At 43.2% G+C, this 144,179-nt stretch overlaps 1 protein-coding gene across 3 annotated transcripts; it reads right to left on the reverse strand.

The window, feature by feature from the left end:
• Nucleotides 1-9,867: 9,867 nt before the first annotated feature.
• Nucleotides 9,868-113,505, reverse strand: LOC128697884 (zinc finger protein 551-like). 3 transcript variants are annotated; one of them, XM_070079947.1, is made up of 3 exons: nt 113,374-113,505; nt 74,493-74,634; nt 9,868-20,315 (listed from the first exon to the last, which is right to left on the reverse strand). In XM_070079947.1, exon 3 carries the CDS (start codon nt 16,997-16,999, stop codon nt 16,025-16,027), a length of 975 nt encoding a protein of 324 aa, XP_069936048.1. In that variant the 5' UTR covers nt 17,000-20,315; nt 74,493-74,634; nt 113,374-113,505; the 3' UTR covers nt 9,868-16,024. The 3 variants fall into 3 exon arrangements, with proteins under 3 accessions (XP_069936048.1, XP_069936049.1, XP_069936050.1); XM_070079948.1 differs by having other exon boundaries at nt 74,483-74,634; XM_070079949.1 differs by lacking the exon at nt 113,374-113,505 and adding an exon at nt 90,072-90,235.
• Nucleotides 113,506-144,179: the final 30,674 nt, after the last annotated feature.

A 144,179-nucleotide genomic window follows, 5' to 3' on the forward strand; every position in this document is an offset into this window, starting at 1 on the left:
ACTAAAAACAACAGACATAGCCCCATTCCACAAAGGGGGCAGTAAAGCAACAGCAAAGAACTACAGACCAATAGCACTAACATCCCATATCATAAAAATCTTTGAAAGGGCTCTAAGAAGCAAGATCGCCACCCATCTAGAAACCCATAAATTACACAACCCAGGGCAACACGGGTTTAGAACAGGTCACTCCTGTCTGTCTCAACTATTGGATCACTACGACAAGGTCCTAGATGCACTAGAAGACAAAAAGAATGCAGATGTAATATATACAGACTTTGCAAAAGCCTTCGACAAGTGTGACCATGGTGTAATAGCGCACAAAATGCGTGCTAAAGGAATAACAGGAAAAGTTGGTAGATGGATCTATAATTTCCTCACAAACAGAACACAAAGAGTAGTAGTCAACAGAGTAAAGTCCGAGGCAGCTACAGTGAAAAACTCTGTTCCACAAGGCACAGTACTCGCTCCCATCTTGTTTCTCATCCTCATATCTGACATAGATAAGGATGTCAGCCACAGCACCATGTCTTCCTTTGCAGATGACACCCGAATATGCATGACAGTGTCTTCCATTGCAGACACTGCAAGGCTCCAGGCGGACATCAACCAAATCTTTCAGTGGGCTGCAGAAAACAATATGAAGTTCAACGATGAGAAATTTCAATTACTCCGATATGGTAAACACGAGGAAATTAAAACTTCATCAGAGTACAAAACTAATTCTGGCCACAAAATAGAGCGAAACACCAACGTCAAAGACCTGGGAGTGATCATGTCGGAGGATCTCACCTTCAAGGACCATAACATTGTATCAATTGCAGCTGCTAGAAAAATGACAGGATGGATAATGAGAACCTTCAAAACTATGGATGCCAAGCCCATGATGACATTCTTCAGGTCACTTGTTCTATCTAGGCTGGAATATTGCTGCACACTAACAGCACCTTTCAAGGCAGGTGAAATTGCTGACCTAGAAAATGTACAGAGAACCTTCACGGTGTGCATAACGGAGATAAAACACCTCAATTTCTGGGAGCGCTTAAAGTTCCTGAACCTGTATTCCCTGGAACACAGGCGGGAGAGGTAAGTAAGTTTATTCAGGTATACACAAATACAGTTACATAGAATTATCATACATAGCAGCATATGTGTAGAGAACCTAGGATAACCCAAAAAAGTCAGACAGTGACTTATTTCCATTGGGGTCCTTTTACCTTATTATTAAAATATAAAGGTTATAATATTTTCTTATTATTCAACAATGAAGATAACATCTTATTATCATACTAAAAAGACTATCTACTACACGAGGGTCATTAAGACTATCTACAATACGAGGGTCATTATTATTATTACAATTAAGGGGGAAGCGCTAAACCCGGAGGATTATACAGCGCCTGGGGGGGGATGTGGAAGGCATTCAGGCTTAATTTGGGGAACTGGAGCACAGATCCAATTCCCTAAATCAAGAGCCCCTCACCAACGAGGGTCATTACTTGGAATAAGGTAAAATTTACACGTATGTTAGCTAAAAAATAGAAAATCATTCCCCTCCCTTTCTGTAGCTACATTCATCAGACACCTTTTGGCACTCTTCTTGAACTGGTTCATGCTATGACTGGCTTTGACATGTGCGTGCAGTCTGTTCCATTCCTTTATTGCTGTACAATAAAAGGTGTTTGATGCCTGTCCAATGACTGTTGGTACTACAAAGTTGTGCTCTCTCCCCCTAGTACTATGATTGCTGCGGTTCCCAACCTTGACAAAATTGACAGCAAGATATTCTGGACATTGTTTGTGAGCAATTTTATAAACATGATTTAACTTCAGATGTTTTACTCTGTCTTCAACATTCAGATACATGATTATATACACCTGGAAAATCCTAGAGGGACTAGTACCGAACTTGCACACGAAAATCACTCACAACGAAAGCAAAAGACTTGGCAGACGATGCAACATCCCCCCAATGAAAAGCAGGGGTGTCACTAGCACGTTAAGAGACCATACAATAAGTGTCAGGGGCCCGAGACTGTTCAACTGCCTCCAAGTATACATAAGGGGGATTACCAATAGACCCCTGGCAGTCTTCAAGCTGGCACTGGACAAGCATCTAAAGTCGGTACCTGACCAGCCGGGCTGTGGCTCGTACGTTGGTTTGTGTGCAGCCAGCAGTAACAGCCTGGTTGATCAGGCTCTGATCCACCAGGAGGCCTGGTCACGGGCCGGGCCACGGGGGCGTTGACCCCCGGAACTCTCTCCAGGTAAACTCTAGGAAGGAGAGTTCGAGGATCAGCTTCCCATGAAAGATGAGCAAGGGTTTTAAGAACGTTCAGCCAGCTGTGACAAGTTGCCTTCAGAGAGGTAATGTGAGGTTTCCAGGATAACCTACGGTCAAAGAGAAGGCCTAGAAACCTGAATGTATCACGTTCAGTGATACAGGAGCCATAGAGGTACAAAGGATGATCGGAGAAGACAGAGCATCTAGTGAAAGTAATTTGGTGAGTTTTGGTACTGGAAAATTTAAACCCAAGCGTGGTGGCCCAATTGGAAACACGGTCGACCCCATGCTGGGGAGAAACTGTAATGAGGCGACAGTCAGCGCCTGTACAAGCAATAGCAAAGTCATCTACATAGAGTGATGACCAAGTATTGGATGGAAGAACAGAGGCCAAATCATTTACAGCAAGGAGAAAAAGTGTTGTGCTCAGAACACATCCGTGAGGGACACCTTTAGCTTGGACAAAGTCTGGGGAGAGCACATTATTGACTCGAACATGAAAATGTCTGTCAGTTAAAAAGTTCTTAAGGAAGGATGGTAGATTGCCTCGGAGGCCTAAGGAGTGGGCTTGAGCCAAAATATTATACGTCCAAGTTGTGTCATATGCCTTCTCAAGGTCAAAAAATATGGCAATAACTGAGTGGTTATTTGCAAAGGCAGTACGAACATACGTAACCAAATGTAGTAAGGGGTCTATGATAGAATGGCCCTTACGAAAGCCATATTGATGAGTGGAGAGACTGTTGTGTCTCTAAATACCACATTAAATGTCTATTTACCAGACGTTCCATCACTTTGCAAACTGCACTGGTAAGAGCGATGGGACGATAGTGGGAGGCTTCATGTCCCGTAGTACCCAGTTTGCGGAACGGGAGAACAATGGCAGATTTCCACAGCTCTGGAAGAACTCCTTGTGACCAAATAAAATTGAAAAGGCGTAAGAGAACTGCAAGGGCTGACTGATGTAAATGTTGTAACATACGAATATGAATGTTGTTGGGCCCAGGTGTCGATGATCGGCAAGCTGAGAGTGTTGCCTCCAGTTCCTGAAGTGTAAAAGGCACATTATACTGTTCTTCTCTGAGAGAAGAAAAGTCCAAGGGTGTTAACTCACTGGCAGACTTTGAGGAAAGAAACGAGGGGCATAGATGGAGCCCCAGAGAAATATGGACAAGATGATTGCCAATTTCAATGGCAACATCTAGAGGGTTTGCTATATCAACACTGGCAACCCGCAGAACAGAAGCCGGGTCAGGAGAATATTTACCACTCAGTTTCTGTACTTTTTACCAGACTGCACTCATAGAGGAAGCAGAGGTAATGGTGGAGACATAATCTTGCCAGGAAGTGCGTATAGGGTCACGGATAACACGGCGAGCGATCGCACGCTTCTGCTTAAAATCAAGAAACCTCTCAGTGGGTCTATTATACCGGTACCTGCCCCACACAGCGCATTTCAAACGTACTGCACGAGCACAAGCACGAGACAACCAAGGCATACATTTCTGAGAATGCTTGCCCGAGGTTTGGGGTATAGAATGAGTTAGTTTAATATCTTTATTATGCACCCCATACCCATCCTGTGGGCAGTAGTCAAAAGATTACAAAGGTACATAATGGGTCCAGGGACTGGACCCCAAAGTTATGATAGCTGAACTAGTTACAAAGGTAATGAACTCCAGGTAGAAGCTGAGGTTAAAACTGAGGACGAGAAGAGGTGTAAAAGCTCATCAATGGAGGATGAAGAAGGAACCTCACTAAAACCAGTTAGTTGTGAGTAAAGGTCCCAATTTGCCTGATCAAATTGCCAGCGTGGGTTACGAAGAGGTGGTGAATATGAAGGGGAAGTAAGAATGATTGGAAAACGATCGCTGTCATGTAAATCCGGGAGAACAGACCAAGTGAAGACTAGTGCAGTGGAGGAAGAGCAGACTGAGAGATTGATACAAGAGTATGAGTACGAGGATCAAAATGGGAGTGAGTACCTGTATTTAAAAATGGAGCGGGTGGGAAGCAAGAAAATCTTCTAACTGAATGCCACGGGAATCACAGTGAGACCTCCCCCCAGAGGAAATGATGGGCATTAAAATCGCCAAGTAACAGAAGTGGTGGCGGTAATGACAAAACAAGACAGGCAATATATGGAATAGATAAGGCTCGAGAAGGAGAGAGATACAAAGAACAGAGTGTATACCACCTATGCAGGTGGATACGGGCTGCTGTGTAATGCAGCGGAGTAAGAACAAATAGCTGATGGTACAGAATATCAGTGCATAGAAGAAGGGCTCTTTCATTAAAGGTCCCATCAGGAAAAGGATCCGAAGAATACAATAAATTATAGCCTGAGATGGGATAGATAACAGCAGAGTGTAATTTTGGTTCTTGTAAGCAAACACCAACAGGGGAAAATTGGGAGAGCAATGTCTGAAGCTCACCCCGATTACCCCTGAGGCCGCATATATTCCATTGTAAATAGGCCATGATTGGGAATGATAAAGATACTAGAAATCCGCAGGTATGGGTACTTACGGACTAGAGGGGTTAGAAAAGTCCACATGCGGTGGCAGGAGAAAACGTTCAAGCAGTGAAGGAACGGTGCGCTGTGAAGAAAGGAGTTGCGCAGATGGAGAAGAGGAAAGAGAAGGAACAGAGGGTGGATCAGTGTCCATTGATGGTTTGGTCTCTGCAATATATTCAGAGATTGCTTCAAGTGTTTCAGAGTTCAGAGACGTCGTATGGGAGACAATATTGGAGATGGAAGGAGGAGGAGTTTGAGTAAAGATCAGAACTGTAATGGACTGTACCAAGGTAGGGGGTGGGGCGAAAAGGTAGAGGGAACGGGAAAAGTGTGGGAGGAGACAGAAGAGGCAGAAACCTGGGAGGTGGTAGAAGAGGAAGAAACTTGGGAGGAGACAGGGGAGGAAGGCACAGTACGAGGAGGATGAACCTCCACACTTGTAACAGAGCCAGTTAAAGGGGAAGACCCAGGTACAGAGACCGGGAAGGTAAAGTGAGGAGGTGGATGAAGGGAAGGAGGGGTTAAAGGAGATTTTTTGGACTTCTGAGAAGTAGAGGGATGATTTGGAGGAGGTGTCATACGAGGTCTTGTAAATACCGGGGTTTGTGAGGGAGAACACAAAGTGAGAACAGACTGAGGTGTTGAAGTAGGGACGTCTGAGCCCAAGACAGCAAAAGAATTAGATACAGGAGTGACTATGAGCCTGGCAACTGCAGAGGAGGCTGCAGAAGATGGGACCCTAGAAGTGGAGGGACGTTTTGAAACATGAGAATAAGAAACATGGGGTAGTCTCCCTTGGAGGTGGAGATGGGAAACCGCCATAGCATAAGGGAGACCTGCTTTTTTGAGGCAACAAATTTCCCACTCATTTAAGTAGACCTGGCAACAGCAAGAGTATGAAGGGTGAGCCTCATGACAATTAAGGCAAGAGGGAGGTCGACTGCAAGACGTATCAGAATGGTCATTGGCACCACAGACTAGGCATTCGGCTATAGATCTGCAATATTTTGCTGGGTGGCCAAATCCCAGCAATTTCTACACTGTTGTGGTGTGGGGATCCCCTTTTGAACTTGTAACCGATGTCCTGCTACATAAACAGAGGATGAGAGTTCACGGCTGGCAAAAGTTAATCGAACCACATTGCAAGGGTATCGTCTCTGCCCGCAGGCAGGAAGGACATAAGTATCTACTTTAAGGATTGGGAGAACCTGGAGTTCCAGCTGTTCAAGAATGTCGTTGCCAGATGTCTGGAAATTCTGTTGGACTATGGTATGGGGCAGAATGACAGTATTACTACAAGAATTGAGAGAAAGATGTTTTTCAACAGTGATAGGAGTAGTATCGATATGAAAAAGGAGAGAAAGATCACGAGCTTGGGTAGCATTCTGGACAGTGACAGATTAAGATAAGATTTTGTTCGGATTTTTAACCCCGGAGGGTTAGCCACCCAGGATAACCCAAGAAAGTCGGTGCGTCATCGAGGACTGTCTAACTTATTTCCATTGGGGTCCTTAATCTTGTCCCCCAGGATGCGACCCACACCAGTCGACTAACACCCAGGTACCTATTTGCTGCTAGGTGAACAGGACAACAGGTGTAAGGAAACGTGTCGAATGTTTCCACCCACCAGGAATCGAACCCGGGCCCTCCGTGTGTGAAGCGGGAGCTTTAGCCACCAGGCCACCGGTACGATGCACGTACCACTCTTGAGAGCATGAAATGAAATATCTCTACCAACGTGGCATAGGAGCGCTTTGCCAATACTATGGTCAGAAAAACAGGCAGTAGAAACAGTCGGTCTTAAAGTAAAGAATTTAGTCCATTGTGTGGTCCAAAACTGAGCGTGGAGAGGGAGTGCATGACATGTCGGTCTTTTCCAAGTAGAATGGGAATCCCCAGGCGATCCACATTCTATGGCAAACTACGCCACCGCCAAGAACCTCAATGGAATGGGATGGACCCCAGTACCCTTTCCCCTACCTAGGAACTAGCGCGACTGTGGGAAAAATCCCAAAGGCCAAAAAGAGGAAGGGTAAAAGGGAGGGGTGGGGAAGAGGAGGAAAGGAAAAAGGGGAGGATGGGATAGGGAAGGGGGGATAATTAGGATCGGTCTGAGGAAGGAGACCAACAGGTCTAATTCCTCAGACCAAGAGCCTCTTCACCACACCAAGGAGCCTCCCTTGAAGAGTTAGTTAGTTAGTTTAATATGTTTATTATGCACCCCATACCCATCCTGTGGGCGGTAGTCAAAAGATTACAGAGGTACATAATTGGTCCAGGGACTGGACTCCAAAGTTTTGATAGCTGAGCAAGTTACAGAGGTAATGAACTCACAATTTACAAAGGTAATGAACTCACAATTTACAAAGGTAATGAACTCACAATTTACAAAGGTAATGAACTCACAATTTACAAAGGTAATGAACTCACAATTTACAAAGGTAATGAACTCCAGGTAAGTCTGGTCACAATCATGACAAGTTACAAAGGTATTTACAGATTACAGAGGTATGTAATGGGTCCAGGGACTGGGCCCCCAAAGTTTTGATAGCTGAACTAGGTACAAAGGTAATGAGCTCACAAGTTACAAAGGTAATGAATTCTGTAGAATGGTTACTTACGTTTATACTTTGGCTACAATCATGAACAAATTATAGAGTAATGAGCAATTCACACTTCCACACCCGGTCACAACTGTAATGAGTTATTGGTGCAAATATTGATTGTTGAGTCACACACACACACACACACACACACACACACACACACACTTTAGTTTAATATCTTTATGCACCCCATACCCATCCTGTGGGCGGTAGTCAAAAGATTACAAAGGTACATAATGGGTCCAGTGACTGGACCCCAAAGTTATGATAGCTGAACTAGTTACAAAGGTAATGAACTCCAGGTAGATCTGGTCACTAATCATGGCAAGTTACAGAGGTAATGAATCAGCTTCACTCCTATACATGGTTACAGTCATGAACAAATTACAAAGTAATGAACCACTGATACGTGGTTCATTACTTTGTAATTTGTTCATGACTGTAACCATGTAACCATGTAACCATGTAACCCTTGAAGAGGCAGTAACTTATAGCACCATCTATTATGCAAAAAATGAACTAGATTTAGTAAATAATTCCAACAATAGATGGCATCCAAGTACCATTTTCATCAATTTTTAGTGCCATCTATTGTGCAAAAAATGAACTAATTTAGTGTCTCGCTACAGATGCTTTTTTTTATTAGTCTGGTGCCATTTTCATTAACTTTTACTTTGATAATGCCTATTGCATCAAGTGATGCTAACTTTTTCTATTACCTAGGGTGAAGCACAAAACCCACAGAGGTCATAGTGTGCCTGGAAAATGGGAGGCAATTATAATCATTACAGAGCTAAACCCACAAGGGTCGACGAGAGGCAGATCAATTCAATTCATGATTATAATTATGGGGGAGCGCTAAACCCATAAGATTATACAGCGCATGTGGGGGATGGAAGGCATTCAGGCTCAGTTAAGGGAACCAGAGTACAGATCCAATTCCCTAGATCAAAAGCCCCTCACCAGCATTAAGGAGCCTCCCTTGAGGGGATTCAATCCAAGAAAAGATTACAATCAAGGGGGAGCGCTAAACCTGTAGAATTATACAGCGCACGTAGGGGGGGATATGGAAGGTATTTAGGTTCAATTCAGGGAACTGGAGCACAGATCCAATTCCCTAGATCAAGAGCCCCTCACCAGCATCAAGGAACCTACCTTGAGGGGATCCAAGAGAGGAAAAGTCCAATTCCTTGCATCTAGTGCCCATCACTAGCATCAATCAATTTTTATTTCTTTGCATGAGTACAATAATGAGTTGCAGTGCAAAGAGAACCATTATCATACCAAGGCATTATGGGCAAACTTAATTTAATGGCTGACTGACTACTTAATACTAAAGAAATTTATCACAGTTTAAGTTGTACAATAGTTTCAATAGTAAATACTCAAATTATATTATGGGAATATAACGCTGTGAGTTGCTGAAAGTAGTTTACAGTATGAGAATGTTACAGTTGGGTGTAGGGCAGTATTGTTTCGGGTAGGTATTAACCCTTTGAGGGTTTCGGCTGTACTAGTACGGCTTACGACCCAGGGTTTTTGAAGTACTAGTACGCCTAAATTCTAGCGCCCTCAAATCTAGTGGGAGAAAGCTGGTAGGCCTACATATGAAAGAATGGGTCTATGTGGTCAGTGTGCACAGTATAAAAAAAAATCCTGCAGCACACAGTGCATAATGAGAAAAAAAAAACTTTGACCGTTTTTTTGGAATAAAACAGCGACTTTGCACTGTATTTTCGTATGGTATTTATTGTTGTATTCTAGTTTTCTTGGTCTCATTTTATAGAATGGAAGACATATTACAGAAATTGAGATGATTTTGACTGGTTTTACAATGACAAGTACCTCGAAATTGAGCTCAAAGTAGCAGAAATGTTCGATTTTTACCAAAGTTCAAAAGTAAACAAATCATGCCAAGCGTCCACTGCACGTCAACAGGTGAGTCTAATATTCTTTTGCAAGTGTGCCAATATTATTCATACCATTTTTTACACTAATGCAGTAGTCTGCATAACAGAAAACCTTCTATTTTTTGTGAGAATAAAAATTCAAAGTGGAAAGCAAAAGAATGTAAGAGGGGCCTTGAGAAGTGACTAATGAACAAAGGAAATGTCATTTTAGTGCCCGGAATGTATTTCTTGTTTATTCTGGACCGTATTCGGAAATTGGTATCTTTTGAAATTTGTGTGAAATTGGCAAAATTGCTAAATTCTGACCACTGTACTGGATAGTTGAAATTGGTAAATAGATGGTTTCTTGCACTCATTCGATAGAAAAAATGGAGTTCTAGCGAAATATTCATGTTTTTTGTTGACTAGTGCAGTGGAATTGGCCGAAAATGGGGCTCAAAGTGGGCAAAATCGCCGATGCGTAAACATCGCCGAGACCGCTAACTTCGCAAGAGCATAATTCCGTAAGTTTTCCATCAAATTTCATAATTTTGGTGTCATTATGATCGGGAAAAGATTCTCTATCTTTTCATATAGACAAATTTTTTTTTTTTTTTTTAAATTTGGCCGACCCTGAGAACGAGTCTCGGAGAGGGCCTGTCGACCCTCAAAGGGTTAATACTACTATGTAGTATTAGTCAATGTATGAACTTTGGGTGTCTAGCCTTGAAGTTTTAAGATTTAGGTAATTGGGAGATTGTTTTTTTTGGTAAAGTTAAATACTAAGTATTGAGCATTTAGTCTAGGGTGAGTAAGTGGTTTTCGAGAAGAGTCTTAAATTGATTTTCAGAATGAATTCCAAATTTTGGGGCCCTTTATGTGCATAGAGTTTTTACAGTGTGATATGGACACTGGGTACATCAAAAAGAGTTATGGTTGTGTGTCCTGTTAGGGTTGGTGAGGAGAAGTTTGAGTGGAGGGTTTATGTTTGAGTGTAGTGTTCTATGTATGTAGTAGGCACATGAATAAGTATGGATGTTCTTTATGGTGAGCAGATTTAGACTTTTGAATATTGGTGGAGTATGCTGTAGGGAGTGGGAATTTGCTATTCTGACTGCAGCCTTTTGCTGGGTAATTAGTGGTCTTAGGTGATTTAATGTTGTTGATCCCCATGCACAAATTCCATATGTGAGATAAGGGTATATGAGTGAATGATACAGTGCAAGGAGAACTGATTGTGGAACATAGTACTGTATCTTTAATAGTATGCCTACTGTCTTATAGATTTTCTTGGATTATAATAAAAAAGAAGCGCTAAACCACAAGGGCTATACAGCACTGCAGGGCAGGAAAAAGGGTGGCAAAAGGGAGAGGGATTACTAGGTTACAGAGACAGTGAGGCAGTGGATAGTGCGGGGAGAGAGGGTAGCAAGAGATTGAGGTGGAAATGGCTGAGGAGAGTGCTAAAGGTATCATCATCAGAGTTTGTTTGTAATGGGTTTGACAAAGCTCATGGAAAGCAAAATGTTGCCACAATAAAATGTCACATTAGTTGCACTTGTGTCCATTTATCTAACATACTGTCGGTAATCCTACCATCAATATTACATCTAAAGTTGTGTCCTGTGATAACTTTCAATGTCAAAAATGCCTGAAAGCCTCTTTAATCATTCACTAAAGCTGAATAAAAAGAAGTTGGAAATTATATGGTGGTTGTGGGGATTATCTCCCCCTGGGCTCAGTCACAGACCAGGCCTCCTAGGCTCCCCCTGGGCTCAGTCACAGACCAGGCCTCCTAGGCACCCCCTGGGCTCGGTCACAGACCAGGCTTCCTAGGTAGGAAAGGAAATATTACAGGATTAAGAACTAAGTATTACAAAACACAAAGGAAAGTAATATAGGAAAGCTCTGTGTTTTCGGCTCCCTCTTTACTGTTCTCACTTTTCAGCAGTTTTCAATGTAATTATTGTTTGGTGCTTTTTCTGCTTCTTTGCACAACAGTTGTGTCAGGGAAGAGTTCCCAGTGTCATGTTTTAAGTATTGTATGTATTTTAGATTTATTTTATTTTTGTATGTGATTTTTTTATGCCTAGATGTACTGAACACTTAATATATTATAGTGTAAACATGTTATATGGCATTTTAGACATGTTTGATATTGAAAAAAAAAACTTTTCCACTTGCCAGCAACTATTGCTTATCAGTGAGGGTCAGGAATATAACAGCCATGAAAACAGGGACCTCTTGTAATAACAACATTGTCAAACTAAGCCCTAAACCTGGACCAAGGAAAGTAAACATTGTGTGTGTGTGTACATAGTGAATAAAAGTCGAGGTTTGTAACACTTACGCTGAAAAGATGTCCACCCAGAGATGTCGAGCTTAAATTCAGTGGCGGCTTGTGCAGGGGTGCTGCAGAACTGCAGCACCCCCTATTTTCACTTGATATTATCGATAACATTCAACATGAGTCTTATTTTTCTTGAAATCTTTCTTTATACCTGTACATTATATAATCAAAGAATTAAAGAAAATAGGGGTGCTGCAGAACCCCCGCATGAGCCGCCACTACTTAAATTTCTTTCCATGTCCACTGCTCAGTAACCTACACCGACACTACTGTCAGTTATGTGTTGGTTATTAACTTGGTTGATTCCTGAAGACCAGTCAATACATGCAGTGTTTACATATGCTGCTATGTATGATAATTCATTTAACTCTATTTATGTGTATGTTTACTAGAATAAACTGGCTGACTGACTGGACTTACTGATTGACTGACCTACTGACTGACTGTACTGACTTAACTGACTGACTGTACTGACTGACTTACTGATAGGACTGACTGACCCACTGACTGTACTGACTGACTAGAGTGACCTGACTGATTGAATATAGTGACTTAACATACTGACTGGACTAAGTGACTTACTGACTTGGCTAACTATAGTTAGTGAGTACTGACCAACTGAGGGAACAAGACTAAGATTGAGAAAGGTTGATGAGAAATGAGACGCTTGACACTGATATGCACTGCCGTTTCCATGACTAAACTTCTGGTACAGCTTACAATACCGACTGGTTGGAGAGCTGTTCATAAGTCTGAGTGGTCTTTAAACAGGTAGGTTGTTAAGTGAGGAGTACCTGTAATATAACTTTAACATTGCTACTCATAAAGACCATGATACAAAAAAAAAAGTCACGAAAAATAGAATATAAAACTAATAGAAAAGTGCCAAAGATTTATATTATTATATGAGCACTTTCATATACAGTGGTACCTCGGTACACATCCTCAATCCATTCCAGGCTCTTGGACGTATACCAAACAAATTTTCCTATAAGAAATATGTATAGGGAAAATGATTAATTCGTTCCCATCAAAGAAATGCTGAACACTGACAATGATGCACCTGCTGCGCATTCTTTGAGTGATGGTGAAATTAGATGAATTGTGATATAAATAAGTCGTAGAGTTGATATTAGCATCATATTGAAGTATGTCATGCCTCTTAAGAGCAGGAATTCTGCTGGAATGGATTAATGCAATTTAAATTAATTTAAACGAGGAAAACTGACTCAGCACACAAACAGATCGGGATACAAACGAGGTCATGGAACGGATTAAATTTGTCAGCTAAGGTTCCACTGTATATGTAAACACATATTGCAACCTTTGCAAAGAAATAAATATTTTATTTATTAACTTATTTAAGAAACCTCTCTCGAGGGGGAAGTTCGCATCCCGAAATTTCCTTCGTATCCAGAAGCAAAAAATCGACCAAACAACGGTTTGTATCCGAGGTTCCACTGTATTATCATATCTTCCATTTGCACGGTCCACTGGAATGTTTTCCCTCCCATGTGGTTTTTTTTTTGGTTTCAATCAATTTAATTTTTGGGAAAGAACATAAGAAAGAATGAACACTGCAGCAGGCCTACTGACCCATGCTCAGCGGGTCTATGTCACCCCTCGGCTTAGACCAATGACCCACCTAGTCAGGTCACTTCCACTTAAGGAAGGAGCACGGCTTCTGACCTAGTAGTACACGCTAGTCAGGACCAACTCACACCCACCCACACCCACTCAAGTATTTATCTAGCCTATTTTTAAAACTACACAACGTTTTTGCTTCTATGACAGACATACAGTGGACCCCCGCATAACCCTATTAATCCGTTCCTGAGAGCTCAATGTTATGCGAAATTATCGTTATGTGAATTAATTTTCCCCATAAGAAATAATGGAAATCAAATTAATCCGTGCAAGACACCCAAAAGTATGAAAAAAAAAATTTTTTTACATGAAATATTAATTTTAATACACACAAACTTAAGAAAACATGCACAGTTACATGACACTTACCTTTATTGAATATGTGCTGATGATTGATGGGATGGGAGGAGGGGAGACTGGATGGTTTTAGTGTTTAGAAGGGGAATCCCCTTCCATTAGGACTTGAGGTGTCAAGTCCTTTTCTGGGGTTGCTTCCCTTCTTCTTTTAATGCCACTAGGACCAGCTTCAGAGTCGCTGGACTTCTGTTGCACAACATATCTGTCCATAGTGCAGCCAGCAGCAACAGCCTGGTTGATCAGGCTCTGATCCACCAGGAGGCCTGGTCACAGACCGGGCCGTGGGGGCGTTGACCCCCGGAACTCTCTCCAGGTAAACTCCAGGTAATAGTGGCCTGTACCTCTCGTTCCTTTATGACTTTCCTAAAGTGTTTCACAACAGTGTCAGTGTAATAGTCACCAGCACGGCTTGCAATAGCTGTCTGAGGGTGATTTTCATCCATGAAGGTTTGCACTTCAAGCCACTTTGCACAGATTTCCTTAATCTCTGAAGTAGGCAACTTCTTCAATTTCTCTCTCCCCTCCTCCAAAGCAATTTCCTCAGGTGTGGCCTCTTGCTGTTGAAGTTGATCTAGCAGCTCATCAGTGGTTAGTTCTTCATTGTCCTCCTCCACCAACTCTTCCACATCCTCCCCACTAACCTCCAACCCCAAGGACTTCCCCAATGCCACAATTGATTCCTCAACTGGCATAGGATTCTCAGGGTTAGCCTCAAATCCTTCAAAATCTTTTTGGTCTACACATTCTGGCCACAGTTTCTTCCAAGCAGAGTTCAAGGTCTTCTTAGTCACTCCCTCCCAAGCCTTACCTATAAGGTTTACACAATTGAGGATATTAAAGTGCTCTCTCCAAAACTCTCTTAGAGTCAATTGAGTTTCTGAGATCACTACAAAGCACCTTTCAAACAGAGCTTTTGTGTACAGTTTTTTGAAGTTTGCAATAACCTGCTGGTCCATGGGCTGCAGGAGAGGAGTGGTATTAGGAGGCAAAAACTTCACCTTAATGAAACTCATGTCCCCACAAAGTCGCTCTGCCAAGTCTGTAGAATGACCAGGGGCATTGTCTAACACCAGGAGGCACTTAAGGTCTAATTTCTTTTCAGTTAGGTAATTTTTCACATTGGGGGCAAATGCTTGGTGTAACCAGTCATAGAAAAAGTCCCTAGTGACCCATGCCTTATTGTTTGCCCTCCACAACACACACAAATTAACCTTGAGGATATTCTTTTGCCTGAACGCTCTGGGAGTTTCAGAGTGATACACTAATAAAGGCTTCACTTTGCAATCACCACTAGCATTGGCACACATGAGAAGAGTAAGCCTGTCTTTCATAGGCTTATGTCCTGGGAGTGCCTTTTCCTCGTGAGTAACATAGGTCCTGCTTGGCATTTTCTTCCAAAACAGGCCTGTTTCTTCACAATTAAACACTTGTTCAGGTCTCAGTCCTTCACTGTCAATGTACTCCTTGAATTCATGCACATATTTTTCAGCTGCTTTTTGGTCCAAACTGGCAGCCTCACCATGCCTTATCACACTATGTATGCCACTATGCCTCTTAAATCTCTCAAACCAACCTTTGCTGGCCTTAAATTCACTCGCATCACCACTAGTTGCAGGCATTTTTCTAATTAAATCCTCGTGCAACTTCCTAGCCTTTTCACTTATGATCGCTTGAGAGATGCTATCGCCTGCTATCTGTTTTTCGTTTATCCACACCAATAACAGTCTCTCAACATCTTCTATCACTTGCGATCTCTGTTTTGAAAGCACAGTTAAACCTTTGGCAAGAACAGCTTCCTTGATTGCCGTTCTCTTGGACACAATAGAAACGATGGTTGATTGGGGTTTACTATACAACCTGGCCAGCTCGGAGACACGCACTCCACTTTCATACTTAGCAATGATCTCTTTCTTCATCTCCATAGTAATTCTCACCCTTATTCCTGTAGGGTTGGCACTAGAAGCTTTCTTGGGGCCCATGGTCACTTATTTTTCAGGTGAAATCACTATAAAAAGGCTGTAATAATACGAAATGTTCTGATTGTATGCTTGAATGTTACCGCGGAGGCTGGCTTGTAAACAATGCCACTGGCAGAACAAGTTAGCTGGCTCAGGCCGCATGGACGTGTCTCGGACGAATCGCGTTGAGCGAAGTTTTTAGCACTATGCGAGGCAAAATTTTAGCGATAAAATGTATCGCTATGTGGATTTAACACTATGTGATGCCAACGTTATGTGGGGGTCCACTGTACTTGGGAGTTTGTTCCATTCATCCACAACTCTATTACCAAACCAGTGCTTTCCTATATCCTTTCTGAATCTGAATTTTTCCAACTTGAAATCATTACTGCAAAACCGAACTCTGATATGATTTCTAACTGGTATGAAGTCTGAGGTGTTTTACTAAATTTGATTTATATGGAAATGCCTTTAGGCATTCTGAACACTTGAATGGTTTCTCTCCAGTATGAATTCTTATGTGCCTTACTAAATAAGATTTTCGTGAAAACCCTTTAAGACACTCTGAACACTGAAATGGTTTCTCTCCAGTATGAATTCTCATGTGTTCTACTAAAGAAGTTGTATCTGAAAAACTTTTTAGACACTCAGAACACTGATATGGTTTCTCTCCAGTATGAATTCTCATGTGTTGTACTGAAGACGATTTATCTGAAAACTCTTTTAGACACTCAGAACACTTATATGGTTTCTCTCCAGTATGAATTCTCATGTGTTGTATTAAATGAGATTTTTGTGAAAATTTTTTTTGACACTCTGAACATTTATATGGTTTCTCTCCAGTATGAATCCTCAGGTGCTGTAATAAAATTTGTTTTCTGTTAAACTCTTGAAGACATTCCGAACATTTATATGGCTTTTCTCCAGTATGAATTCTCATGTGTTCTACTAAAACATATTTTCTGGCAAACGCTTTTAGACACTCTGAGCACTGATATGGTTTCTCTCCAGTATGACTTCTCATGTGTTTTACTAAACCTGATTTAGCTGAAAACTCTTTTAGACATTCTGAACATTGATATGGTTTCTTTCCAGAATGATTTTTCATGTGTTCTAATAAACATGATTTATCTGAAAACTTTTCTAGACACATACAACACTGATACTGTTTCTCTTTGGTATGAATTTTCATATGTCTCACTAAATATTTTTTTTTAGAAAACTCTTTCAAACACATTAAACAAAAAACTGTGTTTTTGCATTCATTAATTGTTACAAGTGATTCACAATGAGATTTTTGTGAGGAATGTGAATACTGATGAAGTTCGACTTCTGGATGAACTGTAACATGTGATGCTTGAACACTTTCTTTATCAAGTATATCAGACATAGTGAACAAAACCCTTTCACTATAAGAACCCAAAAATTAAAAGTGTTTGAGGTGTCAGAATTTCTGAAAGGAGAAAAAAATTTCTTTGGAAATGGCAGAGAATCTTTTTGTTAAGGTAATGACTCCAGAAACATAAAATATGATGCAAACTTGTAGAATTAAAGAGGCAATCTGAGCACATCAGCAATTTCACCTTTTGCTCATTCCAAAAAATTTTTTTAGCTTATTCACAGTAGCTAAAGTGCATAAGAGTTGCTAATTTGATTAATTTAACACAAAATTCAACAAATTCTAATCTGAAAACAATAAAAAATGAACAGAGTATGCATTCCAGCAACGTATCATCTGTTCATTAATCATCTTTCCCAGCCTCTAGTATATTACGCCTTCCCTCTGTTTTGAATCCACACACACAAAATATAAGTTTTACCCTATTTCTCAGATAATAAAAAATAACCAGGAAAAATTGTTGTGATTTAGGCCATCCTAATAATTGAAGATGAGAGGGGAGAAGGAGTCTTTCCTAAAGAAAAAATTGTCAAAAATTAAATATTTCAAGCTGCTTCTGGTTTTGAAATCAACCAAATTATTCTTTTCAGTAGAATGATGTCCATTTTATCAACCAGTACCAAGAAACAGGCACAAAACCAGGAAAAAACATCCTAAAACCACCTCAAAGTCACTATTTAAAACCAAACAGGTCAGAGGTCAGTTTTTCTCAGGATGCACTGCTTGGGGAAGGATTTGATTTACACTGTGCACTTGCTCCGAAGACACATCCTCGCATGTCTACACCCAAATTTACTACTCACAGCCTATGTGAGACAACTGTGCTTAAAATGTAGACCTACAAGTGTGGGGTTAATAATGTAGACCTACATGAGTAACACTGATTAATAATGTAGACCTACGTGAGTAACACTGATTAATAATATAGACCTACATGAGTAACACTGATTAATAATGTAGACCTACGTGAGTAACACTGACTAATAATCTAGATCTACATGAGTAACACTGATTAATAATGTAGACCTACGTGAGTAACACTGATTAATAATGTAGACCTATGTGAGTAACACTGATTAATAATATAGACCTACATGAGTAACACTGATTAATAATGTAGACCTACATGAGTAACACTGATTAATAATGTAGACCTACGTGAGTAACACTGATTAATAATGTAGACCTACGTGAGTAACACTGATTAATAATCTAGACCTACATGAGTAACACTGATTAATAATGTAGACCTACATGAGTAACACTGATTAATAATCTAGACCTACGTGAGTAACACTGATTAATAATGTAGACCTACGTGAGTAACACTGATTAATAATGTAGACCTACATGAGTAACACTGATTAATAATGTAGACCTACGTGAGTAACACTGATTAATAATGTAGATCTACATGAGTAACACTGATTAATAATCTAGACCTACGTGAGTAACACTGATTAATAATCTAGACCTACGTGAGTAACACTGATTAATAATGTAGACCTACGTGAGTAATACTGATTAATAATCTAGACCTACGTGAGTAACACTGATTAATAATCTAGACCTACATGAGTAACACTGATTAATAATCTAGACCTACATGAGTAACACTGATTAATAATCTAGACCTACGTGAGTAACACTGGGGTCAATAATGTAGTACTTAGCACATACAATTTCTGTGATCACTTTCTTATATTGAAGATAAGACTTCGTTTGGATTTTTAACGCCGGAGGGTTAGCCACCCAGGATAACCCAAGAAAGTCAGTGCGTCATCAAGGACTGTCTAACTTATTTCCATTGGGGCCCTCAATCTTGTCCCCCATGATGCCGCCCACACCAGTCAACTAACACCCTGGTACCTATTTGCTGCTAGGTGAACAGGACAACATGTGTAGGAAAACACATCGAAATGTTTCTACCCTGTGAGGAATCGAACCTGGGCCCTCCATGTGTGAAATGAGAGCTTTGCCAGCCAGGCAACAGCAAGGCACTAAACCAGTAAGGTTTAAATTGTGCTTGAAGAATAGGATGGATATTTAAAAATGGGAGTATATCTCCAATAACTGGATCAAACAAGCAGTTGACAAGCACCTTCCTTGAAGGCTTCTCTAATACTCTTCATAAATTTCAATGTTTCTTACCTGGAGTTTACCTGGAGAGGGTTTTGGGGGTCAACACCCCCAGGGCTCAGTCTGATACCAGGCCTCGTGGTGGATCAGGGTCTGATCAACCAGGTTGTTACTGCTGATTGCACACAAACTGACGTACGAACCACAGACCAGTTAGTCAGGTACTGACTTTAGGTGCCTGTCCAGCACCTTCTTGAAGACAGCCAGGGGTCTATTGGTAATCCCCCTTATGTATGCTGGGAGGCAGTTAAACAGTCTTGGGCCCCTCACACTTATTGTGTTGTCTCTCACAACAGTTTTGTAACAACAAATATTATGAAAAAATTCTTATTACAGAGATAATACAAGGATGTTTGTCAACACAGCAAATGTTTATACTAGGATGTTTATACTAGGATGTTTATACTAGGATGTTAATGTGATGTTTAACAGTATTATTACACAACAACTTCATGACACTGATGCCACTGTAAATGTTATATTTCTAACACTGTAGTAACACAGTGTTGTCACTATATATTTCTAACACTGTAGTAACACAGTGTTGTCACTATATATTTCTAACACTGTAGTAACACAGTGTTGTCACTATATATTTCTAACACTGTAGTAACACAGTGTTGTCACTATATATTTCTAACACTGTAGTAACACAGTGTTGTCACTATATACTTCAGAATTTGACACATATGGGAGCCTTATGATAATAAAAATTGACACTACAATAAGAATATATCTGGTGCCAAGATGACCTGAAGTACTGGCACTACCAGTACCAACCTCTGCTACCAGAATGAACTGAAGTACTGGTACTACAAGTACCAACCTCTGCTACCAGGATGACAAGAAGTGTTGATACACTACCAGTGCCAACCTCTGCTACCAGGATGACCTGAAGTACTGGTAATACAAGTACCAACCTCCGCTACCAGGATGACCTGAAGTACTGGTACTACAAGTACCAACCTCTGCTACCAGGATGACCTGAAGTACTGGTACTACCAGTACCAACCTCTGCTACCAGGATGACCTGAAGTACTGGTACTACAAGTACCAACCTCTGCTACCAGGATGACCTGAAGTACTGGTACTACCAGTACCAACCTCTGCTACCAGGATGACCTGAAGTACTGGTACCACAAGTACCAACCTCGGCTACCAGGATGACCTGCATAAAAGAAATAATTGTTAAACTTTTTCTTTTACTATGTTGATGTTTATCATAATTATGTAATGCTTGCGGTATTATCATCCCCTAGACTGTTGCAACCCCAAATCCTGTGGCGTCTCCTGGTGTTGCAAAATTTCCACAAAAAAAAAAATAATTATTTTTTCTTGTGAAATGATAGGGAATCTTTTCCCGATTGTAATGACATCAAAAGAACAAAATTTGATGGAAAACTGACGGAATTATGCTCTCGTGAACTTAGCAACCTCGGCGATGTTTACAAATTGGCGATTTTGCCTACTTTGAGCCCTATTTTCGGCTAATTCCATTATCCAGTCGACCAAACTCATAGCTATTTCTTTAGAACTCCATTTTTTCTATCAATTGAGTACAAGAAACTGCCCATTTACCAATTCCAGGCCCCTCTGATATTACTCTTGCCTTCTATTCTGAATTTTTATTCAAACAAAAAATAGAAGATTTACTGTTATGCAGACTACTGCAATATTGTAATAATTGTGTAAATAATGTTAATCCATTCATGACTGCATATTAGAATGGCTAGTTGGACATTTATTGGAAAAATGACATCATTTGTTTACTTCTGAACATCGGCAAAAATCAAACATTTCCCCTACTTTGAGCTCCATTTCAAGGTTCTTTTCAAAGTAAAACCAATCAAAATCACCTATCTATCACACTATCTATCAAACGAGACCAAGAAAACGAGAATACAACCATAAATACTATACGAAAATAGACCACAAATTCGGCATTTTAATTAAAAAAACGGTCTCAGTTTTTTTTTCTCATTATGCACTGCGTGCTGCAGGATATTTTTTATATGGTGCACACTGACCACACAGACCCATTCTCTCACATTTGGGCCTACCAGCTTTCTCCTGCTTGATTTGAAGCCACTAGAATTTATGAGTATATACTATGTCAAAAACGGTGGCTTGTAAGACGTATATATACGACTGAAACAGTCAAAGGGTTATTATTATTATTATTATTATTATTATTGTAATACAGTGGAACCATGGTTTTTGCGATTAATTCATTCCAGAAAGTCTGACAAAAACCGAATTGTACCAAAACTGAAGCAATATTTCCCATAAGAAATAATGTAAATCCAATTAACCCTTTCAGGGTCAAGGGGCCCTCTCCTAAACTCCTTCTCAGGATCAAAATTTTTTTGAAAATAATAAAAATTATTTTTTCTTATGAAATGATAGAGAATCTTTTCCCAATCATAATGACACCAAAAGTACGAAATTTGATGGAAAATTTACGGAAATATGCTCTCGCAAAGTTAGCGGTCTTGATGATGTTTACGCTTTGGCGATTTCACCCACTTTGAGACCTATTTTCAGCCAATTCCAATGTATCAGTTGACAAACGTCATAGCTATTTCGCTAGAACTCCATTTGTTCTATTGAATGAGTACAAGAACTGTGCTCCAGATGTGAGGGGAAGTCACATGCAGTCGAGCTCCATCAAAAATTGCATTTCCTGATAGTCCCAGGGGGAACAGAGGGCAGGAAATAAGCGTGTGCAACCATAAAGTGCATATACTCCTTTGAACCGACATAAAAGGAATATCAGTGAACACTAAATAGAAAATTATGGATTACAGTGTGATATGGAGAGTGCCGGTGGAGTAACGGTTACTGTGGAAATAGGCCTGACCAGCACTAGTGAATTATTGCCAGAAGTCGACAGAAGTGGAAATAAACAGATACTGAACTATCTATAAGTAATATAGTGAGTGACAAGGATATATATGTGCAGTGACATAGTGAACTAAATTGTAGATAAGAGTAATCTTAATTATTCCCCAGTATAACATAAAATATATGGTGTAGCATATGGGAATATTTACAAGCAACTAGCTCTAGCAAACTATTGCCAGAGGTCCAGAAAAGTGGAAATAACAGATGAGTATTTACTATCCAAACCATACCCCGGCCGGGATTGAACCCGCGGTCAGAGAGTCTCAAAACTCCAGCCCGTCGCGTTAGCCACTAGACCAGCTAGCCACAATAAGATTCGTCCAACTAGGTATATTTCTACACCATAGGAAGGTTAGCACAGGCACCACTGTGACCACAAATGCAAGTTTTTACAGACGAATCTCCAGCTAGCGTGGCCGTGACGAACTCTAGCTCAAGTCCCTTCACTGCTGTCAACATGACTCACGAAATCATAATGACACGATTGCAAACAAAACGGGCTGGAGTTTTGAGACTCTCTGACCGCGGGTTCAATCCTGGCCGGGGTATGGTTTGTTTGCAATCGTGTCATTACGATTTCGTGAGTCGAGTATTTACTATAGTCATAAGTAATAAAGCGAGTAATAAGACTAGTGTTGACATGTGACACGTGGTACACAAAGGTTTGAGTTACCACATATAATGAATAGACTAGGATACCGAGACATAATAGAAAGACCTAGTGAGCCTAAATTGTCAGTGGAACAACACAAGGATAGTGATTAACATAATGGAAGTGGTTTAAACTAAAATGTGGTGGCATGAGAGAAGTGCCACATACCCTGCAGTGATGTGTGAAGTCATACATCTGGCAGTGCTGCCAGGCAGCCACTCAGGCCTACCATATTCATTCATAAAAACACCATATACCCCATACTGCAATAGCCAGTCTAGACCAGTGTGAGGAACACAGTAAGATCAGTAAACTAAAATATATATGAGTGATCAGAGAGGAATGAATCTGGAAAGAGTTATACAGTGAACTAGGCCTATAAGTGTTATCATACAGTGGGTTGTGTTTTGTACTGAAGGACTGTTTCTTATCTCATAAGGAATATAACAAATGATGAGGTATTGATGCTCAGTGATATAGTAATCCTAAATTGTGGATTACAGCAATCTGTCAAATACCCAATACATAGTGCATAATATATGGAGTATATTCATGGGTTGACCATCACCAGCGAAAAAATTATTGTCAGAGGTGACAGTGAAGTGCAAACTATCGTACAAGTGTTATAACGAGGAAAAAAGGATATAAACCAGCAGTGATATAGTAAACTGAACTTGTGGATAGGAGTTAATCCTTTTTAATCCAGAGTGTAGTGTAAAAACTATGGTGTAATTATATGGGAATAAGTGCACAAGTGCCACGCACACCCCACCTCCCAGCCCCCGCCTCATGCCCCCGCCCCATTCCCCGGATCCTACACCATCCATCCAATAATCCCACCCCCCGGCCCCCCTCCTCGCACCCTCACCTTCTTTCCACAGACCCCTACCTCCCAGCTTACCATCCCACAGCACAGCCCCCTCCTCCTATCTTCCCTACCCACCGCCCAGCCCTCCCCATCTACCAGCCACCACCCCCCAGCCCACACATAATAAATACACCATCCACCACATACATCTGCTTAAAAGTAATCATGACCAGGAATAAAGGCTGCTGTATATGTGAAAATTTTTTTGGGGAGAAACATGAGGAGCAGTGATTGGGAAATATGTAGTAAAACATCACATATATCATGTACACAGCTTCATGCAACCATGACAAATGACCTAAAACAAGAAAGTCGTTTCTGGATTTGCCCCAGTGAAAGGGGCAGCTGGTTAACCCTTTCAGGGTCGACAGGCCCTAAACTTGTTCTCAGGGTCGGAAATTTTTTGAAAAAAAAAAAAAAATTATTTTTTCTTATGAAATGATAGAGAATCTTTTCTCGATCATAATGGCACCAAAATTATGAAATTTGATGGAAAACTTACAGAATTATGCTCTCGCGAAGTTAGTGGTCTCGACGATGTTTACACATCTGCGATTTCGCCCACTTTGAGCCCTATTTTCAGCCAATTCCAATGTACTAGTCGACAAAAATCATACCTATTTCCCTAGAACTCCATTTTTTTTATCGAATGAGTGCAAGAAACCATCCATTTACCGATTTCAACTATCCAATAAAGTGGTCAGAAATTGGCAATTTTGCCAATTTCACACAAATTTCAAAAGATGCCGATTTCCAAATAGGGTCCAGAATAAACAAGACAGACATTCCTGGCACTAAAATAACATTTACTCTGTTCATTACTCATGTCTCCAGGCCTCTGTTACATTTCTTTTGCTTTCCACTTTGAATTTTTATTCTTACAAAAAATAGAAGATTTATGTTATGCAGACTACTGCATTAGTGTAGAAATGGTATAAATAATATCAGTGCACTCGTGAAAGAATATCAGACTCACCAGTTGATGTGTATTGGACGCATGGCATGATTTGTTTACCTTTGAACTTTGGCAAAAATCGAACATTTCTGCTACTTTGAGCTCAATTTCAAGTTTTTTTCATTGTGAAACCAATCAAAGTCATCTCAATTTCTGTAATATGTCTTTCATTCTATAAAATGAGACCAGGAAAACTAGAATACAATCATAAATAGCATACAAAAATACACTGCAAGGTCGCTGTTTTAAACCAAAAACACGGTTAGAGTTTTTTTTTTCTCATTATGCACCATGTGCCGTAAAAAAATTTTTATACTGCACACACTGACCACATAGACCCATTCTTTCATATGTAGGCCTACCAGCTTTCTCTTGCTACATTTGAAGGTGCTAGAATTTATGCGTACTAGTACTGCAAAAACCCTGGCCTGCAAGCCGTACTAGTATGGCACCAACCCTGAAAGGGCTAAGCTTAAGCGAGGTACTGAAAAATGAAAACCTAGAAAGCATAAGGAAGTTTCTAAGGAGCTTGCCAGAGTTTAAACAAAGAGTGGAAAACAGGGGAAAAGGAACAAGAAAAGGAGAAAAAATGCAAATAGAGGTGAAAACCAAGGAGTGGAAGTAAGAGTGGAAAACATCATACAGAGCAAGTCAGAAAAGAATGAAACAGGGATACATAACATAGCAGAAAGGGAAAGGGAGGGTGAGAAAGCTAGAGCAGGAACAAACAAAAACGAGTAAAGGGCAGAAATTAGCCTAGAAGAAAGTGAACAAGAGCAATCAGATCAGGTGGCAGAACTGGGGAATGACACAAAATCAGTAAATACAGTGGACCCCCGCATAGCGACTTTAATCCGTGCAAGAGGGCTGATTGTTATGCGAAATGTTCGGTATGCGAATGAATTTTCCCCATAAGAAATAATGGAAATCAAATTAATCCGTGCAAGACACCCAAAAGTATGAAAAAAAAATTTTTACCACATGAAATATACATTTTCCTACACACAAAGAGAAGGATACATGCACAATAGTAGAGTAGTACATGCACAATATATATTGTGCATGTACTACTCTACTAAATGAAGAATAAATGACACTTACCTTTATTGAAGATGCAGCAATGACTGATGAGACACCGTGTCCTGGGAGTGCCTTTTCCTCCTGAGTACTGTAGGTCCTGTTTGGCATTTTCTTCCAGAACAGGCCTTATCACACTGTGTACGCCACTACGATTCTTAAATCTCTCAAACCAACCTTTGCTGGCTTTAAATTCACCAATATGAGCACTAGTTCCAGGCATTTTTCCCTGTTCACCTGGGTGTTAGTCGACTGGTGTGGGTTGCATCCTGGGAGACAAGATTAAGGACCCCAATGGAAATAAGTTAGACAGTCTTCGATGACACTGACTTTTTTGGGTTATCCTGGGTGGCAAATCCTCTGGGGTTAATTGTTTCTTGGTATTCTCAATAAGCCACACCAACAACGGTGCTACAGCAGCAGCAGCAGCTGACGGTGGTACAGCAGCAACAGACGATGCTACAGCAGCAACAGACGATGCTACAGCAGCAGCAGACGATGCTACAGCAGCAACAAACGATGCTACAGCAGCAGCAGACGATGCTACAGCAGCAGCAGACGATGCTACAGCAGCAGCAGACGATGCTACAGCAGCAGCAGACGATGCTACAGCAGCAGCAGACGGTACTACAGCAGCAGCAGTAGCTGACGGTGGTACAACAGCAGCAGCAGCTGACAGTGCAGCAGCAGCTGACAGTGCAGCAGCAGCTGACAGTGCAGCAGCAGCTGACAGTGCAGCAGCAGCTGACGGTGGTACAGCAGCAGCTGTACCACCAATAGTAGCGATGGTTGATTGGGGTTTATTATACAACCTGGCCAGCTCGGAGACACGCACTCCACTTTCATACTTATCAATGATCTTTTTCTTCATCTCTATAGTAATTCTCACCCTTATTGCTGTAGGGTTGACACTAGAAGCTTTCTTGGGGCCCATGGTCACTTATTTTCCAGAAAAAATCACCAAAAACACTGTAATAATACGAAATGTTCCGATTGTATGCTTGGATGTTACCGCGGAGGCTGGCTGGTAAACAATGCCACCGGCGGGACATGTGAGCGTGGCTTAGGCCGCACATTGGACGCATCTCGGACGAAGGGTGGTGAGCGGGTTTTTGGGCGGTATGCGAGGCAAAATTTTTGCGAAAAAAGCGAGCGGTATGCGGATTGTACGGTATGCGATGTGTGTGGTATGCGGGGTCCACTGTATAGGTAGTCAGAACATTTGCAGATACTATGCTAAAGGTATGTGCCTATATGGCAGAGATTGCTGGAATAAACACACCAGAAAATGTGCCAATATGTTGAGGAAGGGAAAGTGTCGTTTCAACAAAGAGTGCAGCAGGTACTTCCATCCAGTAATGTGTAAAGCTTCAATGCAATCCAGAGAATGTTATGACCTGAGCTGCCCAGACCACCATATAAAAAGAACGTGGCACTACAGAGTTAGCAGAGAAAGGGAAATTGAACAGCAATCTTTTTTAGACAAAAAGAGAAAGATCAAAACAAAGGAAGAGACAAACAGGGGGAATGGTACAGAGAGGAGAGGTGGGCAGTAAAATGGGGCGTACCAAACCAGGCATCAGCCCATCAAGGCCAAATAAGCAATCAAACGCGAAGCCAGTACTGGAGAAACCAGGGGCGTGTATACCAGGGGACATACCAGATAGTACACCACCAGTGGTACTAATGAAACGTAAAGCGAGACAAAACATCCCACATGGTAATTCCTGCTTCATATTTGCAAATATTCAGGGTTTGAAATCAAATAAAAATGACAAAGTTAGTTATGTCAGTGGACTCCTAACAGAAGCAAATGCCATGTTTGGAACATTTACAGAAACACACACAAGGGATGTTTTGGACAGAGAGATAAAGATAGAAAACTACAATATGTATAGATGTGACAGAATCAATAGGTCACAGGGAGGAGTAGGAATGTATGTAAAGGATACTTTCTGATGCACAGAAGTGCTGAACTCTACGAATGATATACAGTAGGGCCTCGCTTTACGACGTTACACTAATACGGCGATGTCAAATTATGACCAAAATTTGCTATACGGCAAGTGGTCTTTCAAATACGGCACGCCCCACCCAGTTAGTTTACATTCTCAGTGACCAAATCTATTATGTCAGGAAAATTTCCAAAATTTCAAGTGTTTTAAAGTTACTGCATATTTTATATGTACAGTGGACCCCCGTATAGCGACCTTAATCCGTGCAAGAGGGCTGGCTGTTATGTGAAATGTTCGCTATGTGAATGAATTTTCCCCATAAAAAATAATGGAAATAAAATTAATCCGTGCAAGACACCCAAAAGTATGAAAAAAAAATTTTTTTACCACAAAAAAATGTTAATTTTAGTACACACAAACTGAAAAAGGCATGCACAATTACATGACACTTACTTTTATTGAAGATCTGGTGATGATTGATGGGATGGGAGGAGGGGAGAGAGAGTGTTAGTGTTTAGAAGGGGAATCCCCTTCCATTAAGACTTGAGGAGGCAAGTCCTTTTCTGGGGTTACTTCCCTTCTTCTTTTAATGCCACTAGGACCAGCTTCAGAGTCACTGGACTTCTTTCGCACAACATATCTGTCCATAGTGGCCTGTACCTCTCGTTCCTTTATGATTTGTCTAAAGTGGTTCACAACACTGTCATTGTAACAGTCACCAGCACGGCTTGCAATAGCTGTGTGAGGGTGATTTTCATCAAAAGAGGTTTGCACTTCAAGCCATTTTGCACACATTTCCTTAATCTTTGAAGTAGGCAATTCCTTCAATTTCTCTCTCCCCTCCTTTGAACCAGTTTCCCCAGGTCTGGCCTCTTGCTCTTGAAGTTGATCTATCAGCTCATCAGTGGTTAGTTCTTCATTGTCCTCCTCCACCAACTCTTCCACATCCTCCCCACTAACCTCCAACCCCAAGGACTTCCCCAATGCCACAATTGATTCCTCAACTGGTATACTCCTCTCAGGGTTAGCCTCAAACCCTTCAAAATCCCTTTTGTCTACACATTCTGGCCACAGTTTCTTCCAAGCAGAGTTCAAGGTTCTCTTAGTCACTCCCTCCCAAGCCTTACCTATAAGGTTTACACAATTGAGGATATTAAAGTGATCCTTCCAAAACTCTTTTAGAGTCAATCGAGTGTCTGTGGTCACTTCAAAGCACTTTTGAAACAAAGCTTTTGTGTACAGTTTCTTGAAGTTGGAAATGACCTGCTGGTCCATGGGCTGCAGGAGAGGAGTGGTATTAGGAGGCAAAAACTTCACCTTAATGAAGCTCATGTCCCCATAAAGTCGCTCTGCCACGTCTGTAGGATGACCAGGGGCATTGTCTAACACCAGGAGGCACTTAAGGTCTAATTTCTTTTCAGTTAGGTAATCTTTCACATTGGGGGCAAATGCATGGTGTAACCAGTTATAGAAAAATTCCCTAGTGACCCATGCCTTACTGTTTGCCCTCCACAGCACACACAAATTATCCTTGAGGACATTCTTTTGCCTGAACGCTCTGGGAGTTTCAGAGTGATACACTAATAAAGGCTTAACTTTGCAATCACCACTAGCATTGGCACACATCAACAAAGTAAGCCTGTCTTTCATAGGCTTATGTCCTGGGAGTGCCTTTTCCTCCTGAGTAATGTAGGTCCTGCTTGGCATTTTCTTCCAGAACAGGCCTGTTTCATCACAATTAAACACTTGTTCAGGTTTCAGTCCTTCAGTTTCTATGTACTCCTTGAATTCATGCACATATTTTTCAGCCGCTTTGTGGTCCGAACTGGCAGCCTCACCATGCCATATCACACTATGTATGCCACTACGCTTCTTAAATCTCTCAAACCAACCTTTGCTGGCCTTAAATTCACTCACATCATCACTAGTTGCAGGCCTTTTTTTAATTAAATCCTCATGCAACTTCCTAGCCTTTTCACATATGATCGCTTGAGAGACGCTATCTCCTGCTAGCTGTTTTTCATTTATCCACACCAATAAGAGTCTCTCAACATCTTCCATCACTTGCGATCTTTGTTTCGAAAACACAGTTAAACCTTTGGCAAGAACAGCTTCCTTGATTGCCGTTTTCTTGCCCACAATAGAAGAGATGGTTGATTTGGGTTTCTTGTACAACCTGACCAGGTCGGTGATACGCACTCCACTTTCATACTTATCAATGATCTCTTTCTTCATTTCAATAGGAATCCTAACCCTTATTGCTGTAGGGTTGGAACTAGAAGCTTTCTTGGGGCCCATGGTCACTTATTTTCCAGAAACAGCACCGAAAACACTGTAATAATACGAAATATTCCGAGTGTATGCTTGGATGTTACCGCGGAGGCTGGCTGGTAAACAATGGCACAGGCGGCACATGTGAGGCTGGCTGAGGGCGCACATTGGACGCGTCTCGGACGAAGGCCGCTGAGCGGGTTTTTGTCCACTATGCGGGGCAAAATTTTAGCGATCAAAGCGTCCGCTATGCGGATTGTCCGCTATGCAAGGCGTCCGTTATGCGGGGGTCCACTGTACTCTGATAATCATACTTATGTGTACCTGTACCTAAATATACTTACACACTGTGCTGGTGTGCAGGTACACATTAAAATTGCTAAGTCTCTCTACTCATGATGCCAATACTATGTAATAATCATCACTCTTAGGCACAGTAAATGTCTTATTTTACATCAATATAGGCATTTTCATTAATCCATCTATGATATTTTCCTCAAAATTATATATGAAACCCATTACATAACATATACATGTAAACATTATACATACACTCACAGAATAAAAATTGACGTAAATATGAGATTTGTTTACAAAGCGGCTGTGTAGGTAGTGTCGGAAGAATTATGTTTTCTCTAGTCAAACTGGGGGATAACTGTAGAAAAATATTCTTTTCGCATGCCTTCACTCTATATATAGCAATTCACAACCCTTGTGGGTTTAGTGCTTTTTATTATGATAATAATAATATGATAATAATATTTCACAGATGACTGTGAAACAGAAACCTGTAACTGTTTTGCATGATGGTAGGATTGCTGGTGTCTTTTTCTGTCTCATAAACACGCTAGATAACAGGGATATCTTGCTACTCCTACTGACACTTTGGTCACACTTCACAGACACGCACATGCATATATATATATACATACATCTAGGTTTTTCTCCTTTTTCTAAATAGCTCTTGTTCTTTATTTCTTCTATTGTCCATGGGGAAGTGGAAAAGAATCTTTCCTCCGTAAGCCATGCGTGTTGTATGAGGCGACTAAAATGCCGGGAGCAATGGGCTAGTAACCCCTTCTCCTGTAGACATTTACTAAAAAAGAGAAGAAGAAAAACTTTATAAAACTGGGATGCTTAAATGTGCGTGGATGTAGTACGGATGACAAGAAACAGATGATTGCTGATGTTATGAATAAAAAGAAGTTGGATGTCCTGGCCCTAAGCGAAACAAAGCTGAAGGGGGTAGGGGAGTTTCAGTGGGGGGAAATAAATGGGATTAAATCTGGAGTATCTGAGAGAGTTAGAGCAAAGGAAGGGGTAGCAGTAATGTTAAATGATCAGTTATGGAAGGAGAAAAGAGAATATGAATGTGTAAATTCAAGAATTATGTGGATTAAAGTAAAGGTTGGATGCGAGAAGTGGGTCATAATAAGTGTGTATGCACCTGGAGAAGAGAGGAATGCAGAGGAGAGAGAGATATATTGGGAGATGTTAAGTGAATGTATAGGAGCCTTTGAACCAAGTGAGAGAGTAATTGTGGTAGGGGACCTGAATGCTAAAGTAGGAGAAACTTTTAGAGAGGGTGTGTTAGGTAAGTTTGGGGTGCCAGGTGTAAATGATAATGGGAGCCCTTTACCTGGATTGAACTTTGTATAGAAAGGGGTTTAGTTATAGGTAATACATATTTTAAGAAAAAGAGGATAAATAAGTATACAAGATATGATGTAGGGCAAAATGACAGTAGTTTGTTGGATTATGTATTGGTAGATAAAAGACTGTTGAGTAGACTTCAGGATGTACATGTTTATAGAGGGGCCACAGATATATCAGATCACTTTCTAGTTGTAGCTACACTGAGAGTAAAAGGTAGATGGGATACAAGGAGAATAGAAGCATCAGGGAAGAGAGAGGTGAAGGTTTATAAACTAAAAGAGGAGGCAGTTAGGGTAAGATATAAACAGCTATTGGAGGATAGATGGGCTAATGAGAGCATAGGCAATGGGGTCGAAGAGGTATGGGGTAGGTTTAAAAATGTAGTGTTAGAGTGTTCAGCAGAAGTTTGTGGTTATAGGAAAGTGGGTGCAGGAGGGAAGAGGAGCGATTGGTGGAATGATGATGTAAAGAGAGTAGTAAGGGAGAAAAAGTTAGCATATGAGAAGTTTTTACAAAGTAGAAGTGATGCAAGGAGGGAAGAGTATATGGAGAAAAAGAGAGAAGTTAAGAGAGTGGTGAAGCAATGTAAAAAGAGAGCAAATGAGAGAGTGGGTGAGATATTATCAACAAATTTTGTTGAAAAGAAGAAAAAGTTTTGGAGTGAGATTAACAAGTTAAGAAAGCCTAGAGAACAAATGGATTTGTCAGTTAAAAATAGGAGAGGAGAGTTATTAAATGGAGAGTTAGAGGTATTGGGAAGATGGAGGGAATATTTTGAGGAATTGTTAAATGTTGATGAAGATAGGGAAGCTGTGATTTCGTGTATAGGACAAGGAGGAATAACATCTTGTAGGAGTGAGGAAGAGCCAGTTGTGAGTGTGGGGGAAGTTCGTGAGGCAGTAGGTAAAATGAAAGGGGGTAAGGCAGCTGGGATTGATGGGATAAAGATAGAAATGTTAAAAGCAGGTGGGGATATAGTTTTGGAGTGGTTGGTGCAATTATTTAATAAATGTATGGAAGAGGGTAAGGTACCTAGGGATTGGCAGAGAGCATGCATAGTTCCTTTGTATAAAGGCAAAGGGGATAAAAGAGAGTGCAAAAATTATAGGGGGATAAGTCTGCTGAGTATACCTGGTAAAGTGTATGGTAGAGTTATTATTGAAAGAATTAAGAGTAAGATGGAGAATAGGATAGCAGATGAACAAGGAGGCTTTAGGAAAGGTAGGGGGTGTGTGGACCAGGTGTTTACAGTGAAACATATAAGTGAACAGTATTTAGATAAGGCTAAAGAGGACTTTGTGGCATTTATGGATTTGGAAAAGGCGTATGACAGGGTGGATAGGGGGGCAATGTGGCAGATGTTGCAAGTGTATGGTGTAGGAGGTAGGTTACTGAAAGCAGTGAAGAGTTTTTACGAGGATAGTGAGGCTCAAGTTAGAGTATGTAGGAAAGAGGGAAATTATTTCCCAGTAAAAGTAGGCCTTAGACAAGGATGTGTGATGTCACCGTGGTTGTTTAATATATTTATAGATGGGGTTGTAAGAGAAGTAAATGCGAGGGTCTTGGCAAGAGGCGTGGAGTTAAAAGATAAAGAATCACACACAAAGTGGGAGTTGTCACAGCTGCTCTTTGCTGATGACACTGTGCTCTTGGGAGATTCTGAAGAGAAGTTGCAGAGATTGGTGGATGAATTTGGTAGGGTGTGCAAAAGAAGAAAATTCAAGGTGAATACAGGAAAGAGTAAGGTTATGAGGATAACAAAAAGATTAGGTGATGAAAGATTGAATATCAGATTGGAGGGAGAGAGTATGGAGGAGGTGAATGTATTCAGATATTTGGGAGTGGAAGTGTCAGCGGATGGGTCTATGAAAGATGAGGTGAATCATAGAATTGATGAGGGGAAAAGAGTGAGTGGTGCACTTAGGAGTCTGTGGAGACAAAGAACTTTGTCCTTGGAGGCAAAGAGGGGAATGTATGAGAGTATAGTTTTACCAACGCTCTTATATGGGTGTGAAGCATGGGTGATGAATGTTGCAGCGAGGAGAAGGCTGGAGGCAGTGGAGATGTCATGTCTGAGGGCAATGTGTGGTGTGAATATAATGCAGAGAATTTGTAGTTTGGAAGTTAGGAGGAGGTGCGGGATTACCAAAACTGTTGTCCAGAGGGCTGAGGAAGGGTTGTTGAGGTGGTTCGGACATGTAGAGAGAATGGAGCGAAACAGAATGACTTCAAGAGTGTATCAGTCTGTAGTGGAAGGAAGGCGGGGTAGGGGTCAGCCTAGGAAAGGTTGGAGAGAGGGGGTAAAGGAGGTTTTGTGTGCGAGGGGCTTGGACTTCCAGCAGGCATGCGTGAGCGTATTTGATAGAAGTGAATGGAGACAAATGGTTTTTAATACTTGACGTGCTGTTGGAGTGTGAGCAAAGTAACATTTATGAAGGGGTTCAGGGAAACCGGCAGGCCGGACTTGAGTCCTGGAGATGGGAAGTACAGTGCCTGCACTCTGAAGGAGGGGTGTTAATGTTGCAGTTTAAAAACTGTAGTGTAAAGCACCCTTCTGGCAAGACAGTGATGAGTGAATGATGGTGAAAGTTTTTCTTTTTCGGGCCACCCTGCCTTGGTGGGAATCGGCCAGTGTGATAAATAAAAAATAATAATAATAATAATAATATCTTCATTCACTCTAAAAATGGTGTGTTCCTGTTTGTTTATTCTGTACTAACTTGTGCAACTTGTACACAATGTAAGAGTACGTATTTGTATTGTAAAGTAATTATTATTATAATAAAAAAAATACTGAGGTAAATGTTTTACAAACTCTTACAAATGTACATGAATGAACTAAAAGTAGATACATATTAATATGCATTTATTTCACCTGACCAAGTGATCGCCCACTACCTGTTCAGTTTGAGTTTACATTGTCTCAACTCTGTATCTCGTTCTCTCTCTCGTTTACTCTTTCGTTAACTAGTTGGCTCTTACTGATGATGGTGTCTAAGCGTAGCTGTGATAAAGAGAGAAGTTGTAAGCCTCTTGCTTCAAGTGCCAAGTTAGAGGATGATAGTGTGCCATTCTGATTTTATTCGATAAACACCCTGCCACTCACCTCTCACACATTGACTGTTTCGGTTGTATATATACTCGCTTACCGACGACTCTCTCTGACCAGTACGCATACCTAAATAATGTACATATATATTAGTGCTGATTTCCTCTATTCTGTTTATTACAATATACAGTACACTACTGTATAAACATTTAAAAATATACCAGAAATGTTATAAATTTTGCAAAAATGACATTAAAACAATATCAAAGATGGGTGACATAAATCCGCCACCATCTTAGTGTGCTCCTTACTTAGTGACAAATTCGTTTACCTATGTGGTCTTAGGAATGGATCTCCATTGTTAATATTTTAAGGTAAGTAATAAGTGTACTCTGTGTGTATCTTACCTTTTATTGTGTTTTTAATGCCTATTTCTATTGCTAACTTAATATAAGTTAGTGTAAACTTGTTATCTGGTATTTATTGCATATTTTGTATGTGTTCTGATAATAATACTTGTGGACCTGTGTGGTAGCCAGGCGGAGGGACAACATTACGTTTTCTCTGCTCAGCCACCAGAGAAAACATGTGTGAATCTGCGTTTGGCCCAGCCACTCCCCCACTCCACTTTTGTTTGCAATTTTCGACATGAATTATTCATTACTTCTCCCTTCGTTTATGATGGCATCTAAAGGTAGTTGTTAGAAACGATTAAATTCAGTGAACAAGGTATGTCGATGCTAATAATATGGTTCTGGGCCACAGTGTAGGTAGCTAGTAGATGTAGCCCAGATGGGCTACACCTACCAGCTACACCTACCAGTTACCTACACTGACTTCCTACAAATAAATACTACTCACCTCTCTTCCTATATTAAGACTACACATATTTTAAGGTAAATACTGAGTGTACTGTATGTGTATTTTAACTCTCTGGGATGTTTTAAATATCGTATATTAAGTATGAGACGGGGAGCCAGGGCTACCTGCACCTGACTTCCTACAAATAAGTACAGCAGGGCCCTGCTTTACGGCATTTCACTTTACGGTGTTCCGCTAATACGGTCATTTCAAATTATGACCAAAACTCGCTATACGGCTCCCCCCACCTGACTTTCTAATACGGTCACCGCGCCCCACCCTGTTTGTATACATTCTTTGTGAGCTCAGTAAGCACTAAGTCTCTCCATTTTGTCTGGAAACTCCAAAATTTCAAATGTTTTTAAAAGTTATTTTATATATACTCTGATAATTATACTTATGTATACCTGTACTTCAGTAAACTTACATACTGTGCTGGCATGCAGGTACACATTAAAATCAGTAAGAGTGTCTTATGTCTCCAGACATCACATTAGTAATGATAATAATAATCATCGAGTCTCATTTAAATGTCGTATATTACATTAAATACACATTTTCATTAATCCATCTATGATATTTTTTCAAAATTATATAATAAACACGATACATAACATAAAAAGATGATAAATACACCCCACAATAGAATAAATAAACATAAATATGAGATGTGGTAGCAGACGACTTGCACAAGTGACGCCATATTAGAAGTGATAATAATAATAATAATAATAATAATCACCGAGTCTCATTAAATGGTCTCATTAAATGGTGGAGACGAAAAAAAAAAAAATAGAAAAGCTAGATACAGCGATTGATAAACAAGGGTTGAGGAACGACCGTTCGTCACTGTAGGAGCTGCCAGAAATCACCGGTTTCTTCAACACGCAAGTTATACTTTTGTATCAATCAAATCACATATTACTTGGGTAGATAATTTCCAGTAGATCCTTCATGTGTTAGCCCAAATCACCGACCAGTATGTTTTAAATAAGTGACCCACTATTCAGATCAGATCGACTGGTCCGAACCCTTGACTAGTCCGAACCCTTGACTAGTCCGAACCCTTGACTGGTTTCAAACGGATTCGTTGGACAATAAAGCAGACTGTAAACGGATGGGGTTGTAGGCGCCCTTATAAACACAAACAATAAATATAAATCAGGAACATGCACGGTAAGCTGTCCAATATACAAGTACAGTTAGAAATAGAAATACAAATAGCTAGAGCTTCATTTAAGGAGGTTATTAATAGAATATTCAAGAGGTTGCTAGTAGAATTACAGTAAATCAACCATTCAAATCATTATGAAGCTCTGTGTAGTCTGCGGTCAATCAAACAAACGGGCTTCCACATGGATAAATTGTCATTTTTGTGGAAATTGGTGTCACGCCCCTTGTGCAGATATCCAAGAACTAGCTACAAGCAGTATTAAAACAGGGAAGTGTTTTTGGGTATGCCCAAATGAGATAAATCTGTGGACTAAAATCACAAGGGTATTAAAAGAGGACAACATCAAAGCTGCTTTCATAGACAACCTGGAAGCTTTCTACAACAGATGGGAACATAAAAAGTCTGGGCTGAATGGTACTGCCCTTGATACTGGCCATGTAGTCAGAAACTGTAAGGCTGGAGGTGATGTCCTGGTAGTCAGTAAATGTGGGGCTGATAGTGCTGTCCTGGGAGACAGTAATGGTGAAGCTGGAGGTGCTGTCCTGGGAGACAGTAATGGTGAAGCTGGAGATGCTGTCCTGGGAGACAGTAATGGTGAAGCTGGAGGTGCTGTCCTGGGAGACAGTAATGGTGAAGCTGGAGATGCTGTCCTGGGAGACAGTAATGGTGAAGCTGGAGGTGCTGTCCTGGGAGACAGTAATGGTGAAGCTGGAGATTTTGTCCAGGTAGTCGGGAATTATACGCAGGAAGGAATACATATAAATGACCTCATAGGGGACAGGAGCCGTAGTAGGGAAACAAGTGTAGTCAAAGATAAGATAAAACCAATATTGCAAACTAGAAATACTGCAGGAAATAGCAAACAAGAGGACTCCACTAGCAATAGTGAGGATATATTACCAAAAACAACTGGTGGGAGCTCCATTGTTGGTGCTAGGGAGGATAGGAGTAAGACAGGGAAACATGCACCAACAGGAAATACAGTCACAGAAACCCAAGGCAAACGGAAACCAAGCCTGTGCACATACTATGCACTTGGTATCTGCAGGCATGGGAAATCTGGAAAAACAGACGGGACGTGCAACTATGACCACCCTAGAAAATGCCATGCCCATATGACAACAGGAAAATGCAAACTCCCTCCCTCTAAGCTTTTTCACCCTGAACTGTGTACCTCTTCAGTACAGGAAAGACTGTGCTATAACTTAAATTTCCAGGCACACCATCTAAAGGGGACAAAAAGATACAAAACATCCAGGCCATGGGAAAACCTGGGTAGCCACAGCCACTCAAGAGGGAGAGGTTTTTTAGTGCCAGGAAGGAAAAAAAACTGGCAGGAAATGGCAGAAATCGTACACCAAATCCAGTCATTCCTGGAGTGGAACCACAGTCGATGGCCTCCACTCCAAACCAACAGATACAGATACTAATGCTGGAAAAAAAATCCCCCCCCCCAGTACCAACAATACCACCAGTCCGATGACATTCTTCTTTGCAAATATACAGGGTCTAAAGCCAGCAACAAACAACAAAATACCTTTCATCCGTGGACTGCTTGCAGAGGCAAAGGCAATGTTCACGGCTTTCACTGAGACCCACATAATGGATCACTTGGACAACGAAATATGGATCCCAGGTTACAACCTATACAGATGTGACAGAGTGAACAGGCAAAAGGGGGGGGGTTGGCCTGTACATTGCAGAGTCACTTGTTTGCACAGAACTGCTTAATGCCTCAAATGATGTAGTGGAAGTTTTAGCAGTAAAGGTCGAGAACCAAAACCTAGTCATTGTGGTAGTCTATAAGCCTCCGGATGCAACATCCCAGCAATTCCAGGAACAGCTATTAAAAATTGACCACTGTCTGGAAAATCTTCCAGCTCCTGCACCCAACATCTTGCTCCTGGGGGATTTCAACTTAAGGCACCTAAAATGGAGGAATATAGCAAATAATATTGTTGCAGTAATACCACCAGGAGGCAGCTCTGATGAAAACTCACACTCACACGAGCTTTTAAATCTCTGCACAAAATTCAATTTAAACCAGCAAATAATAGAGCCTACTAGACTGGAGAATACACTAGACCTCATCTTCACTAACAATGATGATCTCATAAGAAATGTCACCATATCAAAAACAATATACTCAGATCACAACATAATTGAGGTTCAGACATGTAAGCGTGGAGCCCCAGACCGACATAATGAGACTAGTCACGAGGGAGCATTCACCAAATTCAACTTCAATAACAAAAACATAAAGTGGGACCAAGTAAACCAAGTCCTAACCGATATAAGCTGGGAAGATATACTAAGCAACACAGACCCCAACTTATGCCTAGAACAGATTAACTTGGTGGCACTCGATGTATGCACAAGGCTTATTCCTGTAAGAAAAAGGAGGAGTAGATGTAAAATAGAAAGAGACAGGCGCTCCCTTTACAGGCGATGGAAAAGAATAACAGAGTGGCTAAAAGAGGTCAATATATCTGAAATGCGTAGGGAGACACTGGTCAGAGAAATAGCAAGCATCGAACTTAAGCTAAAGGAATCTTATAGGAGTCAGGAATCGCGGGAAGAACTAAAAGCCATAAATGAAATCGAAAGAAACCCAAAGTATTTCTTCTCCTATGCCAAATCAAAGTCGAGAACAACGTCCAGTATTGGGCCCCTACTTAAACAAGATGGGTCCTACACAGATGACAGCAAGGAAATGAGTGAGCTACTTAAGTCCCAATATGACTCGGTTTTTAGCAAGCCGCTAACCAGAGTGAGAGTCGAAGATCAAAATGATTTTTTCATGAGAGAGCCACAAAATTTGATTAACACAAGCCTATCCGATGTTATCCTGATGCCAAATGACTTCGAACAGGCGATAAATGACATGCCCATGCACTCTGCCCCAGGGCCAGACTCATGGAACTCCGTGTTCATCAAGAACTGCAAGAAGCCCCTATCACGAGCCTTTTCCATCCTATGGAGAGGGAGCATGGACACGGGGGTCGTCCCACAGTTACTAAAAACAACAGACATAGCCCCACTCCACAAAGGGGGCAGTAAAGCAACAGCAAAGAACTACAGACCAATAGCACTAACATCCCATATCATAAAAATCTTTGAAAGGGTCCTAAGAAGCAAAATCACCACCCATCTAGAAACCCAACAGTTACACAACCCAGGGCAACATGGGTTTAGAACAGGTCGCTCCTGTCTGTCTCAACTATTGGATCACTACGACAAGGTCCTAAATGCACTAGAAGACAAAAAGAATGCAGATGTAATATATACAGACTTTGCAAAAGCCTTCGACAAGTGTGACCATGGCGTAATAGCACACAAAATGCGTGCTAAAGGAATAACAGGAAAAGTCGGTCGATGGATCTATAATTTCCTCACTAACAGAACACAGAGAGTAGTTGTCAACAGAGTAAAGTCCGAGGCAGCTACGGTGAAAAGCTCTGTTCCACAAGGCACAGTACTCGCTCCCATCTTGTTCCTCATCCTCATATCCAACATAGACAAGGATGTCAGCCACAGCACCGTGTCTTCCTTTGCAGATGACACCCGAATCTGCATGACAGTGTCTTCCATTGCAGACACTGCAAGGCTCCAGGCGGACATCAACCAAATCTTTCAGTGGGCTGCAGAAAACAATATGAAGTTCAACGATGAGAAATTTCAATTACTCAGATATGGTAAACATGAGGAAATTAAATCTTCATCAGAGTACAAAACAAATTCTGGCCAGAAAATAGAGCGAAACACCAACGCCAAAGACCTGGGAGTGATCATGTCGGAGGATCTCACCTTCAAGGACCATAACATTGTATCAATCGCATCTGCTAGAAAAATGACAGGATGGATAATGAGAACCTTCAAAACGAGGGAGGCCAAGCCCATGATGACACTCTTCAGGTCACTTGTTCTATCTAGGCTGGAATATTGCTGCACACTAACAGCACCTTTCAAGGCAGGTGAAATTGCTGACCTAGAAAATGTACAGAGAACCTTCACGGCGCGCATAAAGGAGATAAAACACCTCAATTACTGGGAGCGCTTGAGGTTCCTAAACCTGTATTCCCTGGAATGCAGGCGGGAGAGATACATGATTATATACACCTGGAAAATCCTAGAGGGACTAGTACCGAACTTGCACACGAAAATCACTCACTACGAAAGCAAAAGACTTGGCAGATGATGCACCATCCCCCCAACGAAAAGCAGGGGTGTCACTAGCACGTTAAGAGGCCATACAATAAGTGTCAGGGACCCGAGACTGTTCAACTGCCTCCCAGCATACATAAAGGGGATTACCAACAGACCCCTGGCAGTCTTCAAGCTGGCACTGGACAAGCACCTAAAGTCGGCTCCTGACCAGCCGGGCTGTGGCTCGTACGTTGGTTTGCGTGCAGCCAGCAGCAACAGCCTGGTTGATCAGGCTCTGATCCACCAGGAGGCCTGGTCACAGACCGGGCCGCGGGGGCATTGACCCCCGGAACTCTCTCCAGGTAAACTCCAGGTAAATGTATATTATGTTAATATACACATTTTCATTAATCAATCCATGATATTTTTTTCAAAATTATATAATAAACATGATACATAACATAAAAAGATGATAAATACACCTTACAATAGAATAAATAAACATAAATATGAAATGTGGTAGCCAGATAACTTGTACAAGTGATGCCAAGAATAACATTTTCTCTAATCTAACATAAGTGAAAATGTGTTAGTGGGGTAACTGTAGAAAATTATTCCTTTCGTATGTATGTAAGTTTATTCAGGTATACACAAATACAGTTACATAGATTATCATACATAACAACACTTGTGTAGAGAACCTAGGATAACCCAAAAAAGTCAGAGTGACTTATTTCCATTGCCTTCACTCAGAGCATCATTTCTTCTCAAAATGATGTTACATGAGAATGGGAGTGTTCTTCTTTATTTATTCTACCATATCAATGTAGAGACAACCTGTACACAATGTAACTTGTACACAAACCAGACGTGTACACTGTTTACAAAACTTACCTTCGTCTGGTTTGTTTACATAACTCTGCGCCTGTCCTCTCTCATGCACTCATTCTTTCTCTCTCTCATTTATTCATTTTATCTCATTTACTTACTCCTGACCCTACATTAAGACTACAAATATTTTAAGGCAAGTAATGAGTGAACTGTATATACATTTTATTGCTCTGGGATGCTTAAATGTAATAGAATATTACGTGTAGGTGGGTTGGCCTGGTATGGTAGCTCGGCTGACTACCATACATACCACACTTGATTTTTTACAATAAATACTACTCATCTCACCCTATATTTTAAGGTAAGTAATGAGTGAACTGTATATACATTTTATTGCTCTGGGATGCTTAAATATCATAGAATAGTATGTGTGGGTGGGGTGGCCTGGTATGGTAGCCTGGCTGACTACCATACATACCACACTTGATTTCTTACAATAAATACTGCTTGTCTCACCCTAGATTAAGACTATAAATATTTTAAGGTAAGTAATGAGTGCACTATGTGTGTATTGTACTTTTTTATTGTTTTTTGATGCCTGGTTCTATTGCTAACTTAATATATGTTAGTGTAAACTTGTTATCTAGTGTTTGTATGCATTTGTAAGTGGAAAAAAAAGGGTGTTCCACTTTACGGCAGTTTCCGCTTTACGGCGGTAGCCTGGAACCTAACCAGCCATATAAGTGGGGCCCTACTGTACTACTCGCCTCTCGCCCTACATTAAGATTACAAATACTTTAAGATAAGTAATGAGTGTACTGTGTATGTATTTTACTTTTTGTGTTTTTTAATGCCTAGTTCTATCACTAACTTAATATAATTTAGTGTAAACTTGTTGTCTGGCATTTATATGCATTTATAAACAGAAAAAATGGCTTTCTGCTTTCTGGCGATGTCTGCTTTCCGGCAATAGCCTGGAACCTAACCCGCTGTATAAGTGGGGCCCTACTGTAGTAGAAATTCTAGGCATTAAAGTTGAAAATAGGAATTTGGTAAATATCCTAGCATTCCAACCACCATCAGCAACTGCTGAGGAATTCACAGATCAGTTAAGTAAGATAGATAGCTATCTGGATAGGCTAGAAAGTCCCACACCAAATATTTTACTCCTTGGAGATTTCAATCTCCCTCATGTAAAATGGAAGATGGCGCAACGTAATGTTATACCAGAAATATCTCCGGGAAGCACCCTGGCTCAACAGGCACATACAGTGGTCCCTCGTTTTTCGTAATTAATCCATTCCTGGAGCCGTTACTATAAACGAAATTTACGATTTGCCAATCAATTTTCCCCATAAGAAATAATGTAAATACAATTAATCCGTTCCTGACACCCAGAAGTATTAAAACAAAAAAATTTTTTACATGTAATATACATGTAGTACATAAACAATACAATGGGAAATGATGAATGAAACATTAACAGCGTAACACTTACCTTTATTGGAGATTCTTCTTAGTGTATGGGAGACTGGAGGAGGAGAGAGATTGGATTGTTTACAGTTTGGAAGGGGAATCCCCTTCCAGCAACACCTCAGGTACCAATTGCTTCTCTGGGGTTGCTTCTCTTCTCTGTTTCTTAATGCCACTAGGACCACCTTGAGAGTCACTCTAGTCCTGTCTTACAAAGTAACTGTGGAGAGAGCTCTGTTTCTGGCATCTCTTTAACACTTCCCTAAAATGGCCCAAGACTTTGTCACTGTACAAATTTCTCACCTTCTTTACCACAGGCTTGGCACTAGGAGCTTTCTTTGGAGCCATGGTAGCTTATTTAGTACTTGCAAGCACTAAAATGAGTGGAATATTATGAAATATTTCCTAGGAGCACTTGAGGGGACCTTCACTCACTGGTAAACAATGCCAGACTGGCTGGGTAGGGAGGCCGCCCCGCCTCACACCGTGCATACGCATCCCGGACGAACTACGATTCGCGAGTCAACCTATGAAAAGCGAGTCCATGTTTATATGAAATACCCCTATGATTGGCGAAATTTACGATTGCCGAGAACTACGAAAAGCGAGGGACCACTGTACCAGGGAACTATTAGTTCCCTTTGTGAAAAGTACTCTTTAAACCAACAGGTAACTGATCCCACTAGAAATGAAAATACCCCCACCAGTGCCTAGAGAAGCTGAATACAGAAGCATACAAAGTACAATGGTCTCTCGATAATCGTCCTTTTCGGAAATCATCGCGTTATTTTCGTCCAAACATTGGCTCACAAATGGTCGGTTGACTCGCTAATTGTCGTTCGTCCTGGACGCGTACTCACGGCTCTGAGCCGCCTCGGCCTCCCTTCCCAGCCAGTGTGCCATTGTTTACCAGTGAGCAACGGTCCCCTCACTTGTTCAAAGGAAATATTTCATAATATTCCATTCATTTTAGTGCTTGCAAGTGCTAAATAAGCTACCATGGCTCCAAAGAAAGCTCCTAATGCCAAGCCTTTGGTAAAGAAGGTGAGAAATACGATTGAATTCAAGAAAAACATCACTGAACAATATGAAAGTGGCGTACGTGTGGCTGAACTGGCCAGGAAGTATAACAAACCCCATACAACCATATTTTCCATCGTGGCAAAGAAAAAGGAAATCAAGGAAGCTGTTGTTGCTTGGAGAAAATTGTGGCCAGATTGTGTCCACAAGAGGGATTTTGAAGGGTTTGAGGCAGCCCCTGATGAGCCTATGTCAGTTGTGAACTCTATTGTGACACTGGGGAGTTCCATGGGGTTGGATGTGAGTTTGGAGGATATGGAAGAGTTGGTGGAGGACCACAATGAAGAGCTAACCACTGAGGAGCTGCAAGAGCTTCAGCAGGAACAGCAACAGATAGCAGCTCAGAATCTTGCTGCAGAGGAGGAGGAAGAGAGATAGAAGAAGGTGCCTTCTTCAGAAATTAAGGAGATTTTTGAAATGTGGGGTAGGATGGAAAGATTTTTGGAGAAACATCACCCTGAGAAGGATGCTGCAAGCCATATCGGCAACTTGTACAGTGACAGAGTCTTGGCCCATTTTAGGGAAGTTTTAAAGAGATGCCAGAAACAGAGTTCTCTGGTCAGTTTTTTTGCGAGACAGGACTCCAGTGACTCTCAAGCTGGTCCTAGTGGCATAAAGAAACAGAGAAGAGAAGTAACCCCATAAAAGGACTTGGTACCTGAGGTGTTGATGGAAGGGGATTCCCCTTCCAATAATGTTTTACCACTGAATACTTCATTGCTTAGTTAATCTTAAGCTAATTTTAAGCCTGCCCATAATGCTATGCATTCAAGTGGCTTTGGCATGCTGCATTTAACTGTATTCTTTTGTACTTCTCTGTATCATGTTCAAATTAATAAATAAATAAATAAATAAATAACTAATACAATCTCTCTCCTCCTCCAGTCTTCCATACACTAAGAAGAATCACCAATAAAGTTAAGTGTTATGCTGTTAATGTTTCATTCATCATGTCCCATTGTATTGTTTATGTACTACATCTATATTTCATGTAAGAAAATTTTTTGTTTTAATACTTCTGGGTGTCAGGAACGGATTAATTGTATTTACATTATTTCTTATGGGGAAAATTGATTCGAAAATCGTCTATTTCGATAGTCGTTGCAATTACAGGAACGGATTAACGACGATAAACGAGGGACCACTGTATGTATGAAACATGTACCATTGAGGAAACCCAGAAGATCAGATATAGAGAGAGAGCATAGGAGATGGTACAGAAGAAGAAAATATGTTACTGAATTGCTTAGAAACACAAATATGCTACAACAGAGAAAAGATAAACTTAGCAGACAGATCAATGAATTAGAGCAAAAACTTAGGATGTCATACCTCACAGAAGTACAAAGAGAACAAAAGGCCATACAGGATATTGGAGTTTACCTGGAGAGAGTTCCGGGGGTCAACGCCCCCACGGCCTGGTCTGTGACCAGGCCTCCTGGTGGATCAGAGCCTGATCAACCAGGCTGTTACTGCTGGCTGCACGCAATCCAACATACTAGCCACAGCCCGGCTGGTCAGGTACCGATTTTAGGTGCTTGTCCAGTGCCAGCTTGAAGACTGTCAGGGGTCTATTGGTAATCCCCCTTATGTATACTGGGAGGCAGTTGAACAGTCTCGGGCCCCTGACACTTATTGTATTGTCTCTTAACGTGCTAGTGACAACCCTGCTTTTCATTGGGGGGATGCTGCATCGTCTGCCAAGTCTTTTGCTTTCGTTGTGAGTGATTTTCGTGTGCAAGTTCGGTACTAGTCCCTCTAGGATTTTCCAGGTGTATATAATCATGTATCTCTCCCGCCTGCATTCCAGGGAATACAGGTTCAGGAACTTTAAGCGCTCCCAGTAATTGAGGTGTTTTATCTCCGTTATGCGCGCCGCGAAGGTTCTCTGTACATTTTCTAGGTCAGCAATTTCACCTGCCTTGAAAGGTGCTGTTAGTGTGCAGCAATATTCCAGCCTAGATAGAACAAGCGACCTGGAGAGTGTCATCATGGGCTTGGCATCCCTAGTTCTGAAGGTTCTCATTATCCATCCTGTCATTTTTCTAGCAGCTGCGATTGATACAATGTTATGGTCCTTGAAGGTGAGATCCTCCGACATGATCACTCCCAGGTCTTTGGCGTTGGTTTTTCACTCTATTTTGTGGCTGGAATTTGTTTTGTACTCTGATGAAGTTTTAAATTCCTCATGTTTACCATATCTGAGTAATTGAAATTTCTCATCGTTAAACTTCATATTGTTTTCTGCAGCCCACTGAAAGATTTGGTTGATGTCCGCCTGGAGCCTTGCAGTGTCTGCAATGGAAGACACTGTCATGCCGATTTGGGTGTCATCTGCAAAGGAAGACACGGTGCTGTGGCTGACATCCTTGTCTATGTCAGATATGAGGATGAGAAACAAGATGGGAGAGAGTACTGTGCCTTGTGGAACAGAGCTTTTCACCGTAGCCGCCTCGGACTTTCCTCTGTTGACTACTACTTTAACATGCATTTTGTGCGCTATTACGCCATGGTCACCCTTGTCGAAGGCTTTTGCAAAGTCTGTATATATTACATCTGCATTCTTTTTGTCCTCTAGTGCATCTAGGACCTTGCCGTAGTGATCCAATAGTTGAGACAGACGGGAGCGACCTGTTCTAAACCCATGTTGCCCTGGGTTGTGTAATTGATGGGTTTCTAGATGGGTGGCGATCTTGCTTCTTAGGACCCTTTCAAAGATTTTTATGATATGGGATGTTAGTGCTATCGGTCTGTAGTTCTTTGCTATTGCTTTACTGCCCCCTTTGTGAAGTGGGGCTATGTCTGTTGCTTTTAGTAACTCTGGGACGACCCCCGTGTCCATGCTCCCTCTCCATAGGATGGTAAAAGCTCGTGATAGGGACTTCTTGCAGTTCTTGATGAACACGGAGTTCCATGAGTCTGGCCCTGGGGCAGAGTCCAAGAAACCCAAAATATTTCTATTCCTATGCAAAATCCAAGCTAAGAACTACCTGTAGAATTGGATCACTACTGAGAGGAGACTCATAAACTGACAACGAACAGGAAATGAGTGAAATCCTAAAAGAACAGTATGAGTCAGTGTTCAGCAACCCACTAAATGACAGCACGGTATAAAATGCAGAAATATTTTTCACTCCAGAAGGAGGCCGCACAGACCAACTAACTGACATTAGTGCAAATCCCATAGTTTTTGAAAAAGAAATGGAAAACATGCCCACTCACTCCACACCGGGACCAGATTCATGGAATGCTCTATTTATAAAGAAGTGCAAAGTACCACTAGCACGAGCCCTCAGTATTCTTTGGAGAAAGAGCTTAGATCTAGGTGAAATACCAGAGGCCTTAAAGAGTGCAGGCATAGCTCCTTTGCATGAGGGAGGTAGTAGAGCACTAGCTAAAAATTACAGACCAGTAGCCCTAGCCTCTCACACCATAAAAATCTTCGAGAGAGTGATGAGACAGCAGATTACAAATTTTGTGGACCAACACAACCAACATAACCCAAACCAGCATGGTTTTAGAGCAGGATGATCATTTCTGTCACAGCTGCTGAACCATTATCATGAAATAGCACAATTGAACTAACAAAACCAGATGAACCCCAACTCCAACCAACTGAAACAGCAAACAGACTCAATGATTTCTTCTCCACCATAGGAAAAAACCTTGCCAATAAAATCCCAAGCTCAAATACCCCACCCAATGACTACCTCACTGGTAACTACCCGAACACACTGTTCCTAGCTCCGACTAACCCAACAAGTCTCCCTTATTATCAACAGACTAAAAAACAAGACAGGAGATTTAAATACCTTACCACCCTTTATATACAAAAAAGTAGATGAATGGTTCAGAGAACCGACATGTTGATAAATTAGACACATATACAACTCTTGGAAATCTTCAATCTATTCAAGATTGATGGACTGAACACATCGACTCAAGGTTGAGGGACTGATTACCTCATTCTCCTCCTGTTCTTCAAGTTTCTCCTTCGTATGGACTGATGAAGCCACTGTGTGGCGAAACGTTTCCTCAATGAAGATTTCCAAGAGTTGTATATGTGTCTAATTTATCATACAAAAAAGTGTCGCAAGTGCTGTCACCAATCATTGCAACACTCTTTAACAAATCCATTGAATCCTCTACCTTCCCTACAATTCTCAAAATAGCAAGGGTCACCCCGATCCATAAAGGAGGAGACCAAACAGACTTGAATAACTATAGGCCAATATCCAACTTACACCCTTTCTCTAAAATCTTCTAAAAATTAATTCATAAGCGAATCTATTCCTACTTCATCTCTCACAACATACTCAACCCCTGTCAGTTTGGGTTCAGGCCTAATAACAATATGAATGATGCTATTATACACATGGTAGAACAAATATACACTGCACTAGAGAAAAAAGAAGTCCCACTGGGGATCTTCATTGATTTACGTAAAGCTTTTGATACAGTTGACCATGGTTTGCTCCGCATAAAATTGCCGCACTATGGTATAAGAGGGCACTCCCTCAATTACCTAAAGTCATACCACAGCAACAGAAGCCAATATGTTTACACAAATGGAGCAAACTCTTCCGCACAGCCAATTACAGTTGGTGTCCCACAGGGAAGTGTCCTAAGCCCTCTTCTCTTTCTCGTTTACATAAATGACCTACCAAATGCATCACAACTACTCAAACCCACACTATTTGCAGATGACACTACATACGTCTTCTCTCACCCGAGCCCAGTCACGCTAGCCAATACTGTAAATACCGAATTACAGAAAATATCTACCTGGATGATGAGTAACAAACTTACTCTCAACACTGACAAAATCTACTTCATTCAGTTTGGTAGCAGAGCTACAGATGTCCCTCTTAACATAATGATAAACGGATCACCTATCACAAAGCTAACAGAGGGAAAATTCTTAGGAATCTACCTTGATAATAGACTCAAATTTCAAACACATGTACAACAAATTTCCAAGAAAATTTCCAAGACCATAGGCATACTATCGAAGATACGGTACTATGTTGCACAGTCAGCCCTCCTGGCCCTATATCACTCACTTATTTACCCCTATCTCACCTATGGAATTTGTGCATGGGGCTCAACAACAATAAACCATCTCAGACCATTAATTACCGGTGGCCTGGTGGCTAAAGCTTCCGCTTCACACACGGAGGGCCCGGGTTCGATTCCCGGCGGGTGGAAACATTCGACACGTTTCCTTACACCTGTTGTCCTGTTCACCTAGCAGCAAATAGGTACCTGGGTGTTAGTCGACTGGTGTGGGTCGCATCCTGGGGGACAAGATTAAGGACCCCAATGGAAATAAGTTAGACAGTCCTCGATGACGCACTGACTTTCTTGGGTTATCCTGGGTGGCTAACCCTCCGGGGTTAAAAATCCGAATGAAATCTTATCTTATCTTATCTTAACAAAAGGCTGCAGTCAGAATGATAACAAATTCCCACTACAGGCAGCACACTCCACCAATATTCAAAACTCTAAACCTACTCACCATACAAAACATCCATACTTATTACTGCGCCTATTACATACATAGAATACTTAACTCTGATATTAACCCTCCCCTCAAACATCTCCTTGCCAACCTCAACAGAACACATGACCATAACACAAGGCACAGATCACTCGTTGATGTTCCACGTGTCCATCTCACACTATGCAAAAACTCAATGCACACAAAAGGTCCAAAAATCTGGAATTCATTACCTGTGAATATAAAAGAAACACTGTCTGTTTATAAATACTGAATAATTGTATCTCATAAATGTTTAACCTGTGACCCAATCAAACTTTGTTATTTTTAATTACATTACCTAACAGAATACTCCATTCTATTGAATGCACAGCAACACAGTAAATGACCATATGACCTGTCTTTGAAATACTCATTTGTGCTTAATTGTTATTTGTTTACAATAATGTTTTTACCACTGAATATATCATTGCTTAATTAATCTTAAGTTAATTTTAAGCCTGCTCATAATGCTCTGCATACAAGGGGCTTTGACATGTTACATTTAACCACTGTATTTCTTTGTACTTCTATGCATCATGTTCAAATAAATAAATAAATAAACAAATTATGACAGAATTACGAAGGCACTGGAAGACGACCAAAACACAGATGTGATTTACACAGATTTTGCAAAGGCATTTGGCAAATGCAATCCTGGAGTGATAGCGCACAAAATGAAGGCCATGGGCATTACGGGGAAGGTAGGCAGATGGATTTTCGGTTTCCTAACACACAGAACACAAAAAGTAGTAGTGAACAGGGCAAGATGCAGCATCAGCGAGGTCAAAAGCTCAGTGCCCCAAGGCACTGTCCTGGCACCTCTGCTGTTTCTCATCCTCATAGCAGACATAGACAAAAACACCTGGCACACTTTTGTATCATCATTTGCAGACGACACTAAAATAAGCATGAAAGTCGCTGCGGTAGAGGACACTGAAAAAGTACAGGAAGACATAAACAGGGTTTTCCAGTGGGCAGCAGACCTTTCTTTTAAAGACAATAGCAAGACAAAGATCACGACAGCCAGGAAGATGACGGGGTGGGTATTGAGAACTTTCAAAACAAGGGAAATAATGCCGATGGTGACACTCTTCAAATCGCTAGTGCTCTCTCACTTAGAATATTGCTCAGTGCAGATGGCCCCATTCAAAGCAGGAGAAATATCTGAGCTGGAACAAATACAGAGATCGTTTATGGCTCACATTGAGACTGTAAAGCACCTAAACTACTGGGAACACCTGCAAGTCTTGAACATGTATTCGTTGGAGCGGAGGAGAGGCACATGATAATATATACCTGCCATAACAACATACTGGAGTGAGAGATACGGGAGGAAGTGTAAAATAAACCCAGTGAGGAGCAGGGGTGCGGTGGGGACAATAAGGAAACTGGATCAACATCCAGGGTCCCAGACTATTCAACACCTTACCAAAAGATATCAGAAACACAGCTGGAACCAGTGTAGAAGCCTTGAAGAGGAAACTGGACAAGTATCTTCACCAGGTGCCAGATCAACAAGGCTGTTAAGGATATGTGGGGCAGCAGGCCTCCAGCAGCAACAGCCTGGTTGATCAGGCAAGCACCAGACAAGCCTGGCCCATGGCAGGGCTCAAAGAGTAGATAAACTCTTGAAACTCTTCAAAGGTATATCACAGGTAAGAAACCACCAATTTACTAATTTCAGCTATTTAATAAAGTGGTTAGAAATTGGCAATTTTGCCAATTTCACACTATTACAAAAACACTAATTGAGACTTCCACTTAGTGTCGTAATATAAAAGTTCGGGATACAAAATAAACATTAAAATGAATTATCTTTAATATTATATAAAAACAATCTTTGGTCTAGAGGTATTTTAACACATATACATGTTACAATAATAAATTATTAAAATAATAAATAATTCCTGACCCTACATACAGGGTACAACTTCCTCACACACTACTGTCATATATATACATATGCTAAAATAATAAATAAGTAACATATTTGTACAATAATAAATTATAATCAACTGAATTCTTCCCGTGTCTCACGACACCCTTATGACGCTCTCTGTGTCACGCGACACTTATCCGAGTTGTGACACTCCTTCTCGACCGTGTCACTTGACACCTTTTTCTCCGTGTAATGACGCTCCTTCTCAACCATGTCCCTTGACACCCTTTTCTCTGTGTCACACAACACTCCTGCTCTCCGTGTCACACGACACCCTTTTCTCTGCGTCATACACACTTTCTCGACTGTGTCACCCTTGACACCCTTGTCTCTGCAACACACTCACTATTACCCGCATAGCATCTTTCTTCTCAAAGGCCAGTCACATGACACTATTTAATGTACACTACAATCGTATCTTCTTCAGTGTCACACGACACCCTTTTCTTCTCAGTGTTCCACTACGATCCTATATCTTACTTCAGTGTTACACTCCGTCATACTTCCGTCAGTGTCACACTATGGTCCCAGCCCATTTCAGTGTCACACTCCAACCTTTCCTTCATACAGTGTCACACTACAACAGCATCAGATGACTCGGCCCACAGTTGACCAGCGTAGGCGGCGAGTCCTCAGACATCACCTACAATTGTACTCCCTGGTAGTCCTGTAAATACTCTCCAAAGCCAGCAGAAGCAGCACACCGTAAGGTGGTCTGGTGAGCACTGTCTACCGCCTCCAAGACCAGTTGACACACACCGCAAGGTAGTCTGGTGAATACTACTAGCAGAACACACTATGTTGCAAGTTCACTGAGTGCGGCCGTCAAGTAACTGAGGCCATCAGATTCAGTGAGCTGTGGTAAGCACTTCTTCTAAAGCCAGTAGAAGCCAGTAGATATACCATAAGACGGTCGGACGAATACTCTCTACTGCCAGTAGATGTGTACCGTGAGGTGTTCTGGTAATTACTGCTTCTTGCTTCTAAGGCCAGCTCAGCAGTCCCCACATTGGGTTTGATGACGTACCCTTGGTACTGCCGGCCGGCAGGTTAACCATTTAACTACTAGTTTGGCAGGGGGACCATCACACACACAAATTTCAAAAGATGCCAATTTCCAAAAAAAGAATAAACAAGACAGACATTCCTGGCACTAAAATAACATTTCCTCTGTTCATTAGTCACGTCCTCAGGCCCCTCTTACATTTCTGTTGCTTTCCACTTTGAATTTTTATTCTCACGAAAAATAGTTTTTACTGTTATGTAGACTACTGCATTAATATAAAAATGGTATAAATAATATCAGCACACTTGTGAAAGAATATTAGACTCACCAGTTGACATGTATTGGAAGTGTGGCACAATTCGCTTACTTTTGAACATTGGCAAAAATCGAACATTTCTGCTACTTTGAGCTCAATTTCAAAGTACTTTTTATTGTGAAACCAATCAAATTCATCTCAATTTCTGTAATATGTCTTCCATTCTGTAAAATGAGACCAAGAAAATGAAAATACAACCATAAATACCATATGAAAATACACTTCAAAGTCGCTGTTTTAAACGAAAAACAAAGTCGGAGTTTTTTTTTCTCATTATGCACTGTGTGCTGCAGGATTTTTTTAATACTGTGCACACTGACCACACAGACCCATTTTTCATATGTAGGCCTACCAGCTTTCTCTCGCTAGATTTGAAGGCATTAGAATTTACACTCAGTACTAGTACGGCACCAACCCTGGTGTGCAAGCCTTACTAGTATGACACCGACCCTGAAAGGGTTAATCCATTCCAGACATTCGTCTCTCGACCTGCGGGGAGAGAGGACGCTTCTACAGTTTCTCTTGCACGCCACCTGGTGAGGAAAACATAGCACTAGCACCAAGATGGCGGGCCGACTGTACCGGCGCATAAATACTGTCTGCATTGAGCTGGTTAGAGGATCTTTAAGCAGCGCCACGATGAACGTTCTCTTGCCAAGCATTATCAGGGACGGTTATGGAATCCCCAATGAAGAGTTGTATGGGGTGGCACTGAATGGTATGTCAAGGGTCTTCGTGAAGTTCATGAGGGCTGACTTCTACTCTACCATAGTCGACGAATTTCAAGAAAGGAGGACGAGTATCAATTCAGAAGTGGAAGTATGCTTGCATGATGTGTCTAAGTATTTTACTTGGGTAAAGGTAAGGAATGTACCTTTTGAAGCAACAGCATACAGTCTACAAGATGTGTTCAGTGGTTATGGGACTGTACACTCGGCGAGCATGGGAATGTGGAGGGACGGCCCCTACGAGGGGATGCCGGAAGGATCCTTCACACTGAAAATGACCCTGAGGAGGCCGATACCATCATATGTTACATTGCAAAACCATAGAACTCAGGTTTTTGTACACTATGCAGGGCAGAGGAAGGCATGCCGTTTATGTGACTTATGAGCACATGGCAGCACAATGCCCCAGGAGACAGGGTCCTAGGGGTCAAGAGAAAGCTTCTGAAGACACGCAGTTAGAAGCCTTGGGCGTTGTGACGGGTGGAGTGGAAAGCCACTGTTGCTTCATGTTGTCTGCCACTGGTGCTTCATGTTGTCTGTCACTGTTGCTCCATGATGTCTGCCACTGTTGCTCCATGATGTCTGCCACTGCTGCTTCATGTTGTCTGCCACTGTTGCTTCATGTTGTCTGCCACTGCTGCTTCATGTTGTCTGCCACTGCTGCTTCATGTTGTCTGCCACTGTTGCTCCATGATGTCTGCCACTGCTGCTTCATGTTGTCTGCCACTGTTGCTCCATGATGTCTGCCACTGCTGCTTCATGTTGTCTGCCACTGCTGCTTCATGTTGTCTGCCACTGTTGCTCCATGATGTCTGCCACTGCTGCTTCATGTTGTCTGCCACTGCTGCTTCATGTTGTCTGCCACTGTTGCTCCATGATGTCTGCCACTGCTGCTTCATGTTGTCTGCCACTGTTGCTTCATGTTGTCTGCCACTGCTGCTTCATGTTGTCTGCCACTGTTGCTTCATGTTGTCTGTCACTGTTGCTCCATGATGTCTGCCACTGCTGCTTCATGATGTCTGCCACTGGTGCTCTATGATGTCTGCCACTGCTGCTTCATGTTGTCTGCCACTGTTGCTTCATGTTGTCTGTCACTGTTGCTCCATGATGTCTGCCACTGCTGCTTCATGATGTCTGCCACTGGTGCTCCATGATGTCTGCCACTGCTGCTTCATGTTGTCTGCCACTGCTGCTTCATGTTGTCTGCCACTGTTGCTTCATGTTGTCTGCCACTGTTGCTTCATGTTGTCTGTCACTGTTGCTCCATGATGTCTGCCACTGCTGCTTCATGATGTCTGCCACTGGTGCTCCATGATGTCTGCCACTGCTGCTTCATGATGTCTGCCACTGGTGCTCCATGATGTCTGCCACTGCTGCTTCATGTTGTCTGCCACTGCTACCTCATGATGTCTACCACTGCTGCTTCATGTTGTCTGCCACTGCTGCTTCATGTTGTCTGTCACTGCTGCTTCATGTTGTCTGCCACTGCTGCTTCATGTTGTCTGCCACTGCTGCTTCATGTTGTCTGCCACTGCTGCTTCATGATGTCTGTCACTGTTGCTTCATGATGTCTGTCACTGTTGCTTCATGTTGTCTGTCACTGTTCCTTCATGTTGTCTGTCACTGTTGCTTCATGATGTCTGCCACTGCTGCTTCATGTTGTCTGCCACTGCTGCTTCATGTTGTCTGTCACTGTTGCTTCATGTTGTCTGCCACTGCTGCTTCATGTTGTCTGTCACTGTTGCTTCATGATGTCTGTCACTGTTGCTTCATGATGTCTGCCACTGCTGCTTCATGTTGTCTGTCACTGTTGCTTCATGATGTCTGCCACTGCTGCTTCATGTTGTCTGTCACTGTTGCTTCATGTTGTCTGCCACTGCTGCTTCATGTTGTCTGTCACTGTTGCTTCATGTTGTCTGTCACTGCTGCTTCATGTTGTCTGTCACTGCTGCTTCATGTTGTCTGTCACTGTTGCTTCATGTTGTCTGCGACTGTTGCTTCATGTTGTCTGTCACTGCTGCTTCATGTTGTCTGCCACTGCTGCTTCATGTTGTCTGTCACTGCTGCTTCATGTTGTCTGCCACTGCTGCTGCTTCATGTTGTCTGCCACTGCTGCTTCATGTTGTCTGCCACTGCTGCTTCATGTTGTCTGCCACTGCTGCTTCATGTTGTCTGCCACTGCTGCTTCATGTTGTCTGCCACTGCTGCTGCTTCATGATGTCTGCCACTGCTGCTGCTTCATGTTGTCTGCCACTGCTGCTTCATGTTGTCTGCCACTGCTGCTTCATGTTGTCTGCCACTGTTGCTTCATGTTGTCTGCCACTGCTGCTTCATGTTGTCTGTCACTGCTGCTTCATGTTGTCTGCCACTGCTGCTTCATGGTGTCTGTCACTGTTGCTTCATGTTGTCTGCCACTGTTGCTTCATGATGTCTGCCACTGTTGCTTCATGTTGTCTGCCACTGCTGCTTCATGTTGTCTGTCACTGCTGCTTCATGTTGTCTGCCACTGTTGCTTCATGATGTCTGCCACTGTTGCTTCATGTTGTCTGCCACTGCTGCTTCATGTTGTCTGAAACTGCTGCTTCATGTTGTCTGCCACTGCTGCTTCATGTTGTCTGCCACTGCTGCTTCATGTTGTCTGTCACTGCTGCTTCATGTTGTCTGCCACTGCTGCTTCATGATGTCTGCCACTGCTGCTTCATGATGTCTGTCACTGCTGCTTCATGATGTCTGCCACTGTTGCTTCATGTTGTCTGCCACTGCTGCTTCATGTTGTCTGCCACTGCTGCTTCATGTTGTCTGCCACTGCTGCTTCATGTTGTCTGTCACTGTTGCTTCATGTTGTCTGCCACTGCTGCTTCATGTTGTCTGCCACTGCTGCTTCATGTTGTCTGTCACTGTTGCTTCATGTTGTCTGCCACTGCTGCTTCATGTTGTCTGCCACTGCTGCTTCATGTTGTCTGTCACTGTTGCTTCATGTTGTCTGCCACTGCTGCTTCATGTTGTCTGCCACTGCTGCTTCATGTTGTCTGTCACTGTTGCTTCATGTTGTCTGCCACTGCTGCTGCTTCATGTTGTCTGCCACTGCTGCTTCATGTTGTCTGTCACTGTTGCTTCATGTTGTCTGCCACTGCTGCTTCATGTTGTCTGCCACTGCTGCTTCATGTTGTCTGCCACTGCTGCTTCATGTTGTCTGTCACTGTTGCTTCTTGTTGTCTGCCACTGCTGCTTCATGTTGTCTGCCACTGCTGCTTCATGTTGTCTGTCACTGTTGCTTCATGTTGTCTGCCACTGCTGCTGCTTCATGTTGTCTGCCACTTTTGCTTCATGTTGTCTGCCACTGCTGCTTCATGTTGTCTGCCACTGCTGCTTCATGTTGTCTGTCACTGTTGCTTCATGTTGTCTGCCACTGCTGCTTCATGATGTCTGCCACTGTTGCTTCATGATGTCTGCCACTGCTGCTTCATGTTGTCTGCCACTGCTGCTTCATGTTGTCTGTCACTGTTGCTTCATGTTGTCTGCCACTGCTGCTTCATGTTGTCTGTCACTGCTGCTTCATGTTGTCTGCCACTGTTGCTTCATGTTGTCTGCCACTGCTGCTTCATGTTGTCTGCCACTGCTGCTTCATGGTGTCTGTCACTGCTGCTTCATGTTGTCTGTCACTGTTGCTTCATGTTGTCTGCCACTGCTGCTTCATGTTGTCTGTCACTGCTGCTTCATGTTGTCTGCCACTGCTGCTTCATGTTGTCTGCCACTGCTGCTTCATGTTGTCTGCCACTGCTGCTTCATGTTGTCTGCCACTGCTGCTTCATGTTGTCTGCCACTGCTGCTGCTTCATGATGTCTGCCACTGTTGCTTCATGTTGTCTGCCACTGCTGCTTCATGTTGTCTGCCACTGCTGCTTCATGTTGTCTGCCACTGCTGCTGCTTCATGTTGTCTGTCACTGCTGCTTCATGTTGTCTGCCACTGCTGCTTCATGTTGTCTGTCACTGCTGCTTCATGTTGTCTGTCACTGCTGCTTCATGTTGTCTGTCACTGCTGCTTCATGTTGTCTGCCACTGCTGCTTCATGTTGTCTGTCACTGCTGCTTCATGTTGTCTGTCACTGCTGCTTCATGTTGTCTGCCACTGCTGCTTCATGTTGTCTGCCACTGCTGCTTCATGTTGTCTGCCACTGCTGCTTCATGTTGTCTGCCACTGCTGCTTCATGTTGTCTGTCACTGCTGCTTCATGTTGTCTGCCACTGCTGCTTCATGTTGTCTGCCACTGCTGCTTCATGTTGTCTGCCACTGCTGCTTCATGTTGTCTGCCACTGCTGCTTCATGTTGTCTGCCACTGCTGCTTCATGTTGTCTGCCACTGCTGCTTCATGTTGTCTGCCACTGCTGCTTCATGATGTCTGCCACTGCTGCTTCATGTTGTCTGTCACTGCTGCTTCATGATGTCTGCCACTGCTGCTTCATGTTGTCTGTCACTGCTGCTTCATGATGTCTGCCACTGTTGCTTCATGTTGTCTGCCACTGCTGCTTCATGTTGTCTGCCACTGCTGCTTCATGTTGTCTGCCACTGCTGCTTCATGTTGTCTGCCACTGCTGCTTCATGTTGTCTGTCACTGCTGCTTCATGTTGTCTGTCACTGCTGCTTCATGTTGTCTGCCACTGCTGCTTCATGTTGTCTGCCACTGCTGCTTCATGTTGTCTGTCACTGCTGCTTCATGTTGTCTGCCACTGCTGCTTCATGTTGTCTGTCACTGCTGCTTCATGTTGTCTGTCACTGCTGCTTCATGTTGTCTGCCACTGCTGCTTCATGTTGTCTGTCACTGCTGCTTCATGTTGTCTGCCACTGCTGCTTCATGTTGTCTGCCACTGCTGCTTCATGTTGTCTGCCACTGCTGCTTCATGTTGTCTGCCACTGCTGCTTCATGTTGTCTGTCACTGCTGCTTCATGATGTCTGCCACTGCTGCTTCATGTTGTCTGCCACTGCTGCTTCATGTTGTCTGTCACTGCTGCTTCATGATGTCTGTCACTGCTGCTTCATGTTGTCTGTCACTGTTGCTTCATGATGTCTGCCACTGTTGCTTCATGTTGTCTGTCACTGCTGCTTCATGTTGTCTGCCACTGCTGCTTCATGTCTGCTACTGCTGCTTCATGTTGTCTGCCACTGTTGCTTCATGTTGTCTGTCACTGTTGCTTCATGTTGTCTGCCACTGTTGCTTCATGTTGTCTGCCACTGCTGCTTCATGTTGTCTGCCACTGCTGCTTCATGTTGTCTGCCACTGCTGCTTCATGTTGTCTGCCACTGCTGCTTCATGTTGTCTGCCACTGCTGCTTCATGTTGTCTGCCACTGCTGCTTCATGTTGTCTGCCACTGTTGCTTCATGTTGTCTGTCACTGCTGCTTCATGTTGTCTGCCACTGCTGCTTCATGATGTCTGTCACTGCTGCTTCATGTTGTCTGCCACTGCTGCTTCATGTTGTCTGCCACTGTTGCTTCATGTTGTCTGTCACTGCTGCTTCATGTTGTCTGTCACTGCTGCTTCATGTCTGCCACTGCTGCTTCATGTTGTCTGCCACTGCTGCTTCATGTCTGCCACTGCTGCTTCATGTTGTCTGCCACTGTTGCTTCATGTTGTCTGTCACTGTTGCTTCATGTTGTCTGCCACTGCTGCTTCATGTTGTCTGTCACTGCTGCTTCATGTTGTCTGTCACTGCTGCTTCATGTTGTCTGTCACTGTTGCTTCATGATGTCTGTCACTGCTGCTTCATGTCTGCCACTGCTGCTTCATGTTGTCTGCCACTGTTGCTTCATGTTGTCTGTCACTGCTGCTTCATGTTGTCTGCCACTGCTGCTTCATGTTGTCTGCCACTGCTGCTTTATGTTGTCTGCCACTGCTGCTTCATGTTGTCTACCACTGCTGCTTCATGTTGTCTGCCACTGCTGCTTCATGTTGTCTGCCACTGCTGCTTCATGTTGTCTGCCACTGTTGCTTCATGTTGTCTGTCACTGCTGCTTCATGATGTCTGTCACTGCTGCTTCATGTTGTCTGTCACTGCTGCTTCATGTTGTCTGTCACTGTTGCTTCATGTTGTCTGTCACTGCTGCTTCATGTTGTCTGCCACTGTTGCTTCATGTTGTCTGTCACTGCTGCTTCATGATGTCTGTCACTTCTGCTTCATGTTGTCTGCCACTGTTGCTTCATGTTGTCTGTCACTGCTGCTTCATGATGTCTGTCACTGCTGCTTCATGTTGTCTGCCACTGTTGCTTCATGTTGTCTGTCACTGCTGCTTCATGTTGTCTGTCACTGCTGCTTCATGTTGTCTGTCACTGTTGCTTCATGTTGTCTGTCACTGTTGCTTCATGTTGTCTGTCACTGCTGCTTCATGATGTCTGTCACTGCTGCTTCATGTTGTCTGTCACTGCTGCTTCATGTTGTCTGCCACTGTTGCTTCATGTTGTCTGCCACTGTTGCTTCATGTTGTCTGCCACTGCTGCTTCATGTTGTCTGTCACTGCTGCTTCGTGTTGTCTGCCACTGCTGCTTCATGTTGTCTGTCACTGCTGCTTCATGATGTCTGCCACTGTTGCTTCATGTTGTCTGTCACTGTTGCTTCATGTTGTCTGCCACTGCTGCTTCATGTTGTCTGTCACTGTTGCTTCATGTTGTCTGTCACTGCTGCTTCATGATGTCTGTCACTGCTGCTTCATGTTGTCTGCCACTGCTGCTTCATGTTGTCTGCCACTGTTGCTTCATGATGTCTGCCACTGCTGCTTCATGATGTCTGCCACTGTTGCTTCATGTTGTCTGCCACTGTTGCTTCATGTTGTCTGCCACTGTTGCTTCATGATGTCTGTCACTGCTGCTTCATGATGTCTGTCACTGTTGCTTCATGTTGTCTGCCACTGTTGCTTCATGTTGTCTGCCACTGTTGCTTCATGTTGTCTGCCACTGTTGCTTCATGATGTCTGCCACTGCTGCTTCATGTTGTCTGTCACTGCTGCTTCATGATGTCTGTCACTGCTGCTTCATGTTGTCTGCCACTGCTGCTTCATGTTGTCTGCCACTGTTGCTTCATGATGTCTGCCACTGCTGCTTCATGATGTCTGCCACTGCTGCTTCATGATGTCTGCCACTGTTGCTTCATGTTGTCTGCCACTGTTGCTTCATGTTGTCTGCCACTGTTGCTTCATGTTGTCTGCCACTGCTGCTTCATGTTGTCTGCCACTGCTGCTTCATGTCTGCTACTGCTGCTTCATGTTGTCTGCCACTGCTGCTTCATGTTGTCTGCCACTGCTGCTTCATGTTGTCTGTCACTGCTGCTTCATGTTGTCTGTCACTGCTGCTTCATGTTGTCTGTCACTGCTGCTTCATGTTGTCTGTCACTGCTGCTTCATGTTGTCTGTCACTGCTGCTTCATGATGTCTGTCACTGTTGCTTCATGTTGTCTGTCACTGTTGCTTCATGTTGTCTGTCACTGTTGCTTCATGATGTCTGTCACTGCTGCTTCATGTTGTCTGTCACTGCTGCTTCATGTTGTCTGTCACTGCTGCTTCATGTTGTCTGTCACTGTTGCTTCATGTTGTCTGTCACTGTTGCTTCATGTTGTCTGTCACTGCTGCTTCATGATGTCTGTCACTGCTGCTTCATGTTGTCTGCCACTGCTGCTTCATGTTGTCTGCCACTGCTGCTTCATGTCTGCCACTGCTGCTTCATGTTGTCTGCCACTGCTGCTTCATGTTGTCTGTCACTGCTGCTTCATGTTGTCTGCCACTGCTGCTTCATGTTGTCTGCCACTGCTGCTTCATGTTGTCTGCCACTGCTGCTTCATGTTGTCTGTCACTGCTGCTTCATGTTGTCTGCCACTGCTGCTTCATGATGTCTGCCACTGCTGCTTCATGTTGTCTGTCACTGTTGCTTCATGTTGTCTGCCACTGCTGCTTCATGTTGTCTGCCACTGTTGCTTCATGTTGTCTGCCACTGCTGCTTCATGTTGTCTGTCACTGCTGCTTCATGTTGTCTGCCACTGCTGCTTCATGATGTCTGCCACTGCTGCTTCATGTTGTCTGTCACTGTTGCTTCATGTTGTCTGCCACTGCTGCTTCATGTTGTCTGCCACTGTTGCTTCATGTTGTCTGCCACTGCTGCTTCATGTTGTCTGTCACTGCTGCTTCATGATGTCTGCCACTGTTGCTTCATGTTGTCTGCCACTGTTGCTTCATGTCTGCCACTGCTGCTTCATGTTGTCTGCCACTGTTGCTTCATGTTGTCTGCCACTGCTGCTTCATGTTGTCTGTCACTGCTGCTTCATGATGTCTGCCACTGTTGCTTCATGTTGTCTGCCACTGTTGCTTCATGTTGTCTGCCACTGTTGCTTCATGTCTGCCACTGTTGCTTCATGTTGTCTGCCACTGTTGCTTCATGTTGTCTGTCACTGCTGCTTCATGTTGTCTGTCACTGTTGCTTCATGTCTGCTACTGCTGCTTCATGTTGTCTGCCACTGCTGCTTCATGTTGTCTGCCACTGTTGCTTCATGTTGTCTGTCACTGCTGCTTCATGTTGTCTGCCACTGTTGCTTCATGTTGTCTGCCACTGCTGCTTCATGTTGTCTGCCACTGCTGCTTCATGTTGTCTGTCACTGATGCTTCATGTTTTCTGCCACTGCTGCTTCATGTTGTCTGTCACTGCTGCTTCATGTCTGCTACTGCTGCTTCATGTTGTCTGCCACTGCTGCTTCATGATGTCTGCCACTGCTGCTTCATGATGTCTGCCACTGCTGCTTCATGTTGTCTGTCACTGCTGCTTCATGTTGTCTGTCACTGCTGCTTCATGTTGTCTGTCACTGCTGCTTCATGTCTGCTACTGCTGCTTCATGTTGTCTGCCACTGCTGCTTCATGATGTCTGCCACTGCTGCTTCATGTTGTCTGCCACTGCTGCTTCATGATGTCTGCCACTGCTGCTTCATGTTGTCTGTCACTGCTGCTTCATGTTGTCTGCCACTGTTGCTTCATGTTGTCTGTCACTGCTGCTTCATGTTGTCTGCCACTGCTGCTTCATGTTGTCTGTCACTGCTGCTTCATGTCTGCTACTGCTGCTTCATGTTGTCTGCCACTGCTGCTTCATGTTGTCTGTCACTGCTGCTTCATGTCTGCTACTGCTGCTTCATGTTGTCTGTCACTGCTGCTTCATGTCTGCTACTGCTGCTTCATGTTGTCTGTCACTGCTGCTTCATGTTGTCTGCTACTGCTGCTTCATGTTGTCTGTCACTGCTGCTTCATGTTGTCTGTCACTGCTGCTTCATGTTGTCTGCCACTGCTGCTTCATGTTGTCTGCCACTGCTGCTTCATGTTGTCTGCCACTGCTGCTTCATGTTGTCTGTCACTGTTGCTTTATGTTGTCTGCCACTGCTGCTTCATGTTGTCTGGCACTGCTGCTTCATGTTGTCTGTCACTGCTGCTTCATGTTGTCTGCCACTGCTACCTCATGATGTCTTCCACTGATGATTCATGTCTGCCACTGCTGCTTCATGTTGTCTGCCACTGCTGCTTCATGTTGTCTGCCACTGCTGCTTCATGTTGTTTGCCACTGTTGCTTCATGTTGTCTGTCACTGCTGCTTTATGTTGTCTGCAACTGCTACTGCATGTTGTCTGCCAGTGCTGCTTCATGTTGTCTGTCACTGCTGCTTCATGTTGTCTGCCACTGCTGCTTCATGTTGTCTGCCACTGCTGCTTCATGTTGTCTGCCACTGCTGCTTCATGTTGTCTGTCACTGCTGCTTCATGTTGTCTGTCACTGTTGCTTCATGTTGTCTGCCACTGCTGCTTCATGTTGTCTGCCACTGTTGCTTCATGTTGTCTGTCACTGTTGCTTCATGTTGTCTGTCACTGCTGCTTCATGTTGTCTGCCACTGTTGCTTCATGTTGTCTGTCACTGCTGCTTCATGTTGTCTGTCACTGCTGCTTCATGTTGTCTGTCACTGCTGCTTCATGTTGTCTGCCACTGTTGCTTCATGATGTCTGTCACTGCTGCTTCATGTTGTCTGTCACTGCTGCTTCATGTTGTCTGCCACTGTTGCTTCATGTTGTCTGTCACTACTACCTCATGATGTCTGTCACTGCTGCTTCATGTTGTCTGTCACTGCTGCTTCATGTTGTCTGCCACTGCTGCTTCATGTTGTCTGTCACTACTACCTCATGATGTCTGCCACTGCTGCTTCATGTTGTCAGCCACTGTTGCTTCATGTTGTCTGCCACTGCTGCTTCATGTTGTCTGTCACTGCTGCTTCATGATGTCTGTCACTGCTGCTTCATGTTGTCTGCCACTGTTGCTTCATGATGTCTGCCACTGCTGCTTCATGTTGTCTGCCACTGCTGCTTCATGTTGTCTGACACTGCTGCTTCATGATGTCTGTCACTGCTGCTTCATGTTGTCTGCCACTGCTGCTTCATGTTGTCTGCCACTGCTGCTTCATGTTGTCTGTCACTGCTACCTCATGATGTCTGCCACTGCTGCTTCATGTTGTCTGTCACTGCTGCTTCATGTTGTCTGTCACTGCTGCTTCATGTTGTCTGCCACTGCTGCTTCATGTTGTCTGCCACTGCTGCTTCATGTTGTCTGTCACTGCTACCTCATGATGTCTGCCACTGCTGCTTCATGTTGTCTGCCACTGCTGCTTCATGTTGTCTGCCACTGCTACCTCATATTGTCTGCCACTGCTGCTTCATGTCTGCCACTACTGCTTCATGTCTGCCACTGCTGCTTCATGTTGTTTGCCACTGCTACCTCATGTTGTCTGCCACTGCTGCTTCATGTTGTCTGCCACTGCTACCTCATGATGTCTGCCACTGCTGCTTCATGATGTCTGCCACTGCTGCTTCATGATGCCTGCCACTGCTGCTTCATGTTATCTGCCACTGCTGCTTCATGTTTTCTGCCACTGCTGCTTCATGATGTCTGCCACTTTTGCTTCATGATGCCTGCCACTGCTGCTTCATGATGTCTGCCACTTTTGCTTCATGTTTTCTGCCACTGCTGCTTCATGTTGTCTGTCACTGCTGCTTCATGTTTTCTGCCACTGCTGCTTCACGTTTGCCACTGCTGCTTCATGTTGTCTGCCACTGCTACCTCATGATGTCTGCCACTTTTGCTTCATGTTTTCTGCCACTGCTGCTTCATGTTGTCTGCCACTGCTGCTGCTTCATGTTGTCTGCTACTGTTGCTTCATGTTGTCTGTAACTGCTGCTTCATATTGTCTGCCACTTCTGCTTCATGTCTGCCACTGCTACCTCATGATGTCTGCCACTCCTGCTTCATGTTGTCTGCCACTGCTGGTTCATGATGTCTGCCACTGCTGCTGCTTCATGTTGTCTGCCACTGCTGCTGCTTCATGATGTCTGTCACTGTTGCTTCATGTTGTCTGTCACTGCTGCTTCATGATGTCTGCCACTGTTGCTTCATGTTGTCTGCCACTGTTGCTTCATGTTGTCTGCCACTGCTGCTTCATGATGTCTGCCACTGTTGCTTCATGTTGTCTGCCACTGCTGCTTCATGTTGTCTGTCACTGTTGCTTCATGTTGTCTGCCACTGCTGCTTCATGTTGTCTGCCACTGCTGCTTCATGATGTCTACCACTGCTGCTTCATGTTGTCTGTCACTACTACCTCATGATGTCTGCCACTGCTGCTTCATGTTGTCTGCCACTGTTGCTTCATGATGTCTGCCACTGCTGCTTCATGATGTCTGCCACTGTTGCTTCATGTTGTCTGCCACTGTTGCTTCATGTTGTCTGCCACTGTTGCTTCATGATGTCTGTCACTGCTGCTTCATGATGTCTGTCACTGTTGCTTCATGTTGTCTGCCACTGTTGCTTCATGTTGTCTGCCACTGTTGCTTCATGTTGTCTGCCACTGTTGCTTCATGATGTCTGCCACTGCTGCTTCATGTTGTCTGTCACTGCTGCTTCATGATGTCTGTCACTGCTGCTTCATGTTGTCTGCCACTGCTGCTTCATGTTGTCTGCCACTGTTGCTTCATGATGTCTGCCACTGCTGCTTCATGATGTCTGCCACTGCTGCTTCATGATGTCTGCCACTGTTGCTTCGTGTTGTCTGCCACTGTTGCTTCATGATGTCTGCCACTGTTGCTTCATGTTGTCTGCCACTGCTGCTTCATGTTGTCTGCCACTGCTGCTTCATGTCTGCTACTGCTGCTTCATGTTGTCTGCCACTGCTGCTTCATGTTGTCTGCCACTGCTGCTTCATGTTGTCTGTCACTGCTGCTTCATGTTGTCTGTCACTGCTGCTTCATGTTGTCTGTCACTGCTGCTTCATGTTGTCTGTCACTGCTGCTTCATGTTGTCTGTCACTGCTGCTTCATGATGTCTGTCACTGTTGCTTCATGTTGTCTGTCACTGTTGCTTCATGTTGTCTGTCACTGTTGCTTCATGATGTCTGTCACTGCTGCTTCATGTTGTCTGTCACTGCTGCTTCATGTTGTCTGTCACTGCTGCTTCATGTTGTCTGTCACTGTTGCTTCATGTTGTCTGTCACTGTTGCTTCATGTTGTCTGTCACTGCTGCTTCATGATGTCTGTCACTGCTGCTTCATGTTGTCTGCCACTGCTGCTTCATGTTGTCTGCCACTGCTGCTTCATGTCTGCCACTGCTGCTTCATGTTGTCTGCCACTGCTGCTTCATGTTGTCTGTCACTGCTGCTTCATGTTGTCTGCCACTGCTGCTTCATGTTGTCTGCCACTGTTGCTTCATGTTGTCTGCCACTGCTGCTTCATGTTGTCTGTCACTGCTGCTTCATGTTGTCTGCCACTGCTGCTTCATGATGTCTGCCACTGCTGCTTCATGTTGTCTGTCACTGCTGCTTCATGTTGTCTGCCACTGCTGCTTCATGTTGTCTGCCACTGTTGCTTCATGTTGTCTGCCACTGCTGCTTCATGTTGTCTGTCACTGCTGCTTCATGTTGTCTGCCACTGCTGCTTCATGATGTCTGCCACTGCTGCTTCATGTTGTCTGTCACTGTTGCTTCATGTTGTCTGCCACTGCTGCTTCATGTTGTCTGCCACTGCTGCTTCATGTTGTCTGTCACTGCTGCTTCATGTTTTCTGTCACTGCTGCTTCATGATGTCTGCCACTGTTGCTTCATGTTGTCTGCCACTGTTGCTTCATGTCTGCCACTGCTGCTTCATGTTGTCTGCCACTGTTGCTTCATGTTGTCTGCCACTGCTGCTTCATGTTGTCTGTCACTGCTGCTTCATGATGTCTGCCACTGTTGCTTCATGTTGTCTGCCACTGTTGCTTCATGTTGTCTGCCACTGTTGCTTCATGTCTGCCACTGTTGCTTCATGTTGTCTGCCACTGTTGCTTCATGTTGTCTGCCACTGCTGCTTCATGTTGTCTGCCACTGTTGCTTCATGTTGTCTGCCACTGCTGCTTCATGTTGTCTGCCACTGCTGCTTCATGTTGTCTGTCACTGCTGCTTCATGTTGTCTGCCACTGTTGCTTCATGTCTGCTACTGCTGCTTCATGTTGTCTGCCACTGCTGCTTCATGTTGTCTGCCACTGTTGCTTCATGTTGTCTGTCACTGCTGCTTCATGTTGTCTGCCACTGTTGCTTCATGTTGTCTGCCACTGCTGCTTCATGTTGTCTGCCACTGCTGCTTCATGTTGTCTGTCACTGTTGCTTCATGTTGTCTGCCACTGCTGCTTCATGTTGTCTGTCACTGCTGCTTCATGTCTGCTACTGCTGCTTCATGTTGTCTGCCACTGCTGCTTCATGATGTCTGCCACTGCTGCTTCATGATGTCTGCCACTGCTGCTTCATGTTGTCTGTCACTGCTGCTTCATGTTGTCTGTCACTGCTGCTTCATGTTGTCTGTCACTGCTGCTTCATGTCTGCTACTGCTGCTTCATGTTGTCTGCCACTGCTGCTTCATGATGTCTGCCACTGCTGCTTCATGTTGTCTGCCACTGCTGCGTCATGATGTCTGCCACTGCTGCTTCATGTTGTCTGTCACTGCTGCTTCATGTTGTCTGCCACTGTTGCTTCATGTTGTCTGTCACTGCTGCTTCATGTTGTCTGCCACTGCTGCTTCATGTTGTCTGTCACTGCTGCTTCATGTCTGCTACTGCTGCTTCATGTTGTCTGCAACTGCTGCTTCATGTTGTCTGTCACTGCTGCTTCATGTCTGCTACTGCTGCTTCATGTTGTCTGTCACTGCTGCTTCATGTCTGCTACTGCTGCTTCATGTTGTCTGTCACTGCTGCTTCATGTTGTCTGCTACTGCTGCTTCATGTTGTCTGTCACTGCTGCTTCATGTTGTCTGTCACTGCTGCTTCATGTTGTCTGCCACTGCTGCTTCATGTTGTCTGCCACTGTTGCTTTATGTTGTCTGCCACTGCTGCTTCATGTTGTCTGTCACTGTTGCTTTATGTTGTCTGCCACTGCTGCTTCATGTTGTCTGTCACTGCTGCTTCATGTTGTCTGTCACTGTTGCTTTATGTTGTCTGTCACTACTACCTCATGATGTCTGCCACTGCTGCTTCATGTCTGCCACTGCTGCTTCATGTTGTCTGCCACTGCTGCTTCATGTTGTCTGTCACTGCTGCTTCATGTTGTCTGCCACTGTTGCTACATGTTGTCTGTCACTGCTGCTTTATGTTGTCTGCCACTGCTGCTTCATGTTGTCTGTCACTGCTGCTTCATGTTGTCTGTCACTGCTGCTTCATGTTGTCTGCCACTGCTGCTTCATGTTGTCTGCCACTGCTGCTTCATGTTGTCTGCCACTGCTGCTTCATGATGTCTGTCACTGCTGCTTCATGTTGTCTGTCACTGCTGCTTCATGTTGTCTGTCACTGCTGCTTCATGTTGTCTGCCACTGTTGCTTTATGTTGTCTGTCACTGTTGCTTCATGTTGTCTGTCACTGCTGCTTTATGTTGTCTGCCACTGCTGCTTCATGTTGTCTGTCACTGCTGCTTCATGTTGTCTGTCACTGCTGCTTCATGTTGTCTGTCACTGCTGCTTCATGTTGTCTGCCACTGTTGCTTCATGATGTCTGTCACTGCTGCTTCATGTTGTCTGTCACTGCTGCTTCATGTTGTCTGCCACTGTTGCTTCATGTTGTCTGTCACTACTACCTCATGATGTCTGTCACTGCTGCTTCATGTTGTCTGTCACTGCTGCTTCATGTTGTCTGCCACTGCTGCTTCATGTTGTCTGTCACTACTACCTCATGATGTCTGCCACTGCTGCTTCATGTTGTCAGCCACTGTTGCTTCATGTTGTCTGCCACTGCTGCTTCATGTTGTCTGTCACTGCTGCTTCATGATGTCTGTCACTGCTGCTTCATGTTGTCTGCCACTGTTGCTTCATGATGTCTGCCACTGCTGCTTCATGTTGTCTGCCACTGCTGCTTCATGTTGTCTGTCACTGCTGCTTCATGATGTCTGTCACTGCTGCTTCATGTTGTCTGCCACTGCTGCTTCATGATGTCTGCCACTGCTGCTTCATGTTGTCTGTCACTACTACCTCATGATGTCTGCCACTGCTGCTTCATGTTGTCTGTCACTGCTGCTTCATGATGTCTGTCACTGCTGCTTCATGTTGTCTGCCACTGCTGCTTCATGATGTCTACCACTGCTGCTTCATGTTGTCTGTCACTACTACCTCATGATGTCTGCCACTGCTGCTTCATGTTGTCTGCCACTGTTGCTTCATGTTGTCTGCCACTGCTGCTTCAAGTTGTCTGCCACTGCTGCTTCATGTCTGCCACTGCTGCTTCATGTCTGCCACTGCTGCTTCATGTTGTCTGCCACTGCTGCTTCATGTTGTCTGCCACTGCTGCTTCATGTTGTCTGCCACTGCTGCTTCATGTTGTCTGCCACTGTTGCTTCATGTTGTCTGCCACTGTTGCTTCATGTTGTCTGTCACTGCTGCTTCATGTTGTCTGCCACTGCTGCTTCATGTCTGCCACTGCTGCTTCATGTTGTCTGCCACTGCTGCTTCATGTTGTCTGCCACTGCTGCTTCATGATGTCTGCCACTGCTGCTTCATGTTGTCTGCCACTGCTGCTTCATGTTGTCTGCCACTGCTGCTTCATGTTGTCTGCCACTGCTGCTTCATGTTGTCTGCCACTGCTGCTTCATGTTGTCTGCCACTACTGCTTCATGATGTCTGCCACTGTTGGTTCATGATGTCTGCCACTGCTGCTGCTTCATGTTGTCTGCCACTGCTGCTGCTTCATGTTGTCTGCCACTGTTGCTTCATGTTGTCTGTCACTGCTGCTTCATGTTGTCTGCCACTGCTGCTTCATGATGTCTGCCACTGCTGCTTCATGATGTCTGCCACTGCTGCTTCATGATGTCTGCCACTGTTGGTTCATGATGTCTGCCACTGCTGCTGCTTCATGTTGTCTGCCACTGCTGCTGCTTCATGATGTCTGCCACTGCTGCTTCATGTTGTCTGCCACTGTTGCTTCATGATGTCTGCCACTGCTGCTTCATGTTGTCTGCCACTGCTGCTTCATGTTGTCTGCCACTGCTGCTTCATGTTGTCTGCCACTGTTGCTTCATGTTGTCTGCCACTGCTGCTTCATGTTGTCTGTCACTGTTGCTTCATGTTGTCTGCCACTGCTGCTTCATGTTGTCTGCCACTGCTGCTTCATGATGTCTACCACTGCTGCTTCATGTTGTCTGTCACTACTACCTCATGATGTCTGCCACTGCTGCTTCATGTTGTCTGCCACTGTTGCTTCATGTTGTCTGCCACTGCTGCTTCATGTTGTCTGTCACTGTTGCTTCATGTTGTCTGCCACTGCTGCTTCATGTTGTCTGCCACTGCTGCTTCATGATGTCTACCACTGCTGCTTCATGTTGTCTGTCACTACTACCTCATGATGTCTGCCACTGCTGCTTCATGATGTCTACCACTGCTGCTTCATGTTGTCTGTCACTACTACCTCATGATGTCTGCCACTGCTGCTTCATGTTGTCTGCCACTGTTGCTTCATGTTGTCTGCCACTGCTGCTTCAAGTTGTCTGCCACTGCTGCTTCATGTCTGCCACTGCTGCTTCATGTCTGCCACTGCTGCTTCATGTTGTCTGCCACTGCTGCTTCATGTTGTCTGCCACTGCTGCTTCATGTTGTCTGCCACTGCTGCTTCATGTTGTCTGCCACTGTTGCTTCATGTTGTCTGCCACTGTTGCTTCATGTTGTCTGTCACTGCTGCTTCATGTTGTCTGCCACTGCTGCTTCATGTCTGCCACTGCTGCTTCATGTTGTCTGCCACTGCTGCTTCATGTTGTCTGCCACTGCTGCTTCATGATGTCTGCCACTGCTGCTTCATGTTGTCTGCCACTGCTGCTTCATGTTGTCTGCCACTGCTGCTTCATGTTGTCTGCCACTGCTGCTTCATGTTGTCTGCCACTGCTGCTTCATGTTGTCTGCCACTGCTGCTTCATGATGTCTGCCACTGTTGGTTCATGATGTCTGCCACTGCTGCTGCTTCATGTTGTCTGCCACTGCTGCTGCTTCATGTTGTCTGCCACTGTTGCTTCATGTTGTCTGTCACTGCTGCTTCATGTTGTCTGCCACTGCTGCTTCATGATGTCTGCCACTGCTGCTTCATGATGTCTGCCACTGCTGCTTCATGATGTCTGCCACTGTTGGTTCATGATGTCTGCCACTGCTGCTGCTTCATGTTGTCTGCCACTGCTGCTTCATGATGTCTGCCACTGTTGCTTCATGTTGTCTGCCACTGTTGCTTCATGATGTCTGCCACTGCTGCTTCATGTTGTCTGCCACTGCTGCTTCATGTTGTCTGCCACTGCTGCTTCATGTTGTCTGCCACTGTTGCTTCATGTTGTCTGCCACTGCTGCTTCATGTTGTCTGTCACTGTTGCTTCATGTTGTCTGCCACTGCTGCTTCATGTTGTCTGCCACTGTTGCTTCATGATGTCTGCCACTGCTGCTTCATGTTGTCTGCCACTGTTGCTTCATGTTGTCTGCCACTGTTGCTTCATGTTGTCTGCCACTGTTGCTTCATGATGTCTGCCACTGCTGCTTCATGTTGTCTGCCACTGCTGCTTCATGTTGTCTGCCACTGCTGCTTCATGTTGTCTGCCACTGTTGCTTCATGTTGTCTGCCACTGCTACCTCATGATGTCTGCCACTGCTGCTTCATGTTGTCTGCCACTGCTGCTTCATGTTGTCTGCCACTGCTACCTCATGATGTCTACCACTGATGTCGCCAAAGAATCGAACATTTCTGCTATTTTTGAGCTCAATTTCAAGGTACTTTTCATTGTAAAACCAATTAAAATCATATTTATTTTTGTAGTATATCTTCCATTCTATCACATGAGACCAAATAAAACGAGAATACAACCATAAAAACCATACGAAAATATATCGCTAAGGTGAGGCTAATGGCTGAGAAGTGAACTCCATTATTTATGGTCTGATTTCTTTCATTTTTGGTGTACGTTAAGAAGCATCTTTTCATCATACATTGCCCAAGTTTCAATAAGATAGTCTAACAAACAACTGAGATCTAATTTCCTAGATCAAGAACAAGAGCCTCCTCACCAGTGTCAATTAACCTCCCTTGAGGCCTGCTCGCATCTGGAAATTTCGCTGCGTCTGGAAGCAAAAAATCGACCAATCAGCTACTCGTATCTGGAAAAACTCGCACGTAGATGCACTCGTAAGTAGAGGTTCCACTGTATTAGTGTCAGTACAAAGATTGGTTATGAAATGACAAGGACTACTATAAATTGTAATTATCAGAACATAAAATTATATAAAATATGAAAAACGAAAAAAAGGTATATCGGCAACACTTCTGCAAGTTGCAGGACTCGATGTTGCTGTCACGTGAGCATCCAGTGCCAACTTCTTGGCCTCATATCTCGGTAAGTACTGACTCTAATTTTTTTTTTTATCCTATAACACCTAGAAAAATGTGCTCTTTTTTCAGTAAAAAAAAAATGATTTTTTTATTTTTCAAAATATTTGGGGCACTGGGGTAGTGAACATATATATACGTTTGGACCATTTCCGGGTTAAGACAAGAGCAAAGAAGTTCTCTGTAACAGCATCTAAAAAAATATGTGAATCTTACAAAGCATATTCTGGCATGCCAGTTGTGGACCAATACAAGACCTGGGCGCCTCATGTTGCTTGTGAACATTGTAAGAAAACATTGGAAGGCAAGAAAGTCATCAGTTACATGAAGGGTAAAATCTTGAATAGGAACATTTTTTAAATGAAATGTATGTAACAGAAACTAATTCTTTTGTTCTTTTACAGGATGATATAGAGGAGAAAAAAGAGCCATGAAGTTTGTTGTTCGTAGAATATGGTGTGAACCCGCTGATCCCTCAACCAACTGCTGCTTCTGCCTGGTGGTGGATCCTTCCAAATGGATCCTTCTAAATGCTGAACAAGGAAAAATGCACCTGATATTTCTTATCCAGACCTTCCCTCTTCTACTCCACCAGTACCACACAGTGCTGATCTTCCTGTACCTACACCTCCAGAAAGAAGTCAACTGTCAGAAGAAGAAAGCAGCAAATCAGAAAATGAAGAGCAAAGTGAACAAGACTATGACCTCACAGATGCAGCTGTTGGGAGGAATCCTTAATACCCAAACCAAACAGACCTCAATGACCTTATCAGAGATCTTGATTTGAGTGGGACTTGGTGGATGAAAATGTGCAAGTGACAAGCTAAAGAAAACATCACCAATATTTCTCAAGCTTCTTCACTAAGGAAGACAAGCTGTGCTACTGTAATGATGTATCAGGCCTGTTTGATGCAACTGGAATTGCATGCAATACAAATGAGTGGAGACTCTTCATTGACAGCTCCTCCAGAAACTCTACTTCTGCACAATGGGAACAAGTATCCATCTCTTCCCTTGGCTCATTCAATGTATCTTAAGGTCCATATCCTTGATACTCATCTTGACAATTTCAAGGAGAATATGGGAACATACTCAGAGGAGCAAGGAGAGTGCTTCCACCAAGATATAATGGACTTTGAGCACAGATATCAGGGATCTTATAATGAAAACATGATGGCAGACTACATTTGGGGGCTTAAACAGGAAAGTGATTTGTTGTATGCTTGCAAATCTAGAGAAACTGCTCATTTTTAACTTTGTAAATATGTTTCAGAAAGTGTAAAATAAAGTTTGTGTAAATTTTGTTTTGTTTATGAAGGTGAAAATTAAGACACATGTGTTGGGTTTCTTTACTGAAGACATTTTGTCATCCAGTGGCTTTATCAATACAAATTCTAGGACATAATTTGAAGACTGTAGAACTATATACAAAATTATGTCCTAGAATTTGTATTGATAAAGCCAATGGATGGTGAAACATCTACAATAAAGATACCCAGATGTTGTACATGTGTCTTAATTTTCATCTTGTCAGTATTGTATACCATTCTTGTACATATTTTATTTATGTAAATTTCATTTATTTTATTATATGTTTTTGTTTTACATCCAAAACTAGCAAAAATTATTGAAATTTAGCCATTTTTTGTCAAAAATTCATCCTGTAAGCCACAAAAGCAAAGTTTTGCAATAAAAGGAGTTGGAAAATAATACTTACTTGCCAGGAACAAAAAATTGTGTTACATAGTGCTATCATTATTATTATTATTATTATTATTATTATTATTATTATTATTATTATTATTATTATTATTATTATTATTAGCTTTGTAAATAGGTAGGACGTGTTTCTTTGTTAAATGAGAACAAACTACTGAGGGTGGGAAACAATCATGCCAACTTCTGTTAGTTGGTTTACGGTGTAACTCACTGCTGACTGAGTCACGTGATCCCACCTGATGGTATGTTAGTGGACTTGGATTCAGAAGTCTTGTCCAGCCCTGAGAACAGTAAACGTATCTCTCTCTCTCCTCTGGTTGTCTTGTAAAGCTTCAAGTTTCTTTAAGAAACGGTGTCATAGATGACTCCTGGTTTACTCTGTGTAATGGTGGAAAAACAGAGTTATTAATAGACTTGGTCATTTGTGCTGTCTCTTAAGGTGTATATCTTTCAGATATTCTAAGTATGTCTGTTTCCTTAACTATAGAACATAGACCTTGTTTTTGAGTACAACTATGCTAAGACGTAGATTGTAACAATCTGTGTTGAGCCTGGATTTGGTATTCTATAGAAAGGCCCACAGTTATGGTCACTGCTTTAATTTCATTGATCCTGAAATAAAAGAGATAGTGTTATCCAAACTCTTAATATGAGTTTGGGATTTACAATCACTGTTTGACTATATCATAAGATCCGTCCATATATGGATAATGTGCTACTTCCACTGAAATAACTATGTAGATTCATGACATTAAGAGTTACCTTAAAGTAAGATATTTATGAAGACAATCATAAATCTTGTACCTTCAGAAATAAAGTACCTTGAGTACTCTTGAATATAAATTAATAAGAGAAGAAGAAAGTATTGTGTCTTAAATACTTTAACATCAAAGATTTTTCATTTTATATTTGTTGGATTTTTGTTTCCTAGTTGAAATTAAACCTTTATCACTACTATACTGATTTTATAAAAGGATAACTAGACCAGACATTGTTCCAATATCTTGTTACAAGAAAGGGGCAATCTTGATTACACATCAATTACTTAGGGAGATTCCTTCCAGAACTCCTTAAAAGGATTTATTAGCTTTACAAAAAAAATCTTACTCATAACAAATGGGGGGGGCCCTATCTGGGATCTTGATCCAAGGTGTTGGATGAAAGGTCCATTTATAAAGTTGAACACTAGGCTTAATTCTTCTCTCTTGTTGAATACAAATACACCTACCATCCGACTTGCGACCTGCTCGACTTACAACCACTCGACTTATGACCGTGTTTTCTATGCCAAATTTCTGGGAAATACACAACTGTTTGTGTTGTACACAGTGTTTATCCTAAACCTTACAGTATAAAATACAGTACTAACAGCATAAAAAGTAAAGTAAAACATGAAATACCAAAATAAAACAATAAAATAAAGTCATTACAAAAATGTAATGTTGATATTCAGTAGTAAAGTTCGACTTACGTCCATTTCGACTTACGACTGGTTTCTCGGAACTGAACTCGGTCGTAAGTCAGATGGTAGGTGTATTAAATATGGAAGCACACATTAAACAGCTATTTGACGATCTAACATTGTGTTAATTAAATACGTTAAAACTTCAAGCATGTTGGCAGATAACTAGGAATTTAGGAGTAACATATGATAGACATTACACCACTGAAACAACAAGATCAATAATTAGAAACCTATTACAGGTCGGCCATCACTAATGCGGCATCATTGGGACCTGTAGTGTGTCGGATTAGTGAGTTTGCCGGATTACAGAGTGGTTAGATTAGAATACACTTAACCCGTTAACTGTCCAACTGTAGATCTATGTTCTTACCAATAGAGCACTAAACGTAGGTCTATGTGTTATTTTTCCTACCTCCAAATATGGCACGATTGGCCTGGGATGCCTGGTCACCATAAAATGGGTCTTAACACTCAGTCTGTGCATTATTAAAGAAATCTGGGACCATTTACGTAGTACGTTGTGGGAGCACCAGTTAAACTGAGCACCAGCTAGAGCAAACAGCATGGCAACCACCAGGGATTCACTGATGTCATGTAGTATTAACACTCCCATTTTAGGAGGAAAGTGATGCTGACCCCAAGTTTAGTGGCTTTGAGGTGGATGAGGCCACAAGTGGTTGAGGAAACATCAAAAACCTCGATAATAACCCATGTGCAACATTTATGCAACACTCTTTCAATTTTGGTACTCGTGGTAGTGTCATACTGCCAGAATGTCTTATAACTTATGCCCTAAGTAAAGAGAAACAATTCTGGAATGTGTAATACATGTTCGGCAGGCTGGCTGGGTGGCTGCTGACTGGCTGGATGGTCAGCTGGCGGCTGGCTGATTGGCTGTCTCTATCTCCGTCTGTCTGTCTGTATCTATATCTATCTCTATCTCTAAATCTGTCTATACGTCTATCTCTGTCTCTGTTTATCTCTATATCTGTCTATGTCTATCTCTGTCTCTATCTCTGTTTCACAGGTACACATAAATACAATTATACATAGTGTAAATTACCTAGGATAACCCAAAAAATCCAGACAATGTGCTATACCAGTGTTATTCACTAATTTTTGCAAGAGAGCCACTTCGGTTCAACACATTGATTGAGAGAGCCGCAGCTACTGCAAGTTAGCATAACTCAACTAAATTAAGTAGTACTGAGCTGCTAGTGCAATATAGTAAATGAGAAAAATTAGACATGGTAATATTAGCCTGCATATCTTGTTATTAATAGTGGCTCATGAGCCGCGCAATGAATACCACTGTGCTATACAGTGCTTGTACAGTAGGGCCCCGCTTTTTGGTGGGGCCCTACTGTTGCTGAAAGTGGCAAGAAAAGGTATAAGAATTTAAATCTTAGAATTATCGAAGAAAATAGAGATATTAGACAAGAGATAGCTTGTGGCCTTAATGAAGCATCAGTTTGTACAATTAAAAAGAATGAGATAAACATAGTGGTATCTCAGTATACATCCTTAACCCCTTCAGGGTCCAAGGCCCAAATCTGAAGTGCTGCCCCAGTGTCCAAGAATTTTCAACAAAAAAAATTTGTTATTTTTTCTTATGAAATGGTAGAGAATCTTTTTGTGAAGGGAATAAAACAAAAAGTACGAAATGTGATGGAAAATTGACGAAATTATGCTCTCGCGAATTTTGATGTGTCAGCGACATTTACGAATTGGTGATTTTGCCGACTTTGACTCCCATTTTAGGCCAATTACATTATTCCAGTCAACCAAATTCTTAGCTATTTCACTAGTATTACTTCTATTCTATCGATTGAGCACAAGAAATCACCAAGTCAACTGTTTCAATTACAAATTAAAGTGATCGGAAATTGTTAATTTGGCCAATTTAACACAAAGTTCAAAATATTCCAATTTCAAAATAGGGTCCAGAATAAACAATAAATATTCCTGAAACTAAACTAACATTTCCTCTGTTCATTAGTTACGTTTTGAGGCTTTACAAATAAATTCCATTTTTATTTTTTATTCACATAATGAATTTTTATTCACACCAAAAAATAGAAGATTTACTGTTATGCAATATTGTAATAATTGTATAAATATCATCACCATATTTGTGAATGCATATTAGACCCACCAGCTGGCGTGTATTAGATGTGTGAGGTCGTTTGTTTACTCTTGAATATTGGCAAAAATTTAACATTTCTGCTACTTTGAGCTCAGGTTCAAGCCATTTCCAGTGCTAAAACCAATCAAAATCATCTCTACTTCTGTAATATGTCTTCCATTCTATCAAATGAGACCAAGAAATCGCAAATACAACTATAAAAAACATACGAAAAAACACTGCAAAGTCGCTGTTTTAATAGAAAAATCATGATTTCAGTTTCTTTTCTCTCATTATACACAGTGTGCTGCAGGATCTGTTTTATGTGGTGCACACATACCACTTAGATGTATTGTCTCATATCTAGGCCCAAATGTACCACTCACAGTTTATCAGAGTGAGCTGAGCTCATGACGTAGATCTACGGTTTGGACCCAGAATGTAAAGCCGTAGATCTACGGGAGGGACCCTGAAAGGGTTAACCCTTTGGGGGTCGACAGGTCCTCTCAGAGACTTGTTCTCAGGGTCGGCCAAATTTCCAAAAAAAAAAAAAAAAATATTTTTTCTTATGAAAGGATAGAGAATCTTTTCCCAATCATAATGACACCAAAAGTATGAAATTTGATGGAGAGCTTACGGAATTATGCTCTCGCGAAGTTAGCGGTCTCGACGATCTTTACGCATTGGCGATTTTGCCCACTTTGAGCCCTATTTTCGGCCAATTCCAATGTACTAGTCGACAAAAATCAAAACTATTTTGCTAAAACTCCATTTTTTCTATCGAATGAGTACAAGAAACCACCCATTTACCGATTTCAACTATCCTATAAAGTGGTCAGAATTTAGCAATTTTGCCAATTTCACACAAATTTCAAAAGACCCCAATTTCCGAATAGGATCCAGAATAAACAAGAAAGACATTCCTGGCACTAAAATAACAAGTTCTCTGTTCGTTAGTCAAATCCCCAGGCCCCTCTTATATTTCTTTGGCTTTCCACTTTGAATTTTTATTCTTACAAAAAATAGAAGATTTGCTGTTATGCAGACTACTGCATTAGTGTAGAAATGGTATAAATAATATCAGCACAATTGTGAAAGAATATTAGACTCACCAGTTGACGTGCAGTGGACGCTTGGCATGATTTGTTTACTTTTGAACTTTGATAAAAATCGAACATTTCTGCTACTTTGAGCTCAATTTCAAGGTACTTTTCATTGTAAAACCAGTCAAAATCATCTCAATTTCTGTAACATGTCTTCCATTCTATAAAATAAGACCAAGAAAACTAGAATACAACAATAAATACCATACGAAAATACAGTGCAAAGTCGCTGTTTTAATCCAAAAACACGGTCAAAGTTTTTTTTTTTCTCATTATGCACTGTGTGCTGCAGGATTTTTTTTATACTGCACACACTGACCACATAGACCCATTCTTACATATGTAGGCCTACCAGCTTCCTCTCACTAGATTTGAGGGCGCTAGAATTTAGGCATACTAGTACGTCAAAAGCCCTGGGTCGTAAGACGTACTAGTACGTCCGAAACCCTCAAAGGGTTAATCTGTTCCAGGACCTTGGACTTATACCAAACAGGACGTATACCAAACAAATTTTCCCACAAGAAATATAGGGAATACAATTAATCCATTCCCATGGAAAAAAAATCCTATTGTTATTGGTATATTATTGGTATAGTTTAAACACTCCTTAATACTAAAATATGTAATTTAACCCTTTCACTGCTTCAGCCGTATATATACGTCTTACAAGCCAATGTTTCCTACGTATAATACGCGTAAATTTTAGCGGCTTCAAATCAAGCGAGAGAAAGCTGGTAGGACTATATGTGAGAGAATGGGTCTGCACCCTCTGTGAAAAAAATCGGGGACTTAGTGGTGCATTGTGGGAACGCCATCTTGGTAGTCCTTGTTCACCATGCCTCAAGGTAAGAAGTACCTTACTCCTTGCCGAATTGGAGGTCTTCTGTTCCCAATCGATAGTTCTAACATCGATGGAAGTGCCAGTGAAAGTGAATTCCATGGTTTTCAGGAGGGTGTGACCAAAAGCAGTGACCAAGATAACGTAATTAGTGATGAAAACATATATGACCCACAACCTTCCACCTCTGTTGCTGGGCTGTCTCATTCATGTTCACCTGTACCAGGACAAAAAAGAAAACTATTTTCCTGTGTACAGGACTTGGATGTGAGCAGTGAAAGTAATAGTGATTTCCAAGTTATTGAAAGCAGCTCGAGTTGCAACACTGAGGGAAAATACTCTCCAGTGAAGTGGCAGTATGTACGACGCAGCATGCATTCTGGTAGTGTGCCATATGCCATTCCAAGGAAAACTAGTAAATCTCGGAGTACATCCCATGGCCCTACACCATGACCTGAGAGTGAAGATGACAATGATATTGTTACAATGGGGATACGTAATGTGCGTAGGGCAGCAGGTGGAGGTGGTGGTGGTGGTGTTGGTGGTGGCATGAATCGAGGCACCAGCAGCAGGCCACGCTGCTACCCACACTGCTAACTCAGCACAGCCACAACCAGCCTCAACCACTCCACACCCCCACAACCTCCACAACCACAACCACCTTTCAATATCCAGTACCCACCAGCAGACTGCAACTGGGATTGGCAGGAAGGTGCCAATTTTGTTCCCAGTCCCCATGACTTTGATGAAACACAAAGTGGAATATAGCCATCATGTACACTTGGGAACAATGCTACTGAACTGGAATGCTTTCAGTTATTCTTTGATGAACCCCTTGTTGCGTCCTCTGATTGGACCTAAGTTTTATAATTAATATTGTGTGCACATATTTTGCTATTCACTTAATACTATATCACTGATGGCACTATTATTAGCTAAAATAATGTCTATTGTGATTTATAGCATTATCTGCCTTTATATTGTTAGCTATGTTGATAGGTAGGATGTTTATTTAAGTGATAGGCGCTACACTGAGTAGCAACCTGGTTCACTGTCGTTAGGTTGTTAGTGTCTGGCGGTCCCTCGCACCATCAATGTCACGAGGTATTGTAAGGCTTGGAGGAGTAGTCTCAAGTCAGTCCGGGCTTGTGTAGCCAAGGGAGCATACCTCATTCAGTTATTCATTGACCTCTCATAAGAGGCATGTCAAGTTCTCTCTTGTGGTCGTTTTCCTTTCATACTCAACTCCCTTTCTTAAGCTAGCGAATTAATCTTTCAGTTGACTGAACAAGCACTGTTGACCTTGTGGGTTAATTTGTGGTCTATGCTATTCTAAGTCATGCTGGATGGGAATGAGACTAAGTCCGTCACTTATGAGTTCTGGTATACTCTGAATTGATAGTTCAGCTAAGTCTTTATAAGCATTGTAAGTTACTTTGTGGATAAGTCTTAATAACCATTATAGGTGCATATTATTGGTAAACTTAGTACAAAGCTCGACCTCAAGAGGTTCATTTATTCATATCAATGTACTGGCACGTACCAAGAGAAATGTAAGAGTTAAACTCCTTATTTTATGTTAATCCTAACATTATATCATACATTAAGCTAAAACTCTACTAGTAAAGATTCTAAGTTTTAGTTATTTGTTTCGTAATCCTGAATTCTTATTAAAAGTTATCGTTACAAGACCGTAAACAGGCCATATGTTCAACAAGAATGCTACCTTAACACTCTACCATACCATTGGAGAAGGTTAAGAAAACGAGTTTTGTAACACCCCTGATGGACATTATTGTTAGGCAAAGTAACACATATACAGTGGACCCCCGGTATTCAATGGCATCGGTATTCGATAAATCCGGTATTTTACGCATTATATCGCAAACAATTTTCCTCGGTATTCAATACGATTCGCATGAGACCTGTCCACGTGTGGCCTGAACTGCCCCATGTGTGCCAGTGTTTACAAGCCAGCCAGTGTGCATGCATCTAAGGATACATTCGGTACATTCCATATATCACTGTGTTTGGCGCTTGTTTCTGCAAAATAAGTCACCATGGGCCCCAAGAAAGCTTCTAGTGCCAACCCTGTGGTAAAAAGGGTGAGAACTAGTATGGAAATTAAGAAAGATTTTGAAGGGTTTGGGGCTAACCCTGAGAAGCCTATACCAATTGTGGAATCCATTGTGCCTACTTTAAAAATAAAGGAAATGTGTGCACAGTGGGTTGATGTGCAAACCTTTATGGATGAAAATCACCCTAACACAGCTATTGCAAGCCGTGCTGGTGACTATTACAGTGACAATGTTGTGGCCCATTTTAGACAAATCGTAAAGGAACGGGAGGTACAGAGCTCTATGGACAGATTTGTTGTGCGACAGAGGTCCAGTGACTCTCAAGCTGGTTCTAGTGGCATTAAAAGAAGAAGGGAAGTAACCCCGGAAAAGGACTTGCTACCTCAAGTCCTAATGGAAGGGGATTCCCCTAGTAAACACTAACACCTCTCCCCTTCTCCCATCCCATCAATCATCACCAGATCTTCATTAAAGGTAAGTGTCAATTATTTTATTGTTATTGTAATTATTCTATTGCATTAAACTTAATATTTCATGTAGTAAAATTTTTTTTTTTCATACTTTTGGGTGTCTTGCACAGATTAATTTGATTTCCATTATTTCTTATGAGGAAAATTGATTCGGTTTTCGATATTATCGGTATTCGATGAGCTCTCAGGAACAGATTAATATCGAATACCGGGGGTCCACTGTACTTCAAATACAGCATGGCAAACACAATTGTTTCACCAAGATCATGGCTACACAAGTGGAAAAACACAACTGTAGTAGAAATGTATCTGTTCTTTGCAACAATAATGCTTATGCCGCATGTGCATAAGTACACTGTCACATCATACTGGTCGACGGAATGCCTGATTTCAACCCCAGGTTTTAGTGATATTATACCAGTGAATAGATTTATGCTACTGTTACATATGCTACACTTCTCAGACAAAACAACGCCTGACAGAAGCAGCAGGTTATATAAGATCAGGAATGTGTTAATGTACCTGAAACAAAAGTGCTGTATGTATTTTTATCCCTTCAGGAAGCTTGTTATTGATGAGTTTTTGATTTTGTTCAAAGGCAGACTGGTGTTCGAGCAGTATATACCAAGCAAGAGGAAATGCTTTGGTATAAAGTTATTTGTACTGTGTGATTGCAAAAGTGATCTGGTTTTGGATATAATTGTGTACACTGGCAGTAATACATTGACAGATAGTTGAAGTTATTGGGTATCTCTAGTGATGTGGGTAGAACAATGATGGAACCATATCTTGGTAAGGGGTATATATTACAGTGGAACTTCCACTTGCGAGCGCATCCACGTACGAGTTTTTCCAAATATGAGCAGCCGATGGGTTGATTTTTTGCTTCCATACGCAAGCAAAATTTCCATAAGTGAGCAGACCTCAAGGCAGGTTCCTTGATGCTGGTGACGGACTCTTGCTCTTGATCTAGGGAACAGTATCTCATTTGTTTGTTGGACTATCTTATTGAAACTTGGGCAATGTATGAGGGAAGGATACTTCTTAACGTACACCAAAAATGAAAGAAATTGGAGCATAAATAATAGAGTTCACTTCTCAGCAATTAGCTGTCCCTTAGCAGTATTTTCATATGGATTTTATGGTTGCATTCTCGTTTTTTGGTCTCATTTGATAGAATGGAAGATGTATTACAGAAATAGATATGATTTTGATTGCTTTCACAACGAAAAGTACCTCGAAATTGAGCTCAACGAGGGAGAAATGTTCGTTTGCTTGACTATGTTCAGGAGAAAACAAATGACGTCACTGTCCATTCCAATATGCAGTCATGAATGGTTGACATTATTTATACAATAATTGCAATAAGGCATAACAGTAAATCTTATATTTTTTGGGTGAATAAAAATTACAAATTATTTATATTATAAAAAACAATAGTAATAATAGTAGTAATAATAATAATAATAATAATAATAATAATAATAATAATAATAATAATAATAATCATAGAATTGATGACTGGAAAAGGGTGAGTGGTGCACTTAGGAGTCTGTGGATACAAAGAACTTTGTCCTTGGAGGCAAAGAGGGGAATGTATGAGAGTATAGTTTTACCAACGCTCTTATATGGGTGTGAAGCATGGGTGATGAATGTTGCAGCGAGGAGAAGGCTGGAGGCAGTGGAGATGTCATGTCTGAGGGCAATGTGTGGTGTGAATGTAATGCAGAGAATTCGTAGTTTGGAAGTTAGGAGGAGGTGCGGGATTACCAAAACTGTTGTCCAGAGGGCTGAGGAAGGGTTGTTGAGGTGGTTCGGACATGTAGAGAGAATGGAGCAAAACAGAATGACTTCAAGAGTGTATCAGTCTGTAGAGGAAGGAAGGCGGGGTAGGGGTCGGCCTAGGAAAGGTTGGAGGGAGCGGGTAACGGAGGTTTTGTGTGTGAGGGGCTTGGACTTCCAGCAGGCATGCGTGAGCGTGTTTGATAGGAGTGAATGGAGATAAATGTTTTTAATACTTGACGTGCTGTTGGAATGTGAGCAAAGTAACATTTATGAAGGGGTTCAGGGAAACCGGCAGGCCAGACTTGAGTCCTGGAGATGGGAAGTACAGTGCCTGCACTCTGAAGGAGGGGTGTTAATGTTGCAGTTTAAAAACTGTAGTGTAAAGCACACTTCTGGCAAGACAGTGATGGAGTGAATGATGGTGAAAGTTTTTTTTTTTCGGGCCACCCTGCCTTGGTGGGAATTGGCCAGTGTGTTAATAAATAAAAAATACTAATAATAATAATAATAATAATAATAATAATAATATATATAATAATAATACACATAATAATAACAGTATAACTTCTTCTTCTGATGACCAGAGCTTTGGTAAGATGGGTAAGGAAGAAGGATGGGTAAGGATGGAAATATTGGAAAAGGGTGGGAGGGGGGGGAGAGGTAGGATATAAAAGGTAAGTGGCCCAACCACTTTGGTGTAATTTAAAAAGTGTATGTGAATTGATAAGATATTCTTTAAGGGGTATAATACTAACCCATCAGAGTCACATAGATATAATAGGTATATAAGTACATGACTCTGAATTGGTAGTAGTTATACAAGTTGCAATTGCTTTTTTTTTTTTTTTTTTTTTTTTTTTTTTTTTTTTTTTTTTTTTTTTTTTTTTTTATCATCGAGATTGCACAACGGATATTTATACGACAAGAAAGGCAATAATTTTCTGGCCAGTTTATAAGTTCGTGACAATAGCTTCTTAATGGTGGTGTCCAACAATAGTCAATAGCATAATTTTACATTAGAAAGTTATTTAAGATGTCTCCCTAATTGGGGGCGATGATTTTCTCAGTATACATAGAAGGGTTCTGGTGGTATCCAATCTTCTTCATCAGGTAAGTTGCTCAAAATCATGGGTCGAGGGTAATCATCTTTATGAATAAAACGACGAACCCTCTGTGGGAGAGTCATTCTTTGAGTCCTGTGAGGCGGAGTATTGATGGTGTAATCGGTGGTATTTATCGCTTGTATAGGATGTTCTCTATCTGGCATGTATAGTTCTTGCATTGTATAAAGTTGTTTCTTTTTTAGGGTGTCAAGGCGTACATTTATGGCAGTAATATCTTGTTGTGTGTGTAAATCTGCCATTTTAACTCTGTCTCTCCTCCTGGTATCGGTAATAAAGCGAAGAGCTCTATTCTGGACCCTTTGTAACCGTAGCATGTTGGTCTTTGTTGTTAATGACATTGGGACACAAGGGTATTCGAGTATAGGTCTTATTATCATTTTATACAGATGTTTTTTGACATGTTGAGGGGCTTGATTGAATCGAAAGAGTCTGCTAAGACCGGCTTTGGCTGTGTTGATCTTTTTAGTTACATGAGATGTTGAGTGGAGCAGCCTGTCTATTTCATATCCCAAGATCTTGTTAGGGTTTCTAATGGCTACAGGTGTACCTCTGATGGAGATACCCCCTTTATCTTCGATGGTTGATGCAAAACATCCTATCGTGCTAACAAGGACCTTGTCAGGATTAGTCGTAATTCTCCATTTCTTCTCCCAATTAGATGTTCGACGAAGTTCAATATTCATTTTTTCTATGACTCTCTCATACTTGTATTTTCCTGTTACTGGAGTTGATGAGACGACATGAATAACATCATCTGCAAACTGTGTCACAATTGTGTCATTAAACTCTGGTTGAGGAAGGTCATTCACATAAATGTTAAACAGAAGTGGACTGAGACAAGAACCTTGTGGGACACCAGCCGTCGGTATAAAAGGTTCTGTCGACTTGCCATGAAAGGTGGGAATGATTTTTCTTTGAGTTAAGAAATTATAAATTACTCTGAGAAAAGTCCAGTTATGGTCTGGTAGGTCAATGAGTTTGTATATAAGGCCATCATGCCATAAGCTATCAAAAGCTTTATGAACATCTCTGGTGGCAATTAAGGCAAGATTGCCCTGCTGTTTTAGACTTGCTACAGTGTCAAAAATAACATTTATTGCATGATTGGTACCTCTATGTGTTCTAAAGCCAAATTGTTTTTCAGTAAACAAGTGATTAAACTCCATATAGTAATTCAATCTGTTGGAAATGACTTTCTCAAGAACTTTTCCAGTGACTTCAAGTAAAGATATAGGTCTATAGTTCCCAGGTTGGTGGATGTCTTTATTGGGCTTAGCAAGAAAGATCATCCTAGCAGTCTTAAAAACAACTGGAAAATGTCCTGAGGCCAAGATGGCATTAAAGATATTTACCAAGGACTGTTTGCAATTTCTAGGTAGGTACTTTATTTGTTTCATTGTTATTCCAGAGAGGCCAGGGGCTCTATTTCTCATTCTTCCAATAACCTGACTTATCTCTAGTAATGTAATAGGTCTAGTAAGCGGGTGGGTATCTTCAAGAGTTGAAGTATCGATGGTAGGTAGTGGTTGTAGATCATCCAAGTTCTCATCTCTCCATTCATTTACTAACTGATAATGATTATTATTAAATTGACGACTGTTATTGTGAGAGAGAATTTTCTCCCATACATCACCCATCAAATTAGCCTGGTCCTGTGGATCGTCAAGTTTAATTTCAACATCTTCATCATCCTCATCAGTGAAGGTATGAACTAGGTAGTTAGGAGCCTTGTGCTTTGCCCCTAAAAGTTGTCGGATCTTACTCCAAAATTTTGCTGGTTCACGTTTATATTGATTAGCTTGAAGAACTAGAAATTTCCATATGTCTCGTTTGTGTTGACTAATCATGTTAATTAATTCGTGCCTTAATCGGTGCAGTGTAGCTGCTGGTGGTTGTCGCGTTTGAAGATGCCTTCGACATTCTGCTTGATAATTTCTTAAAGTGTCTCTAATTTCTCTAGTAGGTTTATATTGTTGGTATATCTTTGTGGAAGCTAATTGGCAAGTTGCATTGGTAGCTTCAATTATTCGATTGTGCAGGGACCTGATTGCATCATCAATTGCACTGGAAGGTAGATTTTCCAAAGACACAATTTCATCCTCACCCAGATATGCCCTGAAGGGGTCAAATCCTAGGGTGTTAAGATTGGGTTTAGGAGTTACAGGTATTCTAAATGGAGAAGTTTGTAGTTGTATTATAACAGGGATATGGTCAGATCCTACATTTCCACCAGGAGATATACGACAGTGAAAGATGTCACAGTCTCTGTTTGTCAGTACTATATCTGGTGTTCCTGGATGAGGTCCAATGTACGATTTGAAGAATGGGCCTTGAAATGACAAGTTTCTAGCTGTCATGATATTAAAGAGTTGTTTTCCTTTTAAGTCACCCAGTGGAATACCAGCTCCACAGTTGAAGAGGGCAGGGTGATGAGCATTAAAATCTCCAGCTAGAATTGTTGGAATATTTCTGCTTAATATCCTATGTAGAGGAATTGACTCTATATATGGCTGTCTCGGGGGAAAATATCCAGTTCCTATCACTAGTTGTCCATGCGACGTTGTTAGTTCTATTGCAAGAATGTTATCTTCATCCACATGAATATTTTTAAATGTATATCCTAATTTAACCAAGATGGCTACACCACTAAAGGGTCCTCTCGATTTCTCCACAGTACAGTATCCACGTAATTTAATATGTTGATCAACTCTTGCAGCTGTCTCGTTCAAAAGTATAACATCGGGATTGTAGTTATGTAGTTCAACCTCAAGAAGGTAACGGTTATTAAAGAAATGTTGAACATTAAGTTGGAAAATTGTAATCCCCATTATTTCTTTTTCTTCGCTCGTACACTGCGTTCTGAACGCCTGCAAGTAATGTCATGTGTTGTATCTACACTATCCCTGCTGGACTCGTCAAGGGGAGGAGGGAACTTTTGCGTGGATGCTTGTGTATTAAAAATGCCATCATCTTCACTAGAGGCAGTAATATTAACAGACTCATTAGAATCGTTAGAGTCGTTAGAGTCATCATCATAAAACTGAGGAATGCTATTCTCAGTTTCAGGAAGCAGAGGCTCGTGAGAGTTAATGGGAGACTGTGTAGGCTCCAAGGGAATATTAGATAGGCAAGGTGAGTTACCTTGGGAAAGTTCCTGTTCAACAGGATCAGCTACAATAGCGGGAGAGTAGGCACCACTTTCTGGGGCATTGTTATGTTCAGGTGTTGACTTATCGGGTTGAGAGGAGTTGACAACCTGGGTTTGCGAGGAGGGCGATCCCTGGGCCAGGGATGACTTAGGCTTATTTTTAGATGTAGAGTATGGTACATACTTCTTGTTATGAGAAGGCTGGGTCATAATAGCCTTCACATTTTCAGGGATAGTGATGGGAGTGATCCCATTAGCCATTAACAGATCATTTAAAACCTGAGAGCAGAGTTGAATGTCACCACCTGCTATGTCTTTGGCCATCAAGTACATTAGTTGTGCTCTCGTTATATCCCCGTCTGTGGATACCTGAGACATATGAGATGCGACTGAACCTTGTTGTTGTGTCTGTTGTAAGTGAGGGTTAGATTGGGGCGCTCCAAGAGGGGCAGAATTCCAAACATTGGAACCATTGGTAGAGACCTGAGGAGTCCCACTTGATCCAGGCAGAGCTGGGAAGGAAGTTTGGGACATGGTTGGCGGTGCCTGGGGAGTGGTCTTCTTAGAAGTGGATAGTTTCTTGGCGTCAAGAATTTTCTGCATTTCCTTTTTTCTTTCAGGACAAATAGCAGAAACAGCATGATGTTTTCCATTACAGAGGACACATTTAGGTGTATTTTTATTGGTACAATCACGATACGAATGTTGGCCAGAGCAAATGCTACAAATTTGCCCTTGTGTACTGCATTTGTTGTTGTTATGACCAAAGGCATAACACTTGAAACATTGTGTCACACTGACAAAGCGTTCCAGAGAAATTTGGTCAGGTGTACATCTGGTGCCAAAACATTTGAAGCCATTTTGACACACAAGTTTGGCCTCCTCAGGTGTCTCGAGTATTAATTTTAAAGTTACCTTATTGTTGTTGGGATTCGAGAATTTATGTGCTTCTACAGCCCTAAGGTCAGAATTCTCGGCATTAATGTTATCAACAATTTCATTAACAGTGCTGTGTTTCATAAAACTGTTGATTCTGGCCACAAACACAGTCCTCTGAGCTTGATAGCTGTCAGGTGCAACTGGGGTAACACCAGAAGTCTTCAGTTTATCCAAGACATCATGCTTTAGTAGTTGAAGTAACTCTTCTTCCGAAGAGAGGAGAAGTACTGCTCCAGCGTGGGTTTGAAAAACATCCACTGGAGCAACAGTTGAGTTGGAGCAAATACATTTGAGAATGTCTTTCATGGACATTTGATTTCCATCAATGCGTAATCTTACACGAATCCTCGCCATGATGCCTGGGAAGGAGCATCTGGCAGAGGAGTTGCTTAACAAAAAGGTATCTTTCCTTAATGTTAGCCTAACATCCTATTTCAGCTGACTTATGAAGGTCAGCCCCTAAGATAGCCTACCCTCGAGTAGTGAGGGGAAAGGGCCCAAGGCAAAGATCGGCTGGATTTTAAAAAACCACACGGGCTACCAGATGGTCAAAATGCCTTGTGTTAACTCGCCAAAGCGAAGTTGCCGAAAAAGAAGAAGATAGGACAGTCAGAAGGATAGCAATGTATGTAGTGTGTTAAGTGTGTGGGCCAGTGTTGATGTATGGGTGAGGGGAGGATGGGGAAGGATGGGGGGATGGGGATGAGAGGGGTGAACAAGCAAGCAAGTCACCGCCTTACCCTCTTGATGGGATGGGGCTCGAAGTGACTGCAAACAAGTCTCCTCTCAGCTCTGGTGAAGAACTACTCAGGATAACCCAAGTAAATTCTCGAGCAACAGTGTTCAGAGTTGCTCAGCTGAAGAGCAGGAACGACGACGTCTTCTCTCCACGGTGGCTGGGCTGCAACTCCATGGAGAGTTAGAGGTATTGAGAAGATGGAGGGAATATTTTGAGGAATTGTTAAATGTTGATGAAGATAGGGAAGCTGTGATTTCATGTATAGGGCAAGGAGGAATAACATCTTGTAAGAGTGAGGAAGAGCCAGTTGTGAGTGTGGGGGGAAGTTCGTGAGGCAGTAGGTAAAATGAAAGGGGGTAAGGCAGCCGGGATTGATGGGATAAAGATAGAAATGTTAAAAGCAGGTGGGGATATAGTTTTGGAGTGGTTGGTGTAATTATTTAATAAATGTATGGAAGAGGGTAAGGTACCTAGGGATTGGCAGAGAGCATGCATAGTTCCTTTGTATAAAGGCAAAGGGGATAAAAGAGAGTGCAAAAATTATAGGGGGATAAGTTTGTTGAGTATACCTGGTAAAGTGTATGGTAGAGTTATTATTGAAAGAATTAAGAGTAAGACGGAGAATAGGATAGCAGATGAACAAGGAGGCTTTAGGAAAGGTAGGGGGTGTGTGGACCAGGTGTTTACAGTGAAACACATAAGTGAACAGTATTTAGATAAGGCTAAAGAGGTCTTTGTGGCATTTATGGATTTGGAAAAGGCGTATGACAGGGTGGACAGGGGGGCAATGTGGCAGATGTTGCAGGTTTATGGTGTAGGAGGTAGGTTACTGAAAGCAGTGAAGAGTTTTTACGAGGATAGTGAGGCTCAAGTTAGAGTATGTAGGAAAGAGGGAAATTATTTCCCAGTAAAAGTAGGCCTTAGACAAGGATGTGTGATGTCACCGTGGTTGCTTAATATATTTATAGATGGGGTAGTAAGAGAAGTAAATGCGAGGGTCTTGGCAAGAGGCGTGGAGTTAAAAGATAAAGAATCACTCATAAAGTGGGAGTTGTCACAGTTGCTCTTTGCTGATGACACTGTGCTCTTGGGAGATTCTGAAGAGAAGTTGCAGAGATTGGTGGATGAATTTGGTAGGGTATGCTAAAGAAGAAAATTAAAAGTGAATACAGGAAAGAGTAAGGTTATGAGGATAACAAAAAGATTAGGTGATGAAAGATTGGATATCAGATTGGAGGGAGAGAGTATGGAGGAGGTGAATGTATTCAGATATTTGGGAGTGGACGTGTCAGCGGATGGGTCTATGAAAGATGAGGTGAATCATAGAATTGATGAGGGGAAAAGGGTGAGTGGTGCACTTAGGAGTCTGTGGAGACAAAGAACTTTGTCCTTGGAGGCAAAGAGGGGAATGTATGAGAGTATAGTTTTACCAATGCTCTTATATGGGTGTGAAGCATGGGTGATGAATGTTGCAGCGAGGAGAAGGCTGGAGGCAGTGGAGATGTCATGTCTGAGGGCAATGTGTGGTGTGAATATAATGCAGAGAATTCGTAGTTTGGAAGTTAGGAGGAGGTGTGGGATTACCAAAACTGTTGTCCAGAGGGCTGAGGAAGGGTTGTTGAGGTGGTTCAGACATGTAGAGAGAATGGAGTGAAACAGAATGACTTCAAGAGTGTATCAGTCTGTAGTGGAAGGAAGGCGGGGTAGGGGTCGGCCTAGGAAAGGTTGGAGGGAGGGGGTAAAGGAGGTTTTGTGTGCGAGGGGCTTGGACTTCCAGCAGGCATGCGTGAGCGTGTTTGATAGGAGTGAATGGAGACAAATGGTTTTTAATACTTGACGTGCTGTTGGAGTGTGAGCAAAGTAACATTTATGAAGGGGTTCAGGGAAACCGGCAGGCCGGACTTGAGTCCTGGAGATGGGAAGTACAGTGCCTGCACTCTGAAGGAGGGGTGTTAATGTTGCAGTTTAAAAACTGTAGTGTAAAGCACCCTTCTGGCAAGACAGTGATGGAGTGAATGATGGTGAAAGTTTTTCTTTTTCGGGTCACCCTGCCTTGGTAGGAATAGGACAGTGAGATAATAAAAAAAATAATAAAAAAAAATTCATTACCTGAGAATATAAAAGAAATACTGTCTGTTTATCAGTTCAAGACTCTTCTTAAAAACTACTTGCTCAACCACAACTAAATAAATACTGAATAACTGAATCTCATAAACGTATAACCTGCAACCCTATCATACTATGTTTTTTTAATTACATTACCCAATAGATTACCCCATTCTCTTGAATGTACAGTAACTCATCTAATGAAAATATGACCTGTTTCTGCACTACAAATCATTGATTTTACTCAATCTGATTCAATTATATTACACATTGTTATGCTACAAATTTGTACAACTTTAACCCTTAAACGGTCCAAATAGATCGACGTTCAAATCCGTAGTGCTCCAAAAGTAGATCTATGTATTTTTTACATATTTTCAAATATAATAAAAAAATGTAGATAAAAGTTTTTTATACATTTTCAAATGTAAAAAAAAAGATGATGAAAATTTTTTTATGTACTTTCAAATGTAGAAAAAACGTATATATATGTTTGAACCGTTTAAGGGTTAACCCTTTGACTGTCGCAAGCCCCTTTCTGGAATTGTCATTCTATGTCGCAAAATTTTTGGAAAAAAAAAAAATTATTTTTTCTTATGAAATGATAGAGAATCTTTTCTCAATGGCAATGACACCAAAAGTACGAAATTTGGTCGAAAACTCACGGAATTACGCTCCTGCGAAGTTAGCGTTCTCGGCGACATATATGCATCTGCGATTTTGCCGACTTTGAGCTCTGTTTTTGGCCAGTTCCGTTGTTCCAGTTGACCAAACTCATAACTATTTCTTTAGAACTCCATTTTTTCTATCAGTTAGGTACAAGAAACTGCCCATTTACTGATTTGAACTACCCAATAATGTGGTCAGAATTTGGCAATTTGGCCAATTTCACACAAATTAAAAAAGATGCCAATTTCAAAATAGGGTCCAGAATAAACAATATAGACTTTCTTGGCACTAAAATAACATATCCTCTGTTCATTAGTCACGTCTCTAGGTCCCTCTCATATTACTATTGCTTTCTATTTTGATTTTTTATTCATACAAAAAATACAAAATTTGTTATGCAGACTACTGCATTATTATAAAAATGGTATAAATAACATTAGTGCACTAGTGAAAGAATATTAGACTCCCCAGTTGACGTGTATTAGACGTGTGGTGTGATTTGCTTACTCCTGAACATTGGTAAAAATCAAACATTTCCGCTACTTTGAGCTCAATTTCAAGGTCATTTTTTTATCGTGAAACTAATCAAAATCATCTCTATTTCTATATGTTTCCCATTTTATCACATGAAAATACACCTCAAAGTCGGCATTTTAATCCAAAAAAAATTGTCAGGTTTTTTCTCATTATGCATTGCGTACTGCAGGATTATTTTTATGTGGTGCACACTGACCACACAGACCCATTCTCTCACATGTGGACCTAACAGCTTTCTCCTGCTTAATTTGAAGCCGCTAGAATTTATGCGTATTAATACGTCCGAAACACTGGCTCGTAAGACGTATATATACGACCAAGACAGTCAAAGGGTTAATGCTTCTTATTTGAAATACTCATTTGTACTTTATGTTGTAATTTGTTTACTGCAATTTTTACCACTGAATGTATCATTGCTTAGTTAAATTTAAGTTAATTTTAAGTTGCCCATAATGCTCTGCATACAAGAGGCTTTTGGCATGTACATCCAACTATTATATTTCTTTGTACACCTATGTATCATATCCAAATAAAAAATAAATAAATAAATAATAATATAATACATATAATAATAATACATATGTAATAATAATGTACTACATAATAACAAATTCCCACTCCCGCCAGCATAATCCACCAATTTTCAAAAGTCTGAATCTGCTCACCATTAATAACATTCATACTTATTCATGTACCTACTAAATACACAGAACAATACACGCAAATATAAACCCTACACTCAAACTTCTCCTCACCAACCTAAACAGGACACATGACCATAACACAAGACACAGATCTCTTTTTGATATACCTTGTGTCCATATCACACTGTGTAAAACTATATGCACATAAAGGGCCCCAAAATATGGAATTCATTACCAGAAGATAATAAAGTAACCCAGTCTGAAAATCAATTTAAGACTCTTCTCAAAAGCCACTTAATCACCCTAGACTAAACGCTAAATACTCAGTACACACTTACTCACCTATGTACTCCCACATTATAACTTCAACAATCACTCTGAACCTTTTATCCATTGTTGACAGGAATATAATTGAATCATTGTTTTTCACAAAAGCATTTTAGAATATAAATATGTACATCTTCGTATTATACAAATTTTGATTCATTTATAATTAATATTCTATTGTACAACTATGATATACTACTCCTTAGTATTAAGTAGACTGTAAGCCAATAATGTTAAGTTGGCCCATAATGCCAAGGCATAATAGAGGCTCTCTTTACATTGCAACCCACTATTGTATATACACAATCTCAATGTACTGTTTGCAAAGACATTAAATAAATAAATAAATAAATAAAATACTCCATTCTACTGAATGCTCAGCAACACAATAAATGACCATATGACCTGTCTTTGTAATACTCATTTGTGCTTAATTGTTATTTGTTTACAATAATGTTTTTACCACTGAATATATCATTGCTTAGTTAATCTTAAGTTAATTTTAAGCCAGCCCATAACGCTCTGCATACAAGGGGCTTTGGCATGTTGCACTGTAATAACTGTATTCCTTTGTACTTCACTGTATCATGTTCAAATTAATAAATAAATAAATATAATTATAATAATAGACAGCTTCAAAAGGCCATCACTAGATGGCAGTGTTTACCACAACAAAGAGGGAGCGGTTGTGGCTGCCTCCACCTGTTACATAATGATATATTTTATTCATTCTAGAGTATATACAGTGGACCCCCGCATAACGATTACCTCCGAATGTGACCAATTATGTAAGTGTATTTATGTAAATGCGTTTGTATGTGTATGTTTGGGGGTTTGAAATGGACTAATCTACTTCACAATATTTCTTATGGGAACAAATTCGGTCAGTACTGGCACCTGAACATACTTCTGGAGTGAAAAAATATCGTTAACCGGGGGTCCACTGTATCAGGTTTCTATGTTATTTATATTGTTTATTATTTGATATTAGATGAACTGTGATAGATAAATAAACCGTAGAGTTGATGACCGCAAAATATTCAAGGAGTATTTCGCCCTGTCTCCAGATAAACTCCTGTTGGCCGCCGCCACCGCCACACATATAATGAATTATTTTATTCATTCTAGAGTATATATCAGGTTTCTATGTTATTTATATTGTTTGTTATGTCATATTAGTTGAACTGTGATAGATAAATAAGCCGTATAGATGATATAAGCAAAATTATTCAAGAAGTGTTTTGTCGGGTCTCCAGACAAACTGTTGTCCGCTGCCGACACCGCCCATACCACTACAGGAATTACATATTTTATTCATTTTAGAGTATATCATGTTTCTATATTATTTATATTGTTTATTATGTCATATTAGATCAAGTGAGATAGATAAATAAGCTGTAAAGTTGATATTAGCAAAATTATTGAAGTACAGAATTCCAATGGAATGGATTAATTACATTTCAATTAATTTAAATGAGAAAAATTGACTCTGCAAACGAGCAAATCCAGTTGCGAGCAAGGTCATGGAGTGGATTAAACTTCCAAGTAGAGGTTCCACTGTACAGTGGACCCCCGGTATACGATATTAATCCGTTCCTGAGAGCTCATCGTATGCCAAAATTATCGGAAGGCGAATTAATTTTCCCCATAAGAAATAATGAAAATCAAATTAATCCATGCAAGACACCCAAAAGTACTATGAAGAAAAAAGTTTTACCACAAGTAATATTAAGTTTAATGCATTAATATTGTTTTCTAAGGCCTCAGAAAACAATATGAAGTTAAATGAAAACAAATTTCAATTGCTCCACTATGGAAAACTTGTCGAAATAAAAATTGGATTGGAGTATAAAACAAATTCCAACCACACAACAGAGCAAAAAACTAATGTGAAGGACCTGCAAGTGATAATATCAGCGAATCTCACTTCTGATTGATGACAACAATGTCTCTACCACATCTGACAGGAAAATGATAGGTTAGGTAATGAGAACCTTCAAAACTAGAAAGGCCAAGTCACTGATGATTCTCTTCAAACTGCTTGTTCTGAAAATGGTTGTTAGTGTACAGCAGTACTTTGTAAGCCAGAATACTGCTGTACACTAACAGCCAATTTCAAAGCAGGCAAAACTGCAGACCTGAAGAATGTAAAGAGAACTTTCACCAGACATATAAGCACAATAAAACACCTCATTTACTGGGAATGGCTGAAGTCCCTTGATCTTTACCCCTTGGAATGCAAGCAAGAAAGATACATCATAATATATACCTAGAAAATCCAAAAAAGGACTAGTACAATAAAATCACTCCATATGAAAGCAAAAGACTCAGCAGGTGTGTCATTAGTACACTAAGAGACAATACAGTGTCTGGGGCCCTGCCTCCCAGAATATATAAAGGATTACCAAGAGACCCCTGGTTGTCTTCAGGAGGAAGCTGGACAGGCACCTAAAGTCAGTACATGACAAGCCGGGATGTAGTTCATTTGACAGTTTGTGTGCAGCCAGTAGTAACAGCCTGGTTGATCAGGCCCTGATCCACTGCAAAGCCTGGTCATGGACCAGGCTGAAGGGGCAATGACCCCTCAGAACATGATCCAGGTAAGTACAGGTATTCATTAGTCTCTTCAACTTCAGATAGCTAGCTTGAAATATAGGTAAGATGGGTATATGAATGGATGTGGGTTGAACCAACCTAGCATGTGCCAATAGGCCCACTGTAGTGTTCCACGGTTTTGTTTTCTTAAACCAGCTGCTCGTCTTCACCTAGCACTAAATAGGTACCTGCTTGTTAGCTGACTGTAAGCCGAACATTAAAGTGGTATAAAATACCGACAGGTTGTTAGGTAAGACACACATGTCGAAGTAGATTTCAGGTCTGTACCATGATACCCGTGTGTCTTACCTGACAACCTGTCGGTACTTTATACCACTTTAATGTTCAATCTGTCAGACATTGCAACACAAGGGTATCTTGGAACAGACCTGAAATCTACTTCAACAACCTCTTCTAGTGAGAACGGCTGGATTTGAGAGGGACCTGACCTCCCAACATCTGCGTTCTACTAGTGACCTACGTCTCACCTCCTGGTGCTATATAAGGCTCCATCCTGTCACTTCAACTCCATATTGTTTCAGACTTTGGAACAATGCTCTTCTCCAGACTGAGGGACTGACCACCTCAAAACTTTAAGGGTGATGGACTGATTACATCGTCTTCAAGTCTCTTCTGCTTCTATCAACTTTTCTGTACTCGACTGAAGAAGCCTACTGTGTAGGCGAAACATTTCGAAATAAAGATACCTAACTGTTGCATATGTGTCTTACCTAATGACTGTAAGCCAATATGACAGTGTCTTTGCTGTGCTGTACTGGGTTACTAACCCACTGCATTAATAATTTTTACCACTGAATCTCTCATTGCTTAGTTAATTTTAAGTTACTTTTAAGCCTGCCCATAATGCTCTGCCTACAAGGTGCTCTGGCACCTACACCCAACAACTACTATAATTCCTTGTACAACTATGTATCATGTCCAATTAAGGTATTGTATTGAAAAATATTCTGTTTTAAGTCTTTGACTTTATTTTCACTGTTACCTGCTTGTGACCAGCCAACAATCATCACTCATGTTACCTGGTTGTGACCAGACTAACAATCATCACTCATGTTACCTGCTTGTGACCAGCCAACAATCATCACTCATGTTACCTGCTTGTGACCAGCCAACAATCATCACTCATGTTACCTGCTTGTGACCAGCCAACAATCATCACTCATGTTACCTGCTTGTGACCAGCCAACAATCATCACTCATGTTACCTGCTTGTGACCAGCCAACAATCATCACTCATGTTACCTGCTTGTGACCAGCCAACAATCATCACTCATGTTACCTGCTTGTGACCATCCAACAATCATCACTCATGTTACCTGCTTGTGACCAGCCAACAATCATCACTCATGTTACCTGCTTGTGACCAGCCAACAATCATCACTCATGTTACCTGCTTGTGACCAGCCAACAATCATCACTCATGTTACCTGCTTGTGACCAGCCAACAATCATCACTCATGTTACCTGCTTGTGACCAGCCAACAATCATCACTCATGTTACCTGCTTGTGACCAGCCAACAATCATCACTCATGTTACCTGCTTGTGACCAGCCAACAATCATCACTCATGTTACCTGCTTGTGACCAGCCAACAATCATCACTCATGTTACCTGCTTGTGACCAGCCAACAATCATCACTCATGTTACCTGCTTGTGACCAGCCAACAATCATCACTCATGTTACCTGCTTGTGACCAGCCAACAATCATCACTCATGTTACCTGCTTGTGACCAGCCAACAATCATCACTCATGTTACCTGCTTGTGACCAGCCAACAATCATCACTCATGTTACCTGCTTGTGACCAGCCAACAATCATCACTCATGTTACCTGCTTGTGACCAGCCAACAATCATCACTCATGTTACCTGCTTGTGACCAGCCAACAATCATCACTCATGTTACCTGCTTGTGACCAGCCAACAATCATCACTCATGTTACCTGCTTGTGACCAGCCAACAATCATCACTCATGTTACCTGCTTGTGACCAGCCAACAATCATCACTCATGTTACCTGCTTGTGACCAGCCAACAATCATCACTCATGTTACCTGCTTGTGACCAGCCAACAATCATCACTCATGTTACCTGCTTGTGACCAGCCAACAATCATCACTCATGTTACCTGCTTGTGACCAGCCAACAATCATCACTCATGTTACCTGCTTGTGACCAGCCAACAATCATCACTCATGTTACCTGCTTGTGACCAGCCAACAATCATCCCTCATGTTACCTGCTTGTGACCAGCCAACAATCATCACACATGTTACCTGCTTGTGACCAGCCAACAATCATCACTCATGTTACCTGTTTGTGACCAGCCAACAATCATCACTCATGTTACCTGCTTGTGACCAGCCAACAATCATCACTCATGTTACCTGCTTGTGACCAGACTAACAATTATCATTCATGTTACCTGCTTGTGACCAGACTAGCAATCATCACTCATGTTACCTGCTTGTGACCAGTCAACAATCATGTCACCTGCTTGTGACCAGCCTAACAATCATCATTTATGTTACCTGCTTGTGAGCAGACTAACAATCATCATTCATGTTACCTGCTTGTGACCAGCCAACAATCATCACTCATGTTACCTGCTTGTGACCAGACTAACAATCATCACTCATGTTACCTGCTTGTGACCAGCCAACAATCATCACTCATGTCACCTGCTTGTGACCAGACTAACAATCAACACTCATGTTACCTGCTTGTGACCAGACTAACAATCATCACTCATGTTACTTGCCTGTGACCAGACTAACAATCATCACTTATGTTACCTGCTTGTGACCAGCCAACAATCATCACTCATGTAACCTGCTTGTGACCAGTCTAACAATCATCACTCATGTTACCTGCTTGTGACCAGACTAACAATCATCACTCATGTTACTTGCTTGTGACCAGCCAACAATCATCACTCACATTACCTGCTTGTGACCAGACTAACAATCATTGCTCATGTTACCTGCCTGTGACCAGCCTAACAATCATCACTCATGTCTTACCTGCTTGTGACCAGCCAACAATTATCACTCATGTCACCTGCTTGTGACCAGCCTAACAATCATCGCTCACGTCACCTGTTAACATCCAGCCTAACAATCATCACTCATGTCACCTGCCTGTGACCAGCCTAACAATCATCACTCATGTTACCTGCTTGTGACCAGCCTAACAATCATCACTCATGTCACCTGCTAGCAACCAGCCAACAATCATCCCTCATGTTACCTGCTTGTGACCAGCCAACAATTATCACTCATGTTACCTGCTTGTGACCAGCCAACAATCATCACTCATGTTACCTGCTTGTGACCAGCCAACAATCATCACTCATGTTACCTGCTTGTGACCAGCCAACAATCATCACTCATGTTACCTGCTTGTGACCAGCCAACAATCATCACTCATGTTACCTGCTTGTGACCAGCCAACAATCATCACTCATGTTACCTGCTTGTGACCAGACTAACAATCATCACTCATGTTACCTGCTTGTGACCAGCCAACAATCATCACTCATGTTACCTGCTTGTGACCAGCCAACAATCATCACTCATGTTACCTGCTTGTGACCAGACTAACAATCATCACTCATGTTACCTGCTTGTGACCAGCCAACAATCATCACTCATGTTACCTGCTTGTGACCAGCCAAAAATCATCACTCATGTTACTTGCATGTGACCATCCAACAATCATCACTCATGTTACCTGCTTGTGAGCAGCCAAAAATCATCACTCATGTTACTTGCTTGTGACCAGCCAACAATCATCACTCATGTTACCTGCTTGTGACCAGACTAACAATCATCACTCATGTTACCTGCTTGTGGCCAGCCAACAATCATCACTCATGTTACCTGCTTGTGACCAGCCAACAATCATCCCTCATGTTACCTGCTTGTGACCAGCCAACAATCATCACACATGTTACCTGCTTGTGACCAGCCAACAATCATCACTCATGTTACCTGTTTGTGACCAGCCAACAATCATCACACATGTTACCTGCTTGTGACCAGCCAACAATCATCACTCATGTTACCTGCTTGTGACCAGACTAACAATCATCATTCATGTTACCTGCTTGTGACCAGACTAGCAATCATCACTCATGTTACCTGCTTGTGACCAGTCAACAATCATCAATCATGTCACCTGCTTGTGACCAGCCTAACAATCATCACTTATGTTACCTGCTTGTGACCAGACTAACAATCATCATTCATGTTACCTGCTTGTGACCAGCCAACAATCATCACTCATGTCACTTGCTTGTGACCAGCCTAACAATCATCACTCATGTTACCTGCTTGTGACCAGCGAACAATCATCACTCATGTTACCTATTTGTGACCAGCCAACAATCATCACTCATGTTACCTGCTTGTGACCAGCCAACAATCATCACTCATGTTACCTGCTTGTGACCAGACTAACAATCATCATCACTCATGTTACCTGCCTGGTACCAGACTAACAATCATCACTCATGTTACCTGCTAGTGACCAGTGACCAGCCAACAATCATCACTCATGTTACCTGCTTGTGACTCAGTTACCTGCTTGTGACCAGCCAACAATCATCACTCATGTTACCTGCTTGTGACCAGACTAACAATCATCACTCATGTTACCTGCCTGTGACCAGACTAACAATCATCACTCATGTTACTTGCTTGTGACCAGCCAACAATCATCACTCATGTTTTACCTGCTTGTGACCAGCCAACAATCATCACTCATGTCACCTGCTTGTGACCAGCCTAACAATCATCACTCATGTCACCTGCTAACAACCAGCCTAACAATCATCACTCATGTCACCTTCTTGTGACCTGACTAACAATCATCACTCATGTTACCTGCCTGTGACCAGCCTAACAATCATCACTCATGTTACCTGCTTGTGACCAGCCTAACAATCATCACTCATGTCACCTGCTAGCAACCAGCCTAACAATCATCACTCATGTAACATGTTTGTGACCAGACTAACAATCATCACTCATGTCACCTGCTAGCAACCAGCCTAACAATCATCACTATGCAATCATCACTCATGTTACCTGCTTGTGTCAGCCAACAATCATCACGCATGTTACCTCCTTGTGACCAGCCAACAATCATCACTCATTTTACCTGCTTGTGACCAGCCAACAATCATCACTCATGTTACCTGCTTGTGACCAGCCAACAATCACTCATGTTACCTGCTTGTGACCAGCCAACAATCATCACTCATGTTACCTGCTTGTGACCAGACTAACAATCATCATTCATGTTACCTGCTTGTGACCAGACTAGCAATCATCACTCATGTTACCTGCTTGTGACCAGCCAACAATCATCACTCATGTCACCTGCTTGTGACCAGACTAACAATCATCCCTCATGTCACATGTTGTGACCACACTATCAATCATCACTCATGTCTTACCTGCCTGTGACCAGCCTAATAATCATCACTCATATTTCCTGCTTGTGACCAGCCTAACAATCATCACTCATGTTACCTGCTAGCAACCAGCCTAACAATCATCCCTCATGTCACATGTTGTGACCAGACTATCAATCATCACTCATGTCTTACCTGCCTGTGACCAGCCTAACAATCATCACTCATGTTACCTGCTTGTGACCAGCCTAACAATCATCACTCATGTCACCTGCTTGTGACCAGCCTAACAATCATCACTCATGTCTTACCTGCCTGTGACCAGCCTAACAATCATCACTCATGTTACCTGCTTGTGACCAGCCTAACAATCATCACTCGTGTATTGCTATCTAATAGCGACCAATTTCACAATCATCAGTGTTGTTAGTGACCAGCCTAATAATCAGCGATGTTAATGACCTGCCTAACAATGTGTTGTTAGCGACCAGCCTAACAATCAGCGTTGTTAATGACCTGCCTAACAATGTGTTGTTAGCGACCAGCCTAACAATCAGTGTTGTTAATGACCTGCCTAACAATGTGTTGTTAGCGACCAGCCTAACAATCAGTGTTGTTAGTGACCATCCTAACAGTGTTGTTAATTACCTGGCTAACAATGTGTTGTTAGTGATCAGACTAACAATCATTGTTAGTCACCAGCCTAACAGTCAGTGTTGTTAGTCACCAGCCTAACAGTCAGTGTTGTTAGTCACCAGCCTAACAATCAGTGTTGTTAGTGAGAAGCCTAACAATCAATGTTGTTAGTGACCAGCTTAACAATCAGTGTTGTTAGTGACCTGCCTAACAATCATTGTTAGTGACCAGCCTATCAATCAGTGTTTTTAGTGACCTGCCTAACAATCAGTGTTGTTAGTGACCAGCCTATCAATCAGTGTTGTTAGTGACCAGCCTATCAATCAGTGTTGTTAGTGACCAGCCTATCAGTGTTGTTAGTGACCAGCCTATCAATCAGTGTTGTTAGTGACCTGCCTAACAATCAGTGTTGTTAGTGACCAGCCTATCAATCAGTGTTGTTAGTGACCTGCCTAACAATCAGTGTTGTTAGTGACCAGCCTAATAATCATAAGTATTGTCTACTAGTGATAAGATTTTGTTGGGATTTTTAACCCCAGAAGGTTAACCACCAAGGATAACCCAGGGTAGGGAGTGTTAGCCACCCAGGATAACCCAGGGTAGGGAGTGTTAGCCACCCAGGGTAAGGAATGTTAGCCACCCAGAATAACCCAGGGTAGGGAGTGTTAGCCACCCAGGGTAGAGAATGTTAGCCACCCAGGATAACCCAGGGTAGGGAGTCTTAGCCACCCAGGATAACCCAGGGTAGGGAGTGTTAGCCACCCAGGATAACCCAGGGTAGGGAGTATTAGCCACCCAGGGTAGGGAGTGTTAGCCACCCAGGGTAGGGAATTTTAGCCACCCAGGATAACCCAGGACAGAGAGTGTTAGCCACCCAGGATAACCCAGGACAGGGAGTGTTAGCCACCCAGGGTAAGGAATGTTAGCCACCCAGAATAACCCAGGGTAGGGAGTGTTAGCCACCCAGGGTAGAGAATGTTAGCCACCCAGGATAACCCAGGGCAGGGAGTCTTAGCCACCCAGGATAACCCATAATAGGGAGTGTTAGCCAGCCAGGATAACCCAGAGTAGGGAGTGTTAGCCACTGAGAATAACCCAGGGTAGGGAGTGTTAGCCACCCAGGATAACACAGGGTAGGGAGTGATAGCCACCCAGGATAACACAGGGTAGGGAGTGTTAGCCACCCAGGATAATGCAGGGTAGGGAGTGTTAGCCACCCAGGATAACGCAGGGTAGGGAGTGTTAGCCACCCAGGATAACACAAGGTAGGGAGTGTTAGCCACCCAGGATAACCCAGGGTAGGAAGTGTTAGCCACCCAGGATAACACAGGGTAGGGAGTGATAGCCACCCAGGATAACACAGGGTAGGGAGTGTTAGCCACCCAGGATAACGCAGGGTAGGGAGTGTTAGCCACCCAGGATAACGCAGGGTAGGAAGTGTTAGCCACCCAGGATAACACAGGGTAGGGAGTGTTAGCCACCCAGGATAACCCAGGGTAGGAAGTGCTAGCCACCCAGGATAACACAGGGTAGGGAGTGTTAGCCACCCAGGATAACCCAGGGTAGGGAGTGTTAGCCACCCAGGATAACGCAGGGTAGGGAGTGTTAGCCAGCCAGGATAACCCAGGGTAGGGAATGTTTGCCACCCAGGATAAGTAGGGAGTGTTAGCAAGCCAGGATAACCTGGAGTTTACCTGGAGAGAGTTCCAGGGGTCAACGCCACAGCGGCCCGGTCTGTGACCAGGCCTCCTGGTGGATCAGAGCTTGATCAACCAGGCTGTTACTGTGGGCTGCACGCAATCCAACGTACGAGACACAGCCCGGCTGGTCAGGTACCGACTTTAGGTGCTTGTCCAGTGCCAGCTTGAAGACTGCCAGAGGTCTGTTGGTAATCCCCCTTATGTGTGCTGGGAGGCAGTTGAACAGTCTCGAGCCGCCGACACTTATTGTATTGTCTCTTAACGTGCTAGTGACACCCCTGCTTTTCATTGGGGGGATGTTGCATCGTCTGCCAAGTCTTTCGCTTTCGTTGTGAGTGATTTTCGTGTGCAAGTTCGGTACTAGTCCATCTAGGATTTTCCAGGTGTATATAATCATGTATCTCTCCCGCCTGCGTTCCAGGGAATACAGGTTCAAGAACTTCAAGCGCTTCCAGTAACTGAGGTGTTTTATCTCCGTTATGCGCACCTTGAAGGTTCTCTGTACATTTTCTAGGTCAGCAATTTTACCTGCCTTGAAAGATGCTGTTAGTGTGCAGCAATATTCCAGCCTAGATAGAACAAGTGACCTGAAGAGTGTCATCATGGGCTTGGCCTCCCTATTTTTGAAGGTTCTCATTATCCATCCTGTCATTTTTCTAGCAGATGCGATTGATACAATGTTATGGTCCTTGAAGGTGAGATCATCTGACATGATCACTCCCAGGTCTTTGATGTTGGTTTTCACTCTATTTTGTGGAAGGAATTTGTTTTATACTCTGATGAAGATTTAATTTCCTCATGTTTACCATATCTGAGTAACTGAAATTTCTCATCGTTGAACTTCATATTGTTTTCTGCAGTCCACTGAAAGATTTGGTTGATGTCCGCCTGAAGCCTTGCAGTGTCTGCAGTGGAAGACACTGTCATGCAGATTCGGGTGTCATCTGCAAAGGAAGACACGGTGCTGTGGCTGACATCCTTGACTATGTCAGATATGAGGATGAGGAACAAGATGGGAGCTAGTACTGTGCCTTGTGGAACAGAGCTTTTCACCGTAGCTGCCTCGGACTTTACTCTGTTGACGACTGCTCTCTGTGTTCTGTTTGTGAGGAAACTTTAAATCCATCTACCACTTTTCCTGTTATTCCTTTAGCACGCATTTCGTGCGCTATTACACCATGGTCACACTTGTCGAAGGCTTTTGCAAAGTCTGTATATATTACATCTGCATTCTTTTTGTCTTCTAGTGCATCAAGGACCTTGTTGTAGTGATCCAGTAGCTGAGACAGACAGGAGTGACCTCCTCTAAACCCATGTTGCCCTGGGTTGTGTAATTGATGGGTATCTAGATGGGTGGTGATCTTGCTTCTTAGGACCCTTTCAAAGATTTTTATGATATGGGATGTTAGTGCTATTGGTCTGTAGTTCTTTGCTATTGCTTTACTGCCCCCTTTGTGGAGTGGGGCTATGTCTGTTGTTTTTAGTAACTGTGGGACGACCCCCGTGTCCATGCTCCCTCTCCATAGGATGGAAAAGGCTCGTGATAGAGGCTTCTTGCAGTTCTTGATGAACACAGAGTTCCATGAGTCTGGCCCTGGGGCAGAGTGCATGGGCATGTCATTTATCGCCTGTTTGAAGTCATTTGGCATCAGGATAATATCAAATAGGTTTGTGTTAACCAAATTTTGTGGCTCTCTCATAGATAACCCAGGGTATGGAATATTAGCCAGCCAGGATAACCCAGGGTAGGGAATGTTAGCCACCCAGGATAACCCAGGGCAGGGAATGTTAGCCACTGAGAATAACCCAGGGTAGGGAATGTTAGCCAGCCAGGATAACCCAGGGTAGGGAGTGTCAGCCACCCAGGATAACCCAGGGTAGGGAGTGTTAGCCACCCAGGATAACCCAGGGTAGGGAGTGTTAACCACCCAGGATAACCCAGGGTAGGGAGTGTTAGCCAGCCAGGATAACCCAGGGTAGGAAGTGTTAGCCACCCAGGATAACCCAGGGTAGGGAGTGTTAGCCACCCAGGATAACCCAGGGTAGGGAGTGTTAGCCAGCCAGGATAACCCAGGGTTGGAAGTGTTACCCACCCAGAATAACCCAGGGTAGGGAGTGTTAGCTAGCCAGGATAACCCAGGGTAGGGAGAGTTAGCCAGCCAGGATAATGAACGGTAATGAGTGTTAGCAAGCCAGGATAACCCAGGGTAGGGAGTGTTAGCTACCCAGGATAACCCAGGGTAGGGAGTGTTAGCAAGCCAGGATAACCCAGGGTAGGGTGTGTTAGCCACCCAGGATAAACCAGGGTAGGGAGTGTTAGCCACCCAGGATAACCCAGGCTAGGGAATATTAGCCAGCCTGGATAACCCAGGGTATGGAGTGTTAGCCACCCAGGATAACCCACGGTAGGGAATGTTAGCCAGCCAGGATAACCCAGGGTATGGAGTGTTAGCCAGCCAGGATAACCCAGGGTAGGAAGTGTTAACTAGCAAGGATAACCCAGGGTAGGGAGTGTTAGCCAGCCAGGATAACCCAGAGTAGGGAATGTTAGCCACCCAGGATAACCCAGGGTATGGCATGTTAGCCAGCCAGGATAACCCAGGGTAGGGAGTGTTAGCCAGCCAGGATAACCCAGGGTAGGGAGTGTTAGCCACCCAGGATAACCCAGGGCATGGAGTGTTAGCCACCCAGGATAACCCAGGATAGGGAGTGTTAACCAGCCAGGATAACCCAGGGTAAGGTGTGTTAGCCAGCCAGGATAACCCAAGGTAGGGAGTGTTAGCCAGCCAGGATAACCCAGGGTAGGGAGTGTTAGCCAGCCAGGATAACCCAGGGTAGGGAGTGTTAGCCAGCCAGGATAACCCAGGGTAGGAAGTGTTAGCCAGCCAGGATAACCCAGGGTAGGGAGTGTTAGCCATCCAGGATAACCCAGGGTAGGGAGTGTTAGCCAGCCAGGATAACCCAGGGCAGGGAGTGTTAGCCAGCCAGCATAACCCAGGGTAGGGAGTGTTAGCCACCCAGGATACCTCAGGGTAGGGAGTGTTAGCCACCCAAGATAACCCAGGGGAGGGAGTGTTAGCCACCAAGGATAACAAAGGGTATGGAGCGTTAGCCACCCAGGATAACCCAGGGTAGGGAGTGTTAGCCAGCCAGGTTAACCCAGGGTAGGGAGTGTTAGCCAGCCAGGATAACCCAAGGTAGGGAGTGTTAGCCAGCCAGGATAACCCAGGGTAGGGAGTGTTAGCCATCCAGGATAACCCAGGGTAGGGAGTGTTAGCCACCCAGGATAACCCAGGGTAGGGAGTGTTAGCCACCCAGGATAACCCAGGGTAGGGAGTGTTAGCCAGCCAGGATAACCCAGGGTAGGGAACGTTAGCCAGCCAGGATAACCCAGGGTAGGGAGTGTTAGCCACCCAGGATAACCCAGGGTAGGGAGTGTTAGCCACCCAGGATAACCCAGGGTAGGGAGTGTTAGGCACCCAGGATGACCCAGGGTAGGGAGTGTTAGCCACCCAGGATAACCCAGGGTAGGGAGTGTTAGCCACCCAGGATAACCCAGGGTAGGGAGTGTTAGCCAGCCAGGATAACCCAGGGTAGGGAATGTTAGCCAGCCAGGATAACCCAGGGTAGGGAGTGTTAGCCACCCAGGATAACCCAGGGTAGGGAGTGTTAGCCACCCAGGATAACCCAGGGTAGGGAGTGTTAGCCACCCAGGATAACCCAGGGTAGGGAGTGTTAGCCATCCAGGATAACCCAGGGTAGGGAGTGTTAGCTACCCTGGATAACCCAGGGTAGGGAGTGTTAGCCACCCAGGATAACCCAGGGTAGGGAGTGTTAGCCATCCAGGATAACCCAGGGTAGGGAGTGTTAGGCACCCACGATAACCCAGGGTAGGGAGTGTTAGCCACCCAGGCTAACCCAGGGTAGGGAGTGTTAGCCACCCAGGATAACCCAGGGTAGGGAGTGTTAGCCAGCCAGCATAACCCAGGGTAGGGAGTGTTAGCCACCCATGATAACCCAGGGTAGGGAGTGTTAGCCACCCAGGATAACCCAGGGTAGGGAGTGTTAGCCAGCCAGGATAACCCAGGGTAGGGAGTGTTAGCCACCCAGGATAACCAAGGGTAGGGAGTGTTAGCCAGGCAGGATAACCCAGGGTAGGGAGTGTTAGCCACCCAGGATAACCCAGGGTAGGGAGTGTTAGCCACCCAGGATAACCCAGGGTAGGGAGTGTTAGCCACCCAGGATAACCCAGGGTAGGGAGTGTTAATCATCCAGGATAACCCAGGGTAGGGAATGTTAGCCAGCCAGGATAACCCAGGGTAGGGAGTGTTAGCCACCCAGGATAACCCAGGGTAGGGAGTGTTAGCCAGGCAGGATAACCCAGGGTAGGGAGTGTTAGCCATCCAGGATAACCCAGGGTAGGGAGTGTCAGCCACCCAGGATAACCCAGGGTAGGGAGTTTTAGCCACCCAGGATAACCCAGGGTAGGGAGTGTTAGCCAGGCAGGATAACCCAGGGTAGGGAGTGTTAGCCACCCAGGATAACCCAGGGTAGGGAGTGTTAGCCACCCAGGATAACCCAGGGTAGGGAGTGTTAGCCAGGCAGGATAACCCAGGGTAGGGAGTGTTAGCCACCCAGGATAACCCAGGGTAGGGAGTGTTAGCCACCCAGGATAACCCAGGGTAGGGAGTGTTAGCCACCCAGGATAACCCAGGGTAGGGAGTGTTAGCCAGGCAGGATAACCCAGGGTAGGGAGTGTTAGCCACCCAGGATAACCCAGGGTAGGGAGTCTTAGCCACCCAGGATAACCCAGGGTAGGGAGTGTTAGCCACCCAGGATAACCCAGGGTAGGGAGTGTTAATCATCCAGGATAACCCAGGGTAGGGAATGTTAGCCAGCCAGGATAACCCAGGGTAGGGAGTGTTAGCCACCCAGGATAACCCAGGGTAGGGAGTGTTAGCCACCCAGGATAACCCAGGGTAGGGAGTGTTAGCCACCCAGGATAACCCAGGGTAGGGAGTGTTAGCCAGCCAGGATAACCCAGGGTAGGGAGTGTTAGCCAGCCAGGATAACCCAGGGTAGGGAATGTTAGCCAGCCAGGATAACCCAGGGTAGGGAGTGTTAGCCACCCAGGATAACCCAGGGTAGGGAGTGTTAGCCACCCAGGATAACCCAGGGTAGGGAGTGTTAGCCACCCAGGATAACCCAGGGTAGGGAGTGTTAGCCAGGCAGGATAACCCAGGGTAGGGAGTGTTAGCCACCCAGGATAACCCAGGGTAGGGAGTGTTAGCCACCCAGGATAACCCAGGGTAGGGAGTGTTAGCCACCCAGGATAACCCAGGGTAGGGAGTGTTAATCATCCAGGATAACCCAGGGTAGGGAATGTTAGCCAGCCAGGATAACCCAGGGTAGGGAGTGTTAGCCACCCAGGATAACCCAGGGTAGGGAGTGTTAGCCACCCAGGATAACCCAGGGTAGGGAGTGTTAGCCACCCAGGATAACCCAGGGTAGGGAGTGTTAGCCAGCCAGGATAACCCAGGGTAGGGAGTGTTAGCCAGCCAGGATAACCCAGGGTAGGGAGTGTTAGCCAGCCAGGATAACCCAGGGTAGGGAGTGTTAGCCATCCAGGATAACCCAGGGTAGGGAGTGTCAGCCACCCAGGATAACCCAGGGTAGGGAGTTTTAGCCACCCAGGATAACCCAGGGTAGGGAGTGTTAGCCAGGCAGGATAACCCAGGGTAGGGAGTGTTAGCCACCCAGGATAACCCAGGGTAGGGAGTGTTAGCCACCCAGGATAACCCAGGGTAGGGAGTGTTAGCCAGGCAGGATAACCCAGGGTAGGGAGTGTTAGCCACCCAGGATAACCCAGGGTAGGGAGTGTTAGCCACCCAGGATAACCCAGGGTAGGGAGTGTTAGCCACCCAGGATAACCCAGGGTAGGGAGCGTTAGCCACCCAGGATAACCCAGGGTAGGGAGTGTTAGCCACCCAGGATAACCCAGGGTAGGGAGTGTTAGCCAGCCAGGATAACCCAGGGTAGGGAGTGTCAGCCACCCAGGATAACCCAGGGTAGGGAGTGTTAGCCACCCAGGATAACCCAGGGTAGGGAGTGTTAGCCAGGCAGGATAACCCAGGGTAGGGAGTGTTAGCCACCCAGGATAACCCAGGGTAGGGAGTGTTAACCACCCAGGATAACCCAGGGTAGGGAGTGTTAGCCATCCAGGATAACCCAGGGTAGGGAGTGTTAATCATCCAGGATAACCCAGGGTAGGGAATGTTAGCCAGCCAGGATAACCCTGGGTAGGGAGTGTTAGCCACCCAGGATAACCCAGGGTAGGGAGTGTTAGCCACCCAGGATAACCCAGGGTAGGGAGTGTTAGCCACCCAGGATAACCCAGGGTAGGGAGTGTTAGCCACCCAGGATAACCCAGGGTAGGGAGTGTTAGCCAGCCAGGATAACCCAGGGTAGGGAATGTTAGCCAGCCAGGATAACCCAGGGTAGGGAGTGTTAGCCACCCAGGATAACCCAGGGTAGGGAGTGTTAGCCAGCCAGGATAACCCAGGGTAGGGAATGTTAGCCAGCCAGGATAACCCATGGTAGGGAGTGTTAGCCACCCAGGATAACCCAGGGTATGGAGTGTTAGCCAGCCAGGATAACCCAGGGTAGGGAATGTTAGCCAGCCAGGATAACCCAGGGTAGGGAGTGTTAGCCACCCAGGATAACCCAGGGTAGGGAGTGTTAGCCACCAAGGATAACCCAGGGTAGGGAGTGTTAGCCACCCAGGATAACCCAGGGTAGGGAATGTTAGCCACCCAGGATAACCCAGGGTAGGGAGTGTTAGCTAGCCAGGATAACCCAGGGTAGGGAATGTTAGCCAGCCAGGATAACCCAGGGTAGGGAATGTTAGCCACCCAGAATAACCCAGGGTATGGAGTGTTAGCCACCCAGGATAACCCAGGGTAGGGAGTGTTAGCCACCCAGGATAACCCAGGGTAGGGAGTGTTAGCAAGCCAGGATAACCCACGGTAGGGAGTGTTAGCCACCCAGGATAACTCAGGGTAGGGAGTGTTAGCCAGCCAGGATAACCCAGGGTAGGGAGTGTTAGCCACCCAGGATAACCCAGGGTAGGGAGTGTTAGCCACCCAGGATAACCCAGGGTAGGGAGTGTTAGCCAGCCAGGATAACCCAGGGTAGGGTATGTTAGCCACCCAGGATAACCCAGGGTAGGGAGTGATAGCCACCCAGGATAACCCAGGGTAGGGAGTGTTAGCCACCCAGGATAACCCAGGGTAGGGAGTGTTAGCCAGCCAGGATAACCCAGGGTAGGGAATGTTAGCCAGCCAGGATAACCCAGGGTAGGGAGTGTTAGCCACCCAGGATAACCCAGGGTAGGGAGTGTTAGTCAGGCAGGATAACCCAGGGTAGGGAATGTTAGCCAGCCAGGATAACCCAGGGTAGGGAGTGTTAGCCACCCAGGATAACCCAGGGTATGGAGTGTTAGCCAGCCAGGATAACCCAGGGTAGGGAATGTTAGCCAGCCAGGATAACCCAGGGTAGGGAGTGTTAGCCACCCAGGATAACCCAGGGTAGGGAGTGTTAGCCACCAAGGATAACCCAGGGTAGGGAGTGTTAGCCACCCAGGATAACCCAGGGTAGGGAATGTTAGCCACCCAGGATAACCCAGGGTAGGGAGTGTTAGCTAGCCAGGATAACCCAGGGTAGGGAATGTTAGCCAGCCAGGATAACCCAGGGTAGGGAATGTTAGCCACCCAGAATAACCCAGGGTATGGAGTGTTAGCCACCCAGGATAACCCAGGGTAGGGAGTGTTAGCCACCCAGGATAACCCAGGGTAGGGAGTGTTAGCTAGCCAGGATAACCCAAGGTAGGGAGTGTTAGCCACCCAGGATAACTCAGGGTAGGGAGTGTTAGCCAGCCAGGATAACCCAGGGTAGGGAGTGTTAGCCACCCAGGATAACCCAGGGTAGGGAGTGTTAGCCACCCAGGATAACCCAGGGTAGGGAGTGTTAGCTAGCCAGGATAACCCAAGGTAGGGAGTGTTAGCCACCCAGGATAACTCAGGGTAGGGAGTGTTAGCCAGCCAGGATAACCCAGGGTAGGGAGTGTTAGCCACCCAGGATAACCCAGGGTAGGGAGTGTTAGCCAGCCAGGATAACGCAGGGTAGGGAGTGTTAGCCACCCAGGATAACCCAGGGTAGGGAGTGTTAGCCAGCCAGGATAACCCAGGATAACTCAGGGTTGGGGTCATCAAGGTACTGCCTGTCTTATATCCACTGTGATCCTTCAATCTTGACCCCAGGATGCCACCCACACCAGTCACCTAACACCCAGGTACCTACTTATGTGAACGGGACAACAGGTGTAAGGAAACAACATTTGTACCCGTGCCGGGGATTGAACCACGGACCCTGAGTGTGGGAAGCCACAACGTTGTCTACCAGGCCACGGGACTCTTCTTACCAACAAAACTTGAACATAAATAACCATATAATAATATTTTAGGTTAACTATTATTAATTAACATTTACAATTAAAGTTAATATAGTCAGCGCTGAGACACTCTCCTTCCTTCTCTCTCATTTATTATATTATTTCAATATATATTAATATCTCAGTCTTCTTACTTACCTCATAAATTAATGTTCCAGTTATAGTTACTTTATTATTATATTATGTCAGGATAATTTACAGAGAAGTTGAGTAATTCTGGAGTTACATTGTTGTTGTTGTTGTGGGTTACGTGGCCACCACAGACTGTACCGTATTGAAGGTGAGAGCCGGCCAGCCTGCCAGCCTGCCAGCCTGCCACAGACTGTACCGTATTGCAGCTGAGAGCCGGCCAGCCTGCCAGCCTGCCAGCCTGTCTGCCAGCCACAGACTGTACCGTATTGCAGCTGAGAGCCGGCCAGCCTGCCAGCCTGCCAGCCTGTCTGCCAGCCACAGACTGTACCGTATTGCAGCTGAGAGCTGGCCAGCCTGCCAGCCTGCCAGCCTGCCAGCCTGCCAGCCTGCCACAGACTGTACCGTATTGCAGCTGAGAGCCGGCCAGCCTGCCAGCCTGCCAGCCTGCCACAGACTGTACCGTATTGAAGCTGAGAGCCGGCCAGCCTGCCAGCCTGCCAGCCTGCCAGCCTGCCAGCCTGCCACAGACTGTACCGTATTGAAGCTGAGAGCTGGTTAGTCAGCCGGCCAGCCTGTCTGCCAGCCGGCCTGTCTGCTAGCCAGCCTGTCTGCTAGCCAGCCTGCCAGCCTGCCAGCCGGCCAGCCGGCCAGCCGGCCAGCCTGTCTGCTAGCCAGCCTGTCTGCTAGCCAGCCTGTCTGCCTGCCAGCCTGCCAGGCAGCTGACTGAAAACAAGACGAAGTTTTCTTGAAAAGCAGAAATGAGAACAATATATATTGGGAATTATGTACCTGACAGTCCAGGAATTATGTACCTGACAGTCCAGGAATTATGAACCTGACAATCCAGGAATTATGAACCTGACAGTCCAGGAATTATGAACCTGACAGTCCAGGAATTATGTACCTGACAGTCCAGGTATTATGAACCTGACAGTCCAGGAATTATGTACCTGACAGTCCAGGAATTATGTACCTGACAGTCCAGGAATTATGTACCTGACAGTCCAGGAATTATGAACCTGACAGTCCAGGAATTATGTACCTGACAGTCCAGGAATTATGTACCTGACAGTCCAGGAATTATGTACCTGACAGTCCAGGAATTATGAACCTGACAGTCCAGGAATTATGTACCTGACAGTCCAGGAATTATGTACCTGACAGTCCAGGAATTATGTACCTGACAGTCCAGGAATTATGAACCTGACAGTCCAGGAATTATGTACCTGACAGTCCAGGAATTATGTACCTGACAGTCCAGGAATTATGTACCTGACAGTCCAGGAATTATGAACCTGACAGTCCAGGAATTATGTACCTGACAGTCCAGGAATTATGTACCTGACAGTCCAGGAATTATGTACCTGACAGTCCAGGAATTATGAACCTGACAGTCCAGGAATTATGTACCTGACAGTCCAGGAATTATGTATCTGACAGTCCAGGAATTATGTACCAGACAGTCCAGGAATTATGAACCTGACAGTCCAGGAATTATGTACCTGACAGTCCAGGAATTATGTACCTGACAGTCCAGGAATTATGTACCTGACAGTCCAGGAATTATGTACCTGACAGTCCAGGAATTATGAACCTGGAGTTTACCTGGCAGTCCAGGAATTATGAACCTGACAGTCCAGGAATTATGTACCTGACAGTCCAGGAATTATGTACCTGACAGTCCAGGAATTATGAACCTGACAGTCCAGGAATTATGTACCTGACAGTCCAGGAATTATGAACCTGACAGTCCAGGAATTATGAACCTGACAGTCCAGGAATTATGAACCTGACAGTCCAGGAATTATGTACCTGACAGTCCAGGAATTATGTACCTGACAGTCCAGGAATTATGTACCTGACAGTCCAGGAATTATGTACCTGACAGTCCAGGAATTATGAACCTGGAGTTTACCTGGCAGTCCAGGAATTATGAACCTGACAGTCCAGGAATTATGTACCTGACAGTCCAGGAATTATGTACCTGACAGTCCAGGAATTATGTACCTGACAGTCCAGGAATTATGTACCTGACAGTCCAGGAATTATGAACCTGACAGTCCAGGAATTATGAACCTGACAGTCCAGGAATTATGAACCTGACAGTCCAGGAATTATGTACCTGACAGTCCAGGAATTATGAACCTGACAGTCCAGGAATTATGAACCTGACAGTCCAGGAATTATGTACCTGACAGTCCAGGAATTATGAACCTGACAGTCCAGGAATTATGTACCTGACAGTCCAGGAATTATGTACCTGACAGTCCAGGAATTATGAACCTGACAGTCCAGGAATTATGTACCTGACAATCCAGGAATTATGAACCTGACAGTCCAGGAATTATGAACCTGACAGTCCAGGAATTATGTACCTGACAGTCCAGGAATTATGTACCTGACAGTCCAGGAATTATGTACCTGACAGTCCAGGAATTATGAACCTGACAGTCCAGGAATTATGTACCTGACAGTCCAGGAATTATGAACCTGACAGTCCAGGAATTATGAACCTGACAGTCCAGGAATTATGTACCTGACAGTCCAGGAATTATGTACCTGACAGTCCAGGAATTATGTACCTGACAGTCCAGGAATTATGAACCTGACAGTCCAGGAATTATGAACCTGACAGTCCAGGAATTATGTACCTGACAGTCCAGGAATTATGTACCTGACAGTCCAGGAATTATGTACCTGACAGTCCAGGAATTATGAACCTGACAGTCCAGGAATTATGTACCTGACAGTCCAGGAATTATGAACCTGACAGCCCAGGAATTATGAACCTGACAGTCCAGGAATTATGAACCTGACAGTCCAGGAATTATGAACCTGACAGTCCAGGAATTATGTACCTGACAGTCCAGGAATTATGTACCTGGAGTTTACCTGGAGAGAGTTTCGGGGGTCAACGCCCCCGCGGCCCTGTCTGTGACCAGGCCTCCTGGTGGATCAGCGCCTGATCAACCAGGCTGTTGCTGCTGGTTGCACGCAAACCAACGTACGAGCCACAGCCCGGCTGATCCAGAACTGACTTTAGGTGCTTGTCCAGTGCCAGCTTGAAGACTGCCAGGGGTTTACCTGGAGTTTACCTGGAGAGAGTTCCGGGGGTCAACGCCCCCGCGGCCCGGTCTGAGACCAGGCCTCCTGGTGGATCAGAGCCTGATCAACCAGGCTGTTGCTGCTGGCTGCACGCAAACCAACATACGAGCCACAGCCCGGCTGATCCGGAACTGACTTTAGGTGCTTGTCCAGTGCCAGCTTGAAGACTGCCAGGGGTCTGTTGGTAATCCCCCTTATGTGTGCTGGGAGGCAGTTGAACAGTCTCGGGCCCCTGACACTTATTGTATGGTCTCTTAACGTGCTAGTGACACCCCTGCTTTTCATTGGGGGGATGGTGCATCGTCTGCCAAGTCTTTTGCTTTCGTAGTGGGTGATTTTCGTGTGCAAGTTCGGTACTAGTCCCTCTAGGATTTTCCAGGTGTATATAATCATGTATCTCTCCCTCCTGCGTTCCAGGGAATACAGGTTTAGAAACCTCAAGCGCTCCCAATAATTGAGGTGTTTTATCTCCGTTATGCGCGCCGTGAAAGTTCTCTGTACATTTTCTAGGTCGGCAATTTCACCTGCCTTGAAAGGTGCTGTTAGTGTGCAGCAATATTCCAGCCTAGATAGAACAAGTGACCTGAAGAGTGTCATCATGGGCTTGGCCTCCCTAGTTTTGAAGGTTCTCATTATCCATCCTGTCATTTTTCTAGCAGATGCGATTGATACAATGTTATGGTCCTTGAAGGTGAGATCCTCCGACATGATCACTCCCAGGTCTTTGACGTTGGTGTTTCGCTCTATTTTGTGGCCAGAATTTGTTTTGTACTCTGATGAAGATTTAATTTCCTCATGTTTACCATATCTGAGTAATTGAAATTTCTCATCGTTGAACTTCATATTGTTTTCTGCAGCCCACTGAAAGATTTGGTTGATGTCTGCCTGGAGCTTTGCAGTGTCTGCAATGGAAGACATTGTCATGCAGATTCGGGTGTCATCTGCAAAGGAAGACACGGTGCTGTGGCTGACATCCTTGTCTATGTCGGATATAAGGATGAGGAACAAGATGGGAGCGAGTACTGTGCCTTGTGGAACAGAGCTTTTCACCGTAGCTGCCTCGGACTTTACTCTGTTGACGACTACTCTCTGTGTTCTGTTAGTGAGGAAATTATAGATCCATCGACCGACTTTTCCTGTTATTCCTTTAGCACGCATTTTGTGCGCTATTACGCCATGGTCACACTTGTCGAAGGCTTTTGCAAAGTCTGTATATATTACATCTGCATTCTTTTTGTCTTCTAGTGCATTTAGGACCTTGTCGTAGTGGTCCAATAGTTGAGACAGACAGGAGCGACCTGTTCTAAACCCATGTTGCCCTGGGTTGTGTAACTGATGGGTTTCTAGATGCGTGGTGATCTTGCTTCTTAGGACCCTTTCAAAGGTTTTTATGATATGGGATGTTAGTGCTATTGGTCTGTAGTTCTTTGCTGTTGCTTTACTGCCCCCTTTGTGGAGTGGGGCTATGTCTGTTGTTTTTAGTAACTGTGGGACGACCCCCGTGTCCATGCTCCCTCTCCATAGGATGGAAAAGGCTCGTGATAGGGGCTTCTTGCAGTTCTTGATGAACACAGAGTTGCATGAGTCTGGCCCTGGGGCAGAGTGCATGGGCATGTCATTTATCGCCTGTTCGAAGTCATTTGGCGTCAGGATAACATCGGATAGGCTTGTGTTAATCAAATTTTGTGGCTCTCTCATAAAAAATTCATTTTGATCTTCGACTCTCAGTCTGGTTAGCGGCTTGCTAAAAACTGAGTCATATTGGGACTTGAGTAGCTCACTCATTTCCTTGTTGTCATCTGTGTAGGACCCATCTTGTTTAAGTAGGGGCCCAATACTGGACGTTGTTCTCGATTTTGATTTGGCATAGGAGAAGAAATACTTTGGGTTTCTTTCGATTTCATTTATGGCTTTTAGTTCTTCCCGCGATTCCTGACTCCTAAAGGATTCTTTTAGCTTAAGTTCGATGCTTGCTATTTCTCTGACCAGTGTCTCCCTACGCATTTCAGATATATTGACCTCTTTTAGCCGCTCTGTTATTCTTTTCCGTCGCCTGTAAAGGGAGCGCCTGTCTCTTTCTGTTTTACATCTACTCCTCCTTTTTCTTAGAGGAATAAGCCTTGTGCATACATCGAGTGCTACCGAGTTAATCTGTTCTAGGCATAAGTTGGGGTCTGTGTTGCTTAGTATATCTTCCCAGCTTATATCGGTTAGGACTTGGTTTACTTGGTCCCACTTTATGTTTTTGTTATTGAAGTTGAATTTGGTGAATGCTCCCTCGTGACTAATCTCATTATGTCGGTCTGGGGCTCCGCGCATACATGACTGAACCTCAATTATGTTGTGATCTGAGTATATTGTTTTTGATATGGTGATATTTCTTATCAGATCATCATTGTTAGTGAAGATGAGGTCTAGTGTATTCTCCAGTCTAGTAGGCTCTATTATTTGCTGGTTTAAATTGAATTTTGTGCAGAGATTTAAAAGCTCGCGTGAGTGTGAGTTTTCATCAGCGCTGCCTCCTGGTGTTATTACTGCAACAATATTATTTGCTATATTCCTCCATTTTAGGTGCCTTAAGTTGAAATCCCCCAGGAGCAAGATGTTGGGTGCAGGAGCTGGAAGGTTTTCCAGACAGTGGTCAATTTTTAACAGCTGTTCCTGGAATTGCTGGGATGTTGCATCCGGAGGCTTGTAGACTATCACAATGACTAGGTTTTGGTTCTCGACCTTTACTGCTAAAACTTCCACTACATCATTTGAGGCATTTAGCAGTTCTGTGCAAACAAGTGACTCTGTTGGTAATCCCCCTTATGTGTGCTGGGAGGCAGTTGAACAGTCTCGGGCCCCTGACACTTATTGTATGGTCTCTTAACGTGCTAGTGACACCCCTGCTTTTCATTGGGGGGATGGTGCATCGTCTGCCAAGTCTTTTGCTTTCGTAGTGAGTGATTTTCGTGTGCAAGTTCGGTACTAGTCCCTCTAGGATTTTCCAGGTGTATATAATCATGTATCTCTCCCTCCTGCGTTCCAGGGAATACAGGTTTAGAAACCTCAAGCGCTCCCAGTAATTGAGGTGTTTTATCTCCGTTATGCGCGCCGTGAAAGTTCTCTGTACATTTTCTAGGTCGGCAATTTCACCTGCCTTGAAAGGTGCTGTTAGTGTGCAGCAATATTCCAGCCTAGATAGAACAAGTGACCTGAAGAGTGTCATCATGGGCTTGGCCTCCCTAGTTTTGAAGGTTCTCATTATCCATCCTGTCATTTTTCTAGCAGATGCGATTGATACAATGTTATGGTCCTTGAAGGTGAGATCCTCCGACATAATCACTCCCAGGTCTTTGACGTTGGTGTCTCGCTCTATTTTGTGGCCAGAATTTGTTTTGTACTCTGATGAAGATTTAATTTCCTCATGTTTACCATATCTGAGTAATTGAAATTTCTCATCGTTGAACTTCATATTGTTTTCTGCAGCCCACTGAAAGATTTGGTTGATGTCCGCCTGGAGCCTTGCAGTGTCTGCAATGGAAGACACTGTCATGCAGATTCGGGTGTCATCCGCAAAGGAAGACACGGTGCTGTGGCTGACATCCTTGTCTATGTCGGATATGAGGATGAGGAACAAAATGGGAGCTAGTACTGTGCCTTGTGGAACAGAGCTTTTCACCGTAGCTGCCTCGGACTTTACTCTGTTGACGACTACTCTCTGTGTTCTGTTAGTGAGGAAATTATAGATCCATCGACCGACTTTTCCTGTTATTCCTTTAGCACGCATTTTGTGCGCTATTACGCCATGGTCACACTTGTCGAAGGCTTTTGCAAAGTCTGTATATATTACATCTGCATTCTTTTTGTCTTCTAATGCATTTAGGACCTTGTCGTAGTGATCCAGTAGTTGAGACAGACAGGAGCGACCTGTTCTAAACCCATGTTGCCCTGGGTTGTGTAACTGGCAGTCCAGGAATTATGTACCTGACAGTCCAGGAATTATGTACCTGACAGTCCAGGAATTATGTACCTGACAGTCCAAGAATTATGTACCTGACAGTCCAGGAATTATGTACCTGACAGTCCAGGAATTATGAACCTGACAGTCCAGGAATTATGTACCTGACAGTCCAGGAATTATGAACCTGACAGTCCAGGAATTATGAACCTGACAGTCCAGGAATTATGAACCTAACAGTCCAGGAATTATGAACCTGACAGTCCAGGAATTATGAACCTGACAGTCCAGGAATTATGTACCTGACAGTCCAGGAATTATGAACCTGACAGTCCAGGAATTATGAACCTGACAGTCCAGGAATTATGACCCTGACAGTCCAGGAATTATGAACCTGACAGTCCAGGAATTATGAACCTGACAGTTCAGGAATTATGAACCTGACAGTCCAGGAATTATGAACCTGACAGTCCAGGAATTATGAACCTGACAGTCCAGGAATTATGAACCTGTCGGTCCAGGAATTATGAACCTGACAGTCCAGGAATTATGAACCTGACAGTCCAGGAATTATGAACCTGACAGTCCAGGAATTATGAACCTAACAGTCCAGGAATTATGAACCTGACAGTCCAGGAATTATGAACCTGACAGTCCAGGAATTATGAACCTGACAGTCCAGGAATTATGAACCTGACGGTCCAGGAATTATGAACCTGACAGTCCAGGAATTATGAACCTGACAGTCCAGGAATTATGAACCTGACAGTCCAGGAATTATGTACCTGACAGTCCAGGAATTATGAACCTGTCGGTCCAGGAATTATGAACCTGACAGTCCAGGAATTATGAACCTGACGGTCCAGGAATTATGAACCTGACAGTCCAGGAATTATGAACCTGACAGTCCAGGAATTATGAACCTGTCGGTCCAGGAATTATGAACCTGACAGTCCAGGAATTATGAACCTGACAGTCCAGGGATTATGAACCTGACAGTCCAGGAATTATGAACCTGACAGTCCAGGAATTATGAACCTGATAGTCCAGGAATTATGAACCTGACAGTCCAGGAATTATGAACCTGACAGTCGAGGAATTATGAACCTGACAGTCCAGGAATTATGAACCTGACAGTCCAGGAATTATGAACCTGACAGTCCAGGAATTATGAACCTGACAGTCCAGGAATTATGAACCTGACAGTCCAGGAATTATGAACCTGACGGTCCAGGAATTATGAACCTGACAGTCCAGGAATTATGAACCTAACAGTCCAGGAATTATGAACCTGACAGTCCAGGAATTATGAACCTGACAGTCCAGGAATTATGAACCTGACAGTCCAGGAATTATGAACCTGACGGTCCAGGAATTATGAACCTGACAGTCCAGGAATTATGAACTTGAAGTTGAATTTGGTGAAGGCTCCCTCGTGACTGATCACATTTTGTTGGTCTGGGTCTCCGCACATTCATGTCTGAACCTTTGTTATGTTGTGATCTTGTAGGCTCTATTATTTGTTGGTTTAAGTTGAATTTGGTGCAGAGATTTAAAAGCTCGTGTGTGTGTGAGTTCTCGTCTGAGCTGCCTCCTGGTGTTATCTCTGCTACAACATTCAAATTCAAAGTTTATTCTCTGTAAGGATTACAATGCTGAGTTTACAGAAATTTGGTTATTGTTTGGTTTACATGTAGTAAAATTGTGATTACAGAGTGTATCACTAGAACGCTTAGCATGGCTAGGCATTTCGGGTATACTTAGTTTTATTCTTAATTGTAAAATATTACAAATTATGAGGTAAGTTGGTATTATGGCTAAGTGACTAAATACTAGTTTGTGAGTTTAGCAATGTGAATGCTTTTGTTTTGGCACAGTACATAGTTTCAGTATTGGAGTATCACAGGATTCATTATTTTAAGACTGAGATTAACTTAATATTTCTGTTTATGGTCAAATGAGTGAGCGAGTGTAAGTGTGAACCACCAGGTGGTATTCATGTAGTTAGTTGACGGGGTGTATCAGGGAGATAAGATGTTTTCTAATGGTAGTTTTGAAGGTGATGAATGTGTCTGCAGTTCTAGAGTTCTCAGGTAGGGAATTCCAGATTTTAGGGCCTTTGACATACATTGAATTTTTGTAAAGGTTTAGTCGGACACGGGGAATGTCGTAGAGATGTTTGTGTCTGGTGTTATGCCTGTGGGTTCTGTCACAACTATCAAGAAAGCGTTTTAGGTCAAGGTTGATATTAGAGTTTAAGGCCCTGTAGATATAGATTGCACAGTAGTAAGTGTGGATGTACTGAACTGGGAGTAAGTTTAGATCTATGAAGAGTGGGGGGGGTGTGTTGCCAGGGATGGGATTTAGTGATTATTCTTACTGCAGCTTTTTGTTGGGTTATTATTGGCTTTAGGTGTGTTGCTGCAGTTGATCCCCAAGCACAAATAACATAGGTGAGGTATGAATAAATAAGTGAGTGGTATAGTGTGAGAAGGGCATTTTGCGGCACGTAGTATCGTATCTTGGAGAGGATCCCAACCGTTTTGGATACTTTTTTGGTTATTTGCTGGATATGGGTGCTGAAATTCAGGTTGTTGTCAAGGTATAAGCCTAGGAATTTTCCCCCATTATTTCTGGTATTTAGAGTGTTGTCAATCTTAATGTTAATTTGTGCATCTCCTGCTCTGCTACCAAACATAATATAGTAGGTTTTGTCAGTGTTAAGCATAAGTTTATTGGCTGTCATCCAAGTCGATATTTTAATCAGCTCCTCATTCACAATGGTGTTGAGGGTGGCAAGATTAGGGTGAGAGATGACATAAGTCGTGTCATCAGCAAAGAGAATGGGTTTCAGGTGTTGGGATACGTTTGGAAGATCATTGATGTATATGAGGAAGAGCAGGGGACCAAGGACACTTCCCTGCGGAACTCCAGTATCAAGTGGCCGTGTTGCTGATGCTGTGTCTTTAATGGTGACGTACTGATACCTATTAGTAATGTAAGATTTGAAATAAGCAAGCGCATGGCCTCTTATACCATAGTGATCAAGTTTGTGGAGTAGGATTTCGTGGTTTACTGTGTCAAAAGCTTTTCTTAGGTCAATAAAAATTCCTAGTGGATATTCCTTATTTTCCAATGCTGTGTAAAGCAGATCTAGCATTTTTATGATTGCATCATTAGTGCTTTTATTTTTCCTGAATCCAAATTGGCAGGGGTTGAGTATGTTTTGAGCCGTTATAAATAAATACAATCTCCTGTGCACGAGTTTCTCAAAGATTTTGGATAACAATGGTAAGTTAGATATTGGCCTATAGTTGTTTAAGTCTGTAGGGTCACCACCTTTATGTATTGGTGTAACCCTTGCCATCTTGAGTAGTTTCGGGAAGGTGCTAGTCTCTATTGACTTGTTAAAAAGTAATGAAATAGCATGCGAAAGGACATGGGCCGCTCGCTTGTACAGTAATGGTGGGGCATGAGACAGATTCCCCGAGTTATTTTTAAGTGACTTTATGATCTCAATGACTTCCGTGGGCTCAGTTGGTGCAAGATAGAAGGAATTAGGGAAATTTCCATCTAGGTAGTCCCCGGCATGGGCATTGGTATGTGGGATTTTACTGGCGAGATTAGATCCTATGTTTGAGAAGAAGTCATTTATCTTGTTAGCTGTGTCAGTGGGATGTAGTGGTGTTTCATTAGGTTTAGTTAGGACAATATTCTTGGTTTTTCTCAGTTTGTGGGTCCCTAGAATCTGAGAGAGTGTTTTCTAGGTCTTTTTTATATCTCCTCTAGTGTCTGTGAATCTACTGGAGTAGTATAGTTGTTTGGCTTTTTTTATTACTTTGGTGAGAGCTGATGAATAGTGTTTAAGAGTATCTTTGTGTATTAAGCCCTGTCTATATTGCTTTTCATATTGGTGTTTCTTGTCAATGGATTTCAGAATGGTGCTGGTTAGCCATGGGCAACCAAGCCGTTTGTTTGTGATCTGTTTTGTTTTTATAGGACAATGTTTGTTGTATAGTATAAGTAATTTGTTAAGAAAGATGTCTGTCCAGTCATCAATACCATTGGCCTTGCAGAATTCTGTAGGCCAATCAACAGTCTCTAGGTCAGCTGTGAACTTCCTTACTGAGGCTTCGTCATGGAGTCTAAATGAGACTTTGTTGTATTCAAGTGGTGGTTTACTAATGTTTGTCAGGAGGAAGGTAGGGTAGTGGTCTGTAGTGCTATCTGTGATTATCCCTGGTTTAAGGGGGGCTAGTATATTGGTCCATATGTGGTCTATTATGGTTGCACTTGTCTCAGTGAGCCTGGTTGGTTTAGTTATTGTTGGTATGAGAAGTGTGTTGTTCATATTGTTGATGAAATCAGTTACAGGCTGATCATCTAGTAAGCCAAGGTTGATGTTGAAGTCTCCAGCTAAGAGAAGGTGGTGCTTATTCATTTGTCTGTTTGTTATTAGTGACTTTAATTTCTCACTGAAATTTGGGATGTTTGTGTGAGGTATCCGGTAAACGGCACCGATTGTTATAGGCGTCTTAAGGTTTTTTACAGTAAAATTAGCAAAAATGTATTCCCCATATTCATCACTAAAGCAAGTGGTGCTAAGACAAGATAATTGGTTAGAGTAATAGATTGCAATACCACCCCCAACTTGGTTTGTTCTGCAGTTGTGAATTGCTGTGTATCCTGGTAGAGGGTAGATATCTATTGTGTCCTGCTTAAGCCAGGTCTCAGTAAGAATAATGCAGGAGAAGGGTGTCTTTAGTGATTCAAGGAGTGCTAGGAGGTCATCATAGTGTTTGCTTAAGGACCTGATGTTGTAGTTAAGTACTGATAGACTTTTAGCATTGTTTAGGATAGTGGTGGCTTGTGATGCTGTGTAATAAAGGCAGTTATTTTCCAATAGGTTTTGATTGGGTGTCAGATTATGGAGGTTAAGATCAGGGTCAACGTGATCAATCATCTTCTAGGTTTAAAATTATGGTTATTTATATCCTGAGTTGTGTGTTGAGTTCTACTACTGATATCTGTAGTGGTTGGAAGTTTGGACAAGTATATAGCTAGAGTATTTTGGTCATGTAGGGTATAGTCACTACTACACATAATGAAGTTGATGTTGTCTATGTGTTGTGCTGGAATGAACTAAAGTACAACTAGGTATAAACTAGTAATATAAAAATACAAATTAAAAATAGAACAAGACTCTCATTTGTAATTGCACTAAGGCCTAATAATGACTTTTGTGGAGTCTATGTTATTTGCTATATTCCTCCATTTTAGGTACCTTAGGTTGAAATTCCCCAGGAGCAAGATGTTGGGTTCAGGAGCTGGAAGATTTTGCAGACAGTGGTCAATTTTCAATAGCTGTTCCCGAAATTGTTGGGACGTTGCATCTAAAGGCTTGTATACAACCACGGTGACCAGGTTTTGGTTCTCGATCTTTACTGCTGAAACTTCAACTACATCATTTGAAGCATTTAGTAGTTCTGAGCATATAAGTGACTCTGTGATATACAGGTCAAACTTCCCTTCTTCCCTTTTGCCTGTTCACTCTGTCACATCTGTATAGGTTGTAGCCCAGGATCCATATTTCATTGTTAGTTTAATATGTTTATTATGCACCCCAAACCCATCCTGTGGGCGGTAGTCAAAAGATTACAGAGGTACATAATTGGTCCAGGGACTGGACTCCAAAGTTCTGATAGCTGAGCAAGTTACAGAGGTAATGAATTCACAATTTACAAAGGTAATGAACTCATAATTTACAAAGGTAATTAACTCCAGGTAGGTCTAGTCACAATCATGACAAGTTACAAAGGTATTTACAGATTACAGAGGTACGTAATGGGTCCAGGAACTTGGCCCCAGAGTTTTTATGGCTGAACTAGGTACAAGGTAATGAACTCACAAGTTACAAAGGTAATGAATACTGTAAGAATGGTTACTTACGTTTATACATGGCTACAATCATGAACAAATTATAGTGTTAGTTTAATATGTTTATTATGCACCCCATACCCATCCTGTGGGCGGTAGTCAAAAGATTACAGAGGTACATAATTGGTCCAGGGACTGGACTCCAAAGTTTTGATAGCTGAGCAAGTTACAGAGGCAATGAACTCACAATTTACAAAGGTAATGAACTCACAATTTACAAAGGTAATGAACTCACAATTTACAAAGGTAATGAACTCCAGGTAAGTCTGGTCACAATCATGACAAGTTACAAAGGTATTTACAGATTACAGAGGTACGTAATGGGTCCAGGGACTGGGCCCCCAAAGTTTTGATAGCTGAACTAGGTACAAAGGTAATGAGCTCACAAGTTACAAAGGTAATGAATTCTGTAGAATGGTTACTTACGTTTATACTTTGGCTACAATCATGAACAAATTATAGAGTAATGAGCAATTCACACTTCCACACCCGGTCACAACTGTAATGAGTTATTGGTGCAAATATTGATTGTTGAGACACACACACCACACACACACACACACACACACACACACACACACACACACACACACACGGGGCCAGGAGCTCGGACTCGACCCCCGCAACCTCAACTAGGTGAGTACACACACACACACACACACACACACACACACACACACACACACTTTAGTTTAATATCTTTATGCACCCCATACCCATCCTGTGGGCGGTAGTCAAAAGATTACAAAGGTACATAATGGGTCCAGTGACTGGACCCCAAAGTTATGATAGCTGAACTAGTTACAAAGGTAATGAACTCCAGGTAGATCTCAGTTTGGCCTGAGAGGTTGAGGGGAGAGGACGTGTGTTGAGGGAAGTCCTAGGCCTTCTATATCAGAACTGCTTATCTCACCCGACTGATAACTCATCATGCAACAAATATCGTTGGAGCGCAGCTGAATTGCTGCTGGAACTCTTATGTGTGAACTGTGACTAGTGATATACCTAGTGAAACACAAACATCTTGATTTGAAGTGGCTGTAGGAGGCTACACCTTCACTCCACCTCGCCTCTCTCCCCTCCTTCCTCGATTTGGAACTCAGCCATTCGCCTCTATTTACTTATGGTCTAGAGGCGGTTTTTGCCAGACCACATAAATGCTTGAGTGCCCGTGTCAGTCCTCTGTGCCGCACTCCACTCACCTTACGAATAAGTCTCCTGTGTGCCTACCTGCCTGCTACAAGCAAATATCCTAGTGGTTGTGTTAAGTGCTGCAGATTTGTTGTAACTATTTGCACGAGTGGATTTCACTGACTTAGGACATTGTGCTACCATCAGTACCTACGTAGGCTTAAAATGAGTGAGGAATGTCTGGCCTGCTGGGTGACCTTGAAAATGGCACTATAAGACTCGCATGCCACTTACACCCATACTGCGTGTGTCCAGTGAGGTGAATGTCCCTTCCTCGACTTTCCTATTCACCGGTATCCCTTAGCTCGTCGCCATTATCTACATATGAGATAAGGGCGAGTTTAACCGATCCAGGCTAAACAGCTTTTTAACTGTAACAAGCCAGAGGTTCATCTATAAACATATTAAGTTTGTGCTGATTTATTTGTCCACAGAGTGAAAATTTGTCTGTCATTCCTAGACACGTGTGCTAGCTGTGTTAAGTGCTGCGGGTTTGGAGTAATTAACGAGTAGTGCAATATTGGTAACTCTCGAGACGACTGTGGCCCCGTGAATGACCTTGAAAATCGCACTGCGACCCGCAGGCCACTACACCCACATTGCCTGTGTCTAGCGAGGTGAATATCCCTTCCTTGTCCCTTCTATTCACCGGTATCCTTTAGCCCATCGCCAGTGTGAAACTCCTGTCAGCTATGAGTATAGCTGATGGTGTTGACGTAGATGATGGTGAAGGCAGATTTGAAACATATTTTAGTAAACAGGCTCGGAAAAAAGAACGAGGCTTCCAGAGAAAGCTTGCTGAAAGCAATACAGTGGGCGCACACCCTCCCAAAGCTGTCAGGTTAGATTTCCCTGACAACACTGATCAAGAGACCAAGTTTAACTGGTTTTTCGAAGCTAGTGTAAACAATCATGAGAAAACGATCAAGTTTGTCCGCGATGAGGATAACTACGTCTTTGTGCCTAATGATTCAGCATTTATAGACAAACTTCTCACTCACGAATATGCCAACATCAAACTCCGAGCTGCCCCACCAAGGGCACCTAAAGTGCTTATTGTCATCTACAACGTCAACAAGCACTTGAATCCTCAATATCTGGCGTCAGAGCAAGTTGCAAGCCCTCGTCGACTTTCCAACGGTCTGATATTAGCTGAGTGGACTGGCCAGGGGACTCTGCCACGCTATATTCACTCCCGTGCAGCCCTCAACAGACGCTATTACATTGCATTGTACAGACCTCCTCAACGTCGATGTTATAAGTGTCAACGCTGGGGCCACATCGCCAGGAAATGCCCATCTAAGTCACACTGGTGTGCAGTGTGTGCCAATGCTCATCCTTCTGAACGGTGTTATGCTATGATCAAACAGCAACAGACTGTTGCTAAACAATGTATCAATTGTAAGACCTCAGGAGTCACAGCAGCTCATGCTGACTGCAGTGTGAGGGCTGATCGCATCGCAGCCAACCGCACTTCACCCTGTACCCCTCATAATGGCCCCCCAGGACTACCAGGTACCTCGGGTCTGAATACTGGCTCATGCCTGCCCTCAGACAATGGGGTTGAGCACCTCACCTGGGGAGCACGTCAACAGACCTCCATCACGTCGGCTGTCAATACCAGCCTAGCTGAGTCAGCTGACAGTCAGCCAAATAGCTCAGCTGACCGGGACTTCACGTCTCCAGATGTTCCAAGTCTTGCTCCTGTGGTATACAACCTGATGTCGCGCATAAAAATACTGGAAACACAACAATTTCTCCTGAAACAACAACTTGAACAACACAAGGAAAGATGTGTAGAGTGTACCAATAACAAGATTGTCACAATTTGTGAAAGCAAGTGTAAGGCTGCTGAACAAGGTGGTGGTGGTGTTCTTAATCACAGTAATGACGAATATAATACTTGTGTTGATAACTGTAGTGAGCATCATAACGAAGGCTATGGTGTCAATGATGTTAGTAATAGTGATGACCGTAATATAAGTGGTGGTGAAGAGTGTGATGAGGGCAATGGTGTCTATAATGTTAGTAATAGTGATGAGCATAATTTAAGTGGTGGTGAAGAGTGTGATGAGAGCGGTGGTGTCTATAATGTTAGTAATAGTGATGAGCGTAATTTAAGTGGTGGTGAAGAGTGTGATGAGAGCGGTGGTGTCTATAATGTTAGTAATAGTGATGAGCATAATATAAGTGGTGGTGCAGAGTGTGATGAGGTTAGTCACATAGACATTAATGTTGAATACAATACTGTTGACAAATGTAATGAACACAATGTTGGTAGTGGCGCTGGTGATGACAGTTGTAGTGTTGCGTGTAATGTTAGTGGAGGAGGGAATGTGAGTGGTGGTGTCACCTATCATACATTCACACATAAACAGCGTCATGCTCTGGGTTTACGAAGACTCCCACGAGGCCTTACAACTGGAGGTGCACTTACAAAACTCATGGACAAGGGTAGCACTGTTGACATTGATAAGGTCTGCTATTTATATGAACAATTTTTTCATTATGCTGAGAAACTCACAGATGATCCCAGGACTACTATAATGGATCAAAACTCGTATAAACTTTCTATATTAAGCTGGAACATTGCATCACTTAGAAAAAGACTTCCTGAACTTCATCATAAAGTAACCACCGAACCCATTGATGTTGTGTGTCTACAAGAGTGCAGAGTCCCTGAAAAATCCCAACCCCCTAAATTACCATCATTTGTTGCATATAACCTCAAATCTACTAACTCTTGTGTTCTATATATTAAAAAATCACTTCCCCATCAACTTCTTGCACACAAGAAAACAGAGGGGCTACAATATCACGGTGTTAGGATTTATATAGGGAACTCTGCTCTCAACATATTTAACTTGTATGCTCCTGCTGATAAATTTAATTACTTGGAGCTCCCAACTTGTGCTCATTCTGAGCCTACTCTTATTATTGGCGATTACAATGCGAGACACAAAAGCATTGGAAACTCACAGTTTGGTAATCGTAATGGCAATCAACTGTTGTCACTCTTAAACAGTCATGATAATGTCCAAATTGTAGGTGACCTTGAACCCACACATATCTATGGAGGCGTCCTTGATCTGTGCCTGGGCTTCAACATTACTTCTGCCAGCTGTGAGTCTTCCATTGTAACAGATATAGCGTCTGATCATTTCCCTAGGCTAACCTCTCTAGATATTGGTAATACTATCCTTCCTGGTGGGATATTCAAACGGAAACGTTTTAATGTTCCCACAGATCAGCATGATGACTTTGTTGCACATGTGACTGACTGGTATAATTCCTATGAGTGTTCCTCTGTAGAGACCTTTAACAATGATCTTGTGAGCAGTATTCAGAACTACTTAGAGCCGCCACTGCAACCTCTTGGTACTCTAAACCCAACAAACTTCCATAATAATCATACCTCCTTCAAAAACCATACTTATTACAATGATTCTAAACTTCGTACACTGAAACGTACTGCTCGCAGACTAGGCCTAGCCTATAGAAAACATCGTACCCCTGGAATGCTGAGGCTCTTCCAAACTGCCCTTGCTGCTGCCAGAGAGCGTATGACAGAGCTGCGGCAAACCGACTGGGAAAAATTTGTCAACGGTCTTAATGCTCACACCCCACTTAGCCGGGCATGGAGGGACATAAATAGAATTAAGGGTAAACGAACTGGGCAGATCGCGCACCCTCATCCCTTGCATAGGGCGAATGAGTTAGTCAGTGCTTGGGCTGCTACATCTAGCTATGACAATCTTCCCAGTACCACACAGGCAAAATTAAATGATAAATATGATGCAAGGGAGAGACTTGTTTGCTTTATGCTCAGTAAGGCAGATGATTGCAACATTCCTTTCACTAATTATGAACTTGATGCAGCGCTAACTAAGGGCAACTCCACGTCGCCTGGTGAGGATGGTATTACTTACAACATACTCAGATTGCTGTGTCGAGTACCAGGTAATCCATTACTTGAATTATATAACATGAGCTATGTAACTGGGGAGCTCCCTCAATCTTGGACCAACAGCCTCATCATTCCAATTCCTAAGCCCAATCAACAAAATGCATTTCGCCCAATATCTCTTACTAGCTGCTTGTGTAAAACATTTGAGAGAATGATTCTTAATCGTCTCATGTACAGAATCAAACAATTTTTGTCTCCCCGGTTACATGGTTTCATGCATGGAAGGAGCGTGCATCATTGCATAGCCACCTTTCTCACCCTGCACACTGACAGCTCCTACACTACCTTCCTTGACCTTAAATCCGCTTTCGATGTAGCCAACCGACATGTAATAATTAGTGAACTTGCCAGAATGGATGTTGGAGGATGGCTTCTCCGCTGGATTAAAGGCTACCTGTCCAACAGAAAATCGTCTGTGTTGTTCCAGGGACATAGAAGTGTAACTAAAGACTTTGAATTAGGAACCCCACAGGGAGGTGTGCTCAGTCCCACACTGTTCAATATTCTAATTAATGCATTACTTAATGCTATGCCTAGTCAGCCCCATAATTATGTGATTAGTTTTGCTGATGATATAATGATTCACACCACCGGATTCTCCAACACCCAAAACATTCTTAATCATGTACTAGCCTCGTGTCAGGACCTGGGGTTGATAATCTCTACTGATAAAACAAAGATACTCAATAGGCGTCCTCCTCGACAGAGAGGCACAGTTCGTCAGATCCAATTGCATGATGGGTCTCTTCTAGAATATGTAAGCAGATACAGGTATCTAGGCTTTGAGGTTCCACTACTTGGACCTGTTGTAACAAGACTTTGTCGCCAATACAAAGAACGACTAAGAGCACTTAGAGTTGTGGCAGGGCTTCACCCCAGGTATGGTGCTAATGTTAAAATTGTGAAAATGATGTATCTTGCTTATATTAGATCATTGGTTGATTATGCTGCGCCACTACTTGCTCTTGTGTCTGACTGGAAGCTTGGAGGGCTGGAAAAACTGCAGAACGAAGCAATGAGGATCATCCTAGGATGCCCTCGTACTGCCAAAATTTTAAATATGCAAAAAGAACTTGATATTCCAAGCATCAGAGATCGTGTTACTGAAAGAAATATCCTAATTGGGGTTAATATGCTCAGGCAAGCTCATTCAAACCCCTGCACAGAAGCCCTCCAAACTTTCCTCAGCACTGGTGAACACTCCTCCAGATGGATCGAAAAGACTGGAACCGACCTCCGCATGAATCAGATACATGATCTATGTCAAGTAAGGCAACAGCGGCACTTCTCCGCTCCATGGAATATTACCCCATTCCAAACTACCATTCCTCCATTTCCCCCCAAACTACTTCTTAAATCACAACCAAAACTTCGCCTTGAAGCCAAACATGAGGCCTTAAGCTGTATTGATAACTTAGTCACACAGCACACACTCTCGCAAATTATTTACGTTGATGGTTCTGTTCACCAATCCACTGGTGCAGCTGGTAGTGCTGCTGTTGTCGTACAGAGTGATGGCTCTCTTAAAGAAATTGGAGCACGCATCAATAATTGGGCCTCTACCCTTCAGACAGAACTGTTTGCCATACTCCTTGCACTGAAATGCATCTATGTATCAAAGATTGACAGTTTAATTGTAACTGATTCTCTGTCATCCATAAATGCTCTCAACTCATTAAGCATAAATTGTGGCATGCTTGTGTCAGAAGCCAGACACAGGTATGGTAGGATTGTGGACAGTGGAGTCAGAGTGCACATGCTGTGGATTCCATCTCACATTGGTCTTCAGATGCATGATAGAACTGATAAATTGGCTAAGCTGTATGCTTTCAAAGAGGGAGTAGATTACAATCTTGGCTTGTCAGGTAGTAGTTTGAGAACAATAATACGAAAAGAACTTCAGCTGAATTTTATGGACTTAAGGCTCAGGGAGATTGACACCAGTGAGTCCATCTATCATCATTCTATCATGCAGGAGGAGCCACATGTCTATGGTGCATCCAACAAAATAAGCAGACTCTTGGATGTCACTACCGCCCGGCTCCGGCTGGGTTACAAGTATCTTTGGCAGGTTAAATCACCACCACCAGATGTAGACCAAACGAAATGTAAACTTTGCCAGATGGATTATTGTCACACCCTGCGTCATTATGTACTGGAGTGCGATAAAATTAATGAATTTAGAAACAACTCACTCAGAAGTGTTCAAGAAATGGCTAAGTATTTTATCCACAGTGGTATATTACAGACCATTCTGGAGAAATACCCTGACTTTGCTAGCTGTAAATAAAGCATTACCACATATGTGCATGTGTGTGTGTGTGTGTGTGTGTGTGTGTGTGTGTGTGTGTGTGTGTGTGTGTGTGTGTGTGTGTGTGTGTGTGTGTGTGTGTGTGTGTGTGTGTGTGTGTGTGTGTGTTTGTGTGTGTGTGTGTGTGTGTGTGTGTGTGTGTGTGTGTGTGTGTGTGTGTGTGTGTGTGTGTGTGTGTGTGTGTGTGTGTGTGTGTGTGTGTGTGTGTACTCACCTATTTGTACTCACCTATTTGTGGTTGCAGGGGTCGAGTCCTAGCTCCTGGCCCCGCCTCTTCACCGGTTGCTACTAGGCCCTCTCTCTCCCCGCTCCATGAGCTTTATCAAACCTCGTCTTAAAACTGTGTATGGTTCCTGCCTCCACTACGTCATTTTCTAGGCTATTCCACTGCCTTACAACTCTATGACTGAAGAAATACTTCCTACTATCTCTCTGACTCATTTGTGTCTTCAACTTCCAATTGTGGCCTCTTGTTTCTGTGTCCCCTCCCTGGAACATCCTGTCTTTGTCCACCTTGTCTATTCCACGCAGTATTTTATATGTCGTTATCATGTCTCCCCTGACCCTCCTGTCCTCCAGTGTCGTCAGGCCGATTTCCCTTAATCTTTCTTCATAGGACATTCCCCTTAGCTCTGGAACTAACCTTGTTGCAAACCTTTGTACTTTCTCTAGTTTCTTGACGTGCTTTATCAAGTGCGGGTTCCAAACAGGTGCTGCATACTCCAGTATGGGCCTGACATACACGGTGTACAGTGTCTTGAATGATTCCTTACTAAGGTATCGGAATGCTGTTCTCAGGTTTGCCAGGCGCCCATATGCTGCAGCAGTTATCTGATTGATGTGTGCTTCCGGAGACATGCTCGGTGTTATACTCACCCCAAGATCTTTCTCCTTGAGTGAGGTTTGCAGTCTTTGGCCACCTAGCCTATACTCTGTCTGTGGTCTTCTGTGCCCTTCCCCTATCTTCATGACTTTGCATTTGGCAGGATTAAATTCGAGAAGCCATTTGCTGGACCAGGTGTCCAGTCTGTCCAGGTCTCTTTGAAGTCCTGCCTGGTCCTCATCAGATTTAATTCTCCTCATTAACTTCACATCATCTGCAAACAGGGACACTTCTGAGTCTAACCCTTCCGTCATGTCGTTCACATATACCAAAAATAGCACTGGTCCTAGGACCGACCCCTGTGGGACCCCGCTCGTCACAGGTGCCCACTGTGATACATCATTACGTACCATGACTCGTTGTTGCCTCCCTGTCAGGTATTCTCTGATCCATTGCAGTGCCCTTCCTGTTATATGCGCCTGATGCTCTAGCTTCTGCACTAATCTCTTGTGAGGAACTGTGTCAAAGGCCTTCTTGCAGTCCAAGAAGATGCAATCAACCCACCCCTCTCTCTCTTGTCTTACTTCTGTTATTTTATCATAAAACTCCAGAAGGTTTGTGACACAGGATTTGCCTTCCGTGAATCCGTGCTGGTTGGCATTTATACTCCTGTTCCGTTCCAGGTGCTCCACCACTCTCCTCCTGATAATCTTCTCCATAATTTTGCATACTATACACGTCAATGACACAGGTCTATAGTTTAGTGCCTCTTTTCTGTCTCCTTTTTTAAAAATGGGAACTACATTTGCCGTCTTCCATACCTCAGGTAGTTGCCCAGTTTCCAGGGATGTGTTGAAGATTGTGGTAAGTGGCACGCACAACATATCTGCTCCCTCTCTAAGGACCCATGGAGAGATGTTGTCCGGTCCCATTGCCTTTGAGGTATCGATGTCCCTTAGCAGTTTCTTCACCTCCTCCTCATCTGTATGTATGTCGTCCAACACTTGTTGGTGTATTCCTTGTTGGTGTCCCCATCTGGTCTGTCCCCCCAGAGTCCTTCCTGTCTCTACTGTAAATACTTCCTTAAATCTCGTGTTGAGCTCCTCACATACCTCTTGATCGTTTCTTGTGAGTTCTCCACCTTCTTTCCTCAGCCTTATCACCTGGTCCTTGACTGTTGTCTTCCTCCTAATGTGGCTATACAGCAGTTTCGGGTCAGATTTGACTTTCGATGCTATGTCGTTTTCATACTGTCGCTGGGCCTCCCTCCTTATCTGTGCATACTCGTTTCTGGCTCTTCTACTAATCTCCTTGTTTTCCTGGGTCCTATGCCTCCTGTACCTTTTCCATTCTCTGTTGCACTTAGTTTTTGCCTCCCTACACCTTCGGGTAAACCAAGGACTCGTTTGGTCTTCCTATTATTTCTGTTTCCCTTGGGAACAAAACTTTCCTCTGCCTCCTTGCACTTTGTTGCCACATATTCCATCATCTCGTTTACTGATTTTCCTACCATTTCTCTGTCCCACTGAACCTCCTGCAGGAAGTTTCTCATACCTGTGTAGTCCCCCCTTTTATAGTTTGGCCTGTCCCCTTCAGTTCCTGTTACCTTCTCCACTTGTAACTCTACTATATAGTCAAAACTCAGAACCACATGATCGCTAGCTCCAAGGGGCCTCTCATAAGTGATGTCCTCAATGTCTGAACTGCTCAGGGTGAACACAAGATCCAGTCTTGCTGGCTCATCCTCCCCTCTCTCTCTGGTTGTGTCCCTGACATGTTGATGCATGAGGTTTTCAAGTACCACATCCATCATCTTGGCTCTCCATGTTTCGGGACCCCCATGTGGCTCCAGGTTTTCCCAGTCGATCTCCCTGTGGTTGAAATCGCCCATTACCAGTAACTTTGCTCTGCTCGAGTGAGCTCTTCTTGCCACCTCAGCCAGTGTGTCCACCATCACCCTGTTGTTTTCTTCGTACTCCTCTCTTGGCCTCCTGCAGTTCTGTGGTGGGTTATACATCACTCCAATGACTACTTTATGTTCTCCGGACTGAATTGTACCTACAATGTAGTCTCTTTCTCCAATCATGTCCATGCCTTCCATTTCCTCAAATCCCCATTGGTGTTTTATGAGCAGTGCAACCCCTCCTCCCCCTCTACTCCTTCTATCTTTCCTCAGGATCTGATATCCTGTTGGGAAGATTGTGTCTGTTATTGTCTCAGCGAGTTTTGTTTCTGTGACTGCTATGATGTCTGGGGATTTTTCACTGATTCTTTCATTCCACTCCTCATGTTTATTCGTTATTCCATCCGCGTTTGTGTACCAAACCTTTAGTTTCTTTTCTATCATTGTGGTCATGCAAGAATATTGGGGTTGGGGGAGCGAGAGCCTTGGTGGGGGCCTATATGGGGCTGTGGTGTAGGTGGGGTTTGTGTTGATGGGGGTGGGGTCAGAATGCCCATAAGGGACAGCTGTTGGGGTGAGGTTTGTGATATGGGGGTTGGTGGCAGAGGGAACAGTGAGTGGGTTGTAGTATAGGTTGCTCAGTTGCGTTGGGAATGTCGCGGGTGGAGTCTTTTGGTGGGAGATTCTGTGGGGTGTGTTTGCCCTTCCTCCTGTGTCTGGGTCCTGCTCATTTTCATTGCTTCTCGTTCCTCCTTGCGTCTCTGTACCCTCTCTTTCAGTGTAGTCCTTTCTTCTTGTGTTCTGTCGCGGTCGAGGTATACTCTCTGGTACCCCTCTTTGTCCCTCAGTCTTGCTTTCTCTTGCAGAATCCTGGTTCGAACTGATTCTTCCTTGAAAGTTACTCTGACAGGCCGTATCCTTCCACTCGCAAACCACCCAATTCTCTGAAAATTTGTCACCTGGGTCATATTGCCCTCCCCTATTGTTTTCATGATGCCTTCAATCATTTTTTTCTCCTCCTGTTTTATTTCTTCAAAGTTGGCCCCCTTGGCTTCTTGGAGCCCGTACACAAAAACTGACCTCGCCCTTTCCTCCTCCCACTGAGTCTCCATCTGCTTCCTCTGAGGCATTTTATTTCCTTCCATTGACATGTTCTTGCCTTCAGTCCCTGTCATATCTGAAACTTCTATTCTCAGTGGACTGTCTTTCCTGACCAGCTGTCCCTTGCTACTGCAGTTGGCTGTTAGAATCTCTGCATATAACAAACCTTCATTGTCTTCGGACCTGTCGCTTGATCTTAGTGTGCTCATCGTCTTTTCCCTGGCCCCACGTGGGTCTGATAGGGCCTTCGTGTACGGCATGTCTCCGTTGTTGCTTACCATCCCCTTGTCTGCGCCTGACTTTGAATTTCCATCATTGTCTTCAGACCTGTCGTTTGATCTCAGTGTGCTCATCGTCTTTTCCCTGGCCCCACGTGGGTCTGATAGGGCCTTCGTGTACGGCATGTCTCCGTTGTTGCTTACCATCCCCTTGTCTGCGCCTGACTTTGAATTTCCTGATGTCACATCTGAATTGTCATTTGTCTCTCTAATCTGTTTCAGGCTTTGCAGTTTCTCTTCTAAGCACTGTATCCTAGCTTCTGCTGCTAAGACCTGTACTTCCCACTTCCTGCACTCTTCAGCTATCCGCTCCTCCATTTTCTTACCAAGCTCTACTATCTTCCTTCCCCACTCTTCCTCCCTTTTTTGGAGCTCTAACTCCCAGTCTTTCCTCCCTGGTTCGTCTACCAGATCTCTGGAATTTGTAATTACCTTTGTAACTTGTGAGTTCATTACCTTGTACCTAGTTCAGCCATCAAAACTTTGGAGCCCGGTCCCTGGACCCATTGTGTACCTCTGTAATCTGTAAATACCTTTGTAACTTGTCATGATTGTGACTAGACCTACCTGGAGTTCATTACCTTTGTAAATTGTGAGTTTATTACCTCTGTAACTTGCTCAGCTATCAAAACTTTGAGGCCCAGTCCCTGGACCCATTATGTACCTCTGTAATCTTTTGACTACCGCCCACTGGATGGGTATGGGGTGCATAATAAACATATTAAACTAACTAACTTACATTATCCTTCACCAAGTAAGAGCAGAAGTATGTACACTATCAACCAAATCTTTCAGTGGGCTGCAGAAAACAATATGAAGTTCAACGATGAGAAATTTCAATTACTCTGATATGGTAAACATGAGGAAATTAAATCTTCATCAGAGTACAAAACAAATTCTGGCCACAAAATAGAGCGAAACACCAACGTCAATGACCTGGGAGTGATCATGTCGGAGGATCTCACCTTCAAGGACCATAACATTGCATCAATCGCATCTGCTAGAAAAATGACAGGATGGATAATGATAACCTTGAAAACTAGGGATGCCAAGCCCATGATGACACTCTTCAGGTCACTTGTTCTATCTAGGCTGGAATATTGCTGCACACTAACAGCACCTTTCAAGGCAGGTGAAACTGCTGACCTAGAAAATGTACAGAGAACCTTCACAGCACGCATAACGGAGATAAAACACCTCAATTACTGGGAACACTTGAAGTTCCTGAACCTGTATTCTCTGGAACACAGGCGGGAGAGATACATGATTTTATACACCTGGAAAATCCTAGAGGGACTAGTACCGAACTTTCCCACGAAAATCACTCACTACGAAAGCAGAAGACTCGGCAGACGATGCAACATCCCCCCATTGAAAAGCAGGGGTGTCACTAGCACGTTAAGAGACAACACAATAAGTGACAGGGGCCCAAGGCTGTTCAACTGTCTCCCAGCATACATAAGGGGGATTACCAATAGACCCCTGGCTGTCTTCAAACTGGCACTGGACAAGCACCTAAAGTCGGTACCTGACCAGCAGGGCTGTGGCTCGTACGTTGGATTGCGTGCAGCCTACAGTAACAGCCTGGTTGATCAGGCTCTGATCCACCAGGGGGCCTGGTCACAGACCGGGCCGCGGGAGCGTTGACCTCCGGAGCTTTCTCCAGGTAAACTATTTACACTATGTACAACAATAGGTATTAGTGCACTCCACGGTAAGCAAGGCAGAATGGAAGCCACTAGAGAGCAGACCGTGCTTCAACCAGCTCTAGAATGGGAATGACAAGGGCAGACAGATGTGTAGTACCCACAACACCTCTGCGATTGTCAAAACCATCTTCTCATTGGCTGGAACCTGGGTACTGATTGAACGACAGTGCCCCATCATCAACGTGGCCTGGTCGGGTGGCCGAGTGGCCTGGTGGCTAAAGCTTCTGCTTCACACACGGAGGGCCCGGGTTCGATTCTCAGCGGGTGGAAACATTTCGACACGTTTCCTTACACTTGTTTTCCTGTTCACCTAGCAGCAAATAGGTACTTGGGTGTTAGTCGACTGGTGTGGGTCGCATCCCGGGGAACAAGATTACGGACCCCAATGGAAATAAGTTAGACAGTCCTCGATGATGCACTGACTTTCTTGGGTTATCCTGGGAGGCTAACCCTCCGGGGGTAAAAATCCTAACGAAATCTTATCTTATCTTAGCCCTTGGTTCGCTGGCTGGGGGAGATAGCCTTTCAATGAGGGTGTGTACATGCGCCGAATAAAGGTTACATACTCTTTGCATGCCACACCCCGCCTCGAGAGGGCTCAGGATTAGGCTCCCACCTTCCATTGGTAACCGTGCCACCATGGCACCATATAATGGGACTGCCTTTCCTCTCAACCATCCAACTCTTAGAAAGAGCTCAGCTTTATTCGTGATATAAAGCAAAACTTTAAACTCAGAGCGAGACAGCAGACAGTAGGGCTAACATAGATCCAAGACACAGGCAGACGGTAGCCCGCGTCCCCTCACTAAAAAAAAAAAAACCCACACAAGGGGACAAAAAAAGAAAAGAGCTTAAACTGGTTACCACAGGTCCCTAACACATCCTACCTAAAATACTCTTGATAATGTATCTGACAACTTATTTTCTTTGCAGGCAATATGTAATATTCTGAGAGAATAGGGTTGCAGTCATAGACTCCATCTCATGAGCCTCGTATTGTGGTTCTTCATGGCTTGGAGATATACCAGAGGGTTGAGGTCACTGTAGACAATGACCAACCGCAAAGTCTGGCCCACGTAAACATCGAAGTGTTTCAAAGCCAGTACCAACTCGAGGGCTTCTTTTTCGATAGTAGAGTAAGCCCTCTGGTGTGGCTGGAACTTTGACGAGTAGAATGCTACAGGCTGCAATCTCTCGTCCCCGTTTTGTAACAATACTGCCCCATCCCCAGACTCACAAGCATCAACCTGTAATGAGAAAGGTTTGGAGAAGACTGGAGACAAAAGAATGGGTGCAGTACACAATAATCTTTTTGCTTTATGAAAAGCATTTTGACATTCTGGGGTCCAGTTAAAGGGAACTTTGTGACTGGTAAGAGAAGTAAGAGGGGCTACAAAATCTGAAAACTTTTTACAGAATTTTCTGTAAAACCCTATCATGCCTAGGAAACGTTGAAGAGATTTCCTATCATGGGGAATTGGGTAATCTTTAATGGCAAGAACTTTAGCATATTTAGGAGTAACTTTGCCACTACCTACTTCATGGCCCAGAAAAGTAACAGTGGCCTGGCCAAAGGAAGACTTAGATAAATTAACAGTTAAATGGGAACTCTGAAAGGTCTCAAAGAGAACCTTAAGCCTAAATAGGTGTTGATTCCAAGTATCAGATAAGTTTCTGGAATGAAGAGAGTTTTTCATTCCGAAGGGGGTAACTGTATATTGATAATGACCTCCTGGAATTACAAAGGCAGAGATTTCCTTCGCCTTATCTGTCAAAGGTACCTGATAGTAACCTTTAAGATCTAACTTGGACACAAAAGTAGCCTTACCCACAAAGCCGATTATGTCATCCAGACGAGGAAGAGGGTAAGCATCTGTGATTGTGACCTCATTCACCTTACGGTAGTCTGTACACATACGAAAACCTCCATCAGCTTTTTTTAAGAAGGATGCACGATGAAGCCCATGGACTAGACGACTCCTCCACTAACCCATGATCTAACAGAAATTCTACCTCCTGCTGAAGTAGCTTCTGCTTTTCAGGATTAGCTTTGTAGGGGGAGAGTTTAATAAGTTTAGAGTTTCCCACATCTACGTCATGATAACCTAACGTACATTTTTTCGGCACATCCGAAAAAATATCAGGGCATGGCTGTAGAGGCGCAGCTAAACTTGTTGCTTGAGTTTCAGATAGCCCCACCATTAAAAGGCTAGGGTCCTTGAGGAGGACAGAGTTTGGAAGCTTGACATTAATTTCAGAAATAGAGTGCAAAGAGTCAGAGTCGTCTTCAGAGGTAGAGGACAGAGTCATTACTGGGACTATCTGGTGTATGAAAAGATTTTAATTGATTAATATGGTAAGTTTTAGTTTTTGAGGTCTTATCAATGGGAGCTACCACATAATTTACATCAGATAATTTACTTGCAATTTGCATAGGTCCCGTAAATCTAGCTTTCAAGGTGTGGCCAGGTATAGGTTCCTGCACCAACACCTTGTCTCCTGGATGGAAGGAGCGAAATTGTGCACTTCTGTCATACCTCTGTTTCATCTTGCTTTGAGCTGTCTTTAGGTTAGCCTTGGCTAACTGACGTGCCACCTGCAACCTTGAAGACGGATTGTAGAGTGTTGAGCGTAGAGTGATCTCACCTTCAAGGACCATAACATTGTATCAATCGCATCTGCTAGAAAAATGACAGGATGGATAATGAGAACCTTCAAAACTAGGGAGGCCAAGCCCATGATGACACTCTTCAGGTCACTTGTTCTATCTAGGCTGGAATATTGCTGCACTCTAACAGCACCTTTCAAGGCAGGTGAAATTGCCGACCTAGAAAATGTACAGAGAACTTTCACGGCGCGCATAACGGAGATAAAACATCTCAATTACTGGGAGCGCTTGAGGTTTCTAAACCTGTATTCCCTGGAACGCAGGAGGGAGAGATACATGATTATATACACCTGGAAAATCCTAGAGGGACTAGTACCGAACTTGCACACGAAAATCACTCACTACGAAAGCAAAAGACTTGGCAGACGATGCACCATCCCCCCAATGAAAAGCAGGGGTGTCACTAGCACGTTAAGAGACCATACAATAAGTGTCAGGGGCCCGAGACTGTTCAACTGCCTCCCAGCACACATAAGGGGGATTACCAACAGACCCCTGGCAGTCTTCAAGCTGGCACTGGACAAGCACCTAAAGTCAGTTCCTGATCAGCCGGGCTGTGGCTCGTACGTTGGTTTGCGTGCAGCCAGCAGCAACAGCCTGGTTGATCAGGCGCTGATCCACCAGGAGGCCTGGTCACAGACCGGGCCGCGGGGGCATTGACCCCCGAAACTCTCTCCAGGTCTCCAGGTAACGTCTTCTCCCATCCATCCTTCTTTGAGCACCCGAAGAGGACCTCGTACATTGTGCCCAAAGATCAGCTCAAACAGACTATACCCTGTAGACTCTTGCACCGTTTCTTGCACTGAGAATAGCAATAAAGGTAGTGATTCATCCCAGTCTGTAGGAAAATGCATACAAAAAGTTCTCATCATGGTTTTTAACGTCTGATGGAATCTTTCCAAGGCGCCTTGGGACTGAGGATGATAGGCAGTGGATAAGTTGCGGATTATCCCTAACCTAGTTAATGCTTCCCTGAATGCTTTGGCAGTGAAGTTAGTATCTTGATCACTTGGAACAGATTTAGGAATACCAAAACAAGAAATAAATCTGGTTAAAGCCTTGAGAATGGTTTTAGTATTAACCCTTTCAGGGTCCAAGGCCCAAATCTGGAGTCACGCACCAGTGTCCAAGAATTTTCAAAAAAAAAATTTGTTATTTTTTCTTATGAAATCGTAGAGAATCTTTTTGTGAAGGTAATAAAACAAAAAGTACGAAATTTGGTGGAAAATTGACGAAATTATGCTCTCGCGAATTTTGATGTGTCAGCGATATTTACGAATCGGCGATTTTGCCGACTTTGACTCCCATTTTAGGCCAATTACATTATTCCAATCAACCAAATTCTTAGCTATTTCACTAGTATTACTTCTATTCTATCGATTGAGCACAAGAAATCGCCAAGTCAACTGTTTCAACTACAAAATAAAGTGATCGGAAATTGTTAATTTGGCCAATTTAACACAAAGTTCAAAATATTCCAATTTCAAAATAGGGTCCAGAATAAACAATGTAGGCATTCCTGGCACTAAACTAACATTTCCTCTGTTCATTAGTCATGTTTTGAGGCTTTACAAATAAATTCCATTTTGATTTTTTATTCACATAATGAATTTTTATTCACACCAAAAAATAGAAGATTTACTGCTATGCAATACTGTAATAATTGTATAAATATCATCACCATATTTGTGAATGTATATTAGACCCACCAGCTGACGTGTATTAGACGTGTGAGGTCGTTTGTTTACTCTTGAATATCGGCAAAAATTTAACATTTCCGCTACTTTGAGCTCAGTTTCAAGCCATTTCCAGTGCTAAAACCAATCAAAATCATCTCTATTTCTGTAATATGTCTTCCATTCTATCAAATGAG

The sequence above is a fragment of the Cherax quadricarinatus genome, unplaced genomic scaffold (genome assembly GCF_038502225.1).
Source record: "Cherax quadricarinatus isolate ZL_2023a unplaced genomic scaffold, ASM3850222v1 Contig53, whole genome shotgun sequence".
Classification (NCBI taxonomy): Eukaryota; Metazoa; Arthropoda; class Malacostraca; order Decapoda; family Parastacidae; genus Cherax; species Cherax quadricarinatus.

Excerpts from the sequence above, each read along its gene's own strand:
- LOC128697884 (XM_070079947.1), bottom strand. The coding sequence starts at position 16,999 with ATGTCTGATATACTTGATAAAGAAAGTGTTCAAGCATCACATGTTACA.